The sequence below is a fragment of the Ovis aries genome, chromosome 24 (genome assembly GCF_016772045.2).
Source record: "Ovis aries strain OAR_USU_Benz2616 breed Rambouillet chromosome 24, ARS-UI_Ramb_v3.0, whole genome shotgun sequence".
Lineage (NCBI taxonomy): Eukaryota > Metazoa > Chordata > Mammalia > Artiodactyla > Bovidae > Ovis > Ovis aries.
Window position 1 is genome coordinate 16,913,813 of NC_056077.1, and position 144,179 is coordinate 17,057,991.

General features: G+C 39.3%; 4 protein-coding genes across 8 annotated transcripts; 1 reads left to right on the plus strand and 3 right to left on the minus strand.

Annotated features, from left to right (window-relative positions):
• Positions 1-813: 813 nt before the first annotated feature.
• On the minus strand, positions 814-6,250 carry RPS15A (ribosomal protein S15a). Of its 2 annotated transcripts, none has more exons than XM_004020793.6 (5): positions 6,225-6,250; positions 5,061-5,198; positions 4,492-4,571; positions 2,060-2,145; positions 814-959 (listed from the first exon to the last, which is right to left on the minus strand). In XM_004020793.6, the coding sequence occupies exons 2-5, from the start codon at positions 5,191-5,193 to the stop codon at positions 866-868; spliced, it is 393 nt and encodes a 130-aa protein (XP_004020842.1). In that variant the 5' UTR covers positions 5,194-5,198; positions 6,225-6,250; the 3' UTR covers positions 814-865. The 2 variants fall into 2 exon arrangements, with proteins under 2 accessions (XP_004020842.1, XP_042095720.1); XM_042239786.2 differs by having other exon boundaries at positions 5,641-6,249.
• Positions 6,251-10,769: 4,519 nt separating this feature from the next.
• Positions 10,770-18,144, minus strand: ARL6IP1 (ADP ribosylation factor like GTPase 6 interacting protein 1). 2 transcript variants are annotated; one of them, NM_001162557.1, is made up of 6 exons: positions 18,025-18,060; positions 16,240-16,373; positions 15,666-15,785; positions 13,361-13,478; positions 12,696-12,780; positions 12,153-12,271 (listed from the first exon to the last, which is right to left on the minus strand). In NM_001162557.1, the coding sequence occupies exons 1-6, from the start codon at positions 18,058-18,060 to the stop codon at positions 12,153-12,155; spliced, it is 612 nt and encodes a 203-aa protein (NP_001156029.1). The 2 variants fall into 2 exon arrangements, with proteins under 2 accessions (XP_042095629.1, NP_001156029.1); XM_042239695.1 differs by lacking the exon at positions 15,666-15,785 and having other exon boundaries at positions 10,770-12,271; positions 18,025-18,144.
• Positions 18,145-20,498: 2,354 nt separating this feature from the next.
• On the minus strand, positions 20,499-120,076 carry SMG1 (SMG1 nonsense mediated mRNA decay associated PI3K related kinase). 3 transcript variants are annotated; one of them, XM_015104100.3, is made up of 64 exons: positions 119,582-120,076; positions 97,439-97,497; positions 94,036-94,199; positions 93,368-93,523; positions 91,025-91,161; positions 89,879-89,937; positions 88,480-88,693; positions 86,143-86,268; positions 85,672-85,744; positions 84,537-84,634; positions 83,108-83,281; positions 81,120-81,344; positions 79,790-79,891; positions 78,899-79,168; positions 76,947-77,077; positions 76,595-76,756; positions 76,051-76,169; positions 75,486-75,573; positions 75,291-75,392; positions 74,692-74,832; positions 73,918-74,117; positions 72,130-72,326; positions 71,802-71,963; positions 70,637-70,791; positions 69,143-69,285; positions 68,787-68,988; positions 66,252-66,361; positions 65,379-65,526; positions 64,840-64,999; positions 63,999-64,119; positions 60,624-60,872; positions 60,052-60,336; positions 58,325-58,469; positions 58,068-58,206; positions 56,967-57,197; positions 56,680-56,857; positions 55,635-55,796; positions 54,848-55,065; positions 54,406-54,560; positions 52,721-52,943; positions 50,198-50,444; positions 49,580-49,809; positions 48,642-48,890; positions 48,018-48,156; positions 47,825-47,934; positions 47,483-47,701; positions 46,561-46,751; positions 44,902-45,074; positions 44,486-44,765; positions 43,461-43,733; positions 42,992-43,226; positions 42,606-42,832; positions 39,992-40,142; positions 39,699-39,888; positions 39,054-39,523; positions 34,919-35,056; positions 33,495-33,647; positions 32,585-32,764; positions 31,582-31,809; positions 30,596-30,807; positions 30,330-30,436; positions 29,129-29,308; positions 28,935-29,041; positions 20,499-25,101 (listed from the first exon to the last, which is right to left on the minus strand). In XM_015104100.3, the coding sequence occupies exons 2-64, from the start codon at positions 97,486-97,488 to the stop codon at positions 25,024-25,026; spliced, it is 10,941 nt and encodes a 3,646-aa protein (XP_014959586.1). In that variant the 5' UTR covers positions 97,489-97,497; positions 119,582-120,076; the 3' UTR covers positions 20,499-25,023. The 3 variants fall into 3 exon arrangements, with proteins under 3 accessions (XP_014959586.1, XP_027817309.1, XP_042095723.1); XM_027961508.2 differs by lacking the exon at positions 97,439-97,497; XM_042239789.1 differs by lacking the exons at positions 78,899-79,168; positions 79,790-79,891; positions 81,120-81,344; ... (9 more) ...; positions 97,439-97,497; positions 119,582-120,076 and adding an exon at positions 77,267-77,326.
• On the plus strand, positions 35,319-35,765 carry LOC101115593 (large ribosomal subunit protein eL33-like). Its single transcript, XM_042239790.2, has one exon. It carries the CDS (start codon positions 35,382-35,384, stop codon positions 35,712-35,714), a length of 333 nt encoding a protein of 110 aa, XP_042095724.1. The 5' UTR covers positions 35,319-35,381; the 3' UTR covers positions 35,715-35,765.
• Positions 120,077-144,179: the final 24,103 nt, after the last annotated feature.

Sequence of the window (144,179 nt, forward strand, 5' to 3'; positions counted from 1 at the left end):
GGCATCCACTCCTGTAGACTTGCCTGGAAAATCCTTAAAGACAGAGGAGCCTGTGGCAAGCTAGGTAGGGTCCATAGCATCAAAAAGTCAGACAAGACTGAAGCCACTAGCACACACACATCATTTCGGACACTGCAAAGAGCAAAACCCCATTCATTTTTCACATCATCTATATGGTGAAATTTTAATTTTTGAACACAAAATGTTATTTTAAGGAAAAAAAAAGTTTCTCTTTACTTGTTTTAATGTGGCTTCCTGAAGCTCTGAATACACATGTGGCTCTTGTTAGATGTATACTGGATAGCACTGCTCTTACTAACCCTGCCCAATTTCTGAATACATTTGGTGATAGGTTTACAGTACTGGTTTTTTAAAAAGAATGACATTTTAAATACATACTGCTGGCGTGTCCCTGATATGCCACCCAAATTTACTGAGTCTTAGTGAGCCGTAGAGCTCTAATTATCTGTTTCCTTATGAGTACTTACATAGTCAACCGTAACCTGGGTATGTAATGTGTATTCTAGGGTATGAAATGTGTATTCTATTAAGCTAAAAATAGGAACAGCACCACTCATTCAAGGGTTAATTTAAGACTCCAGAAGAGGCAGCTTCACCATCTCGACCCCAAACCAGAGTCAACCATCCAGGGCCAGACACACCTTCCTCTGGTGAGCCACAAGGGTGATGGTGAAAGTTACACCAAGTCAAAACTTTCTTGTACTTCAAGGAAACGGCCTTCACCAGTTAACACAAAGGCTGTATACTCCCGAAGACACTCTTGCTACTCTGCTGTACAAAATTCAAAATGACTTAAGGAAGCACCAGAGTCCTCTGAGGCATTTTATTTGTATGTATTACATCCCTAGAAAAAGAATCCAAGGATTTTCCCTCCTGTATGTTTTCGTCTTGCTTCTTCATGGTCCATGATGCCAGCTGAGGTTGTCAGTACAATGAAACTATGGAAAGTTAAAAAAAAAAGTTGGTAAGTTGTCCCTATGAACTATTCAACACTGAACTACTGGTACAGAAAAATCCCAACATTCATCAGTGTTTAACATGCGGTCCCATACATAATGCAGCCTCCACAGGCTGGCAGTGCACAGGCATGACTCCTAGAACCAAAGACTCCAGCTATACACACACAGTCCTGGTCTCAACTAACATGAGGCAATGCTACCTAAAAACAAAAACCGGAACTCCTCTAACTTCAGAAGTCACTTTCTGCTCTCAAGCACACAGTTTAAAGCATTAAAGCACTGATATAACTTGACAGAATTGTTTCTGCCACTTACTGTGTGTATGATCACAGGCAAGCTATTATACAGTTACTTGGACAAAGGGCATCCCACCTGGCCTATCTCATGGGTTACTATAGGGGTCAAGATAAGACACAGAAAATGTATCAACTGGGAGGCATTAAAATTAGCATCCTAATTACAGTCACAAAGGACTTGCCCGTAACACTATACCTGTTATATAGTAACCATGAAATGGGAGTAAAGTCAAAATCACCAAATGTGACTGGGTGTTTTAAGTTCTTAACCACAAACAGACCAAATGCTTGGTGTGTCAGATCAGGTTTTAAACTGCTTTACCAGAAGTAAATCAGTTTACTCTAACTGATAAGAGAGCTACCATCTTTAAGAAACCAAGGCCATGAATTGCCCAAAGCCTCACAGCTTTAAAGTAGAAAATCCAGAATTTGAACTCAGTCTCTTAACCACAGATGAAGATTTTCAAACTGAGTTGCCCAGAGGGCAATGGTTCAGAAGTCATTCTGGCCACAGGAGGGTATTCAGAGAACATGTATTAACTATTTGCAACAGAGCAGACACGAGGGGAATGCAATTCTGCTCTCTCACCCAGCTTCAGCTCTCACACACCTCTTAGACACTAAAACCCACACATGAAGTGTGGCAACATAGGTGCTAACCCATGAGTCAAGCTGTTTGGGAATGGAGACTATTGCTACTACTGTTATGTAAAAAATAAATAAATAAAAAGCTCTGTATCACAGGCATCAGCATCAACTTTTAAGTGAAGAAAATCAACTTACCCAAACTGACGGGATGGGAGCAGGTTATTCTGCCATTTTTCTAGATCTTTGAGTTGTACATCAAATCTGGGGCTGATCACTCCACACTGTAAAAAGTAACAGAAAACAGTGTTTACACTTCACTAATAACAACACTAAAAATCTTTTATAACTGAGCACAGAAACCAACCAACTCAACATTAAGTGGGTAACTATTCTGTACAATATTCTATATAAGTTCAATCTGAAAAACAATTAAAGACTACGGCTACTTAGGAAGAAAAAGCTACTGGAAACATCAACAGAAGAGGCAGAACATAATACAACACGCGGTAGCCAGCAGTGTGCATCCTGTGGCCTGTGACGCTGTCCCGGAACAAATGGCCAGATTTTAAAGAGCCAAGAGAGCATGTCTCAGAGCTAAATATGACACCCCTGCTCACATCTCTATTCTACAAATCACTAGCACGCTCACCAAGATGGCTTGCACGCTCAGTCGCTTCAGTCATATTCCACTCTTTGCGACCCTAATAGACCATTCTCCAGGCGATCTTCCCCACCCAAGGATCGAATCTGTGTCTCTCTCTTACCTCTCCTGCACTGGCAGGCAGGTTCTTTACCACTAGTGTAGCCTGGGAAGACTCCAAAATGCTTAACAGTAAACTAAATGAGACTACAAGATTAGAACTTTGTGAAGTCTCTGGAGCAGTTAAACTTCCCTAGGCAGACCGAAACTGCAAATGGACCCATCAGGTCCAAGTGCCCCCTGGCAGGAAGCTCACTCAGGTTCTTTTTATCACATCATCCTGGGAGTTACTACTGTCACTTGACGATCAAGGGCAATCCCACACTGGATAGAAGCTACACAGGGATACGACAAGGGAAAACCCAAGCAAGCTACAGTGAAAGACAAGGCTTTCTGAGGCCTCTGCACTACCACATGCGAGCTTTATATATTCCAGTAGCAAAATATCCCTTCCATTCAGCTAGTGTAATTCCAGCATATCTGCTCTCAAACCACATCAATCTAAGATTGTGATTAAGGGAAGAATTTTCTTAATCTAGTCTTTAAACACCACCTTATTTCCCAGCCCCATTACATTTCCATAGTAAGGTATATCCACCTCTTGCATGAAGGAAACTGAGGCAAGAATGTCTTACAAAGGAAGAAAACTGAAATTAAGAGAAACCAAAAATAATTCAGGCATTTGGCAGGGCCTGGATTTCAACTATCTATTAGCCAGGATTTTCCAAATGACTTAGTGTATCACAGAGTAAGGAGGCCACAAGTGAGTTCCATTTGGTACTCTGTTCAAACTTATTTCTCAAGCTATTATGCACAGAGAATGTTTAAGAGAAACCTGGTACAGGGCACTTCTCAAACTGTTTGTTTTTTTTTTAAATATCAACCGAAATCTTCTGCGGGACAGCTTTAAAATGTGCTATAAGCTATACACCGGAATTAGTCTTCCACTGTCCCTGAGCAGGACACAGATTTCCTAGTTCTTAAAAATAGAGGGGAAAATAAACATACCCTCTTCTACTTGAACATACTGTGAGGATCAGAGTGAGAAAAATGAATTCAAATCCTTCCTTGGGATTGGAATCTAATGGTTTACAATAAAATAAGACAGACCCCCAAATTTCCTTCAAAAACTCTTCAAAGGCTTCATATCCACTAATTTTTATCTGACATTAAGTATCTATCCACACAAGAAGCAAATTCACTATGTAAGAAAGCAACTTTGTAAAATAGAAAACTGTTGGACTAGGGAATGACCTTATTAATCAATCTGGCCCCTGCCACTAACCACTTTCTTGGCCCAGTTGCCCTAGTGTTGGATTACAGGAGCCTGCCTGCAATGTAGGAGACCCAGGCTCGATCCCTGGAGAATCCCATTGACAGAGGAGCCTGGCAGGCTGTCATCTATGGGGTTGCAAAGAGCTGGACACGACTGAGTGACTAATACTTTGCATTACAGGATCTCAGATCCCTTGCAAATCTGAAAGCTACAAATCTTAACACAGAAAGCAAAGCAGCAGCGATGAGATCCCCAACTGACTTACAGACTAACACCTAGCCCCCAAATTCATGCAATCCAAAGTCAAAAAAATCAAAGAGATTCAGTAGATTACGCCTACAAACTGAAAGGAAAAACAGACCTCACACGTTATTTGCACTAACAGGACTACTGGCCTTGAACCATCCAGGATTCAAAACTGGTAGCACCAGTCTCAAGCCTCCACATCTCCCTTCAGATATCTTATACTCCAAACACTAGGTCAACTGACAATTCTACCTGGAAGTTACATAAAATTTAATGATTTTAATCAATTCCCATTCTTCTTAACCTAACTAGGTAAAGCAAGCACAACACTAATTTTACAAAGGCAATTATACCACCGTAGACCATTCTGAAGATTCTAAAATGTGGAAGATAGTCAATTCTTACCTTATTTAGCCTGCCTGTGAGGTTCACAACAATTTTCCCAGCCCTGTGATCATCAATGATTTCAAATTCGCCAATGTAACCTGTAGAACACAATTGACTGTATTAAAAAATAATTTTAAAATGAAGAGAGCAATACTCAATCCACCCTGCAATTTTAAAAGGGAGATACTTTTCTCCGTGCCTTCTCATACCTTCCCACTCCCAAAGGCTACCTAGTGACCAGGACGTTCAACAGTCCTTTACATCCCATGGAGCTCTGAGAAGAGCTCAGGGTCCTTTCAATGACATGTTGTGGGTGATATTATCAAGAAAGGCCATTTTACCTGCCAAACACCTAAACAGTCACAAACCTCCTCCTTCCAACAATCCTATCCTACTCAGCATTTCTTAAAGAGCACCACTTCTCCAGGACTACCCTGTCCACAGCCCAAGTCAATTGCATTAGTTACCATCTCTGATTGCCACTTTGTTCCCCATTTTCCGTTTCCAGGCCTCTCTCCACAGTTAATTTCTACAGGGCCCATTCCATAGCATGCTTATCCCAAAACATAAAACAGCAAGACACTTACCATGCTTCATCATCACTGTTAGAAACCTGACGATGACTTTGGAGCATGGCCTAATAAGGACCTGGCGTTTGCCTCTCTTCTCGGCATTGTTGATACTCTTGAGAGCATCAGCCAGGACATTCATGCGCACCATTATGGCTGTTCAAGGAAGAAAAAAACAGGCGTTTTACCAACACTTCCATTACCAGGCACCCTATCATTTCCCTGCGAACACATCCTTTCCTTTCTGCCTCAATCATGTGGAAGCTTCCCCATTCCTAAGCAGACTGGTTCCCCAGAAGGACGTCAACTACTAAAATAAAAACACCAGCCGTGGTAGGTGCTATTTAAAATGGCAGTAATACTCAAACTTGTGGAATTCGGCAGCATCTGTACTATTAACACGGTCCTTTAAACCTACTAACCCAGTGTCAGATTTTTCCCAATAACCGAAAGATACTACTCAACTTTCACCTAACACCCAGAACCACTGCATTAACATAAAATGTCCGTCCCTGTGCCATCTAAAACTATGCCCAACAGCAAGTACCAAAGTAATAAACTGAAACATTTCACATGTATCACCAGACTGGTCTCTTACCTCAATGGGCACAAACTTCATCTAATAAAGTTTGAAAGTCAGGAACAGAGGCATGTCTCAAACCACAACAGTGGGACTCCAACCTACTTCCTCCAGCTCAACAGTGTCTTGAGAGGAAACCAGATTCGTTCCCAGCAAGCCGCCACCACAGGCAGGATGCAGTTTCCCCTCCCGAGGGTCCTCATCTCCCGAGCTCCCGCCGCAACCAAAGTAATGGGAAGCTGCACGGCCCACCAACTCCATGGCCCTCCGATGCTTCTCAGAGCCAACGAGCTGCCTCAATCACTAACGGGAGGTACTGGCGCCGCCGAAAGATTCGGAGCTGCCGCCTCTCCGGAACGGTCCAAAGCTCCCTGTTCCCAAAGGCTGCGGCCTGCGCCCCAGAGGCCGGGCTCTCCGGGGTTCAAAGCATGGGATAGCCGGGCATGACTCTCCCCTCTGCTTGCCCAGACCCTCGCAAGGCTAGCATCTCCGGCCCAGGAGGCCTCCGACATCCTCGCAGGACACGATGCGCGACTCCCATATCACAGGATGGCACCGATAACCGACGGATGATGTTGGATAGCTCAGAGAGAGATACTCACCGGCACGGAAAGATGGCGGAAAGAGGGCGGGAGGGGCGAGCGCACGGAATTATGGGTTATGGGTCGGGCTATCGCGAGACTTTTAAAGCCCCGCCAAAAACAAATAAAAAAGGATTGCCTACTGGAAGGAGGCGGGTGAAGGGGTGGAGCCTCCTCCGGGGTAGGTAGTAGAGAGTCGATGGAGTCGAACATCCCCGGCGCGGCATAGGGCAGTCAGCTGGCAAGAGGTGGGGCATTTGCGTAGTTTTGAATTCCTTTCTAGCAGCTAATCGGTAAAAACGAAAAGCTGACGAGGGCCTAGATATTTACTAATTTTCATTGCAGTAACTGTTGACTATTTAGAATGAATTTTGATACGTGCGTATTTACAGTATCTCTGGAAGGACCCACAAGTAATCGGCAATTGCCTCTGAGAAGGGCGTTAGAAATTGGGATGGGAGTCATGCTTTTCTCCCTATTTTTGTTGCTTAGTCGCTAAGTCGTATCGGACTCTTTGTGACCCTATGGACTGTAGCCGGCGAGGCTCCTCTGTTCATGTGATTTCCTAAGCAAAGATGGTTGAGTTGCCATTTCCTTCTCCAGGGGATCTTCTCCATCCAGGAATCAGAACACGGGTTTCCTGCGTTGGCGAATTCTTTATCACTGAGCCACCAGGGTAGAGCTTTCTCCCTGTACAATTTCTGTTTTTTGAAATTTGTTTATACTTTTTCAAAACAGCAAAAAATATTTGTCTTAATCGATGCTTCTTTTTTGACGTTATTTTTTTGGGATCCAAAATCACTGCAGATGGTGATTGCAGCCATGAAATTAAAAGACGCTTACTCCTTGGAAGGAAAGTTATGACCAACCTAGATAGCATATTCAAAAGCAGAGACATTACTTTGCTAACAAAGGTCAGTCTAGTCAAGGCTATGGTTTTTGCAGTAGTCATGTATGGATGTGAGAGTTGGACTGTGAAGAAAGCTGAGCGCCGAAGAATTGATGCTTTTGAACTGTGGTGTTGGAGAAGACTCTTGAGAGTCCCTTGGACTTCGAGGAGATCCAGCCAGTCCATTCTGAAGATCAGTCCTGGGATTTCTTTGGAAGGAAAGATGCTAAAGCTGAAACTCCAGTACTTTGGCCACCTCATGCGAAGACTTGACTCATTGGAAAAGACTCTGATGCTGGGAGGAATTGGGGGCAGGAGGAGAAGGGGACGACAGAGGATGGGATGGCTGGGTGGCATCACCGACTCGATGGACGTGAGTCTGAATGAACTCCAGGAGTTGGTGATGGACAGGGAGGCCTGGCGTGCTGCAATTTATGGGGTCGCAAAGAGTCGGACAAGACTGAGTGACTGCACTGAAGTATTAGAAATTATTTACTGGAGTTCCCTGGTGGCTCAGAGGGTAAAGCGTCTGCCTGCAATGCAGGAGACCTGGGTTCGATCCCTGGGTCAGGAAGATCCCTTGGAGAAGGAAATGGCAACCCACTCCAGTACTCTTGCCTGGAAAATTCCATCGACAGGGAAGCCTGGTAGGCTATAGTCCATGGGATCGCAAAGAGTCGGACACGACTGAGCGACTTCACTTTCACTTCACTGGAGTTCCAGACTTTTGAGTTCTGAAATACAGACACAGTTGCAAAGAAAGCTACAAATATTTCGAAATAAAAGCTCAGCCTCTTAAAGGTTGTTGCAAGGGTCAGATGACATAATGGTGACAAAGGGCTTGCCAAATCTCTGGCACACGTTAAATAAATGCTCAGTAGTTACTGCCCGAGGTCTGGCTGCCTGAGAGCAGCAGGGAGTTCTGGCACCGCCCTCTCTCGAGCTGAGAGACCTTAGGCTAAGCTTCTGCTCAGGACTTAACTTCCTTACCCTTACCCTCCCTTCTTACCCTTCCCTGTATTTCCCACCCCCTTCCCTGTGTTTCCCACAAGGCTGCCAGAATGATCATTTTAAAACTTGTCAGACCTCGGACTCTCCAAGGATTCCTGTCAGTAAAATCCAGATTCCTTACAAAAACTTAAAAGGTCCTCGTAATATCTGCCTCCTTGCCTCGGAACACCATCCCCCAGCAATCTCCCTGGCTGGCTTTTCTTCAGATACTCCAAGCACAGTCTGCCTCAGGGCCTTTGCACTGGCTTTTCCCTTTAACTTGACTTTTCCTACCCCAGTTTGTCAAGTCTCTGTTCAATCACATAACCTCCTCCTCATCCTCCCCGCCCCCCAGTCTCATTGCCCTGTTTAACTTTTCTCCATAGGGTTTACCGCCTGAGATATTGAAAGTGTATTTACTGTCTCCATTAAGCAGGCAGGGATATGGCTGGCTTTGTTCACCACTGTACCCACAGCTTCTAGATAAGTTAACTCCACATAGTAGGTCCCTGATACATATGTAATGAATCAATGAATGGGCAAATCAGTTTCCCCATCTGTAAAAGGGAATAATATACTAATTAGTCGAAGTTGCCGTGAAGATAAATGAAATAATCCAGATAAAAGACCAGCATTTGTTATTAGCATCACAGCCCACCTCACCCACCATCACCACTTCTCAAATCCTAAGTGAACCTTGAAGAGTGCCAAGCTCCCAACATAGGCACTGGCTTTTCTGAGAAACATTTCCTTTAAGAACTGGTTGCCTGAATGCAAGATGTTGACTAAAACTGTCGTACTCAACTTGAGGGACTTAGCAACAGTGGGGAGTTCATAAACCCGCTTTCCTTCCAGAGCCTCCAATAGAAAACTAGTGCCACTCAACCTGTTTATAAATTTCATTCATTCTTTCATCCCTTCATTGAGCAAACATCTAATGAGTGCCTATCATAGGCCAGTTGTGGCAGGAAACAGGACAAATATCAGTTCCAGGCTTTAAGAGGTGCAGATCCTAGCAGAGACAAATCTCTAAATAACAATACCGGGCAGTGTGCTGTTTCCATGCCAATATGAAGCACTGTGGGAATGGAGAGGTGGCCTGAGAAGCTGCTAAACTTTGCCAGGAGGAAGTGCCATTTGATGTGTGTCTGAAAGCTTCTAACAGCTAATTCCTAACTGCCACTATGCTCTTCCTGTAGATTCACTCTGAATCCTCAAAACACATGGTGTACATAATGCCCCTTTGAGATCTGTATTATCTCCACCTCACAAATGAGGAACCAAACTAAATTCAGTCTTAAAATTTTGCTGTAAGTTAAAGTCAGAGAAAGTGGTCATATATAAATTACTTGTGGGGTTTTATTCCCAAATGTTAGGAAAGGTGTGTGCCCTATGGGTTTTTGAATTGCTCTAAGAGCTAGGGGCTTCCCTCATAGCTCAGTTGGTAAAGAATCCACCTACAACATGGGAGACCTGGGTTTGATCCCTGGGTTGGGAAGATCCTTTGGAGAAGGGAACAGCTCCCCACTCCAGTATTCTGGCCTGGAGAATTCCAAGGACTGTATAGTCCATGGGAATCACAGAGTCGGACACAAATGAGTGACTTTCACTTTTACTTTGAAGAGCTACTACACTTCAGTTGTGTCCAATTCTGTGTGGAGGGCATAAAAGGCATATAAAGATATCCAGAAATCTTGGAATGGTTGGGACTGGGGGAAGGAAAGAAGAGTGGAAATGGAGCAGAAGACTGTGTATAAATCGCCTCTCAACATCCTGTGAATTCTGGAATAACTCTGCTAGAGGTGGTGCAAAGGAACTCAAAAGGGGACTTGTGCTGTGGCCAAGCTGGCCCAGTAGTATCCAAGCTGGCCTGGACACTCATCACAGCTGCGCGTGGCTGCATTCCAGAGCACTGGGTGACCAAGAGACCTATGGTGACTGGGTAGAAATAGAAACTTCCTTTTTCTGGACATCAGCCTCCAGGAGGCTTCAAGGAAGGATCCAAACATTTAGCAGGTAGGGAAAGCAAGAGGTTTGACATTCAATCTGTTCCCAATACCCACAAAGAATAGATAGTGAAACCCAATGATAAAATACCCAATTTGGGCTCTGTTTAAAAAAAATTCTAAGTGCAAACAAAAGTTACTGAGCAAGTCAGGTACAAAATTCTGAGCTAGGTCCTAGGGTAGAGGTGTGTGGCCCTCTCTCCTGTGTCCTGCTGCTGCCTGACCCTTCAGCCACACCCTCACATACCACCGTTGGCCATCATTTATTCATTTCACCTCCTTTTCCATCTAGGGTGCTGCCTGGACGTTTACTGAAAGAATTTAAACCTTTTAGTTCATCCTGTTCTTAAAGAGCACCTTGTGCAATACGCTCAGTTGCTAAATCATCTCCAACTCTTTGGGACCCCACGGACTGTAGCCCACCAGGCTCCTCTGTCCATGGGGCTTCCCAGGCAAGAATGGGTCACCATTTCCTCCTCCAAGGGATCTTCCCAACGCAGGGATGGCTTCTCCAGCATCTCCTGCATTTGCAGGCAGATTCTTTACCACTGTGCCTCCTGAGAAATCCAAAGAGCCCCTTACAGCGGTGGAATGATCACCCAGGGTAGTTCATTAACGGGGTATGTAAATCCAATCATGGAAACACTGTATTGGTTAAGCTATAAAGAAAGGACACAAGGAGGGATTCCAGCTTTTTTATTTATTCCCCTTTTAACAAAGTAGAAGAAATAATACAGGATTAAAACTGCTAAAGTAGTTAATTGGTAGAACACACATACACACAAAAAATTTGCACAGGAAGACAAGCTTATATACAATGAGCAAACACACGTAAATTATGGTAGTTTGTAGGTTGTATACGAAACATTTTTTTAAAAAGTCAAACATGCTACATGGTGCCACTGTTTACAGCAATATTGAAGGGGAGAAAATAACACTAATTTAGGGACTGATATACCACAAGGTCCAGGTTTCACAGCATCAGTGCAATAAATTCACAAAACTATATTACAGCTAGTTAATCAGTTTAAGAATTGTTCCCAAATATGTCACATTTCCAGCTCTCAGAGGTCCATTCCTACAGATTTCAACTACTCCATCTATTGGGACCAAAAGCAGCCAGTGTTACCATAAAAGGAGACTCTTGAGACTTATCTGTAAAGGCTTATTCTGGTCTTAAAAAATTAGTAGGATAAGGCTATTTTCTACTGAAATGAACCTTGACTCAACACAGGAAGACTTCTGTCCTTTACTGGCTGGTCTTAGAGTGAAGATCATAGACATGACTCTTAACCTATTATGGACTTTAGTTCCAATTAACTGAAAATCTGAAATTTAAAGGTCCTAAATACCAACTTGTGTAAGCCTGCTACTAAAAAGCCTTTAAGGATGTACCAACTTCAAGTTTAAGTGCAAGGGAACAAGAGTTCTAAAAGTTCCTGTCAGATTCCCCATTTGGGAAGAAGGATCAATGTTTCCTAAAAACTGCTAAATTCTGCACAAGGGAGAAAACACATGCTAAGGCATGGGATTAGTTTCATCTTATTCCATGAGGCTGCTTCTCCCACACTATTAAAACAGAATGAGGAATGAATCTTAATTGGTCTCTTCATCAGAAGTGGTAAACTTCTGAAGCCAGTTTTTTTTAGCAGACCATGGAAGCAGACGAGAGAATCAGCTTCCTGAAGCCACAGACCACTATCCTGTATCCAGCTAAAATAAAGATCAACTTGAACAGTTATCCCAAGTCACTGTTAACTGTACTAAAGGGTGAAGTTCACCACTATGTTATTTTAAAAGTAAGAGTTCAGTTAACCCTGGGTGACAAAAAAACAAGATGAGGAACTGAAGAAAGAGTTGTCCATATAAGGGCAGCTGCTAAAAACACACCCATGAAGACACTGGGCATAAAGCCTTGCTTAGCAAGTCAGAATTTGTACTAAGGGCAGAGTGAGGGACAGCAGAGAGCTACTTCTGTAACATTTTAGTATCCAAACAGCATAACAGACACTGTTCCCAAGGACAATGTATACTCCATTAATCACACTGAATAAAGCGAATGCTTTATTCATTTTTCTTTTCTTTTTGTTTGAGAAGCTTGTTTATCTCTCTTTTGGCCATTCCAATGTATTTCGAAATGATCCCATGTTGGTTCAGTCCAGGAAGCAAAAGTAAGAAAGTCACTTAAAGAAAAGAAAAAAAAAAGTTACAGACGCAGCAATTAACTTTCTAAAGACTACAACATTTTACAGAAGCTAGATCCTCAGACTAAGACACACTCTAATGGGAAGAAGTAACATGATACCCATTATTCCCGATGACATTTATCCCCAGAAGCGTCTGCCCTCACACCTCCCAACCTCAGGTGACACACACAGCCTATTTTCACCTTGTGCACAATACTTTCTACCTTGGTTATCAGTTCTTTGTCTTACTTCTGATAAGACCACAAACTCACTGAAAACAAGGACCCAGCTTTTAGTCATCTTTCTATGTTCACACAGTTCCTTAATCACTGCCTGGAACTCAGTGAGCAGGAACATACGGTTTACTAAATTCCAGTGAAACTGGCTAGGACATGCCTGCAGCCCTTCCCCAGAGACTTACCTATCAGGTAGGTGAGAAGGAGGTTGTGGACTTGCTGTCCCACCCAAGCAACCGCAGCAAGGGAAATGATCATGGTCATGAAGTACTAATAATGAAAATAACAAGAACTTATCAACTCCTCAGAACAGACTAAGAACTGAAACTTTTTAGGAGGGCGTTTCAAAGGCTGGAAAATAACTCAGTTTTTATTCTCATTTTTCTTTAAAAATATTTAGCATCTATATATTATATAAAACCTACAGAAAACTCCCTAGGTCTACTTTACAGAATTTAGATACATTCTCTCCTAAAATAACTAATTCTATATGTAAATTAAGTACTTTAGAATATAATTACACTACTTCCACAACTGATAACTTCACACAGTAACCTCAAGTGAAACTAAGAGAAAAGAGATGTTATCTTTTGTATTTATTTCAGTAAGTAAAAAGAACCAGAAAAAATTCATTCTACAATGAAAAATTAAATGCAAAGTGTAAATTTAACTTTCAGTATAACTGATACAGATAAATATTAATGTACTCAGAGGAGTTAAACCAACACACAATGATAAACATCCAACTACAACTAGAGTAAAAAAGAAAGGCTTCAGACTATGATGAAGTAAAATCTGACACAATCTTAAAATGTTGCTCTACTGAAATAAGCCAAAACCAAACAAGTACCATTTTAGGCTTTTCTTCCTTTAGTGTAAAGAGGCGTTTCCACCAGCCCACAGCTCTGCGTCGAGTTTTCACTAGATTGCTGCAAATTTCATGGAATCTTTGCTGTTGCTCGGTGGTCCTAGAAAAAGAATTTTCCTCTTTACTATAGACAAATCTAAATATTAAACAGAAGTATACCATCCTCTCAAATTTCAAAAGCCACTTTCCAAAGAAAATCTAAAGAATACAATACACCATTATCTTATTTAAAAAAAAAAAAAAAGAGCACTTGAACCTTGAAGACTCTTTTGGGAATTCCTTTTTGGTCCAGTGGATTAGGACTCCAAGCTCTAACTTCTGAGGGCCCAGGTGCAATCCCTGGTCAGGGAACTAAAATCCCACAGCTGTGCAGCATGGCCAAAAAGCAGACAAGACAGAAACAAAAAAACCCCCCAAACTTTCTATATCATTTGGCAGATTCCAGTGAATCCTGAGTTGTGGCCACCAGAGTCCCACTATTTTGAGGAGGATGTGACATTTCTACCAACAGTAACTACTGGCATTCAAAGCACCTCAACCGGGCTTCATACATTTGATGCCAAGGCAGCCACAAACAGTTCAAATCCAATCACAAATCACAAACAAAACAGCAATAAGAATACAAAAAGATACTCCAAAAAAGTCCATTTTCATTTATAATGTATTTTAGGTTCTGATTTTTTTTTAAATAATTGTCTTTGTACTGTCTTTGCTACACAGACATAATGACTGATATAAAAAGTAAGCCCTATGCTGGGGTGTGTTGCTTTCTCTCCGCTAGTCCTTGTCCTTGTGAATCCGCAGTGACAGATACAGCAGAAGGCCTTCTGCAGAGCCCTGGCACTTCTTATAAGCAGACATTCATATGCTGCCCACAGTCAAGCCTGGACTGTGGCTATGCGACAGTGTTCTTCCTTCCTCATAAAGGTCAAAAACAAAACTGCGTCAGTGACAACGTACCAACTACCAGGAAACTTCATGTGTTTACTTCTGAAATATTTTCTCCAGGACTTAAGAATTAGCAGAGAAGAATGTTATCTGGCTAATAAAATCAGGGTATGAGATTGAGTCTGTTAAATTGTTACACTGCATAGTCACAAACTTGCCCCCAGGGACTTCCTCGGTGGTCCAGTGGTTAAGACTCTGAGCTCCCCAATGCAGGGGGATCCCTGGTCAGCAAACTAGATCCCATATCCCACAACAAAGAGTGGGCACAGCCAAATAAATTAAAAATAAAGTTTAAAAATAAAAAACAAAAACAGAATTTGGCTCCCAAACAGCAGCATAATTCATTACTGCACACGAAAAACAATTCAGAGGACATTTCCTAACACGAACTGTTCTGATATGATAGAAACATGTTCATACAAACAAACATGCTTACTTATCCCATAATGTAAGCAATTCCTACATTTAAAATCATTTTTGCAGAATTATTTTTTATCATTTTTTTAAATCAGGAGAACAAAAAACTATAGGCACAAGTAGATTACTAATCAAATTAAAATAAACAACCAAGGGAGAAAAACAATCCCATTCCTCTATCTAGTTTTGTTCACTATTTGAATCAAAAGTGAGGAATCCAACATCCCAGAGGAAAGTTAAGCAATACTTTAATAGGATCCAAAGCCACTTAACCTTATCTTGGGAACCCACAAGTAACTCGTTCAAAGAATGGTATAAATGAAATAAACAACCCACTTCTGTATAAGCTTGAATCTATTCTTAAGCACTTTTGCTAACCATACTGCACTGTCTCAATGTCTTAGCCTGAAACACAAGATAAATCTTAAAAATCAAAATACTTCACGGCACCCAAAAGAGTGCACGTAACATAAAAGCAGACATTCTATGAACAGTCGCTAAATGCACAGGCAAGAAAAAAACTATGTTTACTGTTTTGAATTATTCCTAAGTTACTTATGAAATTAGTATTACCTTAAATATCAATGGTAAAAAATGTAAAGCAGACATACTATGGAAAGCTCATTATGAGTTCTGCAATCACTGAAAAATCATTACCAAAAAAAGCCTCACTTCAATAAAAAGGTCTAGAAAGAAAAAAGTCAAAATAAATGCTAGAGTATAAAAGAACTATGGAGATATAAGTACTGGAAATTCACGATTTATATGTGAATCAGCTAAAAAGTTCTTTACATCAAACAGTAAGTCTAATCCCTAGCTGTTAATTAAGGCAGCTCTCTGTGTGTGATTATAGCACCCTAGTCACAGTTATCAGGTTCGCAACTTCTCAGAAATTTGAATGCCACATCATTATGCCACCTACCATTTATTGGAGCCAAAAATTCTAGGTGCTAGAATGGGAACAAGGTAGTCAGCCAAGCACAAAAACATAACAAAACAGGAAACACCAGATAGAACAGATGGATCTAGATAGTAGATAGTCCTGTTTAAAAAAAAAAAGTAACAAAGGTTAGAAAAATATGGTCTTTATCAGTGCTAGCTGAAGACGTTTATTCAGTTAGTCCTCTGGTTCTCAAAAGATGTTATCTGCCCTTCCTATTCTCATTTTCTCACAAGTGGTTTTCCAGAAGTTTTGTGACATGATGACATCCCAGCCATAACGGTTAACGTAAACATCAAGAGGCAAAAGCCCTTTGGGGTCCTCAACACCTTCTAGGAGTGTAAACAGTCCTAAGTTTGAACCACAGATTTATTTCACTGCACCGGTTACTGACTTTACATAGTACTATGGATTCTGAAAACCAGGCAGGCGGCTCTAAGGCAAGGCATTTTTTTACAGATTTTAAAATTACAAGACTTCAGGCACTTCCATAAATGAAACCTGAACCATTATTAGTAACAAGCATAAATCTATTGTAATTTAATAGCTCACTTACAGAAACACCAAAGAAACCACACCCATAATGGCAGGTGGAAACCAGGCTCTTTCCCATCGGAGGATTTTATCTGCCATCAGCATCACTTCTCCCCATCCTTGCAGCTGCTCTTCCAGACTTGCAGTCTCTGCAGCCTACATATGAGCAACGTTTAAAGCAATCATTTTACTAATCTCAACATTTCTGTGACTCCTAGAGATACCAAAGTCAGAAACCAATGGGGGGAAAATTATCATGTAACGGTCACTTTCCAAGCCCAAGCACTGGGGTTATGTAACATAATCCTTATAAGACCCCTTAAGATAGGGATAATCAGACCCATTTACAATTAAAGTGAGTTCAGAATGGTTATTTTCCCAAAACCATGCACTGCTAACTGTAGGCTTCCCTGGTGGCTCAGACGGTTAATCATCTGTCTACAATGCGGGAGACCTGGGTTCGATCCCTGGGTCGGGAAGATTCTCTGAAGAAGGAAATGGCAACCCATTCCAGCACTCTTGCCTAGAAAATCCCATGGATGCAGTAGCTTGGTGCAGGCTACTCCGTCCATGGGATCGCAAACAGTCGGACACGACTGAGCGACTTCACTTCACTATGCACTGCTAAGTGGCACTGCTCCAAGTATAAAATAAGATCACTTGAAGTTTGCTCATTTCAGGTTGTTACAATCGATCTGTTCTTTGGTCATTTCATTGATTTAACCCCCTACTCCTGAATACATGAGGAAAGCCTCTCCCTGAACAGCATTCATTTCCAAAATAGCTCTTGGTGTACTAGAATCATCTGTATATTGGCATCACTTGCACAAGTAAGGAAAACTACTGTGCTTTCTTCGAATTATAAGACTTATTAAGCCCAATATATCTCAATAAAATGCTCCTTACACTTATCAGGATGCTTTGGTTAGATGTCAAATTTCTCTGCAAATCTGACAATCAGCTGCAAGCAGACTTCTCAGATGAGCTAAGCAGACTTCTCAGATGAGCTAATGTGGCAAAAAACCTTTAAGTTGATTTTGTTTTTTGTTGTTGTTTGGTTGGTTTTTTTCGTTGCATGTAAGCTAAGTTTCGGAGACAGCAATGGCACCCCATTCGGGCTGAGGTTATAATTGTCTGCCTTTGATACAAGCTCACTGCAGTTCCCTTCGACCCCTGCTTACTCTAAAATCGTCCTGTGACACCCCCTCCCAGTCTTAGAAGTTCCAGACAAACGCCAGGAACCTCCCATTGTCCTTCCAGCTGGATCCCACCTCCATTTTCCAGCCGTGAGCTCGAAGCCTCCCTGCCGTTTTAAGCCGTGCCAGGCTCTAACAGAAACGCTCGGGAAGAGCCCTTTGACCCTCCACTCCTGCCCAAGCATTAGGGTAAAGGGCGAAGGGACATTCTGGTTAAGATCAAGGAAGGGGAGACACAGATACGGCTGGAGTCTGGGCCCCAAAAGCGCTCGACAGGCCCCTCGCGGCTCTCTGCCACTGACTGCAACCCAGACTGGTCACAGCCCCCTTCTCCAGCTTCCTCCTCTATTCGCAGTGAATGATCACGCGCCCTCCTCGCTCCATCGCGCACCTTCCCCAAGGGGGTGTTAGGAGACGCCACGACTAGTCACTGTCAAGCAGAGGTTAACCAAGAAGCCAAAAGGGCAAGCGTCATCGCCTACACCAGGGAAGGGAGCGGAGGGCCGGGCCCGCCGCGGGTGATAAGAACAAGGCCGCAGCTCAGTCCCACGGAGCACACCAAAGTCCGGAGGCTCCACTCGGTCCTCTGGCGACTAGTCGCTGGGACTCACCAGCAGATTGGTGCTGCGATTATCTCCTTCCGCCATAGTTCTCGAGGTGTGCCGTCTCAGCGAGCACAGGACGAAACCACAACAAATCCTCCACAGACTCCCTCGCCGCACCCCTAGCGCGAGGATACGCCCCGCAGCCCTCTTATATAGGCCGGCTGCCTTTCCCGACAGACCCTGCGAAGCTCGTTCCTCATTGGACAAATCGAGATCAAGCTTGAACAGGTCGGACCAACCGCTGCCCAGCGCATGACTTGAAACCGAGGTCAAAGGAGAGAAACCTCGCCAGTGCCCCGGGGGCGGGGCCATGGGATGGCCAATCAGCGCCCAGTAGGTGACAACGCCCCGCCCAGGCCTCTCCTAAGCGGTTCAACGGCCGCTCCCGGGGGCCTGGCCTGGCTTCAGTATTCCTAAGGCGGGCCGCCAGGTGGCTCTCGGACGATCTTCCAGTGGACTTCAAAGCAGCTAAGCATGCTCTCTGGAATTGAGTCCTTAAGGAAATATGCCACGCAGTATCAGGCGGAGGGCAGAGATGGGCATGTGACAGTAACCTCCTTAAGGGGGCGGGCTGGGATCTTCTCCCAGATCCAGCGGGTGGCCCTGGGCCTGGCTGTTCCCCGAGTTGGACCCACATTTCTTCTAATCCCTGCTCTGGCAGCCCTCGTCAGGCTGCTGAGCAGTTTAGCCTAGATTTGTGACTTGGAGACTCGTGCCCATCTCATGAGCTTTGTGGACAAGGGAAAAGGGCATAAATTCTAGGTTTTCTGTAATTTTCCTCCCCTACTCATTAGGAATAAGGTCTTAGATGGACGGGCGGGGGGCGGCAGAGGGGGTGTGGACATCTGGGCAGAGTTTGAGAGCTTGTGAAAAATGCACTTTATAAAACTGGTTCATTTTCGTGGGTTCTTTGGGAAAGTTCTTAATAGAACACCTCACTTGAAACCGCATGTTCCCCCTCCAAAAAGGGGCTGGTTTTGACAGATCCTTTCATATAAGGAAAGATGTAAACCATCTTGAGTGGAATTCATTGCAATTTAAGAACTAGATGATCAATGTGAGACACATTTTCTCTCCAGGATTTCAAAATGCATTAACGTTTTCATTACTCAACACAAAATAATGCCAAATGTTGACCTTTCAGATATCTCTTTCAGAAAAACATGCCATAGCTTTCAACTTCCAGTCTTTTATCCTTTTGCAGTCATCTATATTATGCCATCGTTTATTTTAAAAACGTTCCTTAAATAACTACCAGGTTCATAAAAAGTTCAGGGAAGGCATAAAGAAATGTGAGCCAACACAGCTACAGACCACATGCTGCCCCTAAGAAAACTAGGGGGACAGAAGCATTGTGAATATCATTAAAAGTTATGAAATTTGCCATTGAACTTTGAAAAAAATTAAGCATCTGATCAGGTATAAACCCCGTGGGACGGAGCAGGGTAGGGGGCTTTGTAAGGGAAGGAGATTTTCCAATCAAATGCTGCTTTGGGAAATGTTGGGGAAAAAAGTTTATGTAGGGAAAATGCAGCCAAGATATACCCCATTGGGGGAGACTTTATATAGTTATGAACTGTGAGGAGCAGGCCCTCCTCTACCTAGTCGAAAGAAAAAAGGTCCCAATCAGCAGCCACACAATTAGTGAATATATAGAGCGCTGCGTGCAAAATCTTGCTACAGGCACAGTAATATCCTCTTCCAAAGGAGGTGTGGGGTTATTAGACTTTAAAACCTACCCTTTGTACTTTGGTAAATCAGTTTTTGTTACACAATGTGCCTGGTTTTCACCCAAGTTCTCTAAGTACAACTTCAGAAGACTTCAACATCAGCTTGTGAAACTGAAGTAGGTGAAAAAAACTAAAGAAACTGACTTAAAATAGCACAGTTCTCCACAGTCCCTTGTTACTCAAGGAACATGTTCCCAGACTTATTTACAACTTAACAGCCTAAGGCACTGAAATAAGGTCCTTAACTAAATTTCCAATTGCCCTAATTACTAAAAATCCCAGCCTGCCGAGGTGTAGCTTCCTTCAGAGTTTTGGGTTGGTTGGTTGGTTTTTTTTTTTTTTGGTACTACAAAGGCAGGATGTGAGCTTTTGAAGTGTATCAGATGACTGAACAGATCCTCCTACAGAATCTGGCAGCAACAAATGTAATCTGATTTCCAGATATTCAAACAAGCTGGATATTGTTTTCCTTCAGAGCTTTTACACACCATACACCAGGGAATATATGTCAATAATAATCTACAGAAGTTTTTAAAGATATACAAAATGAAGCTTAATAAATTGTGACTTAATACTAAGAGCTTTGAAGTAAAATTTCCACTTCTATTCAAAAATATTAGAACATGTAAAATAAATTTTTTTAGAATCAACTTTTTAAACTTTTGGAGGTATTAATGCTTTAAAAAAGCTATCCATACCCCAAAATTAAGTTTTCTGGAAACTACTTCAACAAATTCAGAGCTTAAATGCTACGTCTTTTAAGACTTTATTTTCTGAAAAACAGGTATTTCATACAATCTTTGCCATGTTAATGCAAATATGCACAAAGTAGGCCATGTACTTTTGTTTTCCAAAAGATGCATTATGAGCATTTTCAGGAAGCTGGTGTGATTTATTCAACTTTTAATCTTAAATACAATCACAAAATTATATCCATCAGGAGGCATTACAACCTTTTGTACAGAGAAGCCACTTTATTTATACAATGTTACTAGAACAAGGAAGATTCAGTTCAACTCAATTTGCTCTTATATAATAAGGGTAAAGTAAATTAACAAGTGAAGTATGATGTTGCTGTTGACATTACAGGTGGAAATACAAGGAAAATTTAAACCTGAAAATAAAAGAACTTTAAACAGGAGCTGAAACTTGGACTGTCAAGGAAAAAAAAAAGCCTGTTTTGAAAGACATACATTCTGCAAGTCTGCATTTCAGAACATTCAGTTAAGTTTATCATCTTCCAAAGTCAGGCTAATTTTATGACATTTTTACAATAGCACAACAAACAGCTTTTTCCCTAGTAAGCCCAAATTCCCATGGAAAGCAAGAGGCTAAATGGTTCATGTTGTACAACTAACCACTGAACCTATAAAGCTTCTCTCAATATAGTTCATTTGCCCTTTTGTGAAAAAAGAGATGGTGATATTGTTACCCAGGCCTTAAAAAAAGCAGGAAAAGTGCAACAAACCCTTCCGGGTTCATAATACAGTGGATTTCCTTCCTCAGTGTTTGGGAAATTTATAATGCTAGTTTTTCCCCATAGGAGGAATCTTTCTAATACAACCCAAATAGTGGAAAAAAAAAAAAAAATCTGCCTTCTTTAAGCAATCCTTTTATTAACATAGTCTACCTCCTAGAGTTAAGAGGGGAAAAGTCCTAGCTCTAAATTACTGGCATTTTACAAGCTCAAGATACAGAATGGAAGGGCATTGGTTTTCATATGTATCTGGTTTTATGTAAAACAAAGGTACTTCAATGTGCTAACAGAAAAACATTCATTTTTTTTTTTATGTATATGAACAGAAGCTAACAAGCTAATTGTAGGCATCTTCTTTAATATGAAAAGAACTGGGAGAAAAGAAGAACCAGCTCCTTTGATTTTAGTACTGCCAAAACAAGTAAGCCCCCAGAGTAATTACAAATATGTAGAGGAAAATAGGCCAGGAAGACTTTTCAATTCAAAGTACTGCCTATATCACAACAGATTTAAAAGGACCTAAGATTGCACATCAACTCTAATATTTGGCTGTACTTGCATTGCCCTGCTTGGAATTTTTTAATGGCTCTTTCCTTGAATTTCACACATCAGAACAACCACAATTAAAAACAAAAACAATGCAGATAACACCAAACGGACATTAAGAACACTACATACAACAGATATTAGAGGCAAGTGTTAAGGGCAGAAGTGATGGAAGTTTTTCTTTGTATTACAAACCCTCAACCCTGAACCTGGGGTTTGGGCTCTAAAAGAGCAATTTAGGGGAGCAGATCAAGAGCTTATCAGTTCTCACACAGAAACCTCACATATCTCAAACAACTCACAAGTGTCAGACACAAAAGAATCATCATCTAGCAAACTATGTGAAGAACTCATGACCAGAAATAATGAGATACTGCAAGACACACCAAAGAAACAAAGTAAAAGAGAAATACAGACAGCTCCATAGACTACTAAGCCTCCACAGCTTTACAGAGAAATCAACTAAAATTCAGGCGATTCTAGAAAATTAAAGACAGCAAAACACTTATGATAAACTTCAATTTCCAAGGGTACCTCAAATTGTAGAAGTTGTAAGTTATTCTGTACCCCCTGAATCTTAAGAAGGGTGGGGGGAGCACAAGAGAGTGAGTGCAGAAGTCGGGTGGGGAGGAAGAGGAGGAGGAAGGTGGGAGAGGGGATGGGGGACAGGAGAAGGGAGGGAGCAGCAGACCCCTGGTTTGCCACAGGCATTTCTGTACTATCAAAAATGCATGACTTCATAACCATAGCACTCTGAACTTCACATTTTAAAAGATAATCACCAAAATACAGACCTGTCTTCTGAATCTGCTGTATGATCAAAGCCTTTTACTGCTGATTAAATCTCTTAACTGTTGAGTTCCCTTGTAACAGTTCAAAATGACAAGGCTACTTGTCAAAAGACTTCCCCAGAAGCAGCCAGAGAGTACAGACTGAGGTCTTATTGTCCAGAAGGCAGCAAAAAGCAAGCTTTGAAGTCATCAATCACTCATATCTGCCCTACAACCAAACATGTAGATGTCACACTATTCTCTGAGGGATCATTTTAAAATAAAAGTGATGGATAATTTAGCAGAGGCACGTGTTTTTTATGTAAAGCTGTTTTCACTAGGATAAGGTGCCAGGTACCTCTGAAGCCTGAAATTCACAGGCAATAAAATTCACCTATTTCATTTTTCTTCTTTACCAAAGAAGAAGCAATTTCTGATTACTGTCTATAAGGACAAACTAGTGTGAACTGTTTTTATCACTGTAATAGAAGTTTTTCCTTGTGACAAAGAATGTTGTTAAGAGACTAATCTTGAAACAGTAGAGGTAATCAAGTGATGAGTGCAACAGCCTCTAGGAAATAAAGCAGTGTGCAAAACACAATATGGCATTATTATTCCGATAGGTTGTTTTGATTGTGAAAATAAGGTTCAAAATGAATGAAGAAAATAAAATTTGATGCACTAGTTTCCTTAACTTGCCATTAGACACATGGGTATTCAAAAATATCACCTTTCTTATAATACCTGTCAAAGTATTAAAAGAGCACTGATACTGAAATGCATTCTCCCATGAGTATTTAAAGATTACAGATTAATATGGCAATCAGAATACAGGAAAGGCCAGAACTATGTGAAATTTTTCGTTAATTCCTTTCAAGTTTGTCTGTGAAGACTGGCAACTAGAAAGTGATCATAGCCCTAATCTCTAAATTGCAGGGAAAATGTACTCGATCAAGATTTTAATCCTCTTCTACTCTGTGTTGATACGTGATTTTAGGAATCCTATTCTAGTCTGGATTTTTATTTTGGATCAACAGTTGAGCTTACACAGTCAGTACTGAAATGCAATGCTAAATTTAAGGAAATCTTGATCATGAATTCACTACTAAACTATGAAAACTGTGCAAAAATTAAAGTACTTCACACACTAATAATGGAACTTAATAAAAGATGTTGGTGGTTCTTACTTTTTGCTTATGTTTCATGTATATGTCCTAAAAGGCCAGGTAAACTAAAGCACTTTTAATTTACACCTTGTAAATTGTAAATTAAAAGTATCAAATGAGAAAACTGAATTTAAAAAAAAAACATTTCACTCTACCTCCACCAGAACATCACTTTATTGTTAATCTGTCACCAACAATGTAAAACTCTTAATAGGTACTCTATCCTGGTTTTTAAAAAGGTAAAACATTACATTGGATTAGCTACTTTCTATGAAGAAACTACAGCAATCACAGAAGAGGGAAAATTTGAATGACTTCCCAAAAATGTACACTATAAGCAAAGGGGAGTGTACATTAAATCAAATGTCTGTTAGATTCATTACTTTTGAATGCACAGTGACAATTCTGGAAACTGTACATGATAGAATCACAGAAATGACTTAAATAACCAGAATTACATTTTGTATGTGATCATCAGACCTTTAAACTGTCCTTGCATTTTCCATGTTATCAGTGGTTTTGGAAAATTTTCTGTTTATCACTCCAAATATAAGTTAACAGCATCGAGATGAAGTATATGAAATATAAGGATTGAAATAAAAGTGAATGCGAGAGATGGCTAATCTACTAGATCAGGTAAAGGGGGAAATGGGCAAATGGAGGGGGACGGGGAGGACGACGATGGGGTGGGGTTTTTTTCCCTTCATTTCAGAAGTAAGTTCTTCCAATGTAGTGTATCTGTTACATAGCTCTCCTTCTTCAGTCCATTTCTGAAATTCATCTCATAGCCTTTTTTTGTACTTACTGGTCAACCCGACCAGTACTGTTGCTAAGCAACAAGTGTTATGCAAGAATCTGAATGCATCAAATCTTCCTTGGCTGTGATTTCTTCGCGGCCCCAGTTTCCTCTGTTTCTGAGCGGGGTTTTTTTCCTGGATTGTACACACGGGGTCAGGTGGAATGGAGTTCCAAATCACTGTGCTCCGCGGCATCCCGATCTCTTTCTGCAGCTAACCTCCTGACACGTCTGCAGCTGTTCTGTGGCAGAAAGACAATCTCCGTGTTCAGGCGGTGAGCTTGCTTGCTTTCTTTCACCCTTGACCTTGGGGTTGCAGGCCATGGTGTTGGGCGTATCCCTGAGTGCAGCTGTCCTGCAGGATTCACTTCCCTAGCGCACCGAGATTTCCTAGGTTTCCTCAGAGTATGCCCCCAGTTGCATCACCACCGACTGTGGTGTGGCTTTGGATGCCTGAGGCTGAGTTGATTCTGGTGGATGTCTGACCTCGCTTAACCAGACTCATCTACTGTCTTGCCATTCATACCCAGGCTGTCCAACCTTCATACAGCTGAGCCAAGTTATCTAGATTAGTTGCTTCCTTAATGACATAGTCAACCTGTAAAAATGGGCAAGATAGAATTTAAAGCCATTTAAAACTTGAAAGAACATGATTCATATCTGAGTTACATGAACTGTTTAAGTTTCTAATCACCCAAATTAATTACCCAAAGATGTGCAGTTGTCATGGTGCGAAGAACTTAAATAATCTGAGTTTCCCTCCTAATTCTGTAACTTACAAATGTGTGTCTTGGGAAAGTCACAATCCCCTTTGAGCCTCACAAATCCTTAGATGGAGAGAGAGTGCCACTGACCTCACAGGTGTTCCTGGGATTAAACATGTGAATTCACTGGACAAATGCTTAGGTGAACTGAAAAGTGCCCAGAAGATTCTGGAACACAGTTTGATACTCAGTTTGAAACATCTCCTAATTCTGACTCAGCTAAATATTCTTTTATAGTAAGAGATATGATCATTTCTCTATCCAGAGCATCCATCAGGGTCCAATTATATAGTAAATGCTCACTATATGGCTGCTGAATTATAACCTACAACAGTTCTTTGTGTGCAAAGAACTCTATACTTACCCTACTCCTGTGAACCACTTGACATTTTTTTATATAAAACTTAACTATCAGAATAAAAAGCACAATAGCTAAGCATCCTTCAAAAAAAAAAAAAAAAAAAATGGGACAGAGATCTAAGATGCAGTCAGGAAGGCACACAACCCATTAACCTACCAGAAAATTTCTGAAGCAAAGATACCTCTAGACCCAGAACACTGTCCAGGGTTTTTGACAAATTTGACACACCCTCTCTAAAGAATGACTCTTAACCAAGAAGAGCTTAAGCTCAGATCCAATACAGAGATCTAACAGTTCAAAATTTTAAAAAAATGTCTTGCTGATGTGAATTGTGAACGCCAAGCCATTAGAAAACAGGGTATTCACAAGCCTCAGATTTTTACCCCACCCCACAGAAGAAAAGGCAAATGTGTAATGGAGAACTCAGGGGAACATTACCCTTGACTAAGTGCTCTACTTTAATGACAAAGACGGCACAGACAGACACACATTCAACGATGTAAAATTCTAAGAACGCATCACTGGCAAAGTACTCTTGCCAAAAATGCTATGATATAAAGAAAATATCAGACAAATATAAACTGAGGCACATTCTGCAAACCAAGTGGTCTGGACACATCAAAAATGTAAATATCATAAAAGAAAAGGCTCAGGAATTGTTCTAGACATTAAAAGGAAATTAAAACAGGAACAAGTATATAAACTTCAGGATAAGCTTTGACTAAATTCTGTATGGGTGGGGGTGGCTAAGTAAAAAAGGATATCTGAAGATATCTGGAGAAACCTAAATATGGACTCAATGGTGGAGAGCAGTCAACATTAACACCAGTGTTAAGTTTTCTGAAATTGATAATTTTATAATTGTATCCTAGCTATATATCAAAGCCTTCTTCAGCGATCAATGCAAAGAAATAGAGGAAAACAACAGAATGGGAAAGACTAGAGATCTCTTCAAGAAAATTAGAGATACCAAGGGAACATTTCACGCAAAGATGGGCTTGATAAAGGACAGAAATGGTATGGACCTAACAGAAGCAGAAGATATTAAGAAGAGGTGGCAAGAATACACGGAAGAACTGTACAAAAAAATCTTCACGACCCAGATAATCATGATGATGTGATCACTAATCTAGAGCCAGACATCCTGGAATGTGAAGTCAAGCGGGCCTTAGAAAGCATCACTACAAACAAAGCTAGTGGAGGTGATGGAATTCCAGTTGAGTTATTTCAAATCCTGAAAGATGATGCTGTGAAAGTGCTGCACTCAATATGCCAGCAAATTTGGAACACTCAGCAGTGGCCACAAGACTGGAAAAGGTCAGTTTTCATTCCAATTCCAAAGAAAGGCAATGCAAAAGAATGCTCAAACTACCACACAATTGCACTCATCTCACACACTAGTAAAGTAATGCTCAAAATTCTCCAAGCCAGGCTTCAGCAATATGTGCACCGTGAACTTCCTGATGTTCAAGCTGGTTTTAGAAAAGGTAGAGGAACCAGAGATCAAATTGCCAACATCTGCTGGATCATGGAAAAAGCAAGAGAGTTCCAGAAAACATCTATTTCTGCTTTATTGACTATGCCAAAGCCTTTGACTGTGTGGATCACAATAAACTGTAGAAAATTCTGAAAGAGATGGGAATACCAGACCACCTGACCTGCCTCTTGAGAAATCTGTATGCAGGTCAGGAAGCAACAGTTCGAACTGGACATGGGACAACAGACTGGTTCCAAATAGCAAAAGGAGTACGTCAAGGCTGTATATTGTCACCCTGCTTATTTAACTTATATGCAGAGTACATCATGAGAAACGCTGGACTGGAAGAAACACAAGCTGGAATCAAGATTGCTGGGAGAAATATCAATAACCTCAGATATACAGATGACGCCACCCTTATGGCAGAAAGTGAAGAGGAACTGAAAAGCCTCTTGATGAAAGTGAAAGAGGAGAGCGAAAAAGTTGGCTTAAAGCTCAACATTCAGAGAACGAAGATCATGGCATCTGGTCCCATCACTTCATGGGAAATAGATGGGGAAACAGTGTCAAGACTTTATTTTGGGGGGGCTCCAAAATCACAGCAGATGGTGACTGCAGCCATGAAATTAAAAGGCGCTTACTCCTTGGAAGAAAAGTTATGACCAACCTAGATAGCATATTCAAAAGCAGAGACATTATTTTGCCAACAAAGGTCCATCTAGTCAAGGCTATGGCTTTTCCTGTGGTCATGTATGGATGTGAGAGTTGGACTGTGAAGAAGGCTGAGCACTGAAGAATTGATGCTTTTGAACTGTGGTGTTGGAGAAGACTCTTGAGAGTCCCTTGGACTGCAAGGAGATCTAACCAGTCCATTCTGAAGGAGATCAACCCTGGGATTTCTTTGGAAGGAATGATGCTAAAGCTGAAACTCCAGTACTTTGGCCACCTCATGGGAAGAGTTGACTCATTGGAAAAGACTCTGATGCTGGGAGGGATTGGGGGCAGGAGGAGAAAGGGACGACAGAGGATGAGATGGCTGGATGGCATCACAGACTCGACAGATGTGAGTCTGAGTGAACTCCAGGAGATGGTGATGAACAGGGAGGCCTGGCGTACTGCGATTCATGGGGTCACAAAGAGTAGGACGCAACTGAGTGACTGAACTGAACTGAACCATATATCATAACTATATATTATTACAATGTTTTGTTTGGAAGACAAAGTACTTAGGCAAGAAGTGTTACACAGGAAGATTAGGCAAATAGAAGAATATTAATAACTGATTTGCCAATTCAAGGCAAGGAATATATAATACATGAGCATTCCTATAACATTTCTGAAGGTTTGAAACTTTTCAAAATAAATAGCTGTGGGCAAAAGAATTCATTCCTGAATTTATATATACAATTTTAATAATATTAATGATAAAATTTCAGAGTAATAACTTCAGACCAACTGACACCCAGGAACACATTACAGATTACTTATTTATAGGTATTACTGACACCCAAAGTGTCACCCTCATATCATTAGAAACCTTCATATAGCTCTCTAACACACAAACTAACAGTCTTCTGTTGGAATAGAAAGGGTCAAGCAACACCTCAAATTTTGGTTAAAAGAGGACTGGGTTGAAAGGAAAGTGTTAACAGGCTAGAGTGAGAGTTGACAATCTAGGAGCTGTGTTATTCAAAATCTTCTGAGGCCTGAAAATAGATTTAAATTAGTTATTTCTCGATATGCCACCAAAGATGTGGATGAGGGAATCTTTAAACCTATACTGCTTCAGCAGCATTAAAACATGTAGCTCAAGTTTAAAAGATGGTCACCTGTTCAGCAACTGACATCCTCCTATTCGGATCAACATCTCGGCCCTCTAGCTTGGCTTTCACTCTCTTCCACACGCTCACTGCATACGAGTTTCTCTCCTGCACAGCTATGAAGCAATGGAGACATGTATAAGTCAAGCCACCACTCTGTATTAATATTTAATATTTAAGGTGTCCTTATTTTAACTAATTACCTTTTCCAGTCTTAGGGTCTCTGACGGCCTTTTTAGGACTACAAGCAACACTCTTGCCAGCTCCCGGAATGGTGCTTGGTGGAGTATCTGCTGATGTAGCTAGATTTTTCTGAATCAGCTTTCTAGCATTCTGTGACATGACATCAGGCTGAGTCTTCTGGCCAGTGTTGCTTCGCACTGCTACAGAGAGAAAGTTGGTAGCTCAATGTACACGTAAACAGAAAACAGGCGAGCAGGGCAGTTCTGTTTCAATTATCAACTGCAAATGGACAGCCCTAATACTAGATGTGATACTACACAGAATGATAGAATTTGTATACGTGTGCGCATGCACACAGAGAAGTCAACAAATACACAGTGGTTTTATCTCTAGTTGGACTGGAACTACAGATGTTTCTATTAATTAATTTTCCATATTTCCCTAACAGACATATATTTTATAATCGACAATATTTGAACACAGAGTATTTCTACTCTCTAATCTCTAACATAAATACTTTTAAAATTAAGGCAAAATTTGTTCAGTTTGAAACATGACAAGAAATTAGGGAAACCCTTTATATACTTAAATAATTAATTTCCTATGGGAGTATAGTTGATTTACAATGTTGCGTTAGTTTCTGCTGTACAGCAAAGTGAATCAGTCTCTTTTAGGTTCTACTCCCATATAGGTCATTACACAATACTGAACAGAAGTCCCTGTGCTATACAGTAGGTTCTTATTGTCTATTTTATGTATAGCAATGTGTATATGTCAACCCCAATTTCCCAATTTACCCCCTGCTTAGTAACTATAAGTTTGTTTTTTACATCTGTGATATAATTTCTGTTTTTGTAAATATGTTTATTAGGGAAAACCTTTAAGAAGATGATGACTATAAACATGTCTGTTGTTTATTTTCTAAGTCCTGTCTGACTCTCTTGTGACTCCACAGTCTAAAGCCTGTCAGAGGCCTCTGTCCATGGGATTTCCCAGGCAAGAATACTGGAGTGCACTTCCATTCCCTTCTCCAAGGGATTTTCCGGACCCAGGGATAGAAACCATGTCTCCTGCTTCTCCCGCATTGGCAGGTGGATTCTTTACTGCCTGAGCCAACAGGGAAGCCCAATAAACATATTAGACACACTTTAACGTCTTAGCATCTATGTGTAGATTATTAACAGGTCAAGATACAGGCTTTTCTGAATAGAGGAGTCTTACCTGCAGCAAAGGATGGTTGATAAGTAGCAGACGATGTTGGACTCGAACATTCATTTGTTGCATCGGTGACTAAGGGTGATGCAAAACTCACTAAATTATTATAGACACTGAAATACAAAATAAAATGACTCATTTATGAAACGCTTCAGCAAACAGCTACTTGTAAGTATGAACAAAACTGAAAAAAATATTAAATTAAATAAACAAAACTTACTTTACCAGATGTTTTGCTTACATTTTAAATTCAGGCCTGAAGGGATTCTTACCTCTGGCTTTGCGTTTTCAGTTCTTTCAAGGTGGGAGTTATTTCCTGGAGCATTTCAACATGTTCTTGACTTCGAACCTGACCCATGGCTTGGACTAATGTAAACAGCACTGTCTGAATGTTGTCTTGCCATGATTTATATTCACCCAAGAACTGCCTAACACTGTTCTCATAGGGAACATCTTCACCATCTGCCAGAGCAGCTTCTTCATCCTAGAATCAATATGTTAATGATTACGAAAAATGGTATTTGTTTTAATATTACTCTTCAGACAGTCACCTTTTGGATAACAGGTAATAAGTGGCTTCTTAATATCAATGTATTTAATCTGCTTATTACAATTTATTAATAACTTCTTTTCAATAGGAATCTTGTTTCCAGCATAAATAAAAACTCCAACTAAAAAGAAATCCAGGGACTTCCCTGGCAGTCCAGTGGTTAGGACTCCATGCTTCCTGCGGGGGGGCACGGGTTTGATCCCTGCTTGAGGTCCCACAAGCCACATGATGCAACCAAAGACAAAAAAATTCAAGAAGTAAGTGATCTACTGTTTTGTGATAATAAAGCCTTTTCTGAGGACTGTTTCCTTACTATCTAGATTCTATACAATACTGGAGAGAAGAGGTAATATTTCATTTATTTCGGAAGCAAACTATATGATTTGAGTTGGGAGGCAGAACAGAGAAGTTAGAGATCTAAATACTCTGTGAGACTAAGTTCAAGGTTCAGCTCTTCTATAAATTATGTGACTTTGTATAAATCAATTTCTCTAAGCCCCAATTTCTCTGTGTACAAAATCGGAATACTATTTACTACCTGCTTTAAAAAAAAAAACCAGTTGACAGTTGATGAAAACACAAATAAACTCAGTGACAAACTAGAAATATGACCTTGGAGAAATAAGTTTTTTTTTTCCTCATGAATAAAACTCTTTTGTAATTTTATAAAAGGGGGGAGTAATTATGTGTCAATGGTATTAATCTTACCTTGGCCATTGCTTTCAGGAGATGTTTGACATCTCCAAGCTGCCGGTTATGGCCAGTGAGCACAGTCTTTATATTATCAACCAGATTCTGAATTGTTTCACAGACTGTTTCTATTTGTTGCTCTTTCTCTGTCTGAATTGCTCTCTGAGTAGACATATCCTGGGTCAGTTGTTTGTGTGCTGACAAAAGCCACTCAGAGCTGCCAATAGGATGTTCAAGAGTCGTGTCCTAAACAGAATAAGGGTTTAAGAGTTAGCCAGAAAAACATAAGATTCTTTTCCTCAACATCACATCAAAAGATACTTATAACTCAAGTTGATACAAAGAACCTCAGTTGCTGAATCATGGATTAATTCACTAGAAAACATAGTGTTTTCTTAAAAATTTAAATAAATTTTTATAAATACTTGATAATTTAAACAATCTATGAAATACAAACTAAGGTTTTTACTTTTCCGCATAATTATACAGGGAACAAATCCTTAAAGTTTAAAACCTAAGAAAATATATTTGGAGTAACAAAGATGACACACAGCTAGGATCCTGGACACTGTAAATAACTCTTTAAAATAAAACCAGAGCCTCCTAATATATATTCTAAAGCCTTCCCACAAAGTAGAAATGCTGAATTTATTAACTTGATATTCCAGCATTCACCCTCCACTAGCCTTCTGTCTGCTATCCTACTTTCAAAAGTGCATCTGAGTCATTTGCTACACATTATCTCTCTCCTTCCCTAGGAACCCCTAGAGTGATTCTACTTAAAGCTCACTTATAGCTCCGAGAGTTCTTTTCACTTTTTCATTTCATTCACTGTATTATGTGTATAAATAAGTTTCTTTGGGGATAAAAGAAAGATTTAGTCATCCTTGAATTCTTCATAACATCTCATATACAGTACATGCTCAATAAATGTAGACCAGTGAATACACTGATTCTGAGAGCATATAGTTGGTCTTATTTAATTTACCCAATCTCTTCAGTCCCAAGAATCAAGACTTACCACCCTCTGTAATAAACGAAGCTCTAACTCAGAGACTGAACTGTTAAACTGTGATGCAAATGAACACATTTGCTGACACCGTTTGATTAGTTCAAATAATGCAGCATCCAGGTTTAAGGCTTCTGCAGTTCTAGTTCGTAAACTTTCAAAATGAATGATATTGCTGCAGAGGAAAGTGACCTGTGAAGAGGAAAAAGAGTGGAACCATCACAATGAGGGAAAAAACTGCAATTAATGGAAGAAAAATACTACTACCTATTCATTTCAAGAATTCAGGAACAGGTCCTGAAAATGTATGAATGTATGACTCTCACGGGAAACAGACCCACTTCCTATAAAAGCTGTAAATAAATTAACAGTTTTAGGTTGATGCTGTCAAGTCTGAGAAGGCCAAAAAGCACCTAAATAGAGTTAGGTAAACATATCTTCTGCATGATTCTTTTTTAATACAGAAATTTTACTCCATAAAAAAACTGTTATCATATTCAGCTTAAATTTATTTGTGCTATATCCAAATTCCAATCTGAAATGCTCCCCCCTTCTGCTTCCACTCCTACATAATTTTACCATTTAGATCAGAAAACACTAACTGGTTATTTGACAATATTAAGGACATCATTCAAGGTACAGTAATAGTATTGTGATTATGTTACTAACTAGTTCTCATCTTTATATATACATACTGATATTTACAGATAAAGTGATATAATATTTGAAATTACCATTAAATTTAGGATAGGGAGTAGGGAGTATACAGAAAATAAAGTAGGACTTGAGTTGACAATTATGAAATTCTGGTAATGAATATATGGGATATGGGAATCATATTAGTTCAATGTTGTGCCTGATTATATAATCAGTTATATAATCCTGTAACTGAAAACACGATGGCACACACAGGTGCCCATACCTGACTTGCTCGTTGGCTCTCCTTAAGGACAAGATTTCTTCTTTCAGCTATTGTTGCTTCAAAATCCTGCAGCACCGGTGCCAGTGCAGGGTTGGCACCACCTGCCCATTTGAGTCGCTGTTCAATACTTGCTTCAAGTGCTGCCAGTTTCTCCTATAAAAGGCAGCAGAATCTCAGTGAATAGGACTCCACTTCCTATCTGTTGGCCATTTTATATGAATAAGAGAGATTCAAAAGAAATAGGATGGCATAAGTAACTTAGAAGACATCTTTAACAAACTGTCAACTTTTGGAATTAATCTTGACTTCATATTGAGTATTTAAGACTAAACATATCTGAGAAGGCAAGGACTGGCTTTCAGTTTATTTTGCAAAAGGAAGTTTCATTTTCGTTTCTAAATAGTCTTTAAAAAAAACAAAACCCCTGTTATACCAAATTCCCACTGCACTATATATGCTATCTATGAGAAAGTCCATTTATATCTTTGATTGTAAAAGATGAAAATCAGACTCCCACAAATGTAAATGTTTATGAATGATGGTAAAAAATCCAGCCAGATTATCACAATACAAACATTTTACATAACAAAGTTGCTTCATTATGTACTCAACATTTCAAGTGGCGGAGTTCCCATTCATACTCTTCGCCCCCACCCATTCACACACAGACACCTCTAGAATCAGAAAGGGCATGAGTTCAATCTCTAAAGTGAAAACTAGGACTAATATGCTATAGAGAAAAGGTATTTCAATCTTCAAAGAAGTAAGCTCAAGAAAAGTTCTATTAAAAATTTTAAAAATATTACTATAGTGATTGTAATTATACTAATATTAAACTATAAAACAGAAAAATGTCAGTTACTACTGAATATATGATATAAGAATACCAGAGATGTATATAAAACCATCATCAAGACCAGTTTCTCTTATTTAAAGACAGAAGGTGAGAGTAAATATTTTGCTGACGTAACCCCAAAAAAGTCAAAAATAATGGTTTAGAAAAATGTTCTGCTGCTTTTGGTATCACAAAATTCCATTAACTACACAATAGAAGGAAGATAGGCCTAAGCTTCATGGATATTAATAATATGCCAGACTTTCAGAAAACAAATTTGGTATTCAAGTTTTTACCATTACCAAGGTTAATGTGTAATGGCACAGTAATAGCCATTAAAAATTCTTAAATAGCTCATTAAAAATTTGAAATATTTAGTATGTCTCTATTCTTGGTTCAAAATATACTGCTAAGATTCAGTTACTTCGGAAGATGAGAAAAAAAAGACACAAATTAAAAATAAAAGTGAGAAAGGTATTAAAGTTCCTGTGACTTAAAAGCCAAGGACAGACTGAACAGAGCACTTCACCACAGTGGAGGTCATTTCTAAAAGTAAGATGTGCCAGAAGGAGGAGGTGACAAAACATACCTGAACTGTTGCAATTGAAGTTTCAATCTGGCTCAGAGTATGGAGCTTCTTTTTCATGCTGGTTAATATGGCAGAACGAGGGGGAGGCGTGACAGACATGGCTTGTGGTCTGTTGATAAGGAGATCTTCATGCTGCCACTGTTCAAAGAAAAAGAAATGTAATAAAGTAAGCAGGGGAAAAAACCGAGAGAGGGGAAGTGACATTAGGGGAAGGACTTGCGGGAGGACTGGGAGGACTGGGGGAGGAGGTAAAAAGTCCAGTTGCAGCAGGGCAGGGTTGGCGGGGAAGAGCAACAGAAACACAATAAAAGAATTAACCAGATGGAAAATTTCCTGAGGTAGAAAACGGCTGATAAATTTCTTGGATCACTGATATGCAGTATTTAAATAGCAATTCTGACTCTTTCAGCCATCTTGGACCCTGTGAAGGCCTGCTGGGAACGGGACTTCTAAAACGACAAATATGTCTGGAAGGCTGTGGTCCAAGGCAATTTTTGCTGACTATAAACGGGGTCTACGGAACCAAAGGGAACACACTGCTCTCCTGAAAATTGAAGGTGTCTATGCTCGAGATGAAACTGAATTCTATTTAGGCAAGAGATGTGCTTATGTGTACAAAGCAAAGAACAACACAGTAACTCCTGGTGGAAAACCTAACAAAACCAGAGTAATCTGGGGAAAGATCACTCGAGCTCATGGAAACAGTGGCATGGTTCGTGCCAAATTCCGAAGCAACCTTCCTGCTAAGGCCATTGGACACAGAATTCGTGTGATGCTGTACCCTTCGAGAATTTAAACTTCTTGAAAATAAATAAAAGTGTGGGAAAAAAAAATAAAATAAAATAAATAGCAATTCTGAAGGCATTCCCCAGTCTAAGTAAAAGTTTCCTACACAATCCCCCGAAAATATAATCTCCAGTTCAGAGGCTGGAACAAGCACAGTAGGTAGAAGAGTTGCCCAGCACGGGAGCTAAGCAAGTAACTGAGAGAAACAATGGCAGCAGAGAAGAAAGAATTCTCTAGTGAATCTGCAGGTGACAGAATGACAGAAAGGTGCAGGCAACTGCTGGCAGAGGGTCAGGCCATCTTTGGCGTGCATCTTGTATGCTGTAAGGTGGCCCCAGAAGGCCAAGGGACATCTGAGCTGAAATTTTAAAGTTATATATTGTGCTAGCTTAAAATGTGTTCAGATGAACAAAACTGGAAGGACTTTTATAATATTTTCCATATAACTATATGGAGGAGTTTTTAATGAATAAACTCTAATATGTATTAAATAAACCTTTTCAACATTATTTTTCTGAAGTAAAATAAATGCCAAGAAAAGCCCAATGTGGGGCTTTCCCTGCTGGTCTAGTGGTTAAGAATCCACTTGGCAATGCAAGGGACACTAGTCTGGGAAGATCCCACATGCTGTGGAGCAACTAAGCCTGTGCGCCACAACTACTGAGCCTGTGCAGTAGTTAGTGAAGCCTGTGTGCCTAGAGCCTGTAATCTGCAACAAGGGGAGCCACCGCAATGAGAAGCCTGTGCACCACAAATGGAGAGCAGTCCCTGCTCTTCACAACTAGCGCACAGCCAACAAAGACCCAAAACAGCCAGTAAATAAATAAAAGATTTTTCAAAATAGATGTTATTTAAAAAAAAATCCCGATGTGCTAGATGGACTGCTAACCTGTAACAAATGCAACTTCAGAATCTGAATAAATTACTTTTCTTAACTTATGAGCTAAGAAACCAGCTAACTGATAAAACTGCAAAGAGAAAAATACACTGGTTCCATGCCCGACCAGCTCCACTCTGGGGAAGTGGCTTCAATATAAATAATACAAAGTAACCAATGTTTGGGCCAAACCAGAAGCCCTGATACTACAGCCCCAATGCTACCCCATGAGTCCGCCTGACTGAAGCTACTGACAATATTGAAGTAAAGAAATAAGAAAAAAATCTATAATTTATACTGTGCTTATTATCTTACACAGATCACCTTTTTTTTTTCTTTTTTTAAAAAAGTATTATTTTTGGCAGCGCTGGGTCTTCGCTGCCGCGCGGACTTTCTCTAGCTGCTGAGAGCGGGGCTCTCTCCTGTTGCAGTGCATGGGCTTCTCACTGCAGTGGCTTCCCCTGTTGCAGAGCACAGGTTCCAGCGCATGCAAGCTTCAGAAGTCGCAGCACGTGGCGCACAGTAGTTAGTTGCTCAGTAGTTACTCACTCCAAGGCATGTGGAATCTTCCCAGACCAGGGATCAAATCCGTGTTCCCTGCATTAGCAGGTGGATTCTTATCCACTGTGTCACCAGGGAAGTCCCAGATCATCATTTTTAATTCACAGTCTTCAACCTTTTAGAGAGTACTGTCCCCATTCTACAGGTAAGGAAATCATATCTTAAGGGAGGTTAAAGGTAAGTTCATATACCCAAATCCAAATCTATCTCACTCCCAAAGCCTGTACTGCCCCGAAACAAACAAGGACAAAAATGGGCTTCTTAAAAACAGTTCACAAATGATGACAGGATGTATGCAGAGAACTTAGAGATTCAGGGAAACAAGATGTCACTTTGGAAATAATTAAGTTAGCCAGTACACAAGGAATATGATCAAATTGCCAACATCCGCTGGATCATGGAAAAGCAAGAGAGTTCCAGAAAACATCTATTTCTGCTTTATGCCAAAGCCTTTGTTGTGTGGATCACAATAAACTGTGGAAAATTCTGAAAGAGATGGGAATACCAGACCACCTCACCTGCCTCTTGAGAAACCTATATGCAGGTCAGGAAGCAACAGTTAGAACTGGACATGGAACAACAGACTGGTTCCAAATAGCAAAAGGAGTACGTCAAGGCTGTATATTGTCACCCTGCTTCTTTAACTTCTATGAAGAGTACATCATGAGAAACACTGCGCTGGAAGCAGCACAAGCTGGAATCAAGATTGCCGGGAGAAATATCAATAACCTCAGATATGCAGACGACACCACCCTTAGGGCAGAAAGTGAAGAGGAAGTAAAAAGCCTCTTGATGAAAGTGAAAGAGGAGAGTGGAAAAGTTGGCTTAAAGCTCAACATTCAGAAAACGAAGATCATGGCATCCAGTCCCATCACTTCATGGGAAATAGATGGGAAACAGTGGAAACAGTGTCAGACTTTATTTTGGGGGGCTCCAAAATCACTGCAGATGGTGATTGCAGCCATGAAATTAAAAGATGCTTACTCCTTGGAAGAAAAGTTATGACCAACCTAGATAGCATATTCAAAAGCAGAGACATTACTTTGCCAACTAAGGTCCATCTAGTCAAGGCTATGGTTTTTCCTGTGGTCATGTATGGATGTGAGAGTTGGACTGTGAAGAAAGGTGAGCGCCAAAGAATTGATGCTTTTGAACTGTGGTGTTGGAGAAGACTCTTGAGAGTCCCTTGGACTGCAAGGAGATCCAACCAGTCCATTCTAAAGGAGATCAACCCTGGGATTTCTTTGGAAGGAATGATGCTAAAGCTGAAACTCCAGTACTTTGGCCACCTCATGTGAAGAGCTGACTCATTGGAAAAGACTCTGATGCTGGGAGGGAATGGGGGCAGGAGGAGAAGGGGACGACAGAGATGAGATGGCTGGATGGCATCACTGACTTGATGGACATGAGTTTGAGTAAACTCTGGGATGGACCGGGAAGCCTGGCGTGCTGCGATTCATAGGGTCGCAAAGAGTCAGACACGACTGAGCAACTGAACTGAACTGAACAAATAAATTCAATTGTTAGAAATTACATATACAGGGTGGGGGACAGGGAGGCTCAATAGGGAGGGGATATATTTATATGCACAGCTAATTCACTCTGTTGTACAGCAAAAATGAACACAACACTGTAAAGCAATTATACTCCAATTGAAAGAAAAAGAAATTACATTTACAAATAATATTTAATGATAACACTAACATAACCATAAAACATTGATGGAAACTAATTAAAAGGACACAAACTATAAACAAAATGACCACAACTCCGTGAACGAGAAATGTTACGGCAATGTTAAAGCTGTGTTTGTTCCAGGCTGGCACAATTTGAGAAGTTTAAAATGTTCTCTTCTTTATATTTTTCTATAGTAATCTCCCAGCTTACCCCTTTATGAAGGGAAATACTTACCTGAAACATGGCGATGTGCAGCTGGACGCGCTGCAGGCTTGTCTTGCAGGAGGCAATGCTGGTTTCCAGCCTGCGCACCAAGTCGTGCTTCTTCCAGGCAGTGTCGTAGGAGCTCGCCAGCACAGTCGCCCTGTTCATGACCAGCTGAGAGAACTTCCCGATCTGGATGTTGTGCTCCACTGCCTTCTTACACAGATCGTCAACAGAAACTTTGCTTTCAGCACCAAAATCCTTCGCCTCCACCTGTGCAATGATGTCTACCCCTAGAGCACTGATGAAGCTGCACAGTGTGAGGCCCAGGGCTTGGTTCGGGAGTCCGATCAGGAGCTGCCGCACAAAGTCAGCTGTGAATGCCTTTATTGGTTTGGCCATCTGGTCTTCACTGAAACAAGAGTTTCTAAAAAGGGTTTTCACGTTGACGATCTGTACAGGCCCATTTACAGTATTCTGATCTTCAAGTGAACTTGATCCTAAAAAAGGAAAATTTTCTTTAAGTATTTCATATAATACTAAAATAAGGTGATAATGCTAACTTAAGAATCTGAAGACTTATATGAGCTTAAGATTTTACTTTACAGTTAAATTAAGCCTGCTCTATCCCATTTCCCTCCAAAGTACAAATCTGGCTTAAGTGTGAAATATTACCTGACAAAGTTTTAGAAAAGGTACCACAAAGCCGAAAGAACTCCTTAATTGTCTGTAGTCGTTTTAGAAAGAAGATCTCTTCCAGCACCTGTCGGTGATTATCATCATCAAAAAAATTGACCTGAGTGCTCCTGGCTTCCCGTATAATGTCAATCTTTCGCCAAGCTATAGGAATTTCCATCTTATTTAGCTATGTAAATGAAAGAAAAGAAAGTTCATTTCTCCACTCTCCAAACACAGAACAACTACTTTACTACACATGCATTATTCATCAAACCAGGTCAATTCTTTACCTTTTCAACCAATAAGCCAAAAGCAGTCTCAACTTGGGCAAACATGCCGTCAAATGCCACCAAAAGCATCTGGCCAGCTGACATTTTTGGTGTTTCATCGACTGAACCATTTCTTGGTTGGATTAATTCACCGTACTGAGCATGAAGCATTCTAGAGGAAAAGAAAAAGGAGTTAAAACCATTCCTAAACAGGAATATATTTGGGGGGAAACGTTAAGATCAACAAGTCTTACAGCTAGTATGCAGAGTCCAGGAAAAAGTCTTTTTATGAAGGAAGGAGTGTTATTAGCGATTGTTCATGTGATTAAATTTTATGCAAACTGAAGTTATGATAATTATAAAAGAACTATGTAAAATATTACAGTATCTCTTTACATACAGAACATAAAATAATCTATACTTCCAATATTAAAAAAAAAATCAAGAGGCACACAATTCTAAAGGTGGTGGACCTAGCAAAAGTTGTCCAGTATCTTCACGCTACAGTCACATGACAGAGTGAGCTACAGACAGTGAATGGAAATAGCTATCGTTTTTGGCATGCTGAGTTTTGAATAATGCACAGTTTGAAGGTAGGTCTTGAGAAATTTGCTCTCACATTATAATTAACTTAAGACTTGCATAGTGTTAATGCAAGTTTGTGCAAGCACCATGTTAAACATTTTATATAAATTTAGGCTATCAGAGAAATTTATAATAGAAAAAGAGCTATATGATGGTATAAAATTTTCATTTAGATTACCAGAAAGTTTCTCTAACACAAGATACATTCAGGCTGTAGCAGAATCAAACATGAAGTCTGTCACCCAGTGCATACACGGAAGTAAATATCCCTCCCTTTGAGAGTAAAGGGGATCTAGATTAGACATCAAGGGAAAGTAAGGGCTGAACTTTAGTGAGAAAGAAAAGTGTACAGACCTAGCATCTAACTTTTAAAATAATGCTAGGAACTTTTTGATAAAGCTCTTCCACAAATAATCTCATTATTTAGCTGACAAATGTTTATGCTATACTAATTACACTTGTTTTTTAAATTTTATGATAAAACTAAAAGAAACATGAGAAAATAGGAAAATTTTGAATGCAGGATAAAAGAAATCATTAAGAAGTTGTTACTGTTTCTTATGAAATAAGGACCTCGTAAGAAAATAAGTCTACATTTTAGATATACATTTCTCCTGCAGTTTAAGAATGAAAAGGTATTTGCTTCAAAGTAACCAGAGCAGTACAATTTAAACAAGATAAACCAGAAGCACAAAAAAAAGGGGGTGGGGGCAGGATTAATCACAGTGCAGATTATTACTGAAGGTGGTGAAATGGGAGTTCATTATATTGTTCTCTCTGCTTTCTTATATCTTGTAATTTTCCCATGGGAGGAAGTATGGTGGGTCAATTCACTGCAATTCTCTCAATTATATTTTCTGACAGTAACTAGACAGAATGCCAAAGAAAGAGGCCCTGAATCACAAGGGACAAAGGGGCTTAGGGTTTAGCTTTGGGTACACTGCATGGCTGAAGAAACTGTTCAAGGTCTACATGTTTCAAAGCCAAATTGGTTTCCTAGATTTAAGAGCTGAGAAATACAAAGTTCAATACCTAAAACAAACTTATAAAACTTAAGCTGACAAGCGTTCACCTGAAGTGACGTGTATACTCCATTAGCAGACTAAACTGGCACGGATGCTCCCATTGAATTCCAAGTGCTGGCTTAAAAAATACCACATTCCACCTTGTGTGTGAACACAAGTATGGTAAAAACTATGGCCCTTCAAGAATACGTATGTGTATGTAATAAAGCCGCACACACGAGTACACATGTAACTGGTGAAACCTGAATAAGCTCTGTGCACTGTACCAAAGTCAATTTCGTGGTGTAGCTACTGTACCACAGGTACGCAACATGCTACACTGAAGGAGGGGTGAAGGCTACATATCCCTGAACAATGTTTTTTAAAAAAATACAACTTCCTATGAATCTGTAATTATTTCCAAATAAAAGGGATTATTTTTTATTTATTTATTTTTTTCCCCACAGGGCAGGGTTGGGGGGGTAGCGAGGGGATGGGAAATGTTGTTTTGGTTTTGTTTTAGCCATGCCATACAGCTTGCAGAATCTACCAGGGACAGAACCTGCACCCTTTCCAAGCGCGGAATCCTAACCACTGGATTACCAAGGAATTCCCCCAAATGAAAGTTTTTTTAAAAAGGTATTACTGAGGCTTCCCCAGCGGCTCAGTGGTAAGGAATCCACCTGCTAATAAAGGAGATATGGGCTGCATGCCTGATCTGGGAAGATTCCACATGCGTTGGAGCAACTATGCCCGTGCACAACTATTGAGCCCGTGCTCCAGAGCCCAGGAACTGCAACTACTGAGCCTACAAGCCACAACTATTGATGCCCTTGTGCCCTAGAGCCCAGGCTCCACAACAAGGGAAGCCACCACGATGAAAAGCTGGAGCCACTGCAACTACACAGCAGCCCCTGCGCACCACAGCCAGAGAATAGCCTGAGCAGCAATGAAGACCCAGCACAGCCAAAGACAGATAAGACTTAAAACCCATCTGCCTTCCCAACTGTCTCACAAGAAAACAGCACAGCTTAGCATTCACTTGCCTGGCAACATCGATGTAATGAGCATGTGTTTCTTCCTCAAGTCCCATAGCTGCATTTCTTAAATAGGCTTGAAGAGATTCAACTAGAGTCTGCAGAGGAACACCATCAGTTGTCTGCTCAATCAGACTGTCCAGCTCATGAAGCATACTTTCTAATGTGTATTCTCCTTTCATTAAACATCTCAGTGCTTCTGGAAATATGATTTGCCGGAAATTTGAATTTAATTCCTGTAAATATGTGAGAAACCTACTTTAATGCTTCCTGAGTTTAGATAAAGCAACATTAAAGCTTGAAGTCAAACTGCTTTTCAGAACCAGAGATGAAAAATACAACACTCAACATTTAAAACAACCTTACAAAATTTAAGCTAATTTAGAAGTGTTCACCTGAAGTGAGGTGTATACACCATTAGCCAAATGAACAGCCTCAGATGCTTCCATGGGGTTAGGAATGTCTAAGTCTTGTGGCACTAAATGACATTGCTTCAGTAGCTGAACCAGGCATGTGACATTTCCGCTCATACTGCAGAGCTCCTCCAAGAACCAGGCTCCATCCCTAGAAGTCAGATCAACCAGCTGCTCTCCAGCACTCGATGCTGCTCCTTCCATCATTAGGTTACGCCTGAATGAGATAAATATTTGTACAGTGAAACTGACTTAGTGGAAACCACACAAATAGGATACCTCAAAATCTGGGAGAAAAAAAAAAAATAAAGCAGTCTTACACTGGGCAAAACTAACAGAAAGTACAAGGATATCTTAATTTTGGGATCAAACAAAAAACACATGAACTCTCTATAAGCACCAATGTTTGCAGAACAATGAAACAGTCACAATGATATGTCAGCTAACTCACCTTGTGAGAGTACAAAGGGCAGAAATAATAACACTTGCTAGACTCAAAGATCCTTCCTCTCCATTCTCGTGAAGGAAAACTTTGATACAACGTTCAATTTCTTTCAACTGATCTTCACAAACAGGTACAGTGACAGCTTCCTGTTTCAAGCGTTCCACCTGTCTAATAAGTCGGCTGTTGATGTCTGCTGCGTACCGCTGCAGGGTCATCTCAGTGGCCGTGATGAACTGACACACAGTTGCGGGTGGCTGGGGCGCATACTGAATTTCATATCTTTAAAAAAGAGAAAGAGGTGCTTGAAAAGAGAGTTCATACCTTACAAAATACTAACAAAGACAAGACTGACTACTGTATTTGATACTCAAACTTTGAAGAGCAGAAATCATTATTTCCATTTTACAGAAAAGGTCTCAAGAGCAAAAGTAACTTCTAAAAATGATTTGAGTGACAGAATCAATATGTGAATTCAGCTCTCTTTACCTGAACCCACCACTCTTAGATACATTTTATCTAAGAGTGAGATACATTTTTAACTAATTACAGAAAACACTGTCTTATAAAGGAAAATAAGAGTTTGCTGCTGCTGCTGCTGCTGCTAAGTTGCTTCAGTCGTGTCCGACTCTGTGCAACCCCATAGATGGCAGGCCACCAGGCTCCCCCCTCCCTGGGATTCTCCAGGCAAGAATACTAGAGTGGGTTGCCATTTCCTTCTCCAATGCATGAAAGTGGAAAGTGAAAGTGAAGTTGCTCAGTCATGTCTGACTCTTAGCAACCCCACGGACTGCAGCCTACCAGGCTCCTCTGTCCATGGGATTTTCCAGGCAAGAGTACTAGAGTGGGGTGTCATTGCCTTCTCCGAAACAAGAATTTAAACCCTCTTAAAACCATAAGAAAGTGACTCCATTCAAATTCCATCTATCAATCATTTCTTTTAGAAAATGAAATACTATGCAATTGAAAATGTGAACACAACTTTGCTTCCAGTCCCAATGAGAAGTAAAGAAAATCAAGAGTGATCAACCTACTTCCTGTAGAGTTCCTGACAACGTTCTACTGTGGTATTACAGATGAGCTCTTCCATCCAGGTCTTCCACTGCTCAATTCGATGTTTCTGAAATATGGCCTTTGGATACTGCAGAGCAACAGTTGCGTAGTGATGAAGCTGCTCCAGACAGCCTCGCAGCACCGAGCGCCTCTGCTGCAGGAGGGCACCGACCTCCCCCTCTAGCTGCTCACACTGGCTAATTAAGTGGGCCTGGCCAGCATTCTGCAGAAAGGCTGTTGCTGGCACGTAGCTGGGAGGACCTTTTGGTAAAAGATAATTATCCATTACAGTGAAGCCATTTCAAATCAGCAGTCACTGAAAGAAGTACAAACCAGAACTCCACACATAAACACATTGACAACAAAACTCACATGCTCACATGTACATCTAACATACCAAGATCCATCTGTGTGCTTATCTCTTGAAGCAAACTGGCCAGCTGTGTCGCTTCCAAATTACTGAACGCAGCCTGATAGTGTGTTATCCACTGTTCAAATTCATTCAGCTTCACCTGGATTGCTTCCTGAACAGCTCTCTGCTGAGTCTGTAGTTGAGTGTGTTCAGAATACCTAGTGGAAGGAAACAATTTTAACTGACTGCTGGGAATTTTCATCACTCTAAAAGTACATTTTGCTTATACCTGGACTGCCTGGTAAGCTCCTTTTTAATCTCGAGGACACCACTCAAATGTCCTTTTCTCCTCTGGTTATCCTGACGCTATAGTCCCAATAACCACAGATACGCAGATGACACCACCCTTATGGCAGAAAGTGAAGAGGAAGTAAAAAGCCTCTTGATGAAAGTGAAAGAGGAGAGTGGAAAAGTTGGCTTAAAGCTCAACATTCAGAAAACGAAGATCATGACATCTGGTCCCATCACTTCATGGGAAATAAATGCGGAAACAGTGGCAGACTATTTTTGGGGGCTGCAAAATCACTGCAGCTGGTGACTGCAGCCATGAAATTAAAAGACGCTTACTCCTTCGAAGAAAAGTTATGACCAACCTAGATAGCATATTCAAAAGCTAAGGTCCATCTAGTCAAGGCTATGGTTTTTCCTGTGGTCATGTATGGATGTGAGAGTTGGACTGTGAAGAAGGCTGAGCGCTGAAGAATTGATGCTTTTGAACTGTGGTGTTGGAGAAGACTCTTGAGAGTCCCTTGGACTGCAAGGAGATCCAACCAGTCCATTCTGAAGGAGATCAGCCCTGGGATTTCTTTGGAAGGAATGATGCTAAAGCTGAAGCTCCAGTACTTTGGCCACCTTATGGGAAGAGTTGACTCATTGGAAAAGACTCTGATGCTGGGAGGGATTGGGGGCAGGAGGAGAAGGAGCCGACAGAGGATGAGATGGCTGGATGGCATCACTGACTCGAAGGACATGAGTCTGAGTGAACTCCGGGAGTTGGTGATGGACAGGGAGGCCTGGTGTTCTGCGATTCATGGGGTCGCAAAAAGTCGGACACAACTGAGTGACTGAACTGAACTGATAGTCCCCTAACTATACTCACAACATTTTAAACAAAATTCTATCACATTTACCAGAGTTATTTGAAGACCAGAAGACAGAGCTCTGTAATCTCAGCATCTCCTGCAGTGTCTGGCACTTGCACATTTAACTACCCTTCACTGAACCAGGACCCACTCTGTGCGAGGTTCACTCTCACTTAGATCAAAGCTCAAAAAAACTTGGGCCATGTGGACAAAATCCACCATACAAATGAATAAGGATTCAGACAAACTGCAGAGGAAAAAAACCAAACCCCAGGTTTTCTGAATTCAAGTTCATGGTTCTAACCACTATGTCCACCATCTCCCATGGTTCTAACCACTATGTCCACCGTCTCCCACAGTAACTCAAGCATCTAAATACAATGAAGCTGAAAATTTTAGTGAATTCTATTAATACTTCAAAAACTGCAGTTCTTGCAAGAGCTTTGATTATTCATGTGAGTTGCTGCAACAATTCTAATTCAAGGTGGTAATGTTCAAACAAATACAAAAGTTCTCCTTAATGGAATAAAGATAAATTAAGAGTTCAACACTTGTTTTAAACCTGTGTTGCAGAGTATGAGAAGGATGATCCACTCCTTCAGCTCCTTCTAGAAACTCAATTTCTTCCAGAAGTTTGCCCTGCAGTTTCTCCACATCTGTTAGTTGCTCTTGCAAGCTCAGGTATTCATCTAAGCTGCTATCCAGCTTGGGAAGTACAACCAGCATCTCATCTCTGTTTTTAAACCAGTTCACCTGTAAAAAGACATAATTAGGAAGATTCTTATAAGGCCAACTGTGAGGTATGAGGATGTATGCCGAAAGGATCATGTTAGAAGGAGGTTCTGCACATGCTATCATACTTAAATCTCAACAAAGCCAGTGTGGATCACCCGCATTTTTATAAAGATAACTAATGCAATCAATTCACATGGCCATAAATGAAGACTCAATTCCACAATACACAATAACATGCAGCTACCACCATGCCACACAAAACAAGATCAGCACCACTGGCTACCATGGAGGACAAGACTATCCAGTAAAAATCAAGGAGACAATCCAGTTAAAGAACATTTAAAATAGTTACTGGCAAACACATTCAGTCTACTAAAAGAGGCATAATATTTTTCAAATCATTAACCTACCTCCCATGCAGGAGTGTGACTGTGTCTTTTCATGTGAGCATTTCTTAGCAAACGATCACAGCAAACTGCCATACTTGGTTGCCATTTCAGTATTATTACAGTCTTACTGCCATTAAGTAAGACTGCCATTACAGTCTTACTTTTTTAATGGACCTATTAACCTTTTTCTTTTTTTGGTGGCACTACACAGCTTGCAGGATCTTAGCTCCCTGAGGAGGGCTGGAACCCAGGTCCTGGCAATGAAAGTACCAGGTCCTAACCACTGGACCACCAAGGAATTCCCTGGTCTTGTTAACTATTAACAAAAAAGGGAAAATGACTTATTATTACTGGCCTCACCTTAATTTCAGCTACTCTTGAAGAAAAAAGGCTGCGAGTGATCTCTCGTTCCATCTCTCTCTTGCTCTGCTTGCTCTCAGCCTGTTGGCCCCCTCCACCATAGACAGCACCAGCAAACCCAGCCTCGCCCCCAGCTGTCCAGTCCACCAGGGGGTCATATACAAAGGCCTCTAGCAGCGTCAGCAGAGTCTCCCTGCCACGCCGCATAATGTGTAGAACCTGTTTTCAGAAAACTTTTAATTAAGTTCTGCCACAAGCTTCCTCATTAAAATGTAGTTTTTCATTCCAAAGGACTTGTTAATTTAACAGGTACACTAAGAGGTGTAAGAGAAAACCACATACCTGCTCACATGAAAGCCTAAAAACACCTTCTACTCCAGTTACACCCAGTGCTGTTTCAATGTTCTGTGTCATTCGAAAAGGTACTTTCTCAGGAACTCTAAGGCTTTTACCTTGAAAAGACAAATCATTATATTTTTGTCCTTTCACGAAAATATATTCAACCCTTTATATGAAAAGTCCACTTTAATTTTACCTTTTTCAAAGCAAACATTGTAATCTATGTGAACAACCTCTCCAGTCGTCATATCTATGAGAACATTATCCAGATGTCTATCTCCAAGGCCAATTATGTATCCGACCATAGACATGACTGCAGTAGATCTGGCGTAAGACTAAAGAAGAGGGGGTGGGGGAGCAAGTTAGGCATTATTAGCAAATTTCCTTCCAACATGGTCTTGATTCTCTACAATTTACAAGCCTCCACAATCCTTCTCCCTTATTTCTAAATAAATAGCTGGCGCTCATCAGGGATGCCGCATGTGATCACAGACTGCAGCGAGCAGCAGCATCCAACACTGAGGTCCTTGTTGGTTCCACTTAATCATCAACAGAATGCAAGATTTAAAAAACAACTATTCTTCAGTCTCTCTAGTTTTTCCCTTTCTCAAGTTTTTATTCCACTTTTCATTTCATCCATAATCCCCTTCATTCTGCCTTCATACAGTCATGGCCATGCCTCATAAAAATAAATGTAACATAAGATTCAAATGCAGGTCTCAAACTACCGATTCTAGAGGGGCTGCAGGAAGAGGGTGAACAAGACAAGACAGGATGCAGGCAAAGAATAATACTGACGACAGCCCGGAACAAAACATACCTGTGTGACTCTCCACCACTCATCAGGGGTGGCACATGATGACCAAAGCTCTTTAGCAAGGAGATTTGGGGGCGTGGCCTCCATTAACTCTTCTAACACTGCCTTCATCACATGAAGGGGCCAATCCCGGCGGGACACATCCAGACTAAGCCCAACTGCTTTCAAAGCAGGACCAATTTTACTATAATAAAGTTCACTAGGACGGGGTACGATTCCAGGATTCTGAGGAGTTTGGTAGGAATCTTGGGCCTTTGAAAAAAATTTTAAGGCAAGATTAACTTTGCTTAAACAAGGATAAAGATTACCTTGAATATAAAGTAGTATTTTAAAAATTGGTTTTTCAGCAGCATTCTCCACCTAGCTAGGTAAATCTCACACATCAAATAGCCAATTCTTCTGGACTGCAATCTACGTATCTTTTTCTTAATTAGGTATTATCACTTTATTGAAAACTTGGTTTACTGTTATATTTTCTTGAGGTTCAATTCAAGCTCAACATCCAAGTTTCATTTCTTTATAACATATAATTCTGTTTAAAAAATTTATCATTCATTCATGTACATATTTCATTCACCAATATGACTTAATCATAATACAAAATTAACAACACATATTCAAGACAACCTTGGACAAACATTTAGATGACCCTTTCCTAATTCCAGAGATCTACCCTTCAGCAATTGTTCTACTGTCTCCTTTGTTCAAACTCTTGCTCCTTCCCATACCTATCCTACTTAGAATCATTTTATTTGTCTAGATGTTGGAACTTAAAATTGTGACTGTTTAATAAAGTTATGTTTATTCCTTAACTCTCATAAAGTTGAAAAAATGCTCAAGGGCAGTAAGCCTAGACTTATTTCACATGTAACAGAACAAACTAATACATATACTTGTTTATCAGCATTTAAATAAAAGTACGTATTTTAATTTGAATCAACCTTTTGCGCTTGCAAGGCAGCTTCCCGTTGTTGCCATCGTTTGTAAAGACCAAATAAGGGCGTGGCTCCATCCACCCACTGGATTAGGCCTGACCGAGTTCCCAGTGGTGTTACAGAATAGTGGCGAGCATGGAAACGAGGTGTTTCCTGGCGATTGATTGTTGCAAACATGGTATTTACAATAGACAGAAACTGCATTATTCTCTCATCCAGATGTAAATCCTCCAATCCTGTGGAAACAAAAGTAGTTAGGACAGATAACCAAATAGGGTGAAGTGCAATGGAATGGGACTGGAAACATACCACTTTTTTGTGTCCCTCTCAATTAGCAACAACAGTCAAGAACTGACAGTCAAAAGGGCATAATGACAGCATTAAAGAACATTCTATTCAGTCACAAGGTATCAGATACAGCATTATTAGCTGTATCTCAGTTGCCCAGCTTGTATAAATTCATAAGCAACAACAGAAAATCACACTGCACAGCTTCCAACAACTTCCATCAAAATACATGATACTCCAGGCTATTCATGACATACAGAAATTCACCTAAACAGCACACACACACACACAGCATGAAAACATTAATAATCAGATTAATGCTCTTTTAAATCCCACCTTTGAAAAGATAAGGATAGCTCTTCCCATCTGATCCTAGAAAGAGAAGTTTCTTTGGCTTGGTTTTAGTAGGTAAGATTGTGATGGTTCCACCAACACTGTGGATTGTGACGGTGTCCCTGGCTGAGACCTCTCCGGGAAGAGCAATTTCAGTGTTAGTCATGGCAGCCAGCCACGGGCTGATTTCTTCAAGACGCAAGATGTAACTTGCACGTTTCTGTGCTCTCTGTTGCAAACTCAGCATTATCTATATTTCAGATAGGAAAAGTTTACATAATCGTTACCACTCTTACTTTCCTCTACATTTAATCTGGCTTAAAGATAAACTTAAAATACAAACACCTCTTGTCTAGTTCATTTAATTTGCTGTTACATATTTGGGCCTTCCTGGGAAGGGAAACACTGATGTGCTGATATGCTCTCGGTGATTTCTACTTTGTTCAGACCTCTCCCAAATAAGCAATGAAATCACAGCAGATGATAAAACAATCACTGCTGTGATCACAAAATTCAAGACTTGTAGCAAACTAATTCCCCAATGTTAAGCTATGTCCAATCAACACCCAAACAGATCAATTTAGTCCTAGCAACAGAACAAAAGATATAGCGAGTTATTGGCAGGTAACTTAAAAGTGGCACACACCTTTAAGAAAGCCATCTGAAAATTTAGTAATAATTTAGAGCTCGGACTATTTGAAGTATGCAGAAAACACACAATTTTTCTAATAACTCACAGAAAGAGGATCATGTATAGCTGTATCCCTACTTAACTAACTCAATAATCTACACCAGAATTCATGAACTCTGGGCTCTGCTTTCACGTGAAAAATTTTAATCAGTCCTTAGCCACATTTGTTCATAAATGGAAAAAGGTAACTGGAAACACCTCAGTATTCACTGACAGGACAAAAGAAAAACTGTGGTACTGTTCAATACTCTATTCATGTTCAGCTGTATACAAAGTATGGGTGAATTATTTTAAAAAACAAAAGCAAAAACCTAACGCTGATGAATCATTTATGGAAGTGGTACAACACATATGTACACATAAAATATAGTCTCATTTATATGAGATTCAAAAACAGGAGAGGCTAAACTATACCATTTAGAAATGTATCCAAAAAACTATTTTCTTTAAGTAAATAAGGATTAATTCAAAATTCAGAGCACTGGTTGTGGAGAGGAAGATATAATTATGGAGGAACACAGTACTTCAAAAATTTTTCTCTATGACTTATTTCACACACACACACACATACACACAGAGGGTTTTGTTTTTTTTTTAATATTCCCTATGGGAGGAGTGCAAGAGAGGAAAGGATCAGGATTAGCAGATGCAAACTAGCATATACAGGATGGATAAACAAGGAACTACTATATAGCACAAGGAATTATACTCAATAACCAGTGATAAACCACAATGGAAAAGAATATGAAAACAAATATATATTAAAAAGTCACTCTGCTATACAGCTGAAGTTAATACAACATTGTAAATCAACTATATATCAATTTTTTAAAAGTGGGACTTCCTGGGAGGTCCAACTGTTAAAACTCCACTGCAGGGGGCACAGGCAGGAACCCTGATTGGGGAACTGAGATCCCACAAGCCAAGCAGTGTGGCCAAATTAAAAAAAAGTATTCTTCCCGTCTTCTCTGGGTTTCTTGGTTGATTTACTGAGAAGAACGCAAAGCAAGAAATTACTGCTGGAACATGAGGAAAACAAGTTTTGGCTAGGCCACACAAATAAACTTCATCCTTCACGTTAGTGCTCTTGTCTTGAGCTCCTAAAGCATTTCCTCTGAATGAAGCATTTCCTCTTGCTTCACATTTTCTCCTTAAAGTCAGGTGTACTTTGTCTCTACACTGTAGCTTTTAACAGTTTTTCATTAGTGAAGTAAGGAAATCAGTTAAGATCAATATAGGAATGGGACAGCGAAAGAAGGGATAAGAAAAAGATACAAGGTAATAAATAGGATCCCCCAACTAATGGTGCTATTGCTAAAACAGATGCAAACCAAATACAGAATTAAGTGGCTCAAATCATGAAAGATAAGGATTCTCAAATATTTAAACATACTAATCATTCTTCAAACAGCCTATGCAGAACTGCTGTCAAAAAAATTACTTATAAAAATTGATGCTGTTATATGTGAATATTTTGTCTGTTAGAAAACTGAATACCCCTCCATTAAGAAAAACTACATAGGTACAAGATTAAATTTGTTAATCTTTTATGAGAAGAATACAGCAGGCAGTCAAGCCCCTTCCCTGTCTAACACCTTACAGTATATTCTTCCGTGATGGGAACCCTCAGTAGATGCAACCCTAGGACACTCAACCTCAAATTCTCAAAAATGAAGAAAACACCTTTCTCTATATTCTTTATAGCAACTGAACACTGGCTGTATTCCATGGGCTTAGAAAGTCTTCTCTCTGTGTTCTAAGTAAAAAGAGACTGTTTAAGTTTTTTATCTCTCGGAATTTCCCATTTCAGTAGCATTCTTGAGATTTTTCTATACCTCTTTAAACGGAATCCAGCTGCTTCCAGGCTTTGCAGGGTTTGACGGTGTTTTCAGCTTTTCTAGAGCATTTTCAATTGCATCACCATAGTTATCCTGAAACCACTTTTCATGAGGTGTTTCTGCAGGGGCCGCTGTGATGCTCCTAACGTGCTCCAAAGCAAACACGATGGGCTTCATCAAAGCTGTGTGCTTCTCACGCATGATTGCAATTTTCTCTTCTCTGACCAGAAAGACATAAGAGTTATACAAACAGGGAATAATTTAAATTGTCAAGTATAAGTAAACAGCATAAAAGAATAATCAAAATACATTACTAAAATGTTTGCAAAGTAACTGGCCACAACAGCACTGTAAAAAATCCAGCATATAAAAGACACAGCTTCTCCTTTTAACAAATGGTGCTAGGAAAGCTGGATACCTGCTTACAAAAGAATGAAGCTGGAGAGTTACCTGATACTAACATGCAAAAAAACAGTCAAATGGATCAAAGACCTTAACATAAAAGCTAAGACTTCATTTAAAACTCTTAGAAGAAAACAAAAGAAAAAACAGATAAACTGGGTTACATCAAAACTAAAAACTTTTGTGCATTAAAAGACATCTTCATTCAAGAGTGAAAAATATACAAAATAGGAAAAAATATTTGCAAATCAATAAATTCTGATAAAGGGATTAAAATCCAGAACATTTAGAGAGCTCCTAAAATTCCAACAACAATAAAACAACCCAATTCAAAAATGGGCAAAAGATTCAAACAGACAAAGGAGACACAAATAGTCAATAAGCACATGAAAAGATACCATTCCACACCCATTAGGATGTCCCTATCAGTAAGACAGAAAACAATAAATGTTGGCGAGGATATGGAGAAACTGAAATCCTGGTGCACAGCTTACCAGTTCCTCTACAAGTTAAACAGAATTACCATAAGACACAGCAAATTCACTGGCTCACACACAAAATAATTAAAAGCAGGGATTTAGATACTTGTAAACCAATGCTGATAGAAGCATTGGTTACAAGAGCTAAAAGAAGAGTGCATGAATAAAATGTGATAAAGAAGCCCCCTGCCAATGCAGAAGACATGAGAGATGCAGGTTTGATCCGTGGGTCATTAAGATCCCCTGGAAGAGGGCATGGCAACCCATTCCAGTATTTTTGCCTGAAGAATCCCATGGACAGAAGAGCCTGATTGGCTACAGTCCACAGGTTTGCAAAGAATTGATCAGGACTGAAACAACTTAGTGTACACGCTCACATACCCACATCCATACAATGGAATGTGATTCAGCAATAAAAAGGAAGGAAATTCTGACACATGCTACAACATGGAATGAACCTTCAAAACATGGCAAGCGAAACAAACCAGATACAAAATGACAAATACTGTATGTTTCCAGTGACACAAGGTCCTCAGAATAGTTAAATTCATACAGATAGGAAGTAGACAAGTGGTGACCAGGGGCTGAGGTTAGGGGAGGATGGGGAAGTACTATTAAATGGGTACAGAGCTGCTGTTTGGGAGGATGGATAAGTTCTGGAATTGGACACAACACTGCAAATGTACTTGCTGCAACTGAATTGTACACTTAAAACTGCTTAAAATGGCAAACTTTATATGTATTTTACATTAATAAAAAGAGGCAGCTATGTTTTTGAAGTATAAGTTGATAAAAACATACTTGCGTAAGGTGTTGTTGTTCTGGACTCTCTTCACCTCGTCTTCCAACTGCTGAATTCGTCTCAGGACATACATGTGCTGCTGTAACAGAACTCCCAACCAGAGCTCATCCCAGAGAACAGTGACCCTGCGCAGCTCGGCCACCAGCATCTGAACCTGCACACATGGCACATCCAGACATGCTCGTCTGTAAGTCTACACAGCACAGCTCTGCTAACACGGCAAATCTCAAGTGAAATGTATGCACTTTTGTTCATTACCTAATTACAGAAACTCTATCAGTATAGGTTTATAAAACCAATTTTGATTATTTCAAAAGCCTTGCTCCTTAACTATAATTTCCATAACAACTTGGGGGTTTTGTTTTTAGGTGGGTTTTTCTGGGAGGAGAGGGGAGTGGTTGTAATAAAAACTAATTTTAAAACACACGAGCTGTTCTGTACCTGTAACACCATAGTTGGGTTTGCCGAGGACAGCTTATCAACGATTTTGCTGTAGCAGTCCTGCATCATGGCTTGGTCCTCATTCAGCCCACTTTTAGGCTCATCCTTATTGCTATCTTGAGAAGCAGGAGGACTTCCTCCCTCACATTCAGAAACCAGCAGTTCTTCTCCTTGAATATTGCCAAGTAAAGTTGGAATTGCAGAGGAAAATTTATTTCCTATAATGAAATGGGAGAAAGGTATACATTGGCTGTTTCTCTCATGTGCATACATTGAGTTAGGGAATACATCTCTAATGTATTTGATTCCAGAGCACTTATTTTAACTCATCTTGCACGTGTACACTAAGTTGACCAAGGATCACGGATATTACACCTTTTTACAAGTTGAGCTTCATACTTATTATTATAAGCTAATAAAAGATAAATGGGGGGAATGATAATAGATGAGTCTCAACAAATAAAGTGTTTGCCTAGCCAGAGTTCAGAACTTGGTTTCAATCCTTATCTGCCAGTTAATTCAGCTCAGTGAACTGAGAGTGACTCAGTTTCTCCAAGCCCTGGCGAGTTATTTTGAGACTGAAGATATAGTGTAAAGCACACATCTTACTGTCAGACATGGTAGCTACTCACTCAATAAATGGTATTACCATTGGTACTATTATTATTGTTGTTGGAAAAAAAAATCACAAACTCTTATCAACTAAGAACATAAAGCTCAAAAAATTTTACCTAATAAACAGTGTTTGCAAACTAATTTAAAGTAGCAGTATTTTAACCTTCCTTACCTGAAGCCTGTGACTCACTACTAAGCGATATGGTGCCCACTATTGCAGGATACAGTATGAGATGCGGGGAATCCTGAGCCACACGGCAGAGGAGGTTACAAATACTCTGGCGCACATACACTTCAGGGTGGTTTAAGCGTGAGAAAAGCTGTGGAATAATTCCTTCAGGATAAGAAGAAAAATACTTTAAAGTTATTTAAAAAAACAGTCAACATGGTGGAGGCAAAAGGATAAAACTGGATATATGTCAGCCATTAGTTCTAGGAGCCTCAAATTTCTCCCTGGGATAACAGAGAACCATATACACAATAGCTCTTGATTTGCAGGTTTAGTAAGGGTGAGTAAGTAAAGTCGCTCAGTCATATCCGACTCTTTGTGACTCTGTGGACTGCAGCCTACCAGTCTCCTCTGTCCATGGGATTCTCCAGGCAAGGATACTGGAGTGGATTGCCATTTCCTTCTCCAGGGATCTTCCTGCCCCAGGGATCGAACCCAGGTCTCCCGCAATGCAGGCAGATGCTTTACCATCTGAGCCACTAGGGAAGTCTTAGTAAGGGTACAGAGCTATGATCAAAATCCTGATTCAAAACTTTATACAGAAATATATTTTCTGTGAATGCCTGTAAAAGAAGGCAGACATAGACAATTTTTTCAAAGGGATATGAAATTTTTTGAAACATTCTTATCACTCTCTCCAAAATTCCTTTTGTATATTAAAAGCTTTTTGCCTCTCACCCTTCCATTTCTCTGAAAGGTGGGAGGAAAGCGGTGTAACAAGCAGTCCACAGTGTCGTCTGAACTAATTTAGCTATTTCATAACACATTCCAACAGTAAACATATAGGAACTTTTTTTTTGGCCACACCATGAAGCACGTGGGATCTCAGTTCCCCAACCAGGAATCTAACCCACACCCCCTGTAGTGAAAGTATAGAGTCTCAACCACTGGACTGCCAGGGAAATCCAAGGAACTATTATGTTTCAACTGTCTTACTACATTCTACCCAGAAGTACTTTTCCCTGAAACATTTTATTCAGATCATCACCTCTCCATGGCGCAGTAGGTGTTGTTTCCAAGCCATGTTCCAGATACTGCCGAAGCTCCCCAGCGTGCTTCACCAGCAATCTGAGCAACCGCAACGTGGCCATCACGATCACGTCATCCGTGCTCTGCTCCACTCTGTGACTTAAATGGAGCCGAGGGTCATCTTCATCTAAAGGAACCTAAGGATGAGAGACAAGAGGAAAAGATTAAACAATTCCGAATACTGCTTTCATCTGCTAGAAAAGAAATTTCAAATAAACTTTCATAACAGAATACTGTGCTACCTACCTGCCCAGCATTGAGTTTAAGGAAAGTAAAATACGCGCTACAGGACAGTTTATACAGGCTGAAGATTCTATCCACGACTTTCCTCCACACTTTAATAACTCCTTCTGTGGCACTTTCATCAAGTTCTGAAAGCCATGGGCAACTTGATATTAGCTGACGCCAGATAACATCAACCATGTCATCTTCCTCATTGTCTTCACTTTCTGTGATCTGAAGTGTTATATCTTCATCCTAAAGAAAAACAGGGCAAAAAATTGCTATTTGGGGACACAAATTTTAAAAAGGAGAAAGGTACATGATTTCCCTAATACATGCAAGCATTTTCTCATTTATGAAAGATCAAAATACTCCACTCGTAGTGCTATACATGCTAAATAAATGTTACTATGCTTCTCTTTAAGATATATTTACTAATGTAGCTAAAGAAGGATACAGGCATTTAGCAAAGATTGAAGATTCTGATTTGGGGAATTTAAATGCTTCAGTTACAATATAATTACCTGACCCTCTCTCTACAGTACTGCACACGTACCTAACACCAGCTTTGGCAGACACTGATATGTGCCAAAGTCTAGAACAAGAAGTCAACAGTTTTAGCTCAGCAAATAAAATTCACATGTCTAAAGTCTACAACTAAATTAGACATAACATTTTAGAACTAATAGAATTTTGAGACAGAAGGGAATAAATCATACAGACTATCTAGTTGGCTGGTTTTCAGCTATGGCTGTATATTAAAGTATCACCTAGTAAACTTACATAGACCCTCCTATGCCCAACACATACACAAACATTCCATTCAGAATATGTGGGGTAGTGCTTAGACATGGGCATATTTTAAAAAGCTTCTAAGCTAGTGATAAGAACCTAACATCGGATTAGAAGAGCAGTGAAAAGAGAAATCTATTTTACATAAAAAGAACTTCACCTTTTTAAACAGAACCCTAAGGAAATGACTTGATTTCTCAAGAAATCACATTCTTCTTAGAAAAATATTTTAACTCACTTTCATCTTATGAAAGTTTCATCTGAAATATTTAATCAGGTGTATGCTATTTAGAACACTATTTCCCCCAAGATACTGTATCAGATTTTTCTTGCCTGAATCCCCGCTGGGCGACACACAGCCTGACCAAGAATACCATATATTCTCTCTTTTTCTTCTTCGGTTATGGTGTCTGGGAGCAGATTCTGAACTTCAGATTTTTCTCTAGGCAACAGACGAACACCTTCTCCCTGACTATAAAAATAAAACAAATCATCAGTATTTCAGCTACCAAAGCTTTGCCATGTCAGTAGACATTCTAAATCTCTATTTTGCAATGCATTAAATAAATTACACATTTTAACATACATACCTGGCATTGTCAACCACCTTTCTGCCCCACCTGTAAGCCCAACTAGCCAATGCGGCCCAAGATTTGGCTACTTCAGGTGCCTGTACTGAAGATAGATGATACAGCTGTCCCAAGATAAAGTCAGGTTCCCCAACTCCAATATGTACTGCCATGATGGGGAAAAAAAAATAACAATGTCACATTCACAAATTTCTAACACCATTTTCATTTACATTTTAGGAATTTGCTGCTGCTGCTGCTGCTAAGTCGCTTCAGTCGTGTCCGACTCTGTGCGACCCCATAGACGGCAGCCCAGAAGGCTCCCCTGTCCCTGGGATTCTCCAGGCAAGAACACTGGAATGGGTTGCCATTTCCTTCTCCAATGTATGAAAGTGAAAAGCGAAAGTGAAGTCGCTCAGTCGTGTCCAACTCTTAGCGACCCCATGGACTACAGCCCACCAGGCTCCTCTGTCCATGGGATTTTCCAGGCAAGAGTACTGGAGTGGAGTGCCATTGCCTTCTTGGGAATTTGCTATCGGCCAGTAAGTCCTATAACATTATAATGGTACATAATTTGATAAAGCACACATTTGCATTATGCTTTTCTGAAAGGCTAATATGTTGAAATCAATCACTCAGCTTCTCAAGTAAGCCTGTAAAACACATCAATGTTTTTCAGGACACTGAACTTTACAAACAGTTCAGGTGTCAGATATGTAATAGAGTGTCTTGTATTTTGGATATGACGACTGGCCATTTCCTCACAATTAGATTCAGCTTAAAAATTCTGGCAAAAATAATATGTGACAAGTAGACAATTTCATTCAGTGAGAGATTCATGAAGTAATATTTTTATCCCCAATTTAGAAATGAAGAAATCTCCTGCAATAGTGCCACTTGCCAATATGAAGATTTATAATGATAACAAGCTATATGCCTTACAAATAAAGACACCTATAGTACATAGATTAGTCTAAGTAACTACAGTTCTAGGATTCACAACATCAAAATGAACAACATGAACAAAATTCTAATGTTTTAGCATAACGTTTAGCTATCTCTCAATCTGTAAAACCTGGATAATGGTCCCTACCATAACAGGCACTCAAACTCTGAATGAATTAACTACTCTATTTGCCGAGTACCTTTCTGTAAGTAACATTAGTGTCAGGATGTGAAACTTGAACCTTTCTGTAGTTTTTGTGCTTCACCAGTCAACAGGATCAGAGGCCACTGTTCTGTATCTGTGTTAAGTTCTTCCCAGTATGAGGAAGAATTTTAAATATCACAGGTAGGACCTTTCTGCCAGCAAAAACATCTAAGTCCATAAAAGCACCATGAACTGGAGAGTTGGGAAGTATGACCTGGGAGGTTTGAGTTCAGTGACTTCCACGTGTCAGATACTAAAGAAATGTGCTTGAGTCACTTCTGGGCAATATAATATACTAAATTTTCACAGAGACAGTTTTTGTGGCAAATTATAATCAGCCTATAACCCATCTGCCAATGCAGGACACACAAAAGACACAGGTTCAATCTCTGGTTTGGGAAGATCCCCTGGAGTAAGAAATGGCAACCCACTAAAGTATTCGTGCGTGAGAAATCCCATGGACAGAGAAGCCAGGTGGGTTACAGTTCATGGGGTCACAAAGAGTCAGACACAACTGACCATACACAACATTGTAAACTTTAAAACAGGGAAAATAACTTCTAAAATCAACATTTAAAGCTATTAAAACAAATTCTACCTGTAGATTCACTCTCTATCCGAGGATACTCTTCCTCCATCGTATTAACAGATGGTAGTTCAATTAGAGTGAGTATATTTTTAGACAAAGTAGAAAGACCCATGAAGTTCTGCTGCTGCTGAGCTCTGTAAACCTGTTTCAGCTGCCCTGAGATTTCTTTCCATTCTGCCTGGATCCATTTAGCCAATGTCAAAATTGACTTGGCAACAGCATGCTCAGCTTTGGCAGACTTGCAGAAAGAGATGGCGCAGGAACTCAACATCTCCATTGCATGTGTTGACTGGCCTATAAAAAGATCAAAACACCAGCTCTTAGCAGTAAACAAATGATATTCTTTCAGGGTAAAGTAATATTGTAAATTCAGTGATAATCAATGATTTCTGGAAACATTTCTTACTATAATAATAACAAAATCAAAAGCACCAAACTATATAGATAATTCAATTACACAAAACTTATTCAGGATGCAAATGTTCTGCAGAAGTTGAAAAAAAATCAACTTTTCTATTACCATACACAGTAACATTCATACACTTGATTTTTAGTATACAGTCACGTATTATTTTACTAACCTGCTGTATATAGCAGTTTCGTTTTTTCAATGTCAAGTTCAGGTCCCCATTTTTCATCCGTTTGACCTTGAGTTGATAGTTTTTTAAAGTGCTGGACTAAATCCTGTGCAGTGGTAGTCTTTCCCAGCTGAACCTCACTACACTGTGCCAGCAATCTTGTTGCAAGCGACACATTCCCCCGTTTTCTAGCAAATTTTGCTGCTGTTAGACCTAATTCCATGAGATGGCTTCTAATTGGAACTGTTTGTTCTGCAGAGAAGAAAATGTTTCATTAGTCCCAGATTGGTCTAATTCCAGAGAGCACTAAAACATGGCCAAAAATTCCTGCCCCAGCTATTCTCTTTCCCACTGCCTCCCTAAATAAAGATAACTCATTTTTCATCATCTTCAAATCCCTAGGAGTTAGCATAGTGCTTGGCACACAATGAACAATAAATGTTTGTTTGTTAAAATGAATGTATACAATGGAATAGATGAAAGTAAAAATCGTCCAGTCTAAGAAATTAACTTTTTAGTTTCTGCACCCAGTGAAGAGCCTAGGCCAATGGGTGGGGGATGAGGATAAGGCTAGACCATCCCCCTTCTTGAGTAAGTACCCTCTGCCCTTCTACCATGCTGTTTTCTCCTAGTTTACTCCTGCCTGTGTGAAGAATCAGCTTCTCAGTCTCCTTCTCATCCACTACCCATCCACTGTAATTGGGGCTCCTGGGGTCGAGCCTAGGCTCTCTACTCTTCTCTGGAAAAAGAGTTTACTCTCCCTGGACAATATCATCTGCATACTCTCCCTGGACAATATCATCTGCTCCTGTGGCTTCAATTACCATACAAATGCTGACGATGCTTCAATCTTATCTCTAGCGCAGACCTGCCATCTGAGTCCCACCTGCCTACCAGTCTAGTCCCCTATACTCGAGTATTTCAAAGGCACTTTAACCTGTGTCTCAGGGTATCCATTTCCCACCACCCTCCAAATCTCTTACTTCCTTCCCTGTCTTCTTTCTTGGGTAAAGGCACATGATCAACCTGGCTACGTGAGAAGGAATCTGGCAGGCATCTTAGACGTCAACCCTCACGTCACATCAGCTTTCTTCTGTCCCTACTGTCACTGTTTTGGTCACCTTTCACAGGGACTTCTGCTGCTCTAATTCGTTCTTCAACCTGCAACTGAACTGATCTTATATAAAGGTAAATCTGAATACTTAATTTCCCTTTCATCCCTTCCCTAACTCGTAAATTTGGCTTGTCAGGCACTGATGCTTACGTTCCACTATAATCTCAATCTCATCCAGCTTCATCTCTTCCCATTCTCCCTTAGATGAGAATTGAGTCCTCTAAGAATCTTTAATTACTGTTGGTGGCCTTCACACATGGTGTTTTCTCTAATTAAATCAGTCTGCCTTCTTTCTCAGGTTAAATGTTACTTCCTCCCCAAGTCCTTTTCTGATTCCCAGGATTAAACTAGTGGCCCTGTTGCGTTATTTTAAGCACCATGTACGTGCACCTCCAGTCAGCACACCATGTTGCTGTTCCTAGCTTGATGACAATTTTCCCTGCTAGACTTCAGAATCCCTTTGGTCCTAGGAATGCCGAAAAACAGACTTGTCTTGTTCACCATTATATCCCAACTTACAGCATAGTACCTGGCACAAAGCACATTATTTTGATAAGGGTTTGCTAAATAAAAAAATGTGAGGAAGAATTCAGTTCTGTGTTAGGTTTACTGACATTTCCTTCTCAATTTTAAAACTTATTCAGTATAGGAAGGATGAGAAAAGAGATGATACTTGTAGTCCTACTATATGTCATGCTCTGTGCTAAGGCTTTTATATACCTTGTCAATCCTTTCAAGAATCTGAGCGGGGCAATCCCCATAACTGTTAAGCAAAGTGATTCAGAAGTTTATGACTTGCCATGAGGTTCCTCGATTTGCAAGTGTTGGGCAAATGATCCAAAACTAGGTCTATATGGCACTGAGGGTCCTGGTGAATCAGAGTTGCCAGTAATCACCTTGCAGTACAAGTCCATATCCCAGCATTGGCTGACTTAAAATTTAATAGCAAATTTACTCACTAACTCTGACGACCACATTTTTGACAAATTTTACAGAATTCTGGCAACTTTTCTGTTTTACAGCAAAAGGAAATTTCTAATATCCATTCAACATGACGTTTCTTTCTTAAAAATGAGACATAAATATTTATACAAACGCTAATTCTGTATTCATTTGAATTATTTAAAGCATTCACATTCTGAAGGAGATCAGCCCTGGGATTTCTTTGGAAGGAATGATGCTAAAGCTGAAACTCCAGTACTTTGGCCACCTCATGTGAAGAGACTCATTGGAAAAGACTCTGATGCTGGGAGGGATTGGGGGCAGGAGAAGGGGACGACAGAGGATGAGATGGCTGGATGGCATCATGGACTTGATGGACGTGAGTCTGAGGGAACTCCAGGAGTTGGTGATGGACAGGGAGGCCTGGCGTGCTGCAATTCATGGGGTCGCAGAGAGTCAGACATGACTGAGCGACTGGACTGAACTGAACTGAAAGCATTCACGGTACAGTACAGCTGACAAAAGAATTTGAATATCCAGAACATATAAGTCTTCATTAAAAATAGGCAAGAGTTGAATACTTATACAATGGCCACTATACAAATGAAAAGATGGTCAATATCATTAATCATTTGGAAAATGCAAATAAAACCACAATGAGATACTATTGTAGATTCACTCCACTGACTAAAACTAAAGACCCACTATTGCAAGTACATAGATGTCAGAAGTAATGTAAAATATACAACCACTTTACAAGAAACTGCCGAACTATTTCAAAAGTTAAACCATATGACCCAACAACTCCAATTTATTTAAAAGAAAGGCCAATGCATACCCAACCAAAGACCTGTACATGAATATCATAGCAACTTTATACATAATAGCCTGAATTTGAAAACAACTCAAGTATCTGTTAAAGGACCAACAGATAAACTATGGTGAACTCATACAATGGATATACTCAACTGCAGCAAGGATGGCAATACTGACACATACAACACAGGAAACCTTAAAAAATAAAATGCTGAGCAAGAGAAGCCAGACACAGAACGTACTATACAAGTCATTTAAAAATTTAGTAAAGACAAGTCTAATCTACAGTGATGGGAAACAAATAAGCAGTTGCCCGAGACAGGACAGACAGGAGGAGAAACATCTGGGAAGAAGCATGAGGAAACCTTTGAGTCCGACATGAATGTTCTGCATCTTGACTGTATTGGTGGCTGCACACGTGAAGAAACGTCAAAACTGAGGAACTACACATTCAAACTGTGTGACTGTATCTCAACAGAGCTACTGAAAAAACACAACCTAGTTACCTTTTATTTTCTCCAACAACTGACTCTGGTACATCGTGTATCTTAATGCCTGCATCCATGGCCTGACATCATGCTGTTTACATGAACGCAAAGCTTCACTGAAGAGTGGAATAAGACAGTCCTGCCAGAGAAAAGTCAAAACCACTTAATGTTAAAAGAATCCTTATATGACCCCACAGGTCAGCTACTTCAGGTTTATTTCAGATTTATCTATTAAACTTTCCTCTACCTTCACTGTATCTTCTAATCACAACGGAAAAAGACAAAAACCTTTGTTTTTCCAAAAGCAAAAATATTTTTTTCAGAATATTAAGTCCAATTTATCAATGCATTTACAATAAAGTAGTCTTAATTAAAAAAGGGTTATTTTCTATAAAGCAAAAGCTAAGTTACAGAAAAAACAACCACTTCATAAAAAGATTCTCAAGGATTATTTCCCTTGGGAAGGGTTCACTTTTGGTTAAACTGTATCCTGTTTGAAGGAAGAGGCACTGTGTCTTCTTTTCAGTCAAATCTGAAATTTATACAATCTGGTATATATTTTCATAATCAACTCCTCGTGCAAAAAAAAGGAAGGAGGGAAGGAGGAAAGGAAGGAAGAAAAAAATTAAGCAACTAACTAGCCATTCTTATGTTCCATCTTCCTCATATAGTTTTCTGACAAAAATTTGCCTGAAAATGGCATTTTAGATTTCTGGATTTAATATTAATAGCTTGTCCAAAAATGCTACAAATGTTATTTTTAAAACTTTTTTTAAAAACTTGAAAAATAGCGTTTGTCCACACTAATGCCTGTTAATGGTCAGAAGAATATCCTGGTTGAAAATGCACACACACGCACCTCTGTGGAAAGTCTGTTGGAAACTGTGTTCTCCAAAGCAGAAGAGCAATAGAGCTGTAACGTGCTTAGGACTGGCAGAGACTGGGAGACCGTGAGCGTAGAAAGTCTCAGGGGCCCCACGGCTATGCGGGAGGTTTGCTTCAGGTACTTCACCACATTTCTGAAACAGAATATTTGCTGCTAATTAACAAAAAAGATTTTCCAACTTGTAACCACTGAAGGGATAAAGCAGTGTGATAAGATGCTACCACACTGGCATCCAAAGTGGGGAAAGAAAAAGGAACTGCTTGCTTTTAAGTAAAATGACATAAGCAAGTCAAGATATTTGTGTTTGGGGATATGAAATTTTTGATGTTCTTTAGTTTCAACCTCTGTATATTTGCAAGCGGCATTTATACAACCTATAACTTCTACAACTAAAACGAAGCTATGATGACTACCACTGCAGTGATCCGGTGACTGCCTCACCCCCACCAAACTACACACATTTACCGTATGGTACACGTAATACACATTTACCTCCTTAGGATTAAACTTACTCAGTAATAGATTGCCACTTCTGATCTTGTTCTATGTGGTTTAAAGCAGTTGCCAAACAAACAGAACTTCTTAACAACTGAACTTCAATGGATTTCTGAAGTTCTCTTGGATCTGGACTTAACATGTTAGGAAGCAGTTTTTTCATATCTACAGAAATCAAACAGGTTCCACTCAGTTAATTCATTTTTAATGTGTAAGAATCACAAGATACCTTGATAGTATTAAAAAAAAATCACCAATGAATACCTCCTTTCATGTTTAAGTTCATATTTAAGTTCAGACACTATGATCAAGCATTTCTGATAGCATTTTGGGAGGTCTGAGGTATCACCTACTGTGAAGCATAAAACAGCATAAAAAAAGTATTTTAAAAAGTACAAAATACTTCACATAAAATAATACCTCAGACCTCCCAAAATGAGTTCATTTTCAAAGACTCAAAGATCAGTAAGTCAACCTACTGCTTAATGGGGCAAACAATGAATTCAGCAGATCAATGTTAACACATAAAATATTCACAATATTTAACTTCAGTACTACACTTTTTAAAATGTTCTAGTTATAATAAAGAATTTAATTAATCGACCATATTAAGGTGTGAAGCAAGAAAAATATTTAAACATTACTTGCACTTTTTCAAACAAAATGGCTAGATAGATCTCTAAGCATTACAATAGCCTTTTTTAGTTTGCTTAATCTGAATTAAACTTTTATATTTGCCAGATGTAAAGTGAACAGCCCTAATCTATTGCCTCACACTCTGCCCTAATAAATGTACAAAAACTTTCAGATTTTCCACTAAAGTATACTAAGCCAAACATTTTAAACAATTTGTTCATTAAAATACTTAATTTTAAAATTATCTCAAATACCTATTTTTTCTTTTGATCCTCCAGCAAGTAGACTGATATTTTCTCCTGGTAACAATTCTAATTGTTCAGTGCATTCAATAAATTCTCCAGATTCAAAACTGCTTAGTGATCTGTAATTAAAATACTGAGTTAGCTTGTATTACACTCTCCCCAGGCTGTGGAGCCATTCAAAAAAATAGAACAAATTATAGGAAAAGGGAGCAGTTACACAGAATTCCTGTGATGAAGTTCCTTCCACATAGGCCCCCATTGAAGATGCAACTACCATCTTAATTGGAGTGCAAACCACAAACTCACAGCTACAGATACTCAGTTTAGCATACTCAACACTCCACATTTCCTTCCTCTCTTTCCAGCATGTTATGTTTCAGGGCCCGACCAAAACACTAACAGCAGAGCTCTGCAGGGGCAACTTCAACGTCCAGTTCTTCCCAAGCTACCACTAAATCCCCTACCTGACCTCATTGCTCATCTAAAGCATAAGCCCCAGTAGGCCTCCGGTCTTACTGCCTCAATCTGATATCCTAGTTCTACCTTCTTTCTCTGCTGGCCTCTCTCCTTTTCTCACTTTTCCACTGTTTTACAGAACCTGTTCCTCTTCTTTCAAAGAATTTTTCCTTCCCTTCTCCTCACCTGATCTGAACATGGTATACCCCTGAACTCTTTCCAATAGTCTATCTGTAGCTTCAAGGCCAGGATGAGGGCCTTATCGTCCTAGCAACCCACTGCCACATTCAGATCTATTTTCACTCCATTCCCATTCCTATATTACAGCTGCTATCTAACCAACAAGAGGACTTCAGTTCAGTTCAGTCGCTTAGTCGTCTCCGACTCTTTGCGACCCCATGAATCGCAGCACACCAGGCCTCCCTATCCATCACCAACTCCCGGAGTTCACTCACTCACGTCCATCGAGTTGGTGATGCCATCCAGCCAACTCATCCTCTGTTGTCCCCTTCTCCTCCTGCCCTCCATCCCTCCCAGCATCAGGGTTACAGTTTCTCAATTCTCTCTTCTCCACTGATCTCTCTTCTTTTCCTATCCCTCTCACTGTATCACTTCCCTCACAACTCAGCCTGAATACAGCACTGGAAGTGATTGTGCCCGCTTCTACCTTAACGAATCCCAGCTTCTCAGGTGAGCTGCAATCACCCGGCATTAATGAACTGTCTTGGTGTGGATTATTTCTGCCGCCCCAGCGTCTGAGTCCTCTCCAAAGGCAGGTTTGCTGTGTCCCCACTATGCCTTGCACTTTCAGCTAATAACTGACAGAAAAAATTTCATTGTCTTCTGTGTTCTTACTTCAATTAATAGCATCTTTTTCCTCTCTGTACCTTCACCCCACAGTTCAATGGCCAAATGTTCCCACCCTAGCCCTTCACCTCCAGCCTGCTGACAACCCAGCAGAGAAAGCCAGTAGGTCAGATACTTCTCCAAATCCCACCTAAGATTTTCTATCTTACTGGGAGTCAAAATCTTACTTCTCTACCCTTATGGCCTATTATTCACTCAGCTCCAACCATAGTGGCCTCCCAGGCATTTCCAGAATACTCCAAGTCTATCATCTTTGCAAGAGATCTGCTTCCTCAAGTCTGTGCTCAAATGACATCCTGATGGTTTTTCCCAACCTAGTCTGCCTATGTCTACCCCTCACTAGAAGGTCAGCTCCTCAAGGGTTAGAATGTGTGTCTGTTGTACACAGTGTTACACCCCACTGGCTGGCACTCAGTACATGTTCAATGGAGAAATTACCCACTAGCTCATTTACTCACTAGAGACCTCCCTGACGGCAAGACTAATGACCCTTATCATCCCAGCCCAGGGTCTGGGACATAGCTTGTACTCAAATTTCAAATTAAGATATTAATAAATGGTCAAAGGAATAAAAGGAAGAAGAAGAAAATAAGGGAGTTTAATTTACAAATGTCATAAACTCTGTCCTTCTTAAAAAAATGTTTTTGATATAGTCACACCTAATTTAGAAATGGGGCTTCCCTGATGGCTCAGACAGTAAAGCGTCTGCCTGCAATGCGGGAGACCTGGGTTCAATTCCTGGGTTGGGAAGATCCCCTGGAGAAGAAAATGACAATCCACTCCAGCACTCTTGCCTGGAAAATCCCATGGACGGAGGAGCCTAACAGGCTACAGTCCATGGGGTCGCAAAAAGTCGGACACGACTGAGTGACTTCACTTTCACTTTCAATTTAGAAATAATGCCATCAAGTATTATCCTTTCTAAAGCAGTGACAAATTTCTTTATTTCACGAAGATTTTAGAACAGGTTCTGAGAATCAAACCCAAATGACTACCTCAACATACAAATATGTTTTCCCGTTGCATGAATATGCTCCTCACCTCTAATGTTGGTTTCTCACTGTAGTCATTTTAAGAATGGCAGTATCATTACAACTACAAGCATCTTGTCATAATATAAACAATTTTAATATTCTTCTGCCATAAAATAAGACTTTAAATAAAGTTACTGAAATTTTTTTAATGGTTAAGTATAATTCGTAACTGAAAAGAAATCCTTACTTTATGTAGTTGAAATCGGCCTTTAGGTTGAGAGAAGTACTACTGGTACTCTTTTTCAACTCATGGATAGCATTCTGCCACTCCTGTACAGCAGCCCAATCAGCAATTGAAATGTAGCACTCACATGCTTTATTTCCCAAATAATTTATAACCTCAGGAGAACAATCAGTTGGTTTGGACAGCACCGTTTTTCTGGATTCACCTAAGTGAAAACATTTCATAAAATAAAGAGACAGCAAGAGAGATCCAAAGCAGTTATAAATATTTCAAAGAGCAGAGATATCTAAAAATGTATAGTAAGATCATGAGTACAAATTATTTGACCACAACTGTTTGTTTAAACTTGGAATGCTCACCATTCAAAGAATGCTTGGGGCTGGCACTATTACGCCCAGTATTAGCCAACGTGAGAACGGATTTGTCGAAGCTGGAGATGCAGCAATCGACACCTGTCATGGCACACAGGTGCTCCTGGTACTCCACAGAGGCCTTTTCAAACCTTCAACACAAGTTCACACAGTCTTATTTGTTAATTATCCACATATTTCATTTCTAAAAACACTGGAAAGAATGAGTTATTCAATAAATTGAGTGGAGACAATAAGTTGATTATTTCGTGTGGGCCTGAGCAGGCACAAAATTAGACTTCTTACTCACAAAAAAATGAAAATAAATCCAAAGATCATTAAACGTGTAAGAAAAGAGAAGGTATAAACTAACAGAAAATATCAGTAAGTATCTGATCTCAATGTATGCAGAGACTCAATAGAAAAATAAACACTAAAACACATGAAAGTTAACAGATCTAATGACACCACAATTTGAAACTTTTGGGCATCAAAACAAAAACAAAAACAAAAACAAACCCCAAAATGACTATTAAAAACAAATTACTGATCAAGAAGATAGACAGCATCAATAATCCTGGTGTACAATAAAATCTCACAGATCAGTAACCAAAAAACCAAGAGGCCATAAAGACATCATCTATGTTTTCAATAATCACAAACGGTCAGTAACATACGGGGAAACCTCTACTATTAATTAGTAATAAAGAAATTTATATTAAAACAAGCATTTTCATTAATATGATGGCAGAGTTCTTGTTTCTCAGTGGCCCTCTATATACACAAGGGAGAAGGGAAAAGGTTATTTTTATTGTTAGGGATACAAGTTGGAACCATCTTTTACGTAGGGTAAATTAGAAATAGTATGTATCATAAGCCTAATGGTCTGTAGCCTTTCTTCTATTAATAGTAAATCAACTTTCAGGAATGCATTCTAAGAAAACAATCACAAACATGAGCAAAGAATTAAGTGCCATGGTGCATTAAGATGAGTAAAAAGAAAATCCCAAATAATTGCTGTCCAACAATAAGGAATGTTAAATCACACTGTCGAAAATTTAACAGACAAAATATATTTTTAAATACTGCTGAGTAGAAAAAGCAAAATCATGTGACCAGCAGAAACATTGCTATTTCTGAGAAAAGAGTATAGGAAACTGGATATAAAAGAAAAAGAAATAGAAAGGCATGTACAACAAAAGAGTTACCACTAAGAGATGGAATTATGAACCCTTCTTTTATTATCCCTACATTTTCCATATTTGATAAAACTCACTTAAACATATACAGAGGAATCCAAGGCATGCAAAGAGTTTGCCTACAGGAATCGAGTTAGTTTAGAGCTAATGAGTGAGAACTCTGGCCATAAAGGGGAATTTGTATCAGATTCTGACATGAAAAGTTATCAATTAAGAATCAACATTAAATGTAATTAACATTTAATTAGAGTCAGCCAATAACACAAAAAAGCTTACTCCTATCACCCATTTCCTTGCAACTTACCTCCCTTCAGCCTGTTGGGCCACTGAATTAATCCAGAGAAGATTTTTTCCAACAACCGAAGATGACCAGACAGCAATTCCCTGTATAGCTTCAGGACAATGAAGTTCACACAATGCTTCTACCACCATCATGATAGTTACTTCCAATTCATTTCCCTGAAAGTGGCCATTCAAAAAAAATCAAAGACGTCAATACCTTCAAAATTCAAATCTCTACTAAAGTTACAACTAGTCATCACAATCTAAAGCCTATTTAAAGTCAACTGTATTTAACAATTCCTTTTACAATGATGAAATGAGATTTTTAGAATTTCCTTAAATGTTATGTATACTGTAGATACGAGGGAGAGGGGGTGCTGATGGACTGTAATAAATAGCACTTGGGTGTTAATCTTTACAAAATAAAAAAAAACTTTACCATTTCAGCTGTGGCATCTTTAGGAGTAATACAGGAAGTAAATACAAAGCAAAAATTTAAATAACCATGAATCAAAGAATGCCTAATTTTATGTTTTTACATATTGCCTATTAACTAGTAAACATTTGCAATTTTTGGATTCTATTTATTTAGTAACCCCACCTACAAGTCAGCACTTTTCCCACATATTATAATTGTATCAATATTATATTTTTACATATATTATAAATTATACTTTCCCATATACTATATAATCATTACAAGGGATTATAAAAGTTTTCTTATATACATGAATTTCTTAGAAGTTCCAATCTTTAAGCATAAGTAATGAATATTTTCACATATTCTAAGTAAAAAACATAAATAGGCAACTTTGGAAGTTACTGCTTGTATAAAAATATTGAATGAAAAGCTTTAAAAATCAGTGGAACCTTTAACTTATTTTATCCACAGACTGTGTGCTCAGTCGCATCTGACTCTTTGCAGCCCCATGGACTGGAGCCCGACTCCTCTGTCCATGGGATTTCCCAGGAAAGAATACTGGAGTGGGTTGCCATTTCCTACTCCAGGGGATCTTTCCAACCCAGGGATCAAACCCCAGTCTCTTGCATCTCCTGCACTGGCAGGCAGATTCTTTACCACCAGTACCACCTGGGAAGCCCCTATCCATAGATTAGATCATAGCAAAGGAATTACCCACAAGTTTTTCTATTAACAGATTTAACTAACTCCACACAGACCACTTTACCTGAGACGGATTTGTCTTCATTTCTGTAAGCAAATCGAAGCCATGTCTCACTGTCACAGCAGGCTGGCCTGCCAACAATCCAACCCTCATGATGGAGAGTCGGATTCGAGTCAGCCAGTCTTGACAAGTTTGGCGATTGGTATAGAAAAAAGTCCTAATGACCTTTAGAAGAGAAAGAAGAGCTCAGGACTGGTTGAAATTACAGGCAGAACTGTCTGAAATACACATAAAGCATATATACAAGTCTACTGTGATTTCAGCTCTGCCCACACTGCTAGGCTTGACCACAAAACTGCTGTAAATCAACATCCAGCCCACTGAAACCAACCTTGGGAGGCGATGTTAATGCATTGGCACATCCTTCATATGCATTATACATTAACTTCTCCAGGTTTTCCAGATACTGCAGAAGCAGCACAAGTCTAAGCTGGTTGCTACTGTGGCCTTCGTCATTGTCTGCAGTTGTCCACTGACTAACATCTTGATCAGGGTTTAATGTGTGAGCTGCAAGACTTCTAATGATACCTACAACCAAAGACAACATTCCCCATTTAAAAGGAGTCTTCAAAGATTCTAGAAGTTCTTGGAGATAATTTCACAAATTCACATTTAGCAAGTATCCTCTGCATATCCGTCACTTAAAAACAAAACTCCCAACAAGATCTTTTCATTTTTAGAAGAAAAAAATGTCTTCTCCACACAAATCCCCTAAGTTTGTGAACAAACACATACGATACAATTATTTCAGTTCAGTTCAGTCACTCAGTCCTGTCCAACTCTTTGTGAACCTACAGACTGCAGCACACCAGGCCTCCCTGTCCATACCAACTCTCAGAGTTTACTCAAACTCATATCCATTGAGGCAGTGATGCCATCCAAGCATCTCATCCTGTCACCCACTTCTCCTCCCGCCTTCAATCTTTCCCAGCATCAGGGTCTTTCCAAATAAGTCAGTTCTTTGCCTCAGGTAGCCAACATATTCGAGTTTCAGCTTCAACATTATTCTTTCCAAAGAATATTCGGGACTGATTTCCTTTAGGATAGACTGGTTGGATCTCCTTGCTGTCCAAGGAGCAAAGCGTCTTTTAATTTCATGGCTGCAGTCACCATCTGCAGTGATTTTGGAGCCCCAAAAATAAAGTCTGTCACTGCTTCCACTGTTTCCCGATCCATTTGCCACGAAGTGATGGGACCGGATGCCATCATAGTTTTCTGAATGTTGAGCTTTAAGCCAACTTTTTCACTCTCCTCTTTCACTTTCATCAACAGGCTCTTTAGTTCTTCTTCACTTTCTGCCATTACAGTGGTGTCATCTGTGTATCTGAGGTTATTGATATTTTTCCTGGCAATCTTGATTCCAGCTTGTGCTTCGTCCAGTCCAGCATTTCTCAGGATGTACTCTGCATATAAGTTAAATAAGTAGGGGACAATATACAGCCTTGACATACTCCTTTCCCGATTTGGAACCAGTCTGTTGTTCCATGTCCAGTTCTAACTGTTGCTTCTTGACCTGAATACAGATTTCTCAGGATGCAGGGCAGGTGGTCTGGTATTTCCATCTCTTGAAGAATTTTCCACTGTTTGTTTTGATCCACACAGTCAAAGGCTTTGGCGTAGTCAATGAAGCAGAAGTATATGTTATTCTAGAACTCTCTTGCTTTTTCAGTGATCCAACGGACATTGGCAATTTGATCTCTGGTTCCTCTCCCTTTTCTAAATCCAGTTTGAACATCTAGAAGTTCACTGTTCACATACTGTTGAAGCCTGGCTTGCCGAATTTTGAGCATCACTTTGCTAGCGTGTGAGATGAGTGCAGTTGTGCGGTAGTTTGAGCATTCTCTGGCATTGCCTTTCTTTGGAACTGGAATAAAAACTGACCTTTTCCAGTCCTGTGGCCACTGCTGAGTTTTCCAAATTTGCTAGCAACTTGCGACACAATTATTTAATAAAAGCTTATTCAAACAAACATATCTAGATTAACTGATAAAGTACTAAAGGAAAAAATTGTGTACTCTCAAAGTTCTGTTTTAATGAAGATAAAAAAAATCCATTATTTCTTAATGCAAGCTTGAAAGTATTTACATTGCAAAGTCTGAAACAGTGCAGAGTCAATTACCTTCAATTGTTTGGAAAGTATCCTGAGCTCTGCCGAGTGGGGTCCTCAGCTTAGAAAGGACAGTGAACTGCGCTGCTTCCCAAATAGCCCACTGCCAGAGGACAGCATCTGTCTTTAGAAGATTGCGGGGAATCGTTGATTGGTCACGTTTATCCAGTCTCTGGCAGCTATAGAACAATCTTTCTAACCAATTGTCCTTCCTGGAAAAAGTAGTTTCATATTTAATGACAACTTCATTTGAAGAAAAAACAGACAGTAACAAAAAACAAACTGCAAGGGAAATGGGAATATGGGACTTTTCCCCTACTTCAGAAAGGCAAACCTATAAAACTGGGAAGCATTATATTCCCACCTCTCATTTTAAGGTCTTTCATGGCTGAAATAAGAGTAGGGTATAGTGTAGACAGATTATTAGGGTAAAAAGCTCATGACAGTTTGGCCATCAGGATAAAATATTCACTGCAAGTAAAAGTCTCCAGAATGTCTGCACCCTCAGGCCCCTCCCCAAAGCACTGATGACTAGGACACATCAGTTACATCAACCACATTTCACCTTTACTATCAATTGTAAAGCTCATTTTTATCTCTTCAGGTGCCATCTTCAAACCAATTCCTCCTACTATTGAAAACTTAAAATAACTCAATTGAAAAGAATATTACTTTCTACTCTGCCACCCCTGATGTATTTTCTCCTCTAAACTGGGCACAGGGTTAAGATATTCAAATATATTTAAAGTACTTTTCCCAGATGAAAGAGTCAAAGAAAGGTCTTACCCTATTCTATGAGAGTTTCCATACAAAATAAAACTAATAACATCAGAGAAATCTTGGGGGTGGAATGTGTTACTTGGTGCTTTACTCATGTGACTTCTTAAAGCTAAAGAAATTTCTTGAATTTCTGTGTGATTGTTATTGCTGTAGACAGAAAATAAAGTCACTGTTATACAAAATCCTTTAGTTAAAAGGTTACCTCCTGCTGTAAATGAAATACTTCCTTGTTAACTAAATCTGACAGTAAAAACGGATAAAATTAAGACATTAAAAATAAAGGTTACTACAATTTTGAAATTTAAAGTTCTTAAATCACCAAAATTAACCCAATTAAAAACTATACAAGAATGCAATTTAGTTTTACAAATAACTACTGAGAAACACATTTTGGCACTTTAAGTATTATTCTGTAGCAATCATCATAAGCTTTATAAAAATTACAAGTTTTTGTTATTTTCTTCTAGACCTGCAAGATTTGATCCTTTGCCATCCCTTCAAACATTAAGAAGTACCACAAAAGATGTGATATTGATTCACCAAGAGACAATTTGTCTTTTCCTAAACAAAACTGTGGGATGTCTGTATTGATACAATTGTTATACCTCAAGACAACATCTAAAGGGATTGACTTCAATAGCTTTCCAAATGCTTGTCGAATACGAGTTCCACTATGGACTAGCTGAACACGGCAAACATCAACACACCTACAAAAAAAATGAAATAGATAATACAAGTGTGGCAATATTTCTAAGTTATTAGGGCCAGGGTCAAAAGAGTGGATCTAATTTAATCCATACCTCTGTAAAAGATCATCTGGTAAGGAAGAGGACAGTGCATGTAGACTGCTGCATGCTTGCAGACAGATACTCACATCTTCGACAAGAGCTGTTAAAAATTTAAAGGCACTTTCAGCTTGCCAGAATAAATTATATGCCAGTACATCATAAATTTCTGAACACATTCACTTCAATAAACAGTGAGTGACTACTATGGATGAGGGGTTGTTCCTGCCCGGAACCCTCTCTCACTGGCAGTAGTAACATTTGGGAAAATGATAACACTCAACAAAAATCTACTTAGGGTGACTAGTCTTCATCCAAACCTTTCTCTGAAGGAAATTTTAAAAGTACATGGAATGTATAACAATCACATAAGCTTAAAAATTGTTAACAATCACTTTAAAACAACTTTTTTTCACATATTAAGACTGGCAAAAAAATTAAGACAGATTACACCTTTGTCATTAAAATGGGGATGAGACATTTCCACTCATGAAGGCACTCAAGTGACTATCTTTCTCTCATTATCAAAGATCTCTTTTAAGCACTGATTAACAAAAATTAAATAATCACAGAATCTTACTGTTGGCTAAAAGGCCTTTGCAAAATTTATGGAAAGATGGAAGAGAGAATAAAGGTGCATATGTTTCAGACTTCTTCATTAAAACAGCCACTTCCAAAGCCCAGGTCATTAACAGTTTCCTGAAACATAAAATACACAGTTGATTTCACATTAATAAAAACTAAAAACAGAAAAACAACTTGGAAAGTCTATTCTTTTTACATTAATTTTCTTTTTTTTTTAATACTTCAAGAAATAAGAAACAAATATTAAAACTACAGAAATTCCTCTGACAAAACTGTCTTTTAAGAAAATCTCCCCAAACTAGCATAAATTATAGCACAAAAAATTCTAAAATCTCTATAAATACATTCATCTATAAAATATTGCAGGAAGGAAAAGTTTCATGTAATTGTTTCAGGAAACAAGAAATGCTAGACTAAATAATGAAACAAAATTTAAAGTGTTTCCTAATGAAGAAGCTGCTGCTCTATCCCAAATGATAGTCTTCATTTCTTTTTCTCAAATTAACCAAAAGCTAGAAACATTATAAAATGTTAATTACCTTGTGTCCTGGTTAAGATTATCTTTCTTAAGCAATATTCCCAGGAGATTTAAGATAATTGAGAAATGTTTTTTTGTAGCTGTAGTTACAGTACTAATAACGGCACCATCAAACAAGGACGGGGATGATGAACTAAGACTACTAGATATAAAGTGGTCATGCCTAGAAGACAAAATTTGGATCACCTTGTCATCTCTCATTAAAAAAAAAAAAAAAGCAACTCCAAAGTTAAATCAACGCATTTTTTTTCACATTGTATACTCTAAAGGGTCCATCTTCCCTTTAAAAAACAAACATTCTTCTTTTTTTTTTTAAACAGACAATTCTTAAGAAGTATATATAAATACATTACCTGGTACAATGAGAATACAATGTGTAGAGCACTGCATACTGAATGGCAGGGAAATGAACGGCCAGGTCGCCATGCACAATCATCAGATTCTTACTCAGAAGTGCAAACACAGTTGGAGACAGGGCCCACATCTGATGATGTACCAAAGAAAGTAAATGTTTGGCTCCTTCAGGACATACATGACCATACAAAATGTTTATCTTTCAAAATATGTCTGCACATTTTTAAAAATTAAAATAACAGGTTTAAATTTGGAAATAAGCTAGTACACTAAACCTGGGATCAGCAAATACTTCTTGAGAAGATAAGAGAGTAAATACCTCAGCCTCTGCAGGTTATGTGACACCTCTGTTACAATGTCCAACTCCTCAACTTTGCCACTGCAGTGAGAAAAGTTACAGACAAAAAATAGGAATCAAAGTGGCTATGTTCCAATAAAAAGTCTTTACAAAAAGAGGTGATGTTTGGTGATGGTTGCACAATTCTGTGAACATACTAAAAATCACGGAATTGTACACTTTAAATGGGTACTGTACAATATGTGAATCATATCTCAATAATTAAAAGAAACAAAAAAGAAAGAAAAAAAAAAGCAGTGGGCAGCTAGATTTGGTCCATGAACCGTAATTTGCTGATCCCTGGTCTAAACAAAAGCCCCTGCACTCTTCAGTGTAGTAGATCATGTTACCTCAGTTTTCCATATACCATAAATGGCAAGTTGCCCTCTCCAGTGGAAAAAAAGGGCAAATCCTGCCACTCTAAGCCTTTACCATTCTTCCCTTTCTTTCCATTGCTAAGATACTCCTTTCACCTGACCACTCTGTCCCCATTTCCTCTCACTTTCAGAGTGTAGAATATAAACCTCAAATCTGAACACAATGTGAATCTCGAAACAATCAAATTTTAGAATGCGAAAGAGGAGTCAGCTGCAGCCCAGCAGTGAGGGAAAGAGCAGTCACTGCAGAGGACACAGGCCACCTGATCTAATATGGACAGCATGCAAATACAAATATCAAATCTTGAGTTTTCCCTCCCTTCTCTCTTAGAAACACTAACCCCTTAATTATATTCCATTACTTTTCATTGTAAACAATGCTTTTCAATTCTGCTAAGTACCACAGGAGGGAGAAATATACCCTGATAGCTCAGTTGGTAAAGAATCCACCTGCAATGCAGGAGACCCTGGTTCAATTTCTGGGTTGGGAATATCCGCTGGAGAAGGGACAGGATACCCACTCCAGTATTCTTGGTCTTCCCTTGTGGCTCAGCTGGTAAAGAATCCGCCTGCAATGCAGGAGACCTGGGTTCGATCCCTGGGTTGGGAAAATCCCCTGGAGAAGGGAAAGGCTACCCACCCCAGTGTTCCGGCCTGGAGAATTCTACGGACTGTACAGTCCATGGGGTTGCAAAGAGTCGGACACCACTGAGTGACACTTCACTCACGCACAGCAATTATTATAAATCAAAAGCAGTCACTTCAGATTTCTTAAAAGGAATGAAATCTTTCTTCTTCTTCCAAAATAATGTGAATGTTCCCAAAGAAAAGTGGGTAGTCAAAAACTAAGGGACACATGGAAGCACTAACTCTAGTGGGAAAAGGAAAAGCGTACCAGGGGTAGAAAGGGTTGCATTTTAGAACTACACAATCTTGTCCTGTGGAAAATGCTGACAAGTTTACTAAAAGCATGCTAGAGTAAATGGGAGAGAGCATTAAAATACAATTTCAGAAAATAAAAAGGATATAAAAAACTTATCAAGGAAGGCAAGAGCTAAACAAAATAGCATGAAAATATTCCTGTCAATTTTCATTATCCAAGCATGTCCAAAATATGGCCGTTTGTTCTGTCTGATGCTGTAGACACACCGCCTTGATAGTTAATGACACATGTTAACATGCAATGAGGAGAGGCTCAAATGTGGATAAAACAAAGCTATTACAAGTAAATACTCACCCCAATTAGTGAGTTTTTGGCATTTCCAATTGTAGTCAGAGCACTAAGGTCAAATATAACTACAAATTTTGCATTATCTACATTGAAAACATGATTCTTAAAAGCCTCATGTTTTATTTCCGAACAGGCATCAGGAAGTTGTAGACTATGTAGCAGATTGTTTAGGGCACAAGTCATTTCTCCCAAAATTAATTTATAGGCAGTCTCTAAAACAGGAATATTCTTCAGACTGAGCACTGCTTGATAAACAGCATGGGCTACAGCAACAACCTTAAAAAGAGAATTCAGGAAAGTAATAATTAAATGGAGAGTATATTACTATCTGCAAAATGATGATACAAATCAGTTTAAGATTGATAAATTCACTGTCTAAAACACCAAAGACTTTAATTTGTCAAAAAGAAATTTAGGAAACCTACACAGTATCAGTAAGCTATTTAAAAATCTATAAAGCTTTATTATCAAAAAAGTATTCTCTAAAAATGACAATGTGAAATTTCTTAAAAGGCCTTCTGTTTTTTAAGCCAGTATCAGAACAAATACAAGCAGCAATTTATAGACACAGGTTTTCCTGCATCTACTTGAAAAGTCTATATTGGCTTTGACTGGGAGTCAGTTAGGAAGCTACCAATAAACTTTTGTTTATAACATATACATGAAATTTTAATAAAACAAATTTAATGGAAACAAATGATGGAAATCTGAGAAAACTATCATTCATCAAGGTATATACAATATGAAAGTCAACAAATATTAAGTGATTATAATTTATAATATTCTAAATCAAATATTTATCATTTTAATTTCATTTATGTACCTACTAAGTAATGAACATGAGTTAAACTTTTCAATGATCTAAGTTAGCAAAAGCCTGATCAGTAAATCACTTACCTCTTTTTCTTTATGATAACGCAAAAACAGTAGTTTAGATGATGGTATAAACAGTTTTTCTACAAATGATGATGGCAGTTTTGTATTTATCTGTTCAACAATCTAAAAGAATAAAGTAAGAAATGAGCTATCAATTCACAAAAGAACATAGAGGAACCTTAAATACATACTTCTAAGGGAGAAAAACCAATATGAAAAGGCTACATATTATATAATTCTGACACTCTGGAAAAGGCAAAACTAAGGAGACAGTAAAAGGATCAGCGGTTGCCAGGTAGTAAAGGGGAGAAAATAGGTGGAACAGGAGGGATTTTCAGGGTAGTAAAACCCTCCTGTATGATACTACAATGGTGAACACATGGCATTACACATTTGTCAAAAACCACAGAATGGACAATACAGAGACTGAACTCTATGGACTTTAGTTATCATAATGTGTCAGTCTGGCTCATCAGTTGTAATAAAAGTACCACACCAAAAGAAGGTATTAATAATAACAAGAGGGAACTATTGGGGAAAGAGGCTGTAGGAGAACTCTGTACATTCTGCTTTTCTGTTAACCTAAAAACTGCTCTGAAAAGTAATCTATGAAAGAAAAAAGTAATATATCTAAAGCTATATTTTTAGTCCTTAACATTGTGACATTAAATGTTTAGCTATCTAAATAGGATACATGTATTTACACTTAAGGATAAATTTTTACATTGGCAAAGGAAGTACAACTATGGCAGCAATGTTCAGCAGAATGTCATCTAGAATTTGTTCTGAAATAATCCAGTTGGGGATGGAGGTACGGCAAGGAGGAGGCAGAGAGTAGGAGGCCTAGATGAAACCAGATGGGCCATGTGTTTCTAATTACAGAAACCGAGTATTAAGTATGCAGAGATTCATTATACTATTCTACTTTTTTAAAATATGCTTCAAAATTCCATAATAAAAGGTGAAGAAAGGGGGAATATTTCTGATTAAGAAAAGAAAAACTACCAAAGAAGCTTTCACATGTTTCAGAAACAAAACATAACAGGGTCTTTCAAAATAAGTATCAAGTACCTCCTCTACACAAAATTTATCAGGAGTGCTAGATTAAGTCTCATGTGAAGCATGCTATTTCATCAGAAACAGGAAAAAAGAGTGAAGCTACACTAAGATAAGATCTCAAACACTAAAAGTAAACAGATACAAGAGCAAAAGCAAACTAGATTTTAAAAGACTAATACAAAAAAATTTTTAAAAGCCCCACAGGCAAACAAGGGCTTAATTTCTTCCACATCAATTTACACTAACAACCTGAATAAACATATTAAAAAGCAACAAAAAAGAATTCACATACCAATGTGAGTAAATTCAAGACTGAGATGATATAATCTGTACCACAAGTCTGGCAATTCTCCAGTTGATCTAATCCATATGTAATAACCATGTCACAATGTATAGTCATGCTAGGATCCAAGCTGCCGAGCAAAACACCAACACACTCATTAGCAGCTGTCAACACAGCCTCAGAAAAAAACACTTGGTTTGCAGCCGTCACACATCTCATTACTCTGTACAGAACCTGCAAATGGGGAAAACAAGCAGCTTTTTAAAAAAATTCATACTCTTCCACAGAGCAAGAAAATATTTTCTTTCTAATGCAGTTTCAATGGAAAATTAACTGCCTGCCTTGTCACTAGTCTCAATATTCCAGTTCTCAATGGTTGAATAATAATAAGGCTATCTCTGGTACAATACACAGAAAGGATCTTGCCTAAGTACCTAAAGTACTACTGTGACAGGAAATGGAATTTGCCGTCCTCTATTTCCCTTATACCCAATTCCTAACCCCCAACCAAAGTCACTAAATAGCTGACGTTCAAAATCTTTTTAATAATCATAAAACACACCAGAACCTAGTAACAGTATTAAGAACATGGGAATAACCTACCATGAGAATAACTTTCCATAATCTAGCACTTGGACTTTTTTATAAAACTAAATATCCAAGATAGTTTAGCTTATGAAAGTTCATGTATTGGCGGCCTCTTTGTAAAGAGATTCTCATTCATAACATATAATACCTATGTAAGTATGAAAATCATATCATTTCCAAACCAAAAACTCCACCAAACTATAGTAGTCAATATTAATGTACTAAATTTCTAATAAAAATAACAGGATAAAAGATACAGAGAAAGTTGATACAGAATAATATTTCTCAAATTCTTCTGTAATATTCAACAACTACTACATACAGGTTTTTTTTTTTAAACCAACAATAGGTTTAAAAGGCCTCAAACACCATTTTTGGCAAAGACCTAAAAGACTCTCATTAAAGAGTACATTAATATAGAACTACCCTGGAAAATGATATGTGCTTGTCCTTTGTTTTATATCTGAGTTAACTGCTTTTATTTCAACACTGACAAAGTCATCAACCACCCTCCTTTTAGACAATTAAAAAAAAATTAAACTACCTTGCTCAGTTTTAAAATATTAACATGCTGGTTGTAATTATCTTCAGGAGCTGACATGTCTGCTCAAATGCACAATTAACTTACTAAGAATTAAATATGTAATTAATGTCCTATTTTACCTAGCAATGTGTTCAACAAAAGTAAATGCTAATAAAAGCCAGAAATTTATACTAACAGTAAAGTTTTAATCATTTAGGTTAGATCTTTCATGACTTTATCAAACAAGTTTCTCCCTTCTTGTTCAAGCAGAGTACAATGATAGGGGTTCACTTCTCACATCCATTACACTGAACCACTCACTGGACTGTAACACAATGCAGCTGATGTCTGGGGCTGAAATGTAGCAATCTAGCTACCTTTTTAAATTGGTCTCAGGCTATTACATATTTTAGATTCTATGTCTTTATATCCTTTGATGTCAAGCTATCAAACTGTTTCATCCTGTAACACTTAGCGAAAATTACTTTTCAAAGCCTCATTTACAAGTGAGAAGTATGTTGAAAAACTTCTTAGTATGCTGAAAAACTAAAAGGAGACACAATAATTTTAAATCAAAACTTTAAATTATTAAAAAACTACAGAATGTTTTTAAAGTTATATATGAAAAACAAGAATAAATGGGTTGACCTACAGAGAATCTCCTAAAAGTTCACAACATTTAAAAATATACAGTGGACCTTCCATCATGGGGTGAGGGGGAATGAAATATATAATTCCCTACCTTTCTGGCTATTTAAGAAAGTAGTCAGACACACAGATACATGCTAAACAAATGAGAGATTAACAACATTTCACTAGGTAAAGAGAACCATTTAAAATAAAAAGCAATTATTATTGAATGATACTTAAGACTACTAAAACTTACATCTGTTACGTATGCCTCAGTAATTGGAGGACCTCGAATTGGGCTGAAACGTTCCCCAATGCTCCTCACCACAGTACTGAACACCCGGAGAAGTGCTGCCAGCTTTGGTAAGGACACTGATGGAGGAGGAACGTCTTCATCCACTGACTCCCCAGAGGCTACATGGCTGAGGTCCTGGATGTGAATTCACAGTATTCTTATTTAAGGACATTGTTTTTAAAAACAAACAAAAAGCAACTCCTAATTTTTAAATTAGTTAACTTTATAACAGATCTTTACAAATGAAGAGGAATTTTGGCCTATAAGAGAAAAGGAAACATGAATCTAAATATATAAGTAGACTTTACTTCTCCAATTATTTAAAAAGCAAATATTAACCTCAATAGATTCTTTGAGGAACTCCAACAGTAAGATGAGCCAATATCATGCACATGAAGAGGGAAGGGGGATGGGGGAGTTTAGAGGAGGCTGGTTCAAAAAATTATAAGAACTTGTAATACCTAATCTACAGATTTAAAAGTCAGTTGAGGAAATCAGATATACTCAAAGGAAAAGATTAGCAAAAAATAGAATATTAGAACCATTATACCCACATATAATTAAGCACCAAAATAACTGAAGAAAACTAGATCTCTAGGGATAGCAAAGGGAAGTCTACAAAAGACAATGGGTGGCTTATGAGAAGCAGATCAGCTTTAAAGCTGTGCTAGGAAGCAAGACATCCTAGCTGTGGGGGTAAAGAAACATATGGAAGCAAAATATTCTCTCATTATTCTCTGAAAGGGAGAAAATATATTGGTACAGTTGCAAGTAGTGAATTAACCGTTTGCCAGAAAGAGCAAAGGTATAAAGAAAAGATCAAGTTAAATCTTTATGGAAGCCTTGACCACCAAATAAGAATCATGGTAATTACCAACTGAGCAGGAAAGAAACACTAAGAGACAAATTCAAAGACGGCAGGTTTAAATCATGACAGTGGCCAGGAAATCCAAGAACCAGTAATGGACACTTGACTTAAAAGTGTCACACTCAAAAGGTGACTGAAACCAAGCCTTGTTCTCTGAAGCACAAGCCAAGATTGCCAATACAAGTAAGAGGAAAGCCTTTTTCGTCATCAATTCACAATATCAATCCACCTTTTTCATAACAAAAAATAAAAGTAAACTACAACTGAAGAAAATGTTTTTGGACAATTACCAGCCACGAAAATTATTTCAAGCTTTGGGAAATTAGGCCTGCAATCTTTCCAGTAATTCTGCTGGCAACCTAAAAGCATCTGAAGCAATGGTCTCATAAATAATTTTTGCTTAAATGTCAGGTGATCAGAATTATTTTAAAATAAATGTAGCATGCACTGCTTTAGATTTTTGTTTTTGCTTTTTTTCTTAAATGAAATTTTAGGAAATAACTTAGTTTTTTATATACTCACCTCAGCATATGCCTCCATGTCCTCTAGAAACTGACCAAGAAGAGTGGTAGAAAATGCAAGGTCAGCTACCCAGAATGGCTCCAAACTCTGCAACCACCCTAGGAAGCACATAAGAAATTTTGAAAGAGTAGGAAAAAAAATGTAGGTCCAAATTAAAAAATATTTAATAAGACACTTTTAAAAGGCTTTCAAGTTGCTCACTTTTGAAACAAGCCCTGTATCATAAAATTAGTACTATAAACTGTTTTGTTTTTTTTTTTTCTTTTGCTGTGCCGAATGGCTTGTGGGATCTTAGTTACCACATCAAGAATCAAACCACTCTCCCATCCCTCTTTGCCCCATGGAAGTGCAGAGTTCTAACCACTGGACCACCAGGGAAATCCCCATGAACTATTAAATATACTAATGATTAACAGCTACCTCTTTTAATGCTGCAGAAATAAAAATGCTACAGAAATTAAAATCTAATCGGTCCTTACACACATGGCTGAGACTATACTGCCCCAATCTAAGACCACACTGGTTTTCTCCTCCAGGGCCACACCTGGCCACTGAAAATGTACCTCCATCTCCGGGGGAGAAATGGGACCACTCGCCAGTGGAACTGAGAGAACTATTCTTACCTGTGTATCTTAACTTCAGAACTTTATTGTACCAAACAAGCTATGAAAAACTACAGCACCTGGAACAAGTTCAAGTGAGTCCTACTAGTCATTCATTTAACTTGAAAAAAAAGGTGGCTTTTTCCCACAATTTATGACAATCATCCAAATTAATCCATTTGTTTGACTGTTAAATCACTAGAAAAACAAAAAAAATCATAAATATCCAGGCTGTTCCTTCCACTCTACCCTTCAGAGTACTGCCACTACGGTATCTCTTGCAACCAACACATGCAACAAGTGACTTGAGATAAGTCATAGGTGCAACACTACAATCCGCAACCCTACTTACTACAAAAGTACACATTTTTCCTTTGAAAAGATGTAGCTAACAAGTAATCTTCACCAAAATATTCTCTGAAGTAATTATTTTTCTTCTATTATCAAAAAAACTAGTATTAACAACTGGTCTTTGAGGAACCAACACTCCTTCCCGCAATATTTAAATAACTGGTATATCCTGAGTGACTCACCAGACACCTGTTGTGTAAGTGAAGGTTTCTGAGTATGATCTATATGCCATCCAACTAATATATCAACTGTATCCTGGATGGAGACAAAGAAAAGGGGACTAATCATTTTAAGGTCTTATTGCTATTCCACCTGTGTGGACCATGAAAGAGTAAGAGATTCTAGAACATCTTATATCCTACCTACTTGACATCATATTAACTTAAGAGGGGGGTGGGAGGGACAGGGCAGGAGAATAATGGACCTTTGTTTGTGACATTGATGAAATATTTAAGTATCTTAAGCCACTAGTGTTGGCAAATACAGATGGTATTTTTTATAAAACTGCATTACTATATCATTCAATCCTGGCCCTTAAAACTGATTATACTCAAAGGAGCAGAAACTTTGTTTTCAATCTAATTTCTCAAGTCCTCATATATGCAGCTAATCCCTCACCCTATCATATGAAAAGAGGGGGTCAGGGAACTCACCCTAAAATTGGTGCTGAAAATATGAGGGTAACATCGAGCTACCAAAAGAATGCACTTAACACATTTGCAAAGTAATTCTGGTGTATCCACATTTTCAAGAATGGACTGCAGGCTGGTCATTACAAGCTGAAAAATAAAAGTTACAACCACGAACATGTAATAAAATAGGGAGGAAACAAGCAAATTAGGTTCATTATTTAATAGTGACATAGCCAAAACTGACTATGACATCAGAGGAAATAAACTCTGCAGTTTTAGTTTCCAAAATATTCGAAAACATTTCAATCCACTAAGATATTAAAGGCTGAAAAAAAAATACTGTTTTTCCCTTCTTTAATATCTGTTAACATATTTCTAAGTAACATGTTTACTCTGTTACTAAGTGCTTTCTTCAATGTTATGGGTGTGATTAAAATTTCAAGAACAAAAACTAAGATGTATGATTTAAAAATTCAAAAGATAGAGCAAAAATGTTGTATAGTTTATACTTTAAGATATAAACAGTTGCTTCAGACTGGAATGATTTAGAGAAGATCAGCATGGCTCCAACACAAGAATGACATATCATGTTACCACTATACATGTGTACATATATATTAAATAAACACATGGCATACAACTTATAGAATATTTTGCAGCTGAATTTTTTGTTAAAACCCATTCTTTCCCCAAAACGAAGGCTCTTCTCTACAAAAGAATTATATTATAAATATAGAAAAAATGCTAGAATGAGAAAACCACGATTTTGCAACAGCTAGTACTATAATCTATACAATGCACAGCATATGAATGAACGCTAAAATCGAGTTAAATATTATGAAAAACAGGATATTCAGAAGGTCTCATGGCGTTATGTACAGATTACTGACTAATTACAAAGGGAGAAAAACAAGCCTTCACAAAGAAAAACTCTGGTTGGTCTTCACCTTAACTAAGCAATGAAACTCTTCATCTAAGAGGTATGTGAACCTCAAGTTATGTACCTGCTAGCGTGACACAAAGCTAAGTATGAACCCATGAAGTATTCATGACCAAGCTGTGTGAACTGAATCTAACCAGAAAGGAATAATCAGACAAGCCCAAGAGGTAGAACATTCTCTACAAAAGAAGGGGGACAAAAAAAGTGCAGCAAATTGTTACGCTTAAAGAAAGATTAAAGAGGCACACCACCATCTTCAAGAGATTAAAGATTCCTCAAAAACATGAATCTTGATGGAATCTTGGGTAAGACAAAAGACATCTCAGTGGCAATAGCACGATTTGAACATGGATTTTATCATGCAACAGAACTAATTTTCTTAGGTATGATTATAATATTGTTGTTATATAGAAGATTAGCCTTAATCTCTGGAGATGTATATGTATGCTCAAGTATCACAGGGTAAATCATCATGATGTAATTTATTTTCAAATGCTTCAACAAAAAAATCATGTCTGTGTGCATGTGTGTAAAAACAACTGGAGCAAAATATTAATAAGTGACAAACCTAGGTAAAAGATATATAGGTGTTTACTGTACTAACCAATCTGTTTTCCTGTGGATTTATATTTTTTTCAAAATAAATAACTGGGGAAACATCCACTATATAAACTGTATGCAGAATAAGTCAAATTTGGTGTTATGCTCGTTAGTTACAAATAATTTTCTAAATCTTTCCCCAAATTCTTTTCATAACCTCTACAATTAAGGGAAAATAAAAATTTTAAGACAGAATAGATATCTCACATTTGTTTTTTTTACTAATTGGCCAAAATAAAACATAAGATCAACTTTTTAGGGAAAGGAAAAATAAAGACATCAAATATTACAAAACCATCAAATTCTAAATTTTTAAACAACAAAAATTTAATTACTTATAACTTGGCTCGAAATTAAATTGGGAATCATCTTTTAATAATTCAGACACACAATTATTTTATATAACTTGGAATAATAATTTTTAACATATTATCAAACCTTAAAAAAAAAACAAAGTAAGTTGTGATGTTTAATTTTTATCTCCCTCAAAAAACATGAAGCCCCCTTTGACCTGGCTTTCCTCATGCAGCTCCAGTGTCTAAATCTGTAAATGATTCTAGTACTAGGCAAATTCAAAAGAAAGCTTCTAAAAAGTGAAGACATATAATTTTAAGTAACTTATTTTAAATCTACCTATAAAGTGTATTCTTTATATTCTTTACTCAAATTCAGAAAGAGGAATTTTATTTACATTACATGTACTATCAGTAGATAACCCCTACCCTAAGATTCCTTTCTTCAAGCACTCCACCAAAGATGTGTTAAAGACACCATTCTTCCCAAGCACATCATCACTCCCCCATCCTCCATAGTCTTACCTGCATTACAGATGAAAAGGCTTTCTTTTCTCCTACAGTCTCTAGTGCTTTGTAGGTGGCACATAAGTAGAGGAGTTTAACTTCATCTTTTGCAGATGAGCTAAATTTGCTAAAAATCCATTTGAAGATCTTCTCAGCCTCATAGCTCAGAGATGCACAAAGAAGGCCAAGACAACAAGCTCCCTCCTGTCTCAACTCCTGAAGCAATTTGCTACTGTGTTTATTTTAATGCAAACAGAACAAAACAAACAAAATACACAAGAGGCTTCAGCTTTCAAAGATGACAAGAATAACATATCTTACAACAGAATGTGTTATATGATTTAATTTTTATTCAGACTACACAAAAGGTTTAAGTTTTATCCATTCTAAGTATTCTATCTTCTCTCTCTTATAGTACATTTGTTAAAACTTTAACTTTTATTTTAGAATCGATTATTTACAAATAATTTTTAAAAAAAGGTTTAAATATACTAAAATTCAGACTTCAAATTCCATCTCAAACTATACTGATTCATAGAAAAACGCAGCAACAAATGATCAGACAAAGTGAAGTCACTCAGTCGTGTCCAACTCTTTGCGACCCTGTGGGCTGTAGCTTTGCCAGGCTCCTCCGTCCATGGGATTTTCCAGGCAAGAATACTGGAGTGGGTTGCAATTTCCTTCTCTGGGGGGTCTTCCCAATCCAGGGATCAGATAAAACTACTATACAAATAATTATATACCTTGTAATATTCAGTATCTGAGGACTATAAAATAGGGAACAGTAATAGTTGAATATAATAAACTTAGAAGATTAACACTGATTTAAGTATTATATTAATGAGTATACAAAGTAAAACCATCCAAAAGCAGTAAGATTGATGACGTACTGAGATGAGTTTTGGATGCTTTCCAACACTGCAAGTCTTTGGGAATCACCATATGAAGAAATGACTGTATACCTCTGGGGAACCCCAGCAGCCCTGGAGCCTGGGTGGCTTGAATCCACTGTTGCCCAAAGGACACACCCTTTCACCTCTACTCTCTAAGCAGTTTCAAAATGCTCTAGTTTACAAAAGTTAACTGGATGCATTCACGCTAACATCCAGAGTTTATGTCATTCTACAAGTCAGTGCTCAATTATTTAGTCATGTTGACAAATTAAAATAAAGAATGGCTCTCCCTTTCAAGTGGATTCCATTTGTGTGTGCGTGTGCTCATTTGCTAAGTCCTGTCTCACTCTTTGCACCCCCACAGACTGTAACCTACCTGGATTCTACTTCAGTGATAATTAAGGTTTAAATACTTAACACAAAAAAAGATGGCAAGAGAACCCAGTGAAACATTAAATATGTTATAAATGAAGTCAATAAGCTTATCTTCCTGTATACTTTTTAAATTTCTCTTAATTACTTACCTTTCATTAAGCACATCATGTACAGCAGCCAAGATATTATCCAACTGCTTAACTAGCACCTTAAAAAAAAATTAATAAACACTTCACATTTCTATACTTTTAAGAATAACATTATGTACTTTTTCTTACTTCTGGTTCCCTCCAAACTGTAACTGGACTACACACCTTACTTTTCTTATTATTCCCAAGTCCCAATTGTATCAGGAGGGTCATAAGTTTCCGTTCAGATTCTGAAAGAAATTTACCCATAGGAAGTATACAGCCATGATCATCAATGGGGGAAAAAACCAACAACTCTTTTATTTACTCTGAAATGCATTTTCAAAAAGGTAAACTTATGGACAGAAGAGGAGGTAGAGACATATATGATAAAGTCATAAAGTGTTAAAGTGCTAATGACAGAATTTAGATGCTATGATATTCACTGTAAAATTCTTTCAATTTACTGTGTATTTGAAATTTTTCATAATAAAATCAGGCAGGGGGGCCTGGAAGAAACCTGATTTGAGCCAAATGTCATTTGACTCACTACAGCATTTTCATTAACTGTCTCCTGTTGTGTATCATGTTCTTAACAGTAGGAGACTTAGTTGTATGGCAAAGAAATTTGTAACTGCTCCTATACTTTATTCTTTTTTTCTGGCCAGGCCAGCTAGCTTGCAGAATCTCAGTTCCCTAACCAGGGACTAAACTCAGGTCAAGGCAATGAAAGCTCAGAATACCAACCATTAGGCCACCAGGGAACTCCCTCCTGTACTTTAAAGAGTTTTTCCATTTATTTATCCCTGGCCAAACTTACCCATGAGCAAATTATGTACCTCCTACTCCAATTTAACTTATGAAAACAGAGATATTCTGTCCCAAAACACAGAATAAAAAAGTTCCAAGGACAACAGAATAAATATGTAAAAGGTCAAAAATACTTTATCACAGAAGGAACCAACACGGATCCAACATTTGTGGCTAAATTACACATTAGGGGCATTAAGTTCAAGATGATCATAATATAGGCCAAATAATCTGGAATTCCCTATTATTTTTCCTTAGAAGCAAACCTTTTCCCTTCTTAAACTACTTCAGATAACGTTATCTAGTGTACTAAGGATATGCAAAACTGATCAGTATTTCCAAACATACTATACTGACCAGCTTATTTTCTGGTTGCTGAATAAATTCTTTCAACTGCTTTACAGTAGCCAGTCTTCGGTCTCTGTCATCTTCCCGGGTGATCCTCCGAAGAAGATTCGACAGTCGAGACTCATCAGAATAAGACATCGATCGCTCTGTGAACATAAACACTGAGGATGAATCAGCACAGAAACTTAAGAGCCCAAATGTTTTAAAGTATATTAACAATCACAGTCCACCAGACAATTAAAGCTCAATGAACATAAGCCTTATAACACTTTTTTTTATAACTACTTATTTTTAGCTGTGCTAGGTCTTTGCTCTCACAGGGGCTTTTTCTCTAGCTTCAGAGAACAGAGGCGACTCTTGAGCTGTGCGTGTGGGCCTCTCATTACAGTGGCCTCTCAGTGTGGAGCCTGGGCTTTAGGGGCACAGGTTTCAGTCGCTGTGGCATGTGGGCTCCACATGGGCTCAGCACTTGTAGCTCCCAGGCTCTGGAGCACAGGCTCAGCACCTGTGGTGCAAGGGCTTAGTTGCTCCGCAGCACGTGGAATCTTACCAGACCAAGGATCAAATCCATGTCTCCTGCACTAGCAGGTGGATTCTTTACCACTGAGCCACCAGGGAAGCCCAGCCGTAACACTTCTGTTCATCACTGTACACCCAGCCCCAGCAGACTATCAGGCAACAGGAGACCCCCCCCCAAAGAGATAAACCTACACAGACACCTCAATCCAGAGAATCAACTGACAGAGAAAAAAGAAAGGCTTAGAAATGATTCTCTTCAGATCTGTTCCAAACTGTTTTCAACATCCAGGTAGAGAGCACAGGTAAGAAACTTCAACAGGTGTAGAGATAAAGTCACTATTAGCCAGAAAGAGATTACATGCTTCTCTTTCTCACCTAGGTCTCACACTGGAAGGGAGCCTCTTGTTACATCATCAGTTTCCTAGGACAAAGTTTTGGTGAACTGCAATCACACATTCAGTTCAACAATGTCTAATTACCACCTACCTTGTGAAAGGCATGCTGCCACAAGCGAAGTGGCAAATCAAAACTTTTCTTCCCTTTTTTAATGACAAGAACAAGCAGGAATGCTCAAACAATGTTGAATACTACTAACCAAGATGGCTTTAAATAAAGTGTTAAATTTTTCTTTATATTTTCAACTGTGCAATTTACCATAACTAATGAATGTACATTAACACAAACCACATTAAACAGTCTGACAGTTCCACTTCTAAGGAATGAAAGGAAAAGTGATAATAAAAGAAATTGTAACATCTGAGAGAAGGAAGGTTTTTTAAAAAGCCTAAGCCTATAGAGTCAGCAAGGATGACTGCTAAAATGTCTTCAGGTTACTAGTCAAGAAATCTAGGCTGTATTTACAACGCTGCCACTAGCAAACTGCATAACTCTGAGCCTGCGAGGGGGAGCTAGACTAAATTAGCTTTAGAGTCACTTCCTAACTCTACCATACCTAACTCTTAAGACTTCAAATACTACTGTAAAGTAATTAGCCTCCAATTAAAACAAATAAATTTAAATTTAAAAAAATTTGAACAATGAAAAATAAAAAAAAGACTTCAAATACTTTTAAGAGACATTTCAGCCTATGACTTAGTCATTCCACATTAGAAAAATTTACCTAAAAGAAATCACTTCTTTTTTTTAAAGCTGCATGCAAAATAAAAAACCTCTATACAAAAATGTTCACCAAGACACACAACACACACACACACTCCTCATTGGGAAAAAATGGTTATAAAGTAAAGGTCCAAACAGTAATTATATCCAACAAAGAGTATAAATCAGAAATCTTGACTTCTTAATCAGCTTTATCAATAAAATAAATTTCTCTTTCGGAAAAAAGACCATTACCTCTAATCCTATGAATGTTCAAGACACTTGACCCATTCGGTGAGGCTTGTGTTATAAAGCAAGCAGCAGTAACTGTGTGTTTAACTTTAGAAAAGGGCCCAGTCCCTTCACTAGAGTTAAACAGAACTCTCGAACTCTAGGGGCCTCCCTCACCCTTGAGTTGAAGGACCTGCTGCAGAAGAGTCTATTGGACACTATATGTTCAATATCTACTGTAAGCAGGAAAACCCTTTCTTAAAAATCTTATCCAGTCTAATTTTAAGAGAATTCTTTTTAAAAGTATTAAAAACCTTTCTAGTAGAAATTTACGTTAGGGAGCGGTTGAGAGGAAAAAGAATGCAAATAATTATCACCATCACATGTTTCTCATCTCAGTAAGCTGACCAAGCCACAGATGTGCAAGGCACTGGCATGAGACGAGGCATTTAGGAGATGTCTCAGTGGAGGCATGTGCAATGGTCCCAGGTCACCCAGTCTTACCCTGTGATTTCCTCATGTCTTTGATGGCTAACGCACGACTGCCATGCTGAATACTGGTAAACTCAGGGCTGGTCACATTGTTAACCCTCAGCTCTTGCCCCAACGACTTCCGACCATAAGTATTTTCCCCAGATCCTCCATTGACACTGTAGCCACCTAAAAAACAGCAACATTTACGTTATTTCAACGGGCTCTTTGTTTCACTCCATCAGTTCCTGATAGTTCAGGTCCTTCTGACTCAATCCGCAGCTCAACCAGCCTTTGCTTCTATTCTTTCTCTGTGATGCATGCCTTGATTTCATTTTGTTATCTTCAGTGGAAGATCAGATTCTGCACTTGAAAACTTTTTAGAAGTCCAGAGGAGAGACAGTAGTCAGGAAAGACTTTAGCCTCAGTGATAATACTGTATTTTGGGGGCAAGAAAATTGTGCTTATGTATTTTACTGCATGTGTAAAAAGTATATTTAAATTTATAATTAAGGGATAAACTTTCAAAAAAATGTTTCAAGAACAGCACTGTGTTTAATAATTATATTTTAAACATATTAGAAGAAAAGAAGGGGAGAGAGGGAAAGAAAGGGAAGGAGGAGGAAAAGGAGAAGTAGGTAGGTTAAAACACACACACACACAAGCATGCCTCTGGCAACAAGGAAATATATAATGTATACCCTTTTCGTCATTCTGTATGTCAGCATGGATTCTGGTATCATCATGCCTTTGCCGAGACACCACAGCTGAATTTGAAGGCTGCAGTCCATAAGAGGAAGACCCACCCCTATCTCTGGATGAAGAGTATTTTAAATTATCTGGGTCGGCTGATGCACTATCAGTTCTGCAAAGAGAGAAGGGTATAAAGTTACATCTTTAAAAACACATTTTGATAACCCAAATCGTAAATCTGTCTTCTATACAAGCCTCTATCTCCTCATTGCTATTATACAAAAGCACTCCAACATCTAATAAGAAGTCTTTCAGCTAGGAAGAGACTGTCAATGGGAGCAACACCAGCTTTTCAGTCCCTTCTACTATCTAAAGATTCATTCAGAAATATGAATAACTTCCAGGAATAGGGTGGCCAACTCAACACCTAAACTGGTTTTAGCACCGAAAGTTCCATATCCTATGAACTCCCTTAGTCCCAGGAAAACTGAGGTAGCTGGTCACCATGGTGGTCCGGGGTGCTTTACACGTAACTTGATAAAAGGAATAGTTGTTTCTAAATCGCCTTCTCTCATAAGAAGGTTAACCAGTGGAAAATTACTCTTCTCAGTCATAAAAATAAAAAACACTGGCAACATGTCAGGCAGGAACAAAGTGTAACCAAATTATTTTTAAACTACTGCCTAACAGCAATGTGGTACTCTGTCTCTCTCACCTAAATTCGTAACTTGATTATTTGGTGGCAAAATAGATTACAGCACGAAATCTGAAAGCATGCTCAGTAGGATATTAGGAAAGAACACAGCTGAAAAATAAGATTATTTTAATGTATGGTAGGTAATACTAAGGACCTCATTATTAATAGATATTCTTTATATAAGCGATATCTATTAATAATAAAGACTGAGTCAATTTTAAAAAATCTATTAAAATTATAAAAAGTAAGGAAAATAAAAGCAAGGCATCTAAGGAATCCAATAAAGTTGAAGGCTGCAGTCAATAATCTATTTAAAATTCAAATGCTACCTAGAATAATCCCAGATATCTGGATATTAATAAACAAGTGGCACAGCCCCAAGGTAAAATCAGTATGCTTATCTAAGGATCATCTCTATGCCACAATGGCCCTATCAGTAAAATGGGAAGCTAAACTCTATAATTTCTCATGAACCTTATTCTTTCTTCAATCAACTACCAAGAAATAAGGTATCATGGCAACATACGAAAAATATGAAGAAAAATGCTCCTCTAATACTGATATTTCTTCGGAGAGGAATAACCTTCTTGGGGAAAAAAAAAATCATTCTTATGGCACTTACTAAAACACCTTCTGCACCATAATTTTTTGGTGACATTATCTGGGGATATTAAGGACACTGGCAAGAGCAGAAACTTAGCTGTTTCTCAACCCCATTCCCCTCCCCATGTATAAAAAAGGACACAGTGTCTGTGTATTTTATCTGGAGTTTATCATCCTTTCCTTGTCCCCACGCACAAGAATACTAAATATGAAAAAGTTGCATAGGCTCAGACATCCTGATCTGAACCTACTGCAACCATTGTTACTACAGAATGCAGACAAACAGGTTCAATTAAAATTGGACACCTCCATGGCACACAAGTCTAAATTATTCCTAAAGGCTCTGAATCTGAAACTTTCTAAAAATTCGTAACGCTAGCACACTAACTAAACATATAACTAAGGTTCCTTAATGCAGGATATTCTTCAAACATTCAGAGTTCACTCAACAAAGCTTAGAACTTCCAACATATGAAAAAATAAAATCTATGAATTTTTAAAAATTGTATGAGGATATTTTCTAAGTGTAGTAAGTCTACAAGCATTTAAATGCCTTTACCACTAAATGAAGCATAAGAACTCCTTAAAACTTACATAATGACCTACCCCATGTATCTAAAAGTAGCATACTCAATGAGCACCTATAATAAACTGTAACATACCATTTCTAAAAGGGAATTGAAAAATAAGAGAATCTATAAGCTTTAATGATTTGGGCATACTTTAAACTTGTCTGTATGTATGGCACCTAACACAACCTCGAAAAGCAAACTGTTAGCAAATGAATTAATAAAACAATTCTGAAACATCAAGATAATTAAAGTCTTATCAATATTTAAATAAATATTAAAATACTCTGGGTTTCTAGTGTCCATTATGCTTAATATAGATTACATACACTACTCTTACTATGAAGAGTTAGATATTTGTATCTTTTTCTGGTGATACAGCAGTAAACACAAAGTAATAGAGAATATGGGTTAAAAAAAGATCTAGGCTCAAATCTTAGCTCCAGCACTGGAAAGGTACATGTGACTCTGCACAAGGAAGTTAACTTAAAGCCTCTGATGTCTGTTGCATAAAATGGGGATAATACCTATAGATTATGTGATGTTTTTATAAGACTTATGAAAGATATCAAGTTCTTAAATACTTAGCTTACAAGGTACACTCAAAGTCAGTAGGTCCATAATACTAAATATAGTCAAGGTTTCCAGTGTAACAGATAAATATTAATCATTAATGAACATATGAATACAATCGAAACAAGTTTTTTATACCCAGTATACAAAAACTGATTTTAACTTCTTCATTGAAAAAATTAAGCCATCTACTGCTACCAAGAAAAGAAATCCATTTCTACTTAGGAATTATATAAAACTAAACAAACAAAAAAACAGAACAAATCTCCCAATCTGTTAGAAATAAAATCTCATTAGTATATACACAGAGTATATACACAAATAAACACAGAGACTTTTCTCCCCAGAATTTGAGTTTTCGGAAATATAATGAATAATTCACTAGAGTAGAACTACTGTCTCAGAAAACTCCCTGGTTTCCAGGTTCTTTTAATAGAAACTGATCAAACTACTAGCCAGAATGCAAGTTATAGATATTCTGAACCCAAAGACACAAAATGGTTCAGCATTTATATGAAATCTTTCTTTTTGTAAGATCTAGACAGCTTAGTTCTCAAAAAGTCAGTATCAGGCAGTTAGCATCAACAAGATCATCCCAGTCCAATAAATAGAAAACTGTTAAGAATGGAAATAAGCACTTAAAATGAGGCAATCAAAGGGCACTAAAAAGAAAATGCAGATTGATCTCAAAGAGGCAGGCATAAATGTTAAGCTAGTTGTAAGGGCTGAAAAAACTATCATCTGCCAGAATTAGTATCTCAATTTAGTGATAAAAGAAAATGTATTTGTTAAGGCTAAGTATCCTAGCTAGGACCCCAAAATACCTCCACAGCCCTTTTAATACTCTAAAAATATTATGGAGAGAGAGAGGGAAAAAAAAAAGAAATGCATAAATTCCCCAGAATGATTAAACTGAAGTTAAAGCCTGATGCACATGCCACATGAGAGGTAAGTTTCTAAAGCTCATACCTCAAAAATCGCATACTGTATAATATGGAGCCTTTGTGATGTTTTTGCATCAAGTCAATCTGTAAGACAGTAGTTACAATATTAGTGAGGACACTGGGTTAAAACATTTGTTTTCCAAACATGAAGCAAATATCACTCATGGGTTAGGTGCTTTTAGTTGCACTATGGCCTTCTAGGGTTCATATGCTGAAGCAAAAACAAACGGAATGCCACACTCTGCCTTAGAGGACAGAGGCTTGAGGTGGCAGCAAAAAAATTTTTAGAACCAAAGAGAATTTAAATGTTAACTATAACATACAAATCACATGCAAATACAGTTACCACTCATTTTAGTTACCTATTATCAATATACAGAAAATGTAATAAATCAGAGAGATTATTCATTTTCACTGACCCCAGCCCTGAGATCTCACATCAACACCCTACCGAGTGTTAGGGCCAGTATGTCACACCTAAATGTGGTTCTATAGTCCAGTTCTTGTGAGCATCATGAAAAGCAACTAAGGCGGGGGCGGAAATCAGCCTGGAAAGGTGAAGTCAGGGAATTCTCTATCAGAAAACACCTCCATAAAGCACCCCAAAATGACTTGATGCAAACCCCACACCTGGTGGTGCCACCAGAACAAGCATGACATTGCTTCAAGTTGCTGTTAACTCGGCTTATTAAGGGACTTCACTCGAGTGCTGAGATCTAATTTGTAGTGAGGATCAAACAGGAAATGAGATCTGCACTAAAGCCACTGAGGTGGGAATGCGTTAGTTCTCTGAAGCAGTGGCACTCAGAGACAGAGAGCATCACTATCACCAAGAAGTTGCAGAATACGCTGTTTTTCATACTAACAGTTCATAGCACCAAAAATTTACCTTTTAAAAATAAATTCAAGGTTATCCCTGTGATGTCTCTTACTCACCTGGATTCAGACATACTTTCAAAAAAGTGTGAGAGAAAAGATGAAACTATGCATAACTCTGAGACTTGAGTACATCACACTTTCACATGAGAAACAATGCTCTGAAATATGAATCTGTGGCTAAAAAATTAAGTTGGGAGGCTCAGGGACTTCATTATATGAAATGCCACAGGAGAAAATAGTAAGTTCAAATTTAATAAAACAGAATTGAACCATCATGCCAAAATGAAAAATTATAAATGAGTTTACCTCAGTTTTACTATAATGAAATATTAACAGTTAATATTTCTTGATGAAACGTCCTTAGGTACTTAATAAGAATTAAGTATTAAATACCAAATTTTAACTACCTATTTATGGGTTCTTTAGTAATCAACTTTTAATATCAATCAAACCTTAATTAGTTTTTGCAGTCTCAAAATACAAAAATATATTTAAATACTGTCATAAAAGTGTAAAGAATTTCACCTTGCCCAAAGAGAGGGCTGAGCTTACCCCTCAACTGCTGGAAGAAGTCTAAACACTTGGAATTTAATGCCTAATAAGAGTGTCCCTGTCCACCTGGAAACTTTGGGTCATACCAGAAGGTAAAACTATGGGATTTATGGTGAGGCCTTTGAATCACATGGATTAACTCAACCTTTAGTAGGGCTGAAAACCTAAGTTCATGCATGTGGACAATTGATCATGGACCCCATGAGAACTCTGGACACCAAGGTTGGGCTGGGCTTCCATGTTTGGTAACATTCCATATGTATTATCACAAATCAATACCAGGAAACAGGGAGAAGCTCTGAGTTTGGAAGTAACTGAGACTCTGCCCTATGTACCTTTACCCTTGGTTGATTTTAATCTGTATCCTTTAGCTGCAATAAATTGCAACCATGAGTATAACAGCTTTCAACGAGTCTTTAAGCCCTTCTAGCGAATTATCCAACCCAAGGGTGGTCTAGAGGACCCCCAAACTTGCAACTGCTATCAGAAGAAGGGTGGTCTTATGGACATGTTCCTTGTAACTCTGTATCTATACTTAAAATCATTGAATATACTCTAATAAAAAATTTAAAAGATTGTAAATTTTGGTTTTATGTAATATCTTTAGTAAAACATAGTTTTCAACTTCAATATAGTTTATATCCCTTCCAAGGAATCTCAAACACCATCTATTTGACAGACCTCTAAACCATATTAACCAAAAAGAAGAAAGTGAGTAACTACGGGGGTGCCCATTAGAGTTCAGCCTTTGCTTCACGTGCATCTACGCTCTGTCTTCAGTGTAAACGTTGTTGAATATGCCACTCCTGTGTAGCTCTCTGCCTGCAACAGTCTTCAATGCTGCCCATGACTCCCTGGCTGGGTTTCTCTACTTTTCCAAAACAGCTGTCAAACTTTCTGCACCTTTCTCTTTCCCCCAGTCCCACCGCTGATAAAGATTCCATGAGTGACCTAAAGCAGCACAGCTAATTAGCTATTCACATTTCCTCTGTACCACTATAAAGGTTTTTAGTAACTTTAACTCCTGTGACTTTCTCTACTTTTCTCAATCCAAGTACCTTCTTTTGAACTTCCTTCTTTAATCAGTTTAGATTGCATGGTCTTTCATTTCAATAACTCTTCCTTTAACTTCCCTTAATATTTCCCTCACACCTACCTGGCAAAATCCTAATCCTGCATATATCCAATTATCAATTACCCATCATCCATCAGTAAGTACCACATTCCTAGGTTCTTTCATCTTCCACAGGCACTATCTGTTCCCCATTCTCTTCAGATTCCAAACACTCTCCTAAATTCCCTACTCCCTCTCTCCTTACTTCTCTAACATTCTCTCTACTTGACCAAGAGGAAAAATAAAGAGACAATAACACATAGGCACCCAACTCTAGAACTTTATGGGATTCCATCTATTTCTACCTTCTCGTAACTTTTCAAATAATCTCTCTCCTGTGGACTCTACCTTTTCCACCAAACTGAATCTTCTTAAACATGTAAAATTTTCTAATATCTCCCACTTAAAAATATAAAAACAAATTAAAAACACATACACACACACACACAGAAAACCCCATCAATCCCACATCCCTCCAACCAACCAATTTGCCTTTGCTCTTTGCAATCAAACAGAATCGTCTCTCCTCCCCATATTATTTCTTTACCTCTATTAGCTCCTCTGTCTACACCAATCCAACTTCTATCACTTTTGGCAAAACCAACTAAGACCTCCAGGTTGCTAAAAGCAAGATATATTTCAGGTTGCTCCTTACTCATCCTCTCAAAGCAGGCTTTCACAAGGCTGCACAAAGGTGCCTTAGAGAGGAATGAAGTGGGCTGAATGAAAACTTCTTTTAAAAATCCTTACAATAACCCAGGGTCAGATCCTGATAATTCAAAGTAACTAGATTCTTTCCTTCCGTTGGCTTATAGGATGTTATATTCTGTATTTCTTCCTACCTTTCCACTTCTGCTTTTTCAGGCACCTCTGAAGGCTTACTCAGCCTCTTCTACCAAACCACTAAGCCTTGGAATTTCTCAAAGCTTGACCACAGGCCTTCTATTCATCCCTTCTGCAAACTATGCTGATGGCAATACTTATCACCTGCATGACACTGATTTCCAAATCTAGGCCTCCATCAAAGATGTGCACTCTGAGATCTAGACCTATATACCCAAGTATTTAACAAAACAAAACAAAAAAAAGCACTTTTAATGTTCTAATGCTTCAAACACAACAACTGGCTCGTTTCTTCCCAGAACTCCCACTTTAATAAATGTGGGCATTTTCCAACAAATGGCACTATTTGGTCAAACAGACATATTACACTGGTGCAAAAGAAATTATAGTTTCACATTGTTGAACTTGGCCATTTGATATTGGAAAACATTCTTAAATGTAGTTATGTTATACATCATTTTAAAGCACATTTCTCGCTTTATGATTTTTTGCTAATGACTTAATATTAGCTGTTTCAGCTCAGTTCAGTTGTTCAGTCATGTCTGAGTCTTTGCAACCCCACGGACTGCAGCACACCAGGCTTCCCAGTCTATCAACAACTCCCGGAACTTGCTCAAACTCATGTCCATCAAGTCGGTGATGCCATCCAATCATCTCATCCTCTGTCATCCCCTTCTCCTCCTGCCTTCAATCTTTCCCAGCGTCAGGGTCTTTTCCAATGAGCCAGTACTTCGCATCAAGTGGCCAAAGTAGACACAAACTAGCTGTTTATACTTATTTTAGACTAGGGAAATGATGTTAGACAAAAAGCAAATTCAAGTGATTTTCTTATTCGAGTTCAAAATGTGCCATAAAGCAGCGGAGGCATCCCAACATCAACACATTTGGCCCAGGAACTGCTAATGAACAAATAGTGCAGTGGTGGTTCAAAACTTTTGCAAAGGAGACCAGAGCCTTGAAGAGGAAAAGTGCAATGGCCAGCCACCAGAAGTTGACAAAGAACCACTCAGAAAATCATCAAAGCTCATCCTCTTACAACTACACAAGAAGTTGCCAAAGAACTCAACATTGACCATTCTACGGTCATTGGCATTTGAAGCAAATTGGAAAGGTGAAAAAGCTCAATAAGTGGGTGTCGCATAAGCTGACCAAAGATTTTTTTAAAACTGTCATTTTGAAGTGTCATCTTTTATTCTACGCAACAATGAACCATTTCTCAATCGGATTGGGACGTGTGATGCAAAGTGGATTTTATACGACAACCAGCAATGACCTGCTTAGTGGCTGAACCTAGAGAAAGCTCCAAAGCACTTTCCAAAGCCAAACATGAACCAAAAAATGTCATGGTCACCGCTTGGTGGTCTGCTGCAAGTGTGATCCACTACAGTTTTCTGAATCCCAGCAAAACCATTGTATCTGAGAGTACACTCAGCAAATTGATGAGATGCACCAAATACCGCAACGCCTGCAGCCAGCATCGGGCAACAGAAAGGATCCACTTCTTCTCCATCACATCTGACCGCATGTTGCACAACCAACACTTCAAACGTTGAATGAATTAGGCTATGAGGTTTTGCCTCATCCGCCATCTTCATCTAACCTCTCACCAACCAACTACCACTTTCTTCAAGCATCTCAACAACTTTTTGCAGGGAAAATGTTTCCACAACCAGCAGGAGGCAGAAAATGCTTTCCAAGAGTTCATCAAATCCCAAATTTTAACACTACAGGAATAAACAAACATTTCTCATTGGCAAAAACGTGTTGATTGCAATGGTTCCTATTTTGGTAAATAAAGATGTGTCTGAGCCTAGTCATAATGATTTAAAATTCACAGTCTGCAACTGTAATTACATTTACACCTACCTAATAGTATGTTTTCCACCTCTAGTTCTCACCTCTATTCCATTTCTCCCCACTTACAACAAAGACAATTCTAATAAAACACAAACGTTTGTCCTCCCACTGCCATCTTCATCTTACGGTCCTTACTTCCCTCTTCAGCTAACTCTCCACACTGTCGTAACGCTTTTACCTTCTGTGCCCCACTCATCCCATTCTTTCAGTGCCCCGTCCACCTTGCTAAGCCTGTCTGCATGGAACAGCCTTCTCCTTGGCCCTCATTAATCTCTCAATGTCCTTTAAACTATAGCTTTCCTTTGCAAAGTTTCTGATTCCCCTGACGCTGACTAGGAATCCCTGTTACGTAAGTACTACCCGAAACCTAACAGTTCCTTAACTCTTACACCATTGGAGCAGCTTATTTAACTGTGTTCTGCCAGGAGACTGTAAAGTCCAGAAGGGCAGGAGCCTGTCAGTGTTGCTTATCCCTGTATTCCCATTGCCTAGAGAGCAAAAAATTATTTCTTATGACTGCCTCTTCTCACAATCAAGGTCTTTCTCTTTACTCTAGAGTGCAGTCCCCTAACTTAACCCAACACTAATTTTTCTTCAAGATTCAACCTAGAACCCATACTCCCTCTCCTATATATTCTATTAAAAATCAACAATGTTTTCTTGGTTATTTTCTACAAGAGCACTAATTAAGAGTAATAACTCCAAAAGATGAACTAAATAAGATAATCCCAACCCTCTAAGAATTTACAATCTAGAAAGAAAAGAACTGTTAGTATAAATTCCAATTAAGAATATAAAATATTCTGTGATTTGAGAGAGAAAAAAATCCTATGATTCAGTACTTTCTTTAAACTCTTACAGCACTTAGAGTATCACCCTAGCTTGCACTTTAGTAGTTCAATACTAGCTTCAATTTGTTCACTAGTTTGAGATGTCAGCATTGAAGGCAGATGTACAATATTATCTAACACCACACACCTTCCATAGGGAAGGAGAACAGCATGATGCTGCAAGGAGAGTGGAGCGAAACTAGAAGATGGCCTTGGATCAAAATCCATCATGATTATTTAAGCAAAAACTTTGTCTTGTAACACAAAAAAGAACCCAGTAACAGAAAGGGATGGATTCAGTAATTCATTTAAATGAATTCTAAATTTTTAAAATCTACTTAATATGCATATTACAAGTCTCATTTTTGTGCAAAGCATACTATCAAGTGAAAAGACCACTCACAAAACCAGAGAAAATACCTGCAAATCATGTATCTCTTAAAGAGTCTAGTATACAAAGAACTCCTATAACTAAGCAAGAAAACATTCAAATTTAAAAATGGGCAAAAGACCTGAATAGATACACGTCTCCAAAGATATACATATGGCCAATTAGCACATGAAAACTTGCTCAATTTCACTGGCAAATGCGTGCTAAATCACTTCAATTGTGTCTGACTCTTTGCGACCCTACGGGCGGTAGACCACCAGGCTTCTCTGTCGAAATTTCCCAGGCAAGAACACTGGAGTGGGTTGCCATTCCCTTCTCCAGGGGATCTTCCTGATCCAGGGATCAAAACCAAGCCTCTTATGTCTCCTGCATTGGAAAGTGGGTTCTTTTAACACTAGCGCCACCTGGAGGAAAATGCAAATCAAAACAACAGAGAGAAAGCACCCATTAGAAGAGCAAAAAAATCTGTTAATGGTAAATAACTAATGTTGTGAGAGCTGGAAAATTTGGAGCCCCCATACATTACTTATGAGAATGTAAAATGCTAGAAACCACGTCAGAAACAGTTTGGCATTTCCTCAAAGAGTTAAACAGAGAACTATCACATGATTCAGCAAATTGACTCCAACTGACTCCCAAGTATATGCCCCAAAGAACTGAAAAACGTTCAAACAAAAACTTACACATCAATGTCCACCACAACACTATTTACAGTAGCAAAAAGGCAGAAACTCAAATACACATCAAACAATGAATGGATAAACAAAATGTGTAAATCTATACAATGGAAGATTACTCAGCCATACCTACTACAACATGGATGACCCTTGAAAATGTTATACTAAGTCAAAGAGGTCTGAGATAAAAGGCTACATATTACATGATTCCATTTATATGACATATCCAGAATAGACAAATCCATAAAGAAAGTAGATTTGTGGTTGCAAGGGGCTGGGAAGAGGGGAAAATTGGGAGTGACTGCTTAATTGGTACTGGGTTTCAATCTGGGGTGACAAGAAGCTCTGGAACTAGATGTTGGTCACAGCTGCACACACTGTGAATGTACTTAATACCAATGAATTGGAAAATGGTGAAGGTTATGTGTATTTTACCACAATTTTTTCAAAACTTATTTATAACATTCTTGAAAAGACAAAATTATGGGGGAGGGGCGGGGAGACCAGTCGTTATCAAGGACTAGGAGAAGTTGACTATAAAAGGGAACAAGGAAACTTGGGGGTGCAGGGTGGAGGGGATGATGGAACTATTGATAGCTTGACTGTGGTGGTCATTTTTTTTTTTCTTTACAGTATTTTCTTTACATATTTCTTTAAAGATATAAAAATAAGTAAAAGACCATCAGGCTTCCCAGGTGGCACAGTGGTAAAGAATCCACCTCCCAATGCAGGAGATAAAAGAGATGTGGGTTTCATCCCTGGGTTGGGAAGATCCCCTGGAGGAGGAAATGGCAACCCACTCCAGTATCCTTGACTAGAAAATTCCATGGACAGAGGAGCCTGGTAGGCTCCAGTCCATGGGGTCACACAGAATCAGACACCACTGAGCAACTGAGCACACAAAAGGCCACTGATTTTTAATAATTTGATATTTCATGTTTTTCATTGCCTACCAAATTTAGTAGTCATTTTCAATGGGGCTTCCCCGGTAGCTCAGAGGGTAAAGCGTCTGCCTACAATGCGGGAGACTCAGGTTCAATCCCTGGGTCGGGAAGATCCCTTGGAGAAGGACATGGCAACCCACTCCAGTACTCTTGCCTGGAAAATCCCATGGACTGAAGAGCCTGGTAGGCTACAGTCCATGGGGTTGCAAAGAGTCAGACACAACTGAGTGACTTCACTTCTTCTTCTTCTTCAATGGAAAAGCAAAAATGTAACACTGGATACTCTCCAGTGAAATCAAAGACTGTTAGTGTCTGAATTTACCAAACAGTAAAAAATTTACCAGATTCTTTACCACTGTGTCACCTGGGAAGCCCGATGGTCTTTTACTTATTTTTATACCTTTACTGTAAAGAAATACACTATTTCCTTTATGTTTGACTTATTGAGATATAATTTACATGCCCTAGAGTTGTTTTGAGGAATGCAGATAGTATACAGCACTAACTAAACTTCTCTTAGTGTCTGAACTTTAAGCTCGGGAAGGATTAACCTAGGCAGGATACAGAAAGAAACCTACTCATATTGCCTACTCATTTTCAAAAAAAATTTTTTAAGAGTCAAAGCACTCAGTTCAGTCGCCTAGTCGTATCTGACTCTTTGTGACCCCACAGACTGCAGCATACCAGGCTGCCCTGTCCATCACCAACTCCCAGAGCTTGCTCAAACTTATCTCCATCAAGTCGGTGATGCCATCCAACCATTTCATCCTCTGACGTTCCCTTCTCCTCTTGCCTTCAATCTTTCCCAGCACCAGGGTCTTTTCCAATGAGTCAGTTCTTCTCATCAGGTGGCCAAAGTATTGGAGTTTCAGCTTCACCATCAGTCCTTCCAATGAATATTCAGGACTGATTTCCTTTAGGATTGACTGGTTTGATCTCCCTGCAGTCCAAGAGACTCTCAAGAGTCTTCTCCAACACCACAATTCAAAAGCATCAATTTTTGACACAAGCGTCAAAGCACCATGGCGAGCAAAATCAGAAAAATCACTGCTTGAGATAGAGGCAGGCAATCCACTTCTAATCTATTTTAAGTTTGTTAAGTATTATGTACTTCTTCTGGCATAAATTCATATCTTACTGGGCATTAAAAATACTGATAGCAATAAAATCTGATATGCTTTTAATCTTCAATACAAATATGAATTCAATTCTCGGTATTTAACAAAAAAAAATTTTGTTAATGCTAAATAATTGGTCACCTGAAGGCTCCCGAATCTAAAGCACCATATTAATTTGACTTACTCTCAAGTTTATTTTTAACACATGTTGGTTTACAGCCTTAAATAAAACTCTGCTTCAGCTACCATTTTTGCATTGCTTATCTTTCTCTTTTGTCAGCAAGTCCTGGAAGTACTTTAGAAACATCCCATTCAGCCTGGGAAATTGCCAAGATTGAAAGGAAATCTCTTACTCCATGACCTCCCTAGTAGAATAAGACAAAAAGACTGAAAGTCTACAAAGAAACATGTCCCACCCCCTCATCCCCACCCAAACTCTTCAACTAAATGCCAAACATAACCCTTGAGGATAGAGAAGATTAAGGATCACTGGAGAAGGAAATGGCAGCCCACTCCAGTATTCTTGCCTGGAGAATTCCTATGGACAGAGGAGCCTGGCAGGCTACAGTCCATAGGGTCGCAAGAGTCAGACACGACTAAGCGACTACACCACCACCAAGAGATAAACACTAAACGAATCCTAAAAAGAAAAGTCTTGAAACCAGATTAGGACTCTAATCAATGAAAAGGCAGAGTGTTTTATAAGAAATGTTAATCATCACTTTTTTTTTTTTACACGTCAAGAAAAATGATGTGATTGCCAAAAATCACTCATAACATATTAAGAAAACACAGTTCAGTTCAGTCACTCAGCCGTATCCAACTCTTTGCAACCCCATGGACTGCAGCATACCAGGCTTCCCTATCCATCACCAACTCCCGGAGTTTACTCAAACTTCTGTCCATTGAGTCAGTGATGCCATCCAACCACTTCATCCTCTGTTGTCCCCTTCTCCTCCTGCCTTCAATCTTTACCAGACCAGGATCTTTTCCAATGAGTCAGTACTTCACATGAGGTGGCCAAAGTATTGAAGTTTCAGCTTCAACATAAGTCCTTCCAAAGAATATTCAGGACTGATCTCCTTTAGGATGGACTGGTCATCAATTCTTCGGCGCTCAGCTTTCTTTATAGTCCAACTCTCACATCCATATATGACTACTGGAAAAACCATAGCCTTGACTAGACAGACTTTTGTTGGCAAAGTAATGTCTCTGCTTTTAAGAAAACATAAATATTATGCAATCGACAAAGGTATTTTTTAAGAAAACTATTATCGAGTTAGGCTCTACTGCCATAATGGTATGGTATACCCTACAAGTCCTGGGCATACTCAAGGATTTGGGCAACAAAAGAGCAATATTCTAACATGCACCTCTTAACATACACCACATATCTCAAATATAGTGGCAAGCATGGAAAAGACACTGAATTTCATATTCCACACATGATTTTCAACAGAGGTATTACCAGAAACATCTTTAGTGCATTCTCAAATTAGACATGTGACCCCCCCACTCCAACCCTCTTAAAAAATAAATACACCTAAGAGAAACCTAAACTTCTTGGTTTTACTTTTAACTTTACCAACACAACTATACTAAGACAGCAACTGGATTTTTAAATGGACCCTGATTCCTTTCAACATCTCCAGTAACTCCTCTAGGACCTATCGTCTTAGGTATCCTGGGGTAGGAAATACACTATTAACACCAAATTGGTAAAGAAACATACTACCTGTAATCAGTGATAAAATATGTATGGTAAACCCTCCTACCTAAACACTGGAACTTCTTTTTCAGAGCTGTTCCTGAAACAGCCACATCCTTTCCTTTGTTGTTCAGTCACTCAATCGTGTCCGACTCAGTCACTCAATCGTGTCGTGACTCCATGGACTGCAGCACGCCAGGCTTCCCTGTCCTTCACCATCCCCCAGAGCTTACTCAAACTCATGTCCATTGAGTCGGTGATGCCATCCAACCATCTTGTCCTCTGTCATCCCCTTCTCCTGCCTTCAGTCTTTCCCAGCATCAGGGTCTTTTCCAATGAGTCAGCTCTTCACATCAGGTGGCCAAAGTATTAGAGCTTCAGTATCAGTCCTTCCAATGAATATTCAGCACTGATTTCCTTTAGGATTGATTGGTTTGATCTCCGTGCAGTCCAGGAGACTCTCAAGAGTCTTCCCCAACACCACAGTTTAAAAGCATCAATTCTTCAGCGCTCAGCCTTCTTTATGGTCCAACTCTCACACCCACACCTGACTACTGGAAAAACCACAGCTCTGACTAGACGGACCTTTGTCAGTAAAGTCTCTGCTTTGTAATATGCTGTCTAGGTTTCTCTTCTAAGCTGCCTAGCTTTTCTTCCAAGGAGCTAGTGTCTTTTAATTTCATGGTTGGAATCACCATCTGCAGTGATTCTGGAGCCCAAGAAAATTAAGTCTGCCACTGTTTCCACTGTTTCCCCATCTATTTGCCATGAAGTGATGGGACTGGATGCCATAATCTCAGTATTTTCAATGCTGAGATTTAAGTTTATGTTTAAGTATCCTCCCTACATTGTTTTTTGAATGCTGGAGTGTTAAGTTTATGTTTAAGTATCCTCCCCTACTTAAATATAAACAAATAAGAAGGTCTCACAGATATATCTCAAAAAACATGGACTCCTAAATCAAATAATTGGAAAATGGAGACACTTTTCACAAAAACCACATTATTCTTTCAACTGCAGAAATATTTATTAAATGAAGTCAGTTTGGGGTAGTTACTGAAACATACTAGTAAGCAGCAATCAAGAAGAGCCAGGAAACACTGCTCCCACTGTGCTCAGCAGGAGCCAGAAATACACTGAGGTATTTAAAGTAGCCATAAGTTTGAGAAAGCTATGAAACAGTTCAAAATCATCACTTAAGCCACTTTAAACTCAAAAGGCCTATACAAACTCAAAAAGCCTATACAAACTCTATCTTTTTCTTCTAGTATATTTTACACTAAACACACATGTATCAGATTGATTTAAGTGGTATAAAATAAAAACCTTACAATGATAGAAAAAAATCAGTTTTTAGATATGAAGTTCCCTAGGAGAGAGCATTGACCCATTCTGAGTAAATTTATAGTGCCATAATTTAAAACAGTACCAAAATTTCATGATAGCTTAATATAGTATATACATTATATAATGATACAAAATTTCATTAATTCATATCTGTTTAGATGATATATATGGTCCTTCTTTTTTTGTACATACTTCAAACTATTACACTGGCAGAGTCAACCCTTTTCCGGATTCCCCCAATCCCTTTAAATCAAACATGCATACATACTAGAACAGGGGAGAGAAACACAATGCAGCATTCAGCTGATGTTCTTAAGAATTAGTTCTTAAATCCCAACTGTATAATGAAAGTTAAGTAAGGTACAAACTACCTTCTAACCTACCCCGTCTGTATTTAATTCCATTGCACCTTCTCTACAGTAAATGTGGTCACAAAGATTAGATTATTTTTGCTGGCCCACAGTTTCAATTGGTATCAAATTCTAAGAGTGTGACTTATAAGATATAGAGGAAAATAACAAATTTAACAATTATATGAGCTTCTAGTCATATAACCTCTGTGAGGCTTGACATAAATGCCCTTTGTGAAATTTTTATAAGTAACTACACATACATATACACATTGTGGTACTTAAGAGTATTAGAAGAGAAAAATGAAATTTGAACTTGAGTCTAGGTACATGTGTGTAGTCAATTCTAAAACTCTTTGAGGAAGCAATAAAAAGAGGGACTTTCTTTAAAATTCTTAATTTGATTCAGATGTGGCAACATAAGTATCATTTGTACAGTACTTGATAGTTCTGAAAGTAATTTCCCAAACTTTATTTTTACCCCACACAACCCTATTATCTTAGGAAAAGCAAGAATTACCTCCTGAGGGACAGCTGGTAATGTCAGTACAAAAGACCTCTATCTTCTCATGCTTAGTACACTGCTGTTTTCATGACACCAGCCTCTCAAGACAAATATTTGTAAAGAAAAAAAACTAAAAATGCACACATTCTTAAAAGCAAATATATCTTAGAGAAGAATCTAAAACACTCTCGTTCTATTTTTAACTCCTCCAATGTAACTGTATTAAGACAACAAGTGGATTTTTAAATAGACTAAAAGAGGGGAGAGAAGAGCACTGTAGTATAAGTTTTATATCTTCAATAAGATTACAATAAAAACACAAGGAATACTAGCATTATAGAAGCTATGCAAGATGGGCCACTTTAAGTAAATAAAAGGACACAATCTTTATTAAGCACAAATTTATCTTTAATTCCAGTATTTTCAAAAAAAGAAACAAGATACCATATATTAAAATGATCTCAATATTTCAAATAAGGACAATTTATCATTTCTAACAGTCAAAAGTCTAACTCAAGTCCTACAAAAACAATACAAACAGTGCCTCAGGTAGATTTCTCTATAAACCAGACTAATGACACTATATCCCAAGTTTCATTATCTTACTTTTGGTAAACCATTTTCACTTTACTTTTATCAAAAGAATAGAAGGACAGCAAGAAAATCAATCTTTTTAGAAAAGAAAATCCAGGATGTACTTTCTTTCTGATTAAATACGTATTAATTCATCTTTAACATACTGTGTGATACTGGTAATCATCTTTGACTCTTTTTAGTCATCTAATCAGAAGAGTCCCATTATACAGAGGACAGAAAAAAGCCTGACATCTTTCTTCATATTAATAGATTTTTCTGCTTAATTTCTGACAAATCGCAGGAAGTCAACATACACTGTCATTAGGGCAATGAGTTTGAATTTTCAGCATTAGAATCAAAGCAAAGGGACTAGGAATAAAGTTATACAATTCAGACAAGGGTTCCAGGTCTCATGTTATCAGGAATATAAACTATGAAGACCTTCAAGAAACGGAAATATCAAAGAGTCATGAGTTGTTTCAAAGAACTAAATATTACAAGTTGAAAATTAAAATTCCAATTACACACACAATATACACACATCTTTTAAAATCAGATTAAAATACTAAAAAGAAAATTTTCCAATTTAAGTAAGAGGGAAGTTTTTTAATTCAAAGAACTTCAGCAGTAAAAAAAATAAAATTGTTGTCACTGCTGTCAAATATGGAGAAAAACTAAAATATATCACTATATTGACCAAGACATGCTTACTATTGAAGCCTCTTGACTAATCGGCAGAAAGGTATTAATATAGATACCACCTCAAAATAAATATATACTAAATACTAAGCTTAACATTTTTTAAATCTGCATAAATATACATATAATTCAGCCACTGCAGAGCCTATAATAACTTTCTCGAGGACCTATAAGAGCACTGTCAAGGTTCTTTATTGATTAAAAAAGATAAAGGAAAAAAAGTAATGCCATTCCTAATTTTTTTAAAAAAAGATACAGCATAATTTAGGAAACTCCATACCAAAAAGCAAATTACAATTCTGATATCCTTTTTTTTTTTTTTGGCCTCCAGGCTTGTGGGATCTTAGTTCCCCTACCAGTGATCGAACCCAAGCCCCAACTGTGAAAGAGCTGAGCCCTGACCACTGAACCGCCAGGAAATTTCCTGGAAACTCCTCTTTTGAAAAAGATTTTAATAAACACAGAAAGTCTGTAGAAGGTTTTTACATAATAAACATGAGATTCCAGACACACTATGAATAGCAACATTAACTTCCGAAGGAACCATTTCTAACAGGGATACAATCTCCTTTTTTCAAAGGGTGTGAAGATGACTATGAAAGAAACTTGTTGATCTTGGAATTTGGGGTTTCAATCATTCCCCAATCAGTAGGCATACAACTGGCAAGAGGTTTGTTTTCTCAGGCATTCCAATGGAAGGCCAAAAGAGGCTCAACCCAGTGCTTAACTTTTTCGTGATTAGACTACTCAAATAATGTACAAACAGATATGGGATAAACTGTCAGTGTGTAAACTAACTTGAAATACGTGAGCAGAGACTTCCCTGGTGGTCCAGCGGCTCTGACGGCTATACACCCCCAATGTAGAAGCCCGGTGTTCAATCCCTGATTGGGGTACTAAATTCCACACACAAAAACTAAGATCCAGGACAACCAAATGAATAAACATATTTTTTAAATAAATAAATATGCGAGCAAAGTATTTCTTCAAGATGGATAAAACTCCATGGCCCTAGTTTGATCTGGCCACCTCAGCCCACCAGAACACTGTCCCTTTGAACTTTTTCAATCAACTGAATGAAGTTGCTGCCTCAGGCTAACCAGGCCACTGTGTAAGGAAGTTTCCCTCAAAACGTCTCCTACAGTAAGTGTTCTAAGCCTTGAAGTTAACTCTGAACACAAAAATAAACTTGCAGAATTCCATTTTCACATATTTAGATGAGAAAGAACACTCAGATTTAGAGCGTTTACTATTTATTGATGCACTAATAGGGAAGGAGGGATACAGAGGGAAAATCATTATGGAGAAGATACACAAAAAAACTCATACAGTGAGTATTATTAGAGAAGGCTGCTGCTTCTCACTGAGGGGTGGCAATTAGGCTAAAACAGCATGAAAACACCCAGGTCAGGCACTCTGAGAAAAGCCATCTATGTGGTAGCTACACGCAAGAACAGGATATTCAAAGGCCCTAAATAAGGCAGAAATTAGTCTGGGGAGTGCTTCGGGGCAAGTACACAGAAGCAGCAGAGAAAATAACTCACACTCAGCCCTCGGGGATTTAAACTAGTTGGGGGAACAACAAAAAAAAAGATTGACGTGCCCAGCACAGTTAGCTTTCACTGTAGATTTGTAGCAAGATTTGGAAAGGAGTACAGAGGGCAGAGGCAGGGTAAGGATCTTAAAGGAAGCACAATGCTTATAGTAGAGACAGCACAAGAAACAGTAGGTGCAAGAGAGGTTTGTGAACCTGTTACCTCACAGGAATAAGTTTAGCCAACAAACTCAGAAGAGCTCCTCTGTGTCCAGGACTCAAATGCCTGAAAAGGTTAACAGTAGATCCATCTGAAACTACTTTCACAAAGCTCTTCAGAGATCCCAAGTTTGTTTATAGCAAAAAAGGAATAACAGAAATATGCTGAAGATGATAAGGTTATCAATCTGCAGAAACCATAAGTTGGTAATAAATTACAAGATAATATTCAAATATTTCCTTTCTATAATAACTTTAAGGCAAGATCCACATGTACAGTCTGCCAAGGTTCTGTTTTGGTTTGGTCTGGTGGTGAGGGTGGGACAAGGTGCAGTGGGAAGGGAAGTTATCCAGCTGCAAAGTCATTGTGTATCTGTATCTTGATCAGGGTCATGGTTACACAGGTGTAGGCACTTGTGAAATTCACTGGATCTACACATGGATAAATTTTTTCTCAAAAAAGTAACAAGTTCAAAAAAAGAGCTCAAAAAAGAATTCAACTAAGAGAGGAAAAGTACAATCAACTAATATAAGATGGAGCAGAACTAACATAATAAAAACATACATGGGACTTCCCATAATAAAAACATACATGGTCCACTGGTTAAGACTCTGCCTTACAATACAGGTGACTAAGACCCCAGGTGCCACTGAGCAAACAAGCCAACGCGCCACAGCTAGAGACCCCATACCCTGCAAATACTGAGCCCATGAGCTACAAGTAGACAATCCATGTGCCACAACGAAAGATTACACATGATGCAAGGAAGATCCTGCATGCCACAACTAAGACCTAACGCAGCCAAATAAATAAATATATTTTTTAAATGTACACACACCTGAAACTAATATGCTGTATGTCAATCATACCTCAATTTTTTAAAAACCAAGAAAAACACAAATATCTCCATAAAAATTTAAGAGGTTATAGTCTACATTAAAAAAATTAATAAGCTGGAGTATTTCATACAGGAGTTAAATCACAAAATGTCTGCAATCTTCACTGTTAGATCGCTATACAAGAGAGAAAATGTTTTATTTTGTAGTCCCCAACATTAAATGATTTTAAGAAAACTTTAAGACAACCAAAGACAGGTAACCAAAAAAACAATATGAAAAGATACCAAACAAATGACAGCTTGTGTGAATCCATAAAGAGAGGTTCACTGAAAACTGTCTCAGGGATTTATTTTAGGTTTGATTATTAGGATTGGCAAAGAAATGCAAATAAGCAAGTACCAAGCAATGAAGGCAGGAAAGCCTAAATTTAAAAGTTGTGAGAACTCAATGTTCACAAAAAACATCAATCACACTCCATTTTATGTATATGATCATTCTATATAATGTAAGTGCCCTAACCTGAACTGAATTGTGAGCAAGTTTAAGTACCACTTTAGTGATCACCCTCAATCAACACCAAATAACAAATGAGGGGCTTTTGCTTTTGAAAATTCCATATATTGAGCTGAATACTTTTGTCTGAATTTAAACCATGAATTATAAACAGTATTCAGGTCCTTAACAGTCTCTGTCTAGTGTTCAACTGCCTCCTACTGTGGTTACACAAAAATACACAAACACACCAACAATCTTCAGTTATGCCACTTCCATGCTGGTAAAACTTCAACGGCTCCCTAAAGTCTTTCCAAACACATTTCCAATATGATTCAAAAGCGACAATACAGCCGCACTCCAGCACTTAAGCTTCACTTCTTATTTGTATCACATTTCACAAATACCCCATCCTTCTTTCTAACCAATCTGGGAATCTTTTTTTTTTTTTTTTTACCAAGGACAGCCTGCATTTTGCCATTATCAACCATCTTCTATTTGTGAGATCCCCTCCAAATTTACTGTCAAAATAGAAGAGATGAATTTCACGGCCCCGCCATCCCCCACTCAACTGTATAGCTTTCCTTCCTCTGACTCTCCAGGTTTTAAACTGTAAATCACATGTAAAAAGAATTATACCAAAAATTGTATCACAATTAATATCCATATAATGCTCTACCTTTTTACAAAGCCCTTTCTTATCTCCCATACCAACCAACAACCTCCTTAACGACAGTGGCTTTATTAGTTATAAAAATCCCTACAGCACCTCTATTTTCTGAAGCAGAATATTTTCATTGAATTAGAATATTTCACAGTCTCTGTCTCTTAATATTTAAAAAACCCTTCAGTTATGCTCCCATCTTAAGAAAGGACCAAAAAAGAAGAGGGAGAAGGGTTCAGTTTAAAGATACAATTATTTCATAAGGAATATGTTATTCTATAATGAAAAAATAAACTTTTCCCCTAAATTAAACACCCATACATAATCTCTGAAGCTCCTTAATGTCCTTGAAAAAATGTGGTACTGAACTGGCAATCTTTAAATTCTGTCCAACTAAAGCTCTATTTATAGTTGTAAAATGTACTTCACTATATTATGCATCTATGGATATCCGACAGTACAGGTTCATAAAGGGCTGAAATAGACAACTCTAGTTTCAAAAATCCAGCTTCTCACAATGCCAGACATACTAGTTTCTGGCTTTTCCATCTTCACAGGCCTCTTCCCTATCTTCTGGTCTGTGACAATAGAGAATGAAGGTATTTGTACTGTGAGAACTTCAATCTGTCTACATTTTACCAAAAGTGGAAGCTGTTTTTAATATACAGTTTCATCTTTTTAGAATTGTAGAAAGACTTAAGTTTGAGCACAGTAAGACATCAATATATATCTGTTAAATAAAGTCTTAAGACTCCCAAGTGTGGAAGTAAAATTATGTGTTTTGGGTTGACCTGAATGCTTCCTTTTGTTTGTTGAACTAATCTGTATTTGACTCCAATGTCAAATTAATCTTGTCATCTGGAGTTTTAAAATGAACAATGTAATTATACATTGAATTTTTTTTTCCTGGCTGTACTGCAAGATATGCAGGATCTTAGTTCCCTGACCAGAGATGGAACTCACGCTCCCTGCAGTGGAAGCCCAGAGTCTTAACCACTGAACCATAAGAAAAGTCCTATATACACTTAATTTTTAAACAAAGCATTCTGATCTCTATCTTGACTGGTATACTTAGAAGCTTACTTTCCAAAATAAAGTCAAGAAAAGAAGAGACTGGTCAATGGCAATAAGACCACTCATTTGCGTCATCTTTCTTAAATGTTAAAGAAGAGTACAGTAAATGAACCCTGTAAGACACGGCAATAAAAAGGCTTTCTGCTAAGATGTATGCTTTTAGCAAAGGTGGGCTTGCTCTGTTCCCACATGACACAAGTCTACTCAGCCACCTGGAACACTTCCTGTCAACATGTATGAAGTATCATGTGTGGCCATCACTACTAACTCAACAGTTTCCAGACAGACAAACACTGAAAAGAAACCAACCGAAAGTCGCCTTTTTAAAATCCTGTTTTTTAAAAAGTCTAAATTAAGGGAAAGAGAACCAAAATAATAAGAGAACTGGCACAGAAAGGCAAATAATTTTTTTAAACCAAAATGATTCTGATGAACCATAAGGAATCTGCTTGCATTTGAAGGTGCTGAAATGAACCCCCATTTAAACAAGGGGGAAAATTGACCTCCATTCTCTCAGTTAACTGGAGTCTGTCACCTTTCTAAAGTGAAGAGGGAACAGAATAACAACCACCTCAAATTTAACTCATGAAAATGTATGACTTGGCAAACACCTGAGGTTTTTTTTTTTTTTAATTGGCTATTTAACAAAACAACTAGGCAACCGTGCAAAGAAATCAAGTTTTGCTATGGTATATTATCAGTACGTTTCTGTTCTCTCCTCTGAAAAAGTAAAGTATTTCCAACATCCTATCAACTCATGGGCTGTCAAGGCGTCTCAGTGGTTAAAAAAAAAAAATCCGCCCACCAATACAGGAGACATGGGTTTGTTCCCTGGGTCAGGAAGATCCCTTGGAGAAGGAAATGGCAACCCACTCCAGTATTCTTGCCTGGGAAATCCAACAGACAGAATAGCTTGGCATGGATACAGTCCCTGGGGTCGCAAAGGAGTTGGGACTAAACAAGAATTAACTGTAACCTAGGTAGTAAGTTCTGAGACTTTGTAACAGAGCACAGCTTCAAAGAATACACAGCCTACCCAACATACAGCCAAGAAATAAAGTATTTAAAAGAAGAAAATATGAATAAAATTAATAACCCATGTATATATTCCGTAACTATATAAGCCACCCTGCTTCATATCAGTCGAATGAAGCCAGGTGATCTCAACCCATAGCTGCAACTATGCTACTGCATTTATTCAGAGCCACAAACTACAATTCTTTTCCAGAAACTCTATTTGTGAAGGGCATTTTAGTCCTCTAAAGGGATACTATGTGCATTCTTTTACATATGCTGACCACAGTACTGAAAAATAATGGGAAATCTGTCAAAGACCTCTCAAATGTCAAATCATACTCATTTATCATGTAGTCAATAGGTGAAAAAAAATTAAATTTACACATTACAACAAGCATATAAAACAACTAAGAATGTCAATTACAGATTTTTTTTAAAAAAAATACCAAACTAGTTAACTGATTTTATGTGAAGCATGCACAAACCCTAAGTGGCAAAGGAAGAGTAAAACTATGCTTTCCAAACTTTTTTAACTACTCAACATCTCAATTGTAGGCTCAAGTACTAACTTTTAAAGTCACCTATTCTCAACAGACACAGGATTTGGAAAGGCATATTAAACAGAATAAGATGTGCACCACTCATTAGCCAAAAGATTATTTTTATTTTACTATCAAGTCTTAAGTGTTACATTCTAACATCTTACTAATTTCCAAACACTACTGGAATTACACGTACCATTAAGAAGCAAAAGTCATCCCAACAACGTGTGTGTCTAACATTTATCTGCCGAGGTCCTGGGTAATCATAATACACGTGTGCGTCAAAGTATGAGAGCACAATGAATCAACTAACCCTAAAATATTACACACGTTTAGGGAGTTCTTCTAGGCACTGGGCGAAGTTCCAATAGTCTACTGCAACCACTTATTCAGTAAGAGAGGTAAGAATAAATCAGTCCTAAATGAGGTACAACTGCCCCATGATTAATCAGAAAGACATGAAAATTAATTTTTTTTAAAAAGTCAATGCTCCTTAAGGAGTTCCCTGGTGGCCTAGTGGTGAGGATTCCCGGCTTTCACTGCCCAGGCCCAGGTTCGATGCCTAGTAGGGCAGCTGAGATCCTGCAACCAGCGTGGGGAGGCCAAAAAGAAACAGGAGAAAAATAAAAAACAGTCGATTTTCCAAATATCCACTTCCAACTAGGCCCCAAACCTTTCTAAAACCAAAACAAATTCTCTACTCCTCTAAACGAGTGTCGGCTCAAGTGTCCAGGTAGGAACTGCTCTCTGCCCAATTAACTGCCCCTGCACTTCACTCTTCAGCACCAGGTTTGGTCGGTCCTCATTAACACAGTCACAATCTCAGCTCACGCTCCACAACTACCCTGTTGTCAGAGTAAAGACTCGGGAGTGGTTGGTTGTTTTATTTTTTTAAGACTAGCACGTGGGGGGGGGGAGTCACAATAGAGATCGCTGTTAAGGAAAAATCTTTCACGTGGGGGCTAAGCGGGTGAGGGATCAGGGAAGTTAATGGATAAACAGAAAGGGTCCAATACTCTCAGGATCCCTCAAACTCAACGCCCAACTTGAGGGGAAGGTGGTAAGTCAACCCCACCCCCACAACCTGGTCCCCCTTCCTTCACCATCCTGAACCCAATTCCTAGGCCAGTGCCTTCTGCCGGAGCACCGGGTTCTCGACTCCAGCCCCCGAACTCAAGCGCAGGGAAAGGGGAGGCATTTAGGCCTCGCCTCCCAGCGGCCTTCCTTCCCCGGCCGGGGCGGGAGGGGACCCAGGAAGCCGCGCCCGGTTTTCAGTGGGGGGGCGGGGGTGTATGGAGAGCCTAGGCCGCGCCTCCCACCCCGGCGGTCCTAGGCCTCGGCCCGCCCGAGGCGGGGCCCGGGGTCGCGGCGGCGGGCTGGGCGCCGGCTCACCTACCTGGGTTGCCAGTCATTCCAGCTCCGCGGGTACTTGGTGCCGCCGCCGCCGCTGCTCAGCCGAGACCCCGGGGCTCTGCGGCTCATTACCTTCCCCGACACGACATGGCCAAGCGCCGCCGCCCGAAGAAGCGCGAGTCGCCGCCCGAACCGGCCGCCGCCGACACTCCGCTCCGGCCCGGGGCTGAGGAGGAAGCCGAGCAGCAGCAGGAGGAGGAGGCGGCGGAGGGCGGGGGAGGCGGACGGCCGTTCCGGGTTCCGCCTGAGCCCGCAGCGCAGGACGAGGAGGCGGGAGTGCCGCGGCGCGAGGGAGGCGGAGGAAGGGGAGGCGACTTCTCTTCCAGGGCCGTCCGCGGCCCGCGACGCCCGGGCCCAGGAGGAGGAGGAGGAGGACAGCGAGGAGGAGGCGGTGGCGACGGCGCCCCACGCTCACACAGCCACTGCTTCCCCGCCTCCCGGCTCCGCCCGCCGCGCCGCCGCTGCCGCACGGCATGCTGGGAGAGAGGGGCGGTGCCGGCGCCCGCCGGGCCAGGGCAGAGGGGCGGGGTCAGATCAGGTGGGCGGGGCATGGGCGGGGCCGGCGGGGCGAGCCGACTGTCCTCCGGCTCCCTGCGCTAGTCGCCGCTCTCCGCGGACCGCGCCGAAGTCCAGCCCCGCCGCGGGGGATCACGGGAGAGGGGATCTCCGCCACCACCCCCACACGCACACCCTCCCACTTACGCCCGGGAAAGCACCTGACCCCCTGAGGGCCGGGCAGTCAGGTGTAACCCGGCCACCAGTCAAGAACCTGCTGTGCCCTTGAGGGGGTGGGGGGAGCTAGGGGGCGCGCGTGCATACACACACACACACACACGTGCCATGAGGGTTCACGTGTGTCCACGTTCCTCACCTTCTACGGTAAAAAGTGGAAATTTTTAAAAAACGGGTTGATCTCCATCTACCCTGCCTCTACCTGAAATGTGCCCATAAAGTCCTGACACCCTGACCGTTTCTTCTCATTGCAAAAAAAAAAAAAAGTAGGAAAAGCTAATTACTGAGGAGCACCAACCCCGATCCCGTGAAACGTGAAATATGCTCTATCTTCTCACGGTAACACTTGCCCACTTTCCCCGCCAAAAAGAGACTGGAGAGTGGGGGCGGGGGGCACAGCCTTAGCACTCTCTCCCCCATCGCGACAGTCCTCCTAAAGTCTTCAGTAAATCATTTGATACGTAATGCGAATGCCATGTACAGCAAAATTTCAGCAAGGTGCACATCAGACAGGTAACAGGAGTTACATTTGGGGAGGTTATTCAAATGGATCTTACCCCTCTCTGCACAGAGGATCTTAACCTATTTTATGTTGCAAGAGGAAAGTCTATACATTGCTTGTGTGATTAAAAGTGGTTACCAAACAAAGTTGAGATTATGAGATGTTACTCATCCTCTTTCCGCTCCTTCCTTATGCCCACCAACCCCTCATAAAGGTATGATCCTGCCAGTTGTAGAGGATGGAAAGTTAGATTTTCAAATATACTTTCTCACCCCCCCCCCCCCCCCCCCGCCCCCGCCCCCGCCCCCCCCCCCCACCCATCCAGGAAAAAAGAAACTCCTCTGAACTGGGGCTGTTTGACTCAACCTAGAAATTCCCACTAGGTCAGACCTAAGTATGGTCACCCACATGCGTAAAAAAAAGGTTGTTTTTTTGTTTTGTTTTTGTTTTTTAAATAAAATACCTGTGTGAAAAGAAATACATCTGGAAATTTGCCCTGGGTTCCCCCATACTTGCTTGAGGAAGGATCCCACTGTTGTAAAGGGGGCCCTACTCAACCCCTGTCCTCAAGGAATTCTGGAAGTAGGGGTCAGAGAGATAATCTATTCAGTATTATTAGAAATAGCTAAAATCGCTATGTTTGCTCAATCTTCCCTCTCTCCACCATCCTGCAAGCCTGTCTCACAATCTGACTAACAAAGCCCCCTCACCCAAAGCCTTTTCTTAATTCTAAATTTTGAGGATTCCTTGTACCTGTTTTTCTCAGATTGTTTTCTTTTTGTGCTCCAGGTGAGTTCCCGCTCTCCTCTCTGGGACTCTCAGACCCCTGAGCCAATGGCTGATGTAGCCAATCAATCATGTTGATTTCCTTCAACAGTTGATTGCAACAGTGGTGCAGTGACCAAATTATGTCAGTTGTTCAAATTCCAAAATGATTTCCAAAAGACTAATCAGTAACTTAGAACCCTGAGAAAATTTTCAGGAGTCCGCTAACCTTTTCAAATTACAGGACACCAGCAGAGTAATTCAAGGAAGGGCTCTGGGATCAAATTCCAACGCTGTGTAAAAGCTCGGGCTGGGGTGGGGTGGGAGGGGGGCGGGGGCGCAAGGCTGAGTGCCCCAGGTTCTCATCTGTAAAATATAGATGATAATATTAGCACTGACCTCTTCAGGATGTTGAGAGGGTTAATAGTGATCTTGCATGTAAAGTGCTTTTCACAGTGCCTGCCACTTGGTAAGCAATCACAGCTAAAAATCAGATCCTCCACTTCACTGAAGCACATGGCTATTTGGATTATGCATGACCAGTGAAGAATGAGAAAAAAAAAAAAAGGTAGCTGGCAGGGGTTGTGCCCAATTGCTCAAACAATTGCTTTTTATTTATCATTTTTTCCCCTACTGTTTACATAGAAATGATTAACCCTCAAAAACAGTGTTCATACAGAGGAGGTGTAAGGACGCAGAAGGTGAGTGAGTGTCATTTAGCAGCAACTTCCTGGAAAGCAATTTAAGAGTGTGTATCCAAAGACTTAAAATGAATTCCCTTTGCTCCTAGGAGATTCCTCTCCTAGGATTGTATCCTAAGAAGATATGCGACACTGCTTAGTTATTTTCTTCTAATAAAGATCAGATCATGTGACAATCCTGGTTAAAACACATCAATGGCTTCCCATTCTCTAGATAAAATCTAGACAGACTCATCATTACTAAGAGCCTGTAAAAACTGGCTTCTCCTGCGTTGCAAACATCCCAGGGCTGCTCATACCCGTGAACAGGATCCTAATAATGGTTCTAAATTTCTTCTTCATAGTAAAATCCTCTCACCTAGGCTGTACCCCAGTTTAAAAAAATCAGAATCTCTAAATGTAGAGTCAGGCATTAAAATTTTTTAGACTTCCCCAGAGGATTCTAATATGCACACAAGACTGAAAAACACCATTTTTGAGCACCTAAGAACTGAAAACGCTATTTGGGACTCCACCCTCCACCCATACCTCCCAATATATGTTGGTTATAAAAATTCTAAACCACTGGGAAAGAAAGACTTAAAAGCTCAGTTTTCCCATGATGACTACTTGGATACTTAAAATACATATACATCAAATATGATCAATGTTCAAAACTTTCCAAAATTTTTTCTCACTTCTTTTGGTAGTTCGGCTTCTCTGGTTCCATTAGCGCTTTTTAATTCCACTCCAAACACAGAGACAATTTCTGTTCCTGAAACACACTGAGCCTCTCCAGTCCCAGAGTTGGTCTTTTTGTTTTTGCTTGTGTTTTTATTTTTTGTACTTGATGTTGCCTCTGCCTGGAATGCCTTTCGAACTGAACTTCGCTCCCATTAGGGTTGGGACTAAGGTAAAGAGTGGAGTGCCTCTGGTGCTGAATTTAAGGAGGTACTCACTCTTGAGACTGTCCAAATGCAACCCTGCACTTGGCACAGGCCTGCAAGTAACTGCCTCCTTAAATCAAGGCAGCTAGGCACCTCATTTGTCTCACCTTAGTTCTGTTTCCCTTGGTCCATCTCAGTTCTTTGGAGAAGGTTTTCTCTGACTTCCCTCCTCAAAAAAGCAGGCCAGTACCCTATCCAGGTGTGCTCTATCACACACCCCATTTCTTTCCTTGGTAACACCCATCACCATCTGCAAGTATTGGGTTTCTTTGCATATTTATTATCTGTCTCACCCTTAGGGTACAAACTGTGTGAGATTCAAGCTCATACCTGTCTCACCTCTACCTCCTCCATCCCCAGCCAAGAGCACGGCACTTGACTTAGAGTAAATAAACACTCTTCAGTCTCACAGTCATGTCTGAATCTTTGCATGTCTTCAGTCATGCAACCCATGGACTGCAGCACGCCAGACTTCCCTGTCCATCACCAATTCCTGGAGCTTCCTCAAACTTATAGCCATAGAGTTAGTGATGCCATCCAACCATCTCATCCTGTGTCATCCACTTCTCCTCCTACTTAAAGGCTGACCTTTCCCGGCATCAGGGTCTTTTCTCATGAGTCAGTTCTCCACATCAGGTGGCCAAAGTATTGGCGTTTCAGCTTCAGCATCAGTCCTTCCAATGAATACTCAGGGTTGATTTACTTTAAGATTGACTGGTTTGGGAACTCTCAAGAGTCTTCTCCAACACCACAGTTCAGAAGAATCAATTCTTCAATGCTCAGCTTTCTTTATGGTCCAATTCTCATGTCCATACATGACTACTGGAAAAAACATAGCTTTGACTAGATGGACCTTTGTGGGCAAAGTAACATCTCTGCTTTTTAATATGCTGTCTAGATTTGTTATAGTTTTTCTTCCAAGGAGCAAGTGTCTTTTAATTTCATGGCTGCAATCATGGTCTGCAGTGATTTTGGAGCCCAAAAAAACAAAGTCTCTCACTGTTTCCATTGTTTCCCCATCTATTTGCCATGATGCTTTGGGACTGATGCTATGATCTTAATTTTTTGAATGTTGAGTTTTAAGCCAACTTTTTCACTCTCCTCTTTACTTTCATCAAGAGGCTCTTTAGTTTCTCTTCGCTTTCTGCCATAAGGGTGGTGTCATTTCCATATCTGAAGTTATTGATATTTCTCCTGGCAGTCTTGATTCCAGCTTGTGCTTCATCCAGCCCGGCATTTCCCATGATGTACTCAGCATAGACATTAAATAAACAGGGTGACAACATACAGCCCTGATGTACTCCTTATCCAATTTGGAACCAGTCCGTTGTTCCATGTCCGGTTCTAACTGTTGCTTCTTGAGCTGCATACAGATCTCTTTAAGAATTTCCCACAGTTTCTTGTGATCCACACAGTCAAAGGCTTTGGCATAGTCAATAAAGCAGAAGTAGATGTTTTTCTGAAATTCTCTTGCTTTTTCAATGATCCAACGGATGATGGCAATTTGATCTCTGATTCCTTTGCCTTTTCTAAATCCAGCTTGAACATCTGGAAGTTCTCAGTTAATATACTATTGAAGCCTAGCTTGAAGAGTTTTGAGCATTACTTTGCTAGTATGTGAGATGAGTGCAGTTGTGCAGTAGTTTGAACATTCTTTGGCATTACCTTTCTTTGGGATTGAAATGAAAACTGACCTTTTCTAGTCCTGTGGCCACTGGTGAGTTTCCCAAATTTGCTGGCATATTGAGTGCAGCACTTTAACAGTATCATCTTTTAGGATTTGAATAGCTCAACTGAAATTCCATCACTTTCACTAGTTTTGTTTGTAGTGATGCTTCCTAAGGCCCACTTGACTTCACATTCCAGGATGTCTGTGTGAGTGGTGTGATTGTGGTTCATTATTTAATTATGGGTAGCATACATGCTTTTTTTTTTCTCACTATGAGGCCAGTGGAGAAATACAAATTCTTGCCAACTTTTCAAATGGAAGATTTATTAAATATATTTCATTACGCAGATTTAAAAAAATCAAGACATGTGACATAGTATTTGTGCTTTTTCTGTAGTAATATCAGGTTAATTTTTTCCCCCAACATTTTTATTTGGATATTTAATCTTAAAATTCAGTTATAAGTTGCAGTTCTCCTTTTCAGTCCTGAGATAACTTCCCCTTGATATATGGGGAAAAGACTCATTTTGCCTCCTCTTTTCTTCTCTCAGTCTCTCATTTAGTATCAATCAGATTCTCAGAGACCTTCATAGATTGGCAAACATATTGACTAAGGGGTATTTAAATAGTTTTTGTTTGGTGGCTGGTGACCATGTTGATACTTTATCAGGAAGTTAAAATAACCAAGTCGATCAGTGTCAGTAAGGAGAGATCCCCCAAATTACCATCTATCATGCTGACTGGTAATGGCTTGTATATTTGTTGCTAATTTGTGTACAGTAACTTTTGTACATGAACGAAAGTACACGTGCAGCCAGCCAGTCTTTAGTATATATCATTTTTTAATCCTTTTTTTTAAGTTTAAGTAAGAATGATAATTCTTACCCATATCTGTCAGAGGGCAGACAGAATGAAAACCACAGTCACAGAAAACTAACCAAACTGATCACATGGACCACAGCCTTGTCTAAGTCAATGAAACTATGAGTCATGCCATGTAGGGCCACCCAGGATGGACCGGTCATGGTGGAGAGTTCTGACAAAATGTGATCCAGCAAAGAAGGGAATGACAAACCCCTTCAGCATTCTTGCCTTGAGAACCCCATAAACAGTATGAAGAGGCAAAAAAATAGGACTCTGAAAGGTGAACTCCCCAGGTCGGTAGGTGCCCAATATGCTACTGGAGAAGAATGGAGAAATAGCTACTGAAAGAATGAAGAAGTGGAGCCAAAGCAAAAATAACGCTCAGTTGTGGATATGACTGTAAACAGAAGTAAAGATATGGACCAAAATTGATTTTAAAAAGTATTGGTCTCAGTTTTACTTATAAAAAGAAAAAAAAAAAATTGAGGTATTATCTCAGTGTTCAACAACAGAAGATAGCCCATTCGTACTTGTAATTTTCTGCAGTTTATTAGAAGTTATAATTATGAAACATTTTAATGGAATTGGGAAAATATTATATTTACATGTTTTAAAAAGAACATGAATTAGAGAAATGGAAATCAAAACTACAATGAGGTATCATCTCATACCCGTCAGAATGGCTATTATCAAAAAGCCAACAGACATGGGCTTCCCTGATGGTCCAGTGATTAAGCATCTATGCTTCTACTGCAACTAAATCAATCGATGGTAGGGAAACTGTGGTCCCACATGTCCCATGGCACAGCCAAAAAAAAGTCTATAAACAATATGTGCTGGAAAGGTGTGGAGAAAAGGGAAACCACCTACACTTGCTTGCCCACCTGTGAATTGGTATAACCATTATGGAGAAGAGCATGGAGTTTCTTTAAAAAACTAAAACTAGTGATCCAGCCATCCTAGTGCTGGGCATGTATCTGGAGAAAACCATAATTCAAAAAGAGACACACACCCCAGTGTTCACTGCCGCACTGTTTACAATAAGACATGAAGGTGACCCAATGTCAATCAGCAGAGGAGTGGATGAAGAAAATGTGGTACGTGTATACAGTAGAATATTACTCAGCCATTAGAAAGAATTAACCAATGCCATTTGCAGCAGCATGAATGGACCTAGAGATTTTCATACTGAGTGCAGCAAGTCAGACCAGAGACAGACACGTGATATGCTACCACTTATACGTGGAATCTGAAAAAAAGAGGGATACAAATGAACTTATCTACAAAACAGAAACGAATTCACAGACTTGGAGAACAAATTTATGGTTACCAAAGGAGGAAGGATAAATTAGGAATTTGGGGTTGACATGTACACACTGCTATATTTAAAATTGATAACCGACAGGGACCTACTATATAGCACAGGGAACTCTCCTCAAAACTCTGTAACAACCTAAATGGGAAAAGAATTTGAAAAATAATAGATATATGTGTAAATAAAATAAATAAAGTGGCAGAACCAAAAAGAAGAGGAAGAACGAGAAGTGGTACAAAAATATGATGTAATGCTTCAGTTCAGTTCAGTTCAGTCGCTCAGTCGTGTCCGGCTCTTTGCCACCCCATGAATCGCAGCGCGCCAGGCCTCCCTGTCCATCACCCTCTCCCGGAGTTCACTCAGACCCACGTCCATCGAGTCTGTGATGCCATCCAGCCATCTCATCCTCGGTCGTCCCCTTCTCCTCCTGCCCCCAATCCTTCCCAGCATCAGAGACTTTTCCAATGAGTCAAGTCTTCACATGAGGTGGCCAAAGTACTGGAGCTTCAGCTTTAGCATCATTCCTTCCAAAGAACACCCAGGGCTGATCTCCTTCAGAATGGACTGGTTGGATCTCCTTGCAATCCAATACTACTCAGTCATAAAAACAAATGAAATAATGCCATCTGAAGAAACATGAATGGATGTAGAGATTATCACGATAAGTGAAGTAAGCCAGACAGAGAAAGAAAATATCATATGATATTGTTTATATGTGGACTCTTTTTAAAAGTAATACAAATGAACTTATTTACAAAACAGAAACAGACTTGTAGACTTTGAAGACAAACTTATGATCGCCAGAAGTTAAAGGTGAGGAGGAAGAATAAACTAGGAGTTTGGGATTAACATATCTACACTACTGTATATAAAATGGGCTTCCCTGGTAGCTCAGCTGGTACAGAATCCACCTGCAATGCAGGAGATCCGGTTTGATTCCGGGTTGGGACAATCCCCTGGAGAAGGGATAGGCTACCCACTCCAGTATTCTTGGGCTTCCCTAGTGTCTCAGACAGTGAAGAATCCACTTGCAATGCAGGAGACCTGGATTCGATCCCTGGATTGGGAAGATCCCTTGGAGAAGGGCATGGCAACCCACTCCAGTATTCTTGCCTGGAGAACCCAATGGACAGAGGACCTTGGTGGGCTACAGTCCATGGTGTCACAAAGAGTTGGACATGACTGAGCAACTAAGCACAGCACATATGTAAAATAGATAATCAACAAGGACCTACTGTGTAGCACAGAGAACTCTATTCAATATTCTGTAATAATCCATATGAGAAAATAATCTGGAAAAAACATTGAATATATGTATAGCTGAACCACTTTACTGTACACCTGAAACTAACACAACATTGTAAATCAACTATACTCTAATGTAAAATAAAGATCAAATTAAAAATAAAAAGTAAATTTAAAAGAGCATGAGATACAAATGTGAACATGTGCTATGACCTCAAGTCTGTTTAAAAACAGAGGTGACAGTTTTATAGAAAAAAAAAACAGAAGAAAATGTATTAAATTTACTTAATATTTATGTCCTGGGATAAGTGGAATCATAGGTGATTTCCCCCTGCTAAGTGCTAGTTTCTCATTAAAATACAGAAGTAGCATTTGAAAGCACAATTTTAAAAAACTAAAGCATTTGATAAATACGTGTTAAGTGAATGAACAAAGAAAGAATACTCTACTGTGGCGGTGACCCACATAGACTAATTAAATACATTTTGGCCAAAGCATAGAGTCTTAGCTCTAATAATGGTGACAAACTCTAGCTTATATTTATTGAGCATTTATTAATGTCTAATTTACTAATTTACTTCACAGAATTCTCCAAAACCATGCTCTGCAGTAATTATCTCTGATGCCAAGAGTGACTGAGCAGCCTGCCCAAAATCACCCAGCTGGTAACACGCGGGGGACTGTCGCAAGAGGGACAGAAGGGACATTTGGTCCCGACTTCACATTCGTCAAGCCCTCAAATTTAGACCTTTGACGCTATTGCCTAGTGAGGTTATACGCAGAGCCCCAGAAACACAGTGATGAGAAAGAAGCCTTAATTTTTAAAAATTGTGTCCCTTTACCAGCCACAGACCTGGAGGTAACCCTTTATAATTGGGTTACATTATTCACTGGCAAATAGGTAAATTCTATTGCATTGTAGTTTCTTCCCCTAGTATTAAAAACAGTCATTTGTAAAAACAAAGCTCTTAAAATGTACCACAAATTTTGTGCCCTGTTTGCTATTTCTTGGGTTTTTTTTTTAATACAACCAGAAACTCCAAAGCTGTAAGTTGACCCGAACCTTTAATTTCTGAAATATAAGGTATAAGAATTTGAACAGAGGCACTAGGATTTTCCTAGACAGATCCTCAAGATTTCCTAGACAGATACTAAAATTTATATCCTGCGTAAACAAAAGATAAAGCACTCTCTTTTGTTTCCTATAATCCCCAGACCTGGTGCAGGATTGACTCTGATTTGTCTCCAAAAATCGAGGGACCTCATACTCAAATAGAAGACAGGAGTACAACAGTGATTTTTAAAACACAGCCTTAAAAGCAAATCCACATCATAAAGACATTAAAGCAGATTTTTAAAAAAAGAAAAGCAGCAACCCTCTTATTCCTGCTTCTAGCTAGGAAAGCTTTGTCACAGGTCAGGCTCCCTCAGTAAGGTCTATTTTTGTAGCCAGTTTTCGAGTTGGTGCTGAAGGAATTTGGCTGGAAAACCTCTTGACACATTTGAAATCTCCACCCAAGCTGCCTCAGCTTGAGGCAAAGCCAAGCTTCTATGAATCAGGGCACAAGACGAGCTGCCCAGTGACTCGCGCACACGCCAAACAATAAAACAGGAGGACAGTGATGCCCATCTAAAGCTGTTCGTGACTTGTAAAGTGCGGAAAACATGAGGGTGAGGTTCCCGCATGCTTGGCTCTGAGGTGCCCAGGAATTTATGTGATGATTCTGAAGGAGCCAGCTCCTTTGCTTATTAAAACTTAAACAATAACAGGCACATATGTGGGTTTCCCAGGTCGCTCAGCGGTAAAGAATCCGCCTGCAATACAGGAGTTGCAGGAGAGGCAGGTTCCATCCTTGGGTCAGAAAGATCCCCTGGAGGAGGGCATGGCAACCCACTCCGGTATTCTTGCCTGGAGAATCTCATAGACAGAGGAATTTCAATCCCTGAGTTGGGAAGATTCCCCTGGAGGAAGAGATGGAAACTTCTCCAGTATCCTTGCCTGGGAAATTCCATGGACAGAAGAGCCTGGTAGGCTACAGTCCATAGGGTCACAAAAAGTTAGACATAACTAAAGCCAGTTAGCATGCACACACGCACACAGGCACAAATGTAAATAAAATGCAGATATGCAAATAAAATATCCCCAGCAAGTCATTTCCATCAATTTTTTGGACAGTTATCTTTTTTTTGTTTTTTGACTCTGTTGGGTCTTTGTAGCCGTGCGGGCTTTCCTCTAGCTACAGTGCACAGGCTTCGATTGCGGTGGCTTTTCCTATTGCAGCACACAGGCTCTAGAGTGAGTGGGCTTCAGTAGTTGCAGTGTGTGGGCTCAGTAGTTGCAGTTTCTGGGCTCTAGAACACACTGGGCTCAATAGATGTAGTGCACGGGCTTAGCTACTCTGTGACATGTGAGATTTTCCCAGCCCAAGGATGGAATCTGTTATCTCCTGCACTGGCAGGCGAATTCTTTACCACTGAGCCACCAGGGAAGCCCTGGACAGTTGCCTTTTAACATTTTAAATATATCCTGTGTATATTTCCTTCCTGTACCTCATTCCTCATTATGTGCATGCTCAATCATGTCTGACTCTTTGCGACCACGTGAACTATATATAGTCTGCTGGTCTACTTTGTCCATGCTATTTTCCAGGCAAGAATAGTGGAGAGGCTTGTCATTTCCTCCTCCAGGGGATCTTCCTAACCCAGGGATCAAACCTGAGTTTCCTGCAACTCCTGCATTGCAGGCGGATTCTTTACCACTGCACCACCTGGGAAGCCCCTCCTGTATCTAATATATGCCTTTTGGAAGAACTAGATTGCAAGGGAACAAAACTTTTTACTTCTAATGCTAATTGACAAGTAATGTCTGGCTAGAGATAGTTTATCCTCCTTTCTCTCGGGCCTTAAGTGGGAGCTCCTACCAACATAGACTTTGGTTTTCCCTCATTTTTAAATCCATGGCTTCGCCTGTCATTTCCTGATCTCTTACCTTCAGCCTTCCAAACATTTTGGCTAAGGTCAGGGCCCACCAGGATTGGGTTGAAGAGAAAGGATATTAACGTGTGGTGGAGGTTGGAAGAGGAAGTATACAGATGGAAGCTAACTCAGAACAAGGAAGGGTGGCACCTTTAGTATTTGTTATCACTGCCTGGACGTCATCCAAGTCTGATGATGATGGTGGTGATGAAAATGATACAACTGGTAATAACAATAGCTGACATTTATTGATCTCTCACTTTTCTCCAAGCCATTGCTAAGGCTGTACAATAACTAATTCATTGTCCATGGAATCCTCAAGATGAGGTTGGTTGCTCTTCTTATTTCCATTTTACAGATGATGAAGCAGAGGCTTTCAGTGGACATGACTTGCCCAAAGTAACACAGGTAGTATATAGTAGAGCTGAAGCTTAAATTCACATGCGGTTGCCTGTCCCCATGCTCCCCCTATAATTTACTTTAGCCAACAATCAACTTAATGTATCAATTTGTATGAGTACCCATCTTTCAAAGAGCAAACAGATATTGCACATTTAATTCACTATAGTTAAAGAGTTGGGCCTACCAAGTAAGGGAGGGATAAATAATTCCCTGCAGAGCTTCTTGCTGAAATAGAACTCTTTGACCTCTTTAGCGGACTGCTATATGTGTCATAACTGAAACTGAAACGATCCCTTCATCCCATGCCAAGGAGCAAATGAAGGCTTATTCTGGAAGGTCTTTTGTGTTACAATGATTTGAAGGTCACTCAACTTGGCCTGGGTGTTTGGACCATACCCCAGGCATACCACCTCTCAGGGTACCCTCCTGCTGGGGCCCGGAAGAAGCTTCTCAGCAAAAGGATGATTTGAGGTGGTTTTTGGATGCAGGGGAAGCAGATGGCAGAATATGACATCAACTCTCGTAAGGGAAACTGAAACATGAAAATAATAGGATTGTAGGAAAATAATAGCCTAATCTTAAATTATCATCTAGTGTTTTGGAAGTGTTTATTCCTAGCAAATATCAGGGATGGAAGAGAGTTAATAAAAGACCAAGTCTGGCCCTGAGCTCCCCAGTTGAAACTCAGAAACCACCTTTTCCACTATTTTGATAAAATAATAATGATTACATACAGAGAATTTTAATTATATTTATTTCAAACTGCCACCATTCCTCAAACACTGGGAGATAAATATTATCAAATCCTGATTTTTACTAGAAGGAAACTGTACTCAGAAAGCTTAGTGAGTAACTTGCCTTCTGCCACTCAGCTGGTAAATAGCAGAACCTGGTTTTGAATCCTGGGCTATCTGATGTCAAAGATACCCCGTACCTGAAAACCACTTGAGGGGTGTATAATGGGGGAATGTTTTTCTGACCATTCCATAAAGTACCAAAATAATGTGCCTCAAAGGACACTATCAACAGAGTGAAAGGGAGAAAATATTTGCAAATCATGTATCTGAAATGGAGTTAAAATGCAGAATATATACAGATCTCCCACAGCTCAACAACAACACAAACAAGTCAATTAAAAAATGGGCAAAGGGGACTTCCCTGGCGGCTCAGTGGTAAAGAATCTGCCTGCCAATGCAGGAGACATGGGTTTGATTCCTGGTCCAAGAAGATCCCACAGGCCGCGGTGCAACTAAGCCCATGTGCCACAACTATTGAGCCTCTGCTCTAGAGAGCCCGAGAACCACGGCTACTGAAGCCTAAGTACCCTAAAGCCCATGCTCTGCAACAGGAGAAGCCACCGCAATGAGGAGCCCATGCCCCACAACCAGAGCAGCCCCTGCTCACCGCAACTAGAGAAAAGTGTGTGCAGCAATGAAGACCCAGCACGGCCAAACATAGATGAGTAAATACATATTTTTTTAATGGGCGAAGGACTTGAATAGACATTTCTCCAAAGGATATGTACAAATGGCCAATAAACACATGAACAGTTGCTCAACATCACTAATCGCTGGGAAAGTTCAAAACAAAACCACAACAAGATACCACTTTATACCCTTTAAGACAGTCATTATAAATGGACAAGCAGAAACCAGCAAGTGTTGGTGAGGATGTGGAGAAAATAGAAGCTTTAGTGTGTTGCTGGTGGGCATGTAAAATAGTGCAATCACTGTGAAAAACAGCATGGAAATTCCTTAGAAAATTAAAAAGTAAAATTACCATATGATTCATCCATGCTACTTCTGGGTACATGCCCCAGAGAATTGAAAGCAGGGACTCAAACAGGTTTTTCCAAACCCGTGCTCAGAGCAGCATTACTCACATAGCCAAAGAGAGAAGCAATCCAAGTTTCCACTGATGGATGAATGGATAAATAAAATGTGGTATATCCATACAATGGAGTATTATTCACCCTTAAAAAGAAAGTCTGACATATGTTACAATATAGGTGCTTGCAGACATTATACTAGGTGAAATAAACTAACAAAAAAATTAATGCTGTATGATCCTACTTATATGAGGAACTTAGACTAATCAAATTCGTATGGACAGAAAGTAGAATGGTGGTTGCCAGGGCCTGGGAGGAGGGGAGAATAGGGAGTTACTCTCTAAAAGGTGTAAAGTTTCAGTTTGGGAGGATGACAAGTTTCTGGAGATTGATGGTGGTAATGGTAGAACAACTGTGTGAATGTAGTCCACACCACAGAACTCTACACATAAAGGGTGGATTTTATGTTATGTGTATTTTATCTCAAGCTAAAAATGGTAAAAAAAAAAAAAATTGAAAAAGAACAAGACATAGAAACTATTACTGTTCTGTACTTGATGATTCTGTCTTCCTAACATTAACAGGAAGCAAAAGTAACACTCTCTCACTTTAAAAAAAAATTAAATTATTCTTAAAGTAATTAATTAAAGAATTTTTTATGTGCCACTTATAGAGATAATTTTTACATTAAAAATATTGTTAGCACCAGTTGTATCCGAATAGAATTTCAGACATTTTGGAAGACAGAACACGTGAATAAGAGTGGTAGTTTGTACTGACATTGTCCAGCATGGTAGCCATTAGCCACTCGGGGCTATTGAGCACTTGAAAATGTGTCTGATTCCCCTTGATATATGATGTAAATAAAATATACACCAGTTCTCAAAAGCTTATTATCAAAAAGGGAGTGTAAACTATCTCATTAATAATTTTTACATTGATTATAAGATTGCAGTTTGGATATATTGAGTTAAATAAACTTTATTTGTAAAATTAATTTCACTTATCTGTCTTTACCTCTTTTTTTGGTTTTATTTCAGTTTTCTGTTTGTTTGTTTTGGATGTGCTGTGCAGCTTGTGGGATCTTAGTTCCTTGCGTGTGTACATGCTCAGTTGCCTCTGACTCTTTGTGACTCCACGGACTGTAGCCCACCAGGTTCCTCTGTCCATGAGATTTTCCAGGCAAGAATACTGGAGTGGGTTGCCATTTCTTTCTCCAGGGAATCTTTCCAACCCAAAGGTAGAACCTGTATCTCTTGTGCACACAAATTCTTTATCGCCTGGGGAGCAGGGATCAAACCTGGGCCCTGAGCAATGAAATTGTGGAATCCTAGCGACTAGAATTCTCTCTCTACTTTTTAAATGTGGCTACTAGAAAATTTGAAATTATATATGAGGCTCAAATTATATTTCTATTGGACAGAACTGTGCTAGACAAGGATAAGAATGTATTTTTATTGAGCATTGTCTAAGGGATGCTGACACTATATCTGGGCACCTCTACAAGCTATCCCTGGGGCCTTGGCAGCTCACTTGCAGTCTCTGCTGAGAATTACCTCCCAGGGTCTCCTCACTGGACCTAACCTTTCTAATCTCCATGGTCCAAATCAACTCTTGCATGCAACTTGTCTTTACCTTAAGACCTGCTGCTGCTGCTGCTGCTGCTGCTTCTAAGTCGCTTCAGTCGTGTCCAACTCTGTGCGACCCCATAGATGGCAGCCCACCAGGCTTCCCCGTCCCTGGGATTCTCCAGGCAAGAACACTGGAGTGGGTTGCCATTTCCTTCTCCAATGCATGGAACTGAAAAGTGAAAGTGAAGTCGCTCAGTTGTGTCCGACTGTTAGCAACCCATGGACTGCAGCCTATCAGGCTCTTCCAGCCATGGGATTCTCCAGGCAAGAGTACTAGAGTGGGGTGCCATTGCCTTCTCCGTTAAGACCTGAAGGAACTCTTTTTCTGACCCTCTAGATTTATCTTAACCACTCCTGTTGTCACTTAAGTATATTAACTCTTAACTCCCCAACCAAGCCAATGTGGGTAGTTTGTGGTGAGGAAATTTTTGGTGAGGAAACACCCAACAAGCATCCTGTGCCTTCTCCTAGGATGTAGACATCCAAGTAGACATCACAACAGACATCGGCAATCAATCACAGCACTATAATCAAACATTAAGAATCAATCATAGCACATATTCTCTCCAAGCCCATTCAAGGGCTTCTTCTCATTTTTTAATACAGAACTCTAGGCAGCTACTACCCACCGATCAAAGCTGTCATGAGAGAAAACAATCTATTTGCTATCCCTATAATAGTCACCTAGTGAACTGAATTGTCAGAGTAAATTCAGCAAAGAAGCATATGTTTAAAACTTTTCTCTCTTTGCATCATAAGCTATATAACAACAAACTGAGGCCAATAAGAAGATTTTATTAATAGTGTGTCCAAGCATGTTATTGTTGCCTGAAATCAGGTGTTTGGGTAATTCCTATATGTCTACTGAAGCCCGGGGAAGTTGTAAAGCACGTTGTCTATTTTCTTTGAGATAGTTTTTAGCAGGTTCCATCATTCCCTCTCCAAGTACATACAGAGCAAAAGGTATTGGCATTATATAACAAATCAGGTTCTCCAAAAGTGAGTTTCATGGAACACTAGTTCTATAATTCTGCAGGATGCAAATAAATATTCAATGAAGAATTAATTCCCTAGTCAAGTAGGTGAGACGCACTGGGTTCAGAAAATGTTAAAACGATTTATTATGATTTATCAAAGAACTCCCTCTAAAAAGGGAGTCTAGTACGCTCCCCAATTTTTTTGATGCAGAGTCCCATTTTCATATCTTGAGAACTATGTTCTAAGACACATATTTTTAGTAAATACCATCCCAAAGGTTAGTGCTGATGCTGTGTTTATGAAATGATAGGGGTGGGTAGGAGGGAGGAATACTGATGGTAGGAATCACTGTAGTCTCTTCTTTATTTTCAAATTTATTTCTTCAAACCCAAGCATTTGTTGCCATCATTTATCTGGTTACCAGGTGATAGATAAATCATTATGTATATTTAGCTTGGAGTATCAGTAAACCTGATTCAACCCCTTGAATTTGCTGATGAGAAAACTAAGACTCAGAGAGATTAGGTGCCAATAGCCAAGGTCACCAAGCACATCAGTTTAGTTCAGTTCAGTCGCTCAGTCGTGTCTGACTCTTTGCGACCCCATGAATAGCAGCACGCCAGGCCCCCCTGTCCATCACCAACTCCGGGAGTTCACTCAAACTCACGTCCATCGAGTCAGTGATGCCATCCAGCCATCTCATCCTCTGTCGTCCCCTTCTCCTCCTGCCCCCAATCCCTCCCAGCATCAGAGTCTTTTCCAATGAGTCAAGTCTTCACATGAGGTGGCCAAAGTACTGGAGTTTCAGCTTTAGCATCATTCCTTCCAAAAGAACACCCAGGGCTGATCTCCTTCAGAATGGACTGGTTGGATCTCCTTGCAGTCCAAGGGACTCTCAAGAGTATTCTCCAACACCACAGTTCAAAAGCATCAATTCTTCGGTGCTCAGCTTTCTTCATAGTCCAACTCTCACATCCGTATATGACCACTGGAAAAACCATAGCCTTGACTAAACGGACATTTGTTGGCAAAGTAATGTCTCTGCTTTTCAACATGCTATCTAGGTTGGTCATAACTTTTCTTCCAAGGAGTAAGCGTCTTTTAATTTCAAGCACATCAGTGTCTAACAAATCAGGAAGCTTTAAAAAAAAAAAAAGGCAAAATATGAAGCAGCCCAGAACTATCACCTTCATAATCTCCTATACCTTAGACTACCCTCATCCTTCATTTGTTTACCTGCAACAGAAAATAACATTTTGGAGGAGGGTCATGAAGGTAGATATACTCCATTCCCCCAACAGAAATAGAGGAGAGATTTATTATAGCAAAGATCAGGAGAGCCTCTTGAGCTCTCTCAGCCTTCTGAGGAAACCCAGCAAAGTGAGCTTAGAGTTCTTAACGCTAATGATGATACCTATCAAAGAACTTCTCTGACTTGATTTCTAGAGCCCTGGACTTAAGTTTACTGTTCTGAATGCATAGTGTCTTCAAAAGTGGGCCCTGTGACAAGTGAAGGTTAATGATTGAAGCTGGCCTCTCAATGGGGACCTTTACAGAATCTGACAACTCAGTAGACCTCTATTTGGGGCTTAATTTCAAGACTCTCACTAATAAGATCAAAGAGACCACATGACATGTGTCCCCCACACTCAATGGCTTCTACTCTCGCACAGCCCAACATCTTAGTCTCTGGCAAATGTCGTTGGCACTGACCCTGGCTTGGTCAGGTTTTCTCAATGTTAGCACTGTTAGCATTTGGGGCTAGATAATTATCTGTTGTGGGTGCTGTCCTGGGTACTGTAGGATGTTTAGCAACTTTCCAGGCTTCTACTCACTAGATACCAGTGGTATCCCCTAACTTGTAACAATCAGAAGTATGTCCAACAAAAGCCCCTTGGGGAGTAAAATTGCCCCTGGCTGAGAACCATGGTTAGATGAACTCAGTGAGGATGATGAGCACTTTCAACAGAGAGTCAGTTTCCACTAGATAATGAGCTTTTCAGGCAAGGACTCAGGAAACATATGTTAATAATTTTTATCTCTCTCCTTGGCACCTAGTAGGTATTCACTCACCAATTCACTGCACAAATATTTATTAAGCACCTATTATGTGCTAGGCATTCTTGCAGGAGATAAGGATACAGCACTGAACATCAAGTAATCCATGGCCTCAAAGAATTTATATTTCAGAGGAGGTAAGATAGATGATAAAAATACAAATTAAAGTATAAATAAATATATGAAGTAATTTTAGTCACTAAGAGCTTTGAAGAAAAAAAGCAGATAAACATGAAAGAGGGCTGCCTTAAACCAGAGTAGTCTATCAGTTGGAATTATATTGGTAACAGGATCCAAAATAACCGTGCCTTCAACAAAATAAAAGTTTATTTCTCTCTCAAGTAGAAGTTCAGAAGCAAGTAATCCAAAACTCTTACGACAGTTCTGCTCCATGAAGTCCTCAGTGGCTCCGTCTATTCTATTCTTCTGTGCTTGGCCTCCATTTCCAAGGTTACCTCCTGGTCTGAGGTGGCTGCTCCAGCTCCAGCCATCAGATCATGTTCCAGTCAGGAGAATGAATAAATGGGAAGAAAAAGAAGCTAAATATATGTACCAATTATTTTTTTAAGGATGGTTCTTAGATATTGCCACATAATATTTCTGCTTATACTGCATTGGACAGAACTTGGTCATATAGCTAGAGCCAGTTTGTTTGGTTTTTTTTTTTTTAGCTATGTTGCCTGTGGGATCTTAGTTCCCCAACCAGGGATTGAACCTGTGCCCCCTGCTTTGGAAGAATAGAGTCTTAACCACTGGACCACCAAGGAAGTCCCCCATATTTTTCATAACTACACACAAACACAAGTATAGAGAGATGAGTGTACAGCCACACCTCCCTTTTGAGATGAGGAAAAAGGCTAAATAAGTGGATTGGGTTAATAAAAAAAGACCTTATAGGTTAAAAAATTTGCAAGGCATGAAAGTTCTATTGCCTTTGGTCACAAAATCAGCCTATTTTAATCTGGACCTCTTTTACTTCAAGAAAATAGTAAATCCAGGTTAATATTTATTCCAGTTCTGAGTCATCCTTGGTTTCACTTTCTAAATCATTCAGTAGTGGGTCTGGTGAGATCTTGAGAAGAAACTGGAGGGTGGGGTGGAGAAGGAGAAAGAAACAGCTGGTTTATAGGGAGGCCTCCAGGGAGTAGCCGTTAGACAAGGTGGTAACTAATAACAGAACATGTCCAGAATACATCCAGATGGTAATTAAAATGTTTCTTCCTCCCTTACTCACTCTGTAGGGCCCCCTTGAGGTGCTCTTTGAATTTATTTACTTTCCTCCGGTCACTATCCCTTCCCTAGTTGAAATGGGCGGGGCCGGGGGGAGGGGAGTATCACCCGAGAACCAGAAAACAAGATCACCTCTGGACCCGGTTCAGTAAATCATTGATCTAGAAGTCAGAAAGTTTCAGACACACGCTTCAGATTGTGTGTTTTGTACCCCAGGCCAGTGCTTGTCACATTTTAATGTGCTTGGGATCTTGTTAAAGCGCAGACTGATTCAGCAGGTCTGGACTGGGGCCTGAGACCCTGCATTTCTAATAAGCCTCCCCCTGTAGCCCCCCACCCTGTGATGGCTAGTCTGGAGACCTCACTCTTGAGCAGCGAGGTCCCAGATAGAGCAGTGGTTTTCAAACTCGCCTGCCTGTTTGAATTACCTGGAAGATCTTTAAGAACTCCTGATGCCTGAGCCTTATGGCCAGCTTCTGACTGAATTAGTGTGGGTGAAGCCTGGGCATGATTGGGATTTTCAAAGCTTCCATCCAAGAGGTACTAGTATGAAGCACATTTGGGGACTCACTGCCCTAGACTAGAGCCGTAGTTCTCACACTTTAGAGTGCATCAGGGTCATCTAGAGGGTTTGTTGAGTCATATGGATTGCTGGACCCCACCCTGCATGGTTTCAGTGGGTCTGGGTGGGGCGGGACAGATAATCTGCTTTTCTAATGAAGTGCTTTTTAATTTTTTTAAAACTTTTTATTTTGTATTGGGGTATAGCAGATTAACAAACAATGTTATCATAGTTTCAGGTGAACAGAGAAGGAACTCAGTCATACATATACGTGTATCCATTCTCCCCAGAATTCCCCTCCCATACAGGCTGCCACGTAACATTGAACAGAGTTCCACGCGCTGCACGGTAGGTCCTTGTTGGTTACTCATTTTAAATACAGCAGTGTGTACATATCCATCCCAAACTCCCTAACTCTCCCTTCCCCCCAGCAACTATAAGCTTGTTTTCAAAGTCTGTGAGTCTGTTTGCAAGTTCGTTTGTATCATTTATTTTTAGATTCCACATATAAGGGATGTCATACAGCATTTCTCCTCCTTTCTCTGACCGACTTCATTCAGTATGGTGATCAGTAGGTCCATTCATGTTTCTGCAAACGGCCTTACTTCATTCTTTTTAATGTCTGAGTAATACTCTATCTAACGAAGTGCTTTTGATGCTGTTGGTCTGAAGATTTCACTTTGAGAGGCACCACCTGTGGGCTAGGGAAGAGGAGAAGGAACACAGAGTGATGTCACTAAGGGGAGGCATTAATCTTCACTTAAGCAAGCACCTAGGGAAGCATAAATTACCGGTGCTTGGAAGCTGCCTTGACTGTCCTCTCACCACCCTGAGAGGACTGACCACCGATTACAGCCAGCCTATGGCCCCTACTTTATGGCACAAGACTTGCCAGTTCTCCCACTCCATGCTGATGACCCCTTTTGCCACAGTTCAGACCAGTAGTCGCCCCTCTAGAATAGAGGGTGGTGGCCTCATCCTCAGAGAGGTGATGCTCTGGGGAGGATGAACGCTGCACTTGGACAAGCTGCAGATCACCCACCGAGTCTGGACGGAGGTAGAACATTCACCCTTGCCTCAGGAAAAGCCCATGATTCCATTTCACAGAGATGCTTTAGCGACTCTGGTTCTTATGCAACAGTGGAAGACCTCAGTTATAACCACAGGAATGCTGAGATGTGGTGGAACAAAAGAGAATTCTCTTATGGGTAGCAGATAAGAACGTTCAATGACCAGGACTGTCTCCCCCAAACATTGAGCTCCTAAATCCGAAGAGTTATTTTCCATATTTAATGTTTTCTCCAGCTTTTTAAATTTTCGAAGGAAAAAGCATGCTATAGATTTATAACAAGCTTCAAGATAGAGCAGAGGTAAGACTGAGCCGCTCTTTTAAAATATTCACTTTTATCTTCCCCACAGAAAATTCCTTTACTTACCTATGTGTTTTCTTTCAAGGATGTTTTCATAGTCAGCAGTTTGAGTTAAGTCTGTGTGTGTTGAGTTGCTAAGTTGTGTATGACTCTTTGTAACCCCATGGACTTAGGCCCTTAGGCTCCTCTGTCCATGGGATTTCCCAGGCAAGAATACCGAAATGGGTTGCCATTTCCTTCTCTAGGGGATCTTTCCAGCCTAGGAATTGAATTCACACTCCTTCATTGGCAGGCAGATTCTTAGCAGTTAAAAAAAAAAAAAAACCAAATATATATGGTATACAACATTGTGTATATTGATTTGATACATTGTATAACATGTTGATATCAATATATTGTAATAAAATTGCTATTGTAGCACCTCTTTCACATCACATAATTATTTCCTTTTAAGATCTAGTCTCTCAGCTCATTTGGTGATTATAATACAATGTTTTATAGTATATATTTACTATAGTATGTATTAGCTCTCTTGGCTTTATTTACTACTTAATTACAAGTTAGTTTAATCCTTAGAAGAAAATAGCCCTAGAGTTGTGGGAAGGAAAGTTTCATTTATTAACCATCTACTATGTTTTAGAGGAGAAGGCAATGGCACCCCACTCCAGTACTCTTGCCTGGAAAATCCCATGGATGGAGGAGCCTGGTGGGCTACAGTCCATGGGGTCGCTAAGAGTCGGACATGACTGAGCGATTTCACTGTCACTTTTCACTTTCATGCATTGGAGGAGGAAATGGCAACCCACTCCAGTGTTCTTGCCTTGAGAATCCCAGGGACGGCGGAGCCTGGTGGGCTGCCGTCTAATGGGGTTGCACAGAGTCGGACACGACTAAAGCAATTTAGCAATAGCACTATGTTTTAGGGATTCCACAAACCTTTTTGTGTTCATTAACTCGTATTGTAGTAGAAAGCTCTGCTATCACTAGGATTATAATTGTCTGGAATTTTTTGGAAAAAAAAATTTAAAATAAAGTAAAGATGAAGCATTCTTTATCACAGAGAAAATAACATAGACATTAAAGAAGCATGTAGAACTCTGAATCTATGTGGGCCATTAAGCCACAAAAACTTTCTGGACCTTGTATGAAAAGTGAAAGTGAAAGTGAAGTCACTCAGTCGTGTCCGACTCTTTGTGACCCCATGGACTGTAGCCTATCAGGCTCCTCTGTCCATGAGATTCTCCAGGCAAGAGTGCTGGAGTGGCTTGCCATTTCCCTCTCCAGGAGATCTTCCCGACCCAGGAATCAAACCCAGGTCTCCCACATTGCAGGCAGACGCTTTACCGTCTGAGCCACCTTGTATGAAGTGAAGTGAAGTCGCTCAGTCGTGTCCGACTCTTTGCGACCCCATGGACTGTAGCCCACCAGGCTCCTCTGTCCATGGGATTCTCCAGGCAAGAATACTGGAGTGGATTGGGTTGCCATTTCCTTCACCTTGTATGGTGACCATTAAAATTCCTTCTGAGAGCTCGTTTTTGTTTAGTTTATTTTTTTCCTGTGAGATCTTAGTTCCCCCATCAGGGATGGAACCTGTGCCCCCTGCAGTGGAAACATGGAGTCTTAACCACTGGACTAGGGAAGTCCTGAGAGCTACTTGTTTAATCATATCACAAATAAAATTTTAGCAGTCACTTCCAATGGGTTTTCAAGGCTTTGGGGTCCCCCAGAATTAGTGGGTGGTATGGCTTATTTTTGCCAGCTGGCAGAAACTTTAACTAAGTTCCCTACATATGAACCTTCAAGTTGTAAGCTTTCAAAGATGTGAACGTGAGTCACTGTTTTTTTTTTTTTTTTTTTTTTTTAAGAGGGTAGATAGAATTGAATCCAACAAGGAACCAGAACCTGTGCCATGGTGTGAGTGAAACTGCAGCTTGCCCTCCGTCTCTTCTTGCTGAAAATTCTTCAGTTCTACCCTCTCCCACCTCCTCTCCCTCCTCCAGTCAGTAACTCTTCCTGCCTGTTCTTTTGATGCCAGCCCCTGGATGTCAGCTGCTGTGCTGTAATACTTACTTTTCAATGTACTGTAAGATTAAAAATGTCTTATTTTTTGTGTTTGGTTTTTTGTGTATTACTTGCGTGAAAAGTATTATAAACCTATCACAAGCACCAAAGTATAGTACTACGCAGTCAATTGTGTTAGTTGGGTACCTAGGCTAACTGTGTTGGACTTAACAAACAAATTGGACTTAAGAATGTGCTCTTGGAATGAACTTGTTTGTGTGTAGGGGACTTATTGTAATGTATATATATATTTGTTACTCTGCTATATGTTGACCACAAATTATATAGCAAAATGAAGCCATGTATTAGGCAAAGGATTTTTTCCCCTCCAAAATACTGTATTAAACATTGACCTTGAATGTGCTAGTGCAAGTGTAGCAGTTGCCATTGCTGAAAGTACTGTGGTCAGAGGCAGTGGATGATAAGATGCAGAGAGGCCCGCATGTTCCACTTGACCTTGCTCGCCTCTGCTCTGGCCCCAGCCCTGTACCACCAGATACTCGGTAGGGGCACCGCACAGAGGCACAGCTTGCCCAGAGGGCCTTCCCTCGGCTGTCCTATTTTGGTGCTTGGCTGCCCAGATGGACTGGCTGGTGCCTTCTCTGATCCTGTGGCTTCCCTCCTGGATTGTCCCCACTCCTTTTAGCAGTCTGTAAGAGTTCTAAATTCCTGGGATAAGCCTCTCATCCCATCATCCATAGGGTTCTGTGTTGAACCTTGGACCAGACCACAAAGGCCAAGATGAAGAATGAGGAAGCTACTGAAG

Coding starts and splice junctions, on each gene's coding strand:
- RPS15A (XM_004020793.6), bottom strand. CDS start 5,193: ATGGTGCGCATGAATGTCCTGGCTGATGCTCTCAAGAGTATCAACAAT. Junction 4,572..5,060: donor AACAGTGATGATGAAGCATG/GTAAGTGTCTTG, acceptor TGTGTTCTACAG/GTTACATTGGCGAATTTGAA. Junction 2,146..4,491: donor TCACAGGCAGGCTAAATAAG/GTAAGAATTGAC, acceptor TACTTTTTACAG/TGTGGAGTGATCAGCCCCAG.
- ARL6IP1 (NM_001162557.1), bottom strand. CDS start 18,060: ATGGCGGAAGGAGATAATCGCAGCACCAATCTGCTG. Junction 16,374..18,024: donor ATCGCAGCACCAATCTGCTG/GTGAGTCCCAGC, acceptor GCTCATATGTAG/GCTGCAGAGACTGCAAGTCT. Junction 13,479..15,665: donor ATTTTTGGCTCCAATAAATG/GTAGGTGGCATA, acceptor TTCTTTTTCTAG/GACCACCGAGCAACAGCAAA.
- LOC101115593 (XM_042239790.2), top strand. CDS start 35,382: ATGTCTGGAAGGCTGTGGTCCAAGGCAATTTTTGCTGACTATAAACGG.
- SMG1 (XM_027961508.2), bottom strand. CDS start 119,667: ATGAGCCGCAGAGCCCCGGGGTCTCGGCTGAGCAGCGGCGGCGGCGGC. Junction 70,792..71,801: donor TGAAGACAAATCCGTCTCAG/GTAAAGTGGTCT, acceptor GGCCACTTTCAG/GGAAATGAATTGGAAGTAAC. Junction 43,227..43,460: donor GCCCTTTGTACTCTCACAAG/GTGAGTTAGCTG, acceptor TATCTCATTCAG/GCGTAACCTAATGATGGAAG.